Source organism: Bactrocera oleae, chromosome 4 (genome assembly GCF_042242935.1).
Source record: "Bactrocera oleae isolate idBacOlea1 chromosome 4, idBacOlea1, whole genome shotgun sequence".
NCBI classification, from domain to species: Eukaryota; Metazoa; Arthropoda; class Insecta; order Diptera; family Tephritidae; genus Bactrocera; species Bactrocera oleae.
The window spans coordinates 41875895-42020073 of record NC_091538.1 but is presented as its reverse complement, the minus strand read 5'-3'; the positions used below and the strand labels follow the sequence as shown (position 1 = coordinate 42020073).

Below are 144179 nucleotides of genomic sequence, written 5' to 3'. Positions count from 1 at the left end.
TAAGTCGACTTCAGCGTTTATCTCTTATGACCACGGATATAAGAAAATTTCCCATCGACATAGCAATAGTAACGTTGGAAATTCCTTTGTTTTACTTTTACTTGCCCCTTTGAAGAGTCCTTAAGATGCTGACAAACGTTACTGCTTTATTGTATTTTCTTTACAGGCGAGTCAAGCACATTTTAAAGGGCAAAATAGAGCAAGGGGAAACAGACAGTATGCTAAAGAGCAACAACATTGGAGTTCCAAGAGTAATAAAAGGTGGAGCAAAAAAGCGAAAGAAAAATAATTCAAATATATCTTATAATTATTTGTTTAACTGATAAACCGAATACTGCCGACTTTGTCGACTTCTTGTTCCTCTTGCTTGCTAGCGGTTATAAAACTGCACTTTTTCACAAAAATGGAATAACTGTCCATTATGTCCAGCTAGTAAAGTTAACTTTATTGCTTACATTTAAACACGGCCCTCCAATTGTATACCCTGAACAGGGTATATTAAGTTTGCCACGAAGTTTATAACACCCAAAAGGAAACGTCGGCGTGTCGAGCTGAGTTAATTTTACCATATCCGTCTGTCCACCTATATATACGCGAACTAGTCCCTGAGTTTTTAAGATTTTGATCTGAAATTTTGCACACCTTCTTTTATCGCCAAGAAGCTGTTCATTTGCCAGGGTGTGCTTGCAGGGCACCGATTGCTCTTTCTCACGCTATTTGTTTCAATACTTGTAGTGCATTCAGCCTTTGCCCGTTATTTTATTTATTTCTCGCTTTGTTTGTTTGTGCTCTCATAGCGCATTTCAAGCTTTCAAGTTATCTTGAGATTTTCTTCCAAGTGCCATTTCTTAAGCTTAACTTAAGTTCTCATGCAGCCATATATGCACATCGAAATGAAGCGACCACGTAGCCGTGTGTGTGTGTGTGTAAGAAAAGTCGACTGTGTTATCATAAACTTTTACTCTACTCGACGCCATTCTGGAAGGAAGCATCTCCACATACGCCAGCTGGCATTCACCTTCCCCTGCATCCCGAGCACCGCTCGATTGCCCACATGCTTGCCGCACACTTCCGGTGCTGTGGGTGCCACCAACAACAACACACACACCATTCACTCACCATCAACCACAGCAACACCTGCAAGTGCGCTGTCTGGCATTCTTTGCCAATTGCTTTCTACTTCGTTATGGCTCTTTACCAGCCAGCAACAACAAATAAGTTGAAGAGTTTGGAGTGGAAAAAATATATTTTATGTTCATTTATGATAATTACGTGTGAAATTTGTAACTTTTTAATTAGTTTAATTTCAACCGAAAATACAAACGACGAAATTGCCTACCAGCCGAGCGGTGAAACGAAGTGACACGTGCGTCTTCGTAGTTGAAGGCAATCCCTGCTGCAGAAGTCAACTAACAGTCATCAGCTCCACAAATTTATTTAATTCTTTTTCCTCATTTTTTCCTACAAGTTTCGGATTTTTGGTGTTATTTGTTTTCATCCTCGTTGTTGTTATTGTTATTGATGTCGCATGTGGCATCTGGCGAGTTGAATGTGGAGTTTTAAGTTGTCTCCTTTACTTTGCTGGAGATTCATTACTTGGGTGAAGTTTTCCAAATGTAATTAAATGCATACAATTGCTCTTTAGTAACTCTTGAAAATGTTTAATTACACAAATTTCGCACTGAAAAGAATCTTTAATTGAATGTTCGAAAGACTGCATTTTTACCTGTGTGGACGCATTTCAGATATGTAGGAGATATTATTCAATATTTGCAAAAGTCAGGCAACCTTCAATATATGGACGTCATCGTGAGCCAAGAGTTTAGAACACGACATCCATTCGCTTCTGTTGGAAGAATAAAGTAGAAAAACTATAGTTGGGTATACAGATAAACTCAGAACTCTACCGACATGAGCTTCAGTGAACCTACAATGTTTACATGCAGCAGCTGTTCAAAAAACAAATGTTTGCCCCGAACAATGAAGGTACACTTGTGCTGCCCTTCACTTCTTCAGACAATCGTCTTCTCAAAATAATATCCTTAAAAATCCATTTATGTACATATAATGATGGCAATACTCCCTTTATTTTTGTCAGAACCAAGAAATATTTTTGGGAGGCATTTAATAATGGGGATTTTTTTGCCGTGTCACTGTCCTCCTCTATGGATAAACGGAATCATTGCTCCATATTTCTTCAAAAATTAAGCCGAGTATTCAGCGCGTTATTGCTGACATAGGGCACCAATTGCTGCAAAAATTGTTAGAAAATTTGGGTCTCGGCTGAAATTTATTACATACATCCAAGGCGGTCACTTGGCCGACTTCACTTTTAAAACAGTTTTAGTGCAATTCACATCATTTCAGTCAATTCACAAACATTCTTACCGAATCGATTTGTTTTTGCAGTCGATGTTGATGGTTGTCCCGGATTAACCCACGATTTTCTCCTCAGTGGTATTTCGATGTAAAACTAATTTTCTTCCGGTTCTTTAAAGCAAAATTTCATTTAATTCATTTGGCACACATTTGCCACACTTTTGGATCTTTGCAATAGCTATCAAACGGTCTGAAATTGTTTGTTGTGCAACATTTAACATGGCTGGCATTTGCTTTGTTTCATAATATCATCTTCATCCAATATTGCTTGCAGTTCGGCACCTTCGAACTTGTTTGGTAGTCTTTCACGTTTTTCATTTCTCACATCAAAATCATTATCTCTGCACCGTTGAAACCATCTTTTGCCTGTTGCTACTGATAGAGCATCATCACCATATGCCTCGACAAGCATTTGATGTGACTCTGCAGCACTTTTCTTCAAATGGAAACAAAAAGTTAATGTTGTCCGCAAATCATCACTTTTCGGTACAAAATGTGACATTTTCAACACAATGAAAAGTTATGATGTTGTTTGTTCAATGAATGTAAGGTTATTGAATATGTTTGACAGATGTCATGCCAACCAAACAGAAAAAAATGAATGCTCGTTCACAACAAATGTTCCCTACTAACACATTTGCATCTTACCGCTGACTTCATACAGATATACCTGCTATATATCGGACGTATATATAAGTCAATATGTAAGACAATTTTCGGAACAATTAGAGAATATTGGTTTTTACGGACATTTTGTGGCTGGGTTAGGAATATGAATAAAATCGGCATTTAACTATATACATACATATATCTCCGTCCTCTGGGTTTATTCTCTATTACATTGTAATATTTGGCTTGGAAAACGATGAACGTTCTGGGCCACCAAAAAAGATTGAAGATGAAAAACTGGAAGCATATGTTGAATTACGATGAAGATTGTTGCCAAACACGAGAGGAGTTTGGAGAATATTTTGGAGTCACTCAAGCAGCCATTTTACAACGTTTGAAAGCAGCCGGATACATTCCATAGCAAAAGAATCGCAAGTCATATAAATTGAATCCAAGAAACGTTGAAAAACGATTTTGCATGTCAGAAGAGCTACAAAAAGAAGTCGTTTTTCATCAGATCGTGACTAGTGTTGAAAAATGGATCCGTTACGCCTTGGATCTATTACCCTTGGTAACCAGCCAAATCAACGGCAAATCCGAATACCGACGAAGCCAAAGTAATGCTCTATATTTGGAATGCTGTATTATGAGCTTCTAAAACCGGGTGAAAACATTAATGGGAACCGCTAACGACAACAACTCATCATATTGAAGCGAATGATTGCCGAAAAATGCCCAGAATTGGAGACTAAACACGAGACAATAATTTTCCATCAAGACATCGCCCAGCCTCATGTTGCAAGTTTTTTTCGTAGAACTTTTTTCATTAGTAACTAATATCAAGGTTTAGGAATCTATAATATGCATATTTAATATTAAAAAAAAAAATAATAAGAAAAAATTAAAGAATTGAATGCACGTAAATAATCGTAACAATGACCGCATTATCGCCGGCGTCTACAGCTTCGGCACACAATATGTCAGCACCAGAAAAAAAAACAACAACAACGATCGCCTCATTCTATATAATAATGTATAATTAAATTTCATTCATTCACGGTTCACATTAGAATGGGCCAATAAATTAATTTCATTTTAATTCCATTGCAAACGACAGCAACTCATAACTGTCGAAAAAATGCCATAAAACCACTTTGAGGCAGGGACAATAAAGAAATATGAATTTAGAAATGCTTAATTGCATATTAGTACATGACTGGATGAGCTAAGCTATTCAAGGCATGCAACTAAGCACTTCAATAACAATGTATGTATGTATGTGTGTGTGTAGAATATACTACACTCCAAATAAAATAAATGCTACTCATACGAGTATGTGCCTAGTATAGAAGTTTATATGTGTGTATATAAGTGAGGAAACGCGGCCATTGATGGGCATGAATCAGCGTACAACCACTTGGAATGACGGACCAAGCGCTGACGCATGCACGCGGGCAACAACGGTCATGAGGGTGGCAACAAATTGACAACAAATATCTGGCCTTTTCAATTGGCATTGCATAGCGGTTTGGCGATGAGCATCATGCTTAATGAATGGAAGTTCAAGCAAAGAGTAGAAAAGATCAGTTGACCTTCGTTAGGCGCGTGACAATACAGGGGCACCAAATTGCGCTTTATAGAGCAAAGCATAAGTGCTGTTGTTGCGCCACAGAGTAACGCTAGTAAACATATTTTTGAACTACATACAAGTGTGAATATGGAAGTAGGGTACATGGGCAACTACTGAGGATCAGCGAGTTCAAACGCATTAATCACACTAATTAAATATGTTGGAGAGCGTGCCGATTAACGCGAACACCATTCCAAATTTTATGCATTTTCACTTTCTACAAAAACCGAGTGTTTGTAAAGAGTTAAAATATAAACATATGTGGGTGTGTGTGCACTAATAGCCCCACCTTTAACTCTATTAATTAATCAACTCAAACACACACACATTTTTGTGTGAGTATGCGTACTTTCTTTTTGTGTTGCAGCCCACTCGACCCCAATATGCTGGTTGGCTTCCAAGTTCAATCATAATTTTGCAATACCGCAAGACATTAATCAAGCGGGCCGTCGTTTGAGCCCACTCTAAAATATGAGGCGTGTCTGTCAACTGTCGGCCACATTTGGTCGACTTGGTTTTCCGCGTAGTTGCGTTGCTACGCTCCGAAAAAAAGTCAAACACATTGCCACATGTGGCAATGAACAACTACCCGGCAGACACAGCCTGCGTATCAACACATTTCAATGCGCGCTTCCAGTCCTTTCAACACTTGATGAAGTGCGAACAGCAGACATTGGTTTTTGGCAACAACAACAAAGGAACAACGGAATATGGGCAAAGAAGCCCATATGTGTGTGCAATATACAAGTACTGTTGAAGACAAGAACAAGCATAACAGCAAACACCGAATTAATTAATTAAAGTTTCCTAAACAAACTGACGTTGGCGAACGCACACAGAAACATAACAGTTTGTATGTATGTACATACTTTGGTACTTATTATATACATAATAATAAATATGCAGCATTCGTCAGCACTGGTATCCCTTTTCTTACCAGAAATGTGGGTTATTCTCGAATTCTTGTCAACCATCAACATTTCGCATATATATATGTTGCATATAAAGATCAATATGTATGTACTTGTAAATATATAACTTAATGAGTTCTACCATTAAGAAAATCTTATCTACCATTAAGAAAAACTCACACATTAACCTTAAAAGTCACACTACGGCCAAGCGCATATTCTACATATATCACAAAATAAAAAATTTTCTTTGAGATAGAATGCATTCATTCAAGAGGTTATAGAAATAGGGCTCAAAAGGACGCCCTCTAATGAGATATACTTGTTCCAAGCTAAGATCAAGATTTTCCAAATTTGTACTGGGCTTCAATTGTTTCATTACCATAGCCTTATAGATTTATCCAATAGCCCTTCTTAATCCAATACGATTATGTTATTACAAAGTACCGTTAAATCGACTGTTGACACTTGCCACCTCCATAGATTCTGGTTGAAAGATCAGTTTCCGCTCTCCCAATATAATGCAGAATCTAAAATTGCTATGGATCTGCGTAAGACCGGATATCCGGAATTTGCGTTTAAATTTAGTATTTGGTAGGCTAATGAAATTCGCGGCTTATTCCATTAGTTAAAGATCCAGTTGCGATCCCCAACCTTAACTGATTCTCTCGCTTCTTGGTCAAAGATCCAGCAATATCATAATATTACAAATAATATATAAATTGTACTAATATATAACGGATATAAATCACAATAAATAAACAATTTCGAATCCCAAAAGCCTGATAAAGTCCAACACGTTCCTTTGAAATATTTAGAGTGTATGCTATCTCGAATAAATTTACTTTATGACAATCTTTCCAACTTTTTCCAACATTACAGCCTCTTTTGGACGTCCGCTCCATTTTTTTAAACAAATTATCAACACTTTTGTCAATCTAAATGCAAATGTTATTTCTTTCTTTTTTTTAATATCCTGAAACACCACGACTAATTAATTTTGTTTTCTCAACGCAGCCTAACAATTTTTATAACCTGAAGCGGTTATTTTGAGTTTGCCACGAAGTTTGGAATACCCAGAAGGAATCGTCGGAGATCCTATTAAGTGTATACGAGTATACCATATACAAGGGGCGTTCTAAAGTAAACAGTAAAAACGTAACAAAGTAAACTCTAGTGGCGCCATCTATATGTCGACTAGTGCGTTAGAATCTTTATCTTATATCCTTTATCGACTTCTAGTAAAAATTTCATGACATTTTATCTATTGGAAGTGAAGTTTTTGGGTTTTAAGTGTCAATATGTTTTTGTCATCGGTGCGAAAATGAGCTTCGAACAAAGAGCCAACATTAAATTTTGTTTTAAAATTGGTAAAAACTTTTACCGAAACGTTTCAATTGATGAAACAAGTTTATGGCTATGATTGCCTATCCCGTAGCAGAGTGCACGAGTGGTTTCAACGATTTCAAAGTCGTCGTGAGGACATAAATGACGATGAACATGTGGGCCAACCAAAATCCGTGATCACCGAAAATTCCATCGAAACTGTGCGTGAATTCATCATTGAAATTCATGGAAATAGATTTGAACATCTCCAAAGCATCGATTTATCGCATTTTGACCGAACATTTGGGCTTACAAAAGGGGTGTGCACGGTTTGTTCCGCACAAATTGACTGACGACCAAAAACTGCCGTCTCATCGATCAACGCTTCTGGCCGATTATTTCACCAAAAATCACATTTTAACAATCAAATACTCCCCGTATTCACCTGATATGGCACCGTGCGACTTCTACCTTTTCGGACAAATGCATTTGCCGACGAAAGGAAAGCGTTATGCAGACGTGGAGGCCATTCAAAAGGCTTGCACCGGCATACTGGCGGCCATACTGGGCAAAGAGCTAAAACACTCGTTCGACATGCTTTTGGACCGTGCAAAAAGCTGTATTAAAGCAGAAGGAGACTATTTTGAATAAAATTAATTGATTTTGCCGATAATGCCATATCCTGTTTACTTTGGAACGCACCTTGTATGTGGTAAATAATCAGCATGACGAGGTGAGACGATGTAGACATGTCCGTTTGTCTGTCCGTCCATCCGTCTGTATAGCGAACTAGTTCCTTAGTTTTTCAAACTTCACGAAATTTGACATGGGTGATTATGTAAGACAACGGTGTATTCTCTGAAGAAATTGTTTAGATCGGACTGAAATAGCATGTAGCTGCCGTACAAACTGACCGAGTTACAAGTTAATGTAAGGAACCTTTTGTAAAAACGTAACAAAACCGGGTATTCTTTTTTTTCACAAAAAGAAAATAAGTATTCATCGGATATCTGAAACGTATTTAATTATTAATATTTACTTCTATATAATGAGAACACCTGGGGGGATCTCCCACAATCCCACAAACAAAAATCTGTATCATGTAACTAAATAAGTATATCCGCAAAAATGTATTTCAACCACTTCAATACTGAATTTAACATATTATACAACTTGTAAGTATATTAAAGGGCCTTTGCATTATTCTGAACAACATACACAACTCCTCTACATGTTTCATGCCTATCAAATACTTAGCATTTTGATGAATTTCCTTTTATACTACCGTTATTTATGGTTGAGCATATTTATATTATTCCTGTTAATTGCATTACTTTTATAATAAGCACAAATTGCTCGCTTCAAGACAACCCAAAACCACAATAGCAGCCCTTTCAGAGTTTTTCCAGCACTTCAACAGATGCCGCAGTTTTCCATTATATTCCAGCTATTAAACGCTCTAATTTGAGTTATTGAAATATTTATTCAATACTTACAGAAATATTAACATACATATATGTACACTCAAGGGGATATATATTATCTTAATATACATATATATCTATATGTATGCATTAGTTAAACATGTATTGGATCAATTTGTGTACTTGTTAAATTTGTGTGAGTAGTTGCCTGTAGGCTTAATTAAATTTTGTAAAGTATTTTGTTGTGGTCTTACATGAACATTGTGCATATTTATTCTTGTAGAAAAGGGTCGTCTCCTCGCATTGACATAGCGACCGATCGACCGATTGAACCCCTTTTTGTTGCTTTTCAGCACGCATTCGCTTGACGCCCGGAATTAAGTGCCTGCCAAAAGGTTAACTGGAAATTAGTCACAAATGCCATATTGTACACGATATATGTATGGTATGCGTATGGATATATAGAGAGACTATACAGGGGAAAAAATACATATACAATTGTATAAACATTTGCGTGGTCTCAGCGTCTACAAGTATACATGGTACTCTAAAATTCATTGAATGACTAAATGCTTTCATAAGTGAGTTTCAAACAAATTTTCATCATTTGGTTAGTGTTAATTAGTGACGATATCGTTGGATCATAGATGTACATACATAAATGATGTCATCCCTTGCATCCCCTACTGACTTTTGACTAACTAGACACTTTTAAGGAAAATTCTTCCCCAAAGGTATTCAAAAGACACTTTTAAGTGGGCAGTCTAAGGTTTTCAGAGAGGCATAGATTCTTATGTGTTCGGTTTAACGTAAACTAGGGGTTCTAAGATATTATTTGGTAAAATAGTGAAAAACAACGATGGTATTCAAAGGCTATCGCAGATATCTAGTTGACTGTAGCTTCACAATAATATTTTATGGTAAATGACGTACGATGCTTTGTTATTATTGTAACTTTTCTTTATAATTAACTGCTTTTCTGCTGCCAATATATAATTTAACCTCTTTTTTGTTTCATATAGCACGAGTTCCGCATGAAAAATGCAATAAAAACAAGTAAGGAAGGGTTAAGGTTCGAAAGTAGGCCGATTTTGTACTGTAACATAGGAATGTGAGGATAATATTATGTACCGAATTTGTTTGAAATCGGCCTAGTAAGTCCGAAGGTATGTGATTTTACCTAAATATGGGCCATCTTATTAGGATAGTTGAAATGTGAACGAGAGCAACGTTGGATGTGTCGGTGCTTGGGATGTTCGACAAAAAGATCTTCCGATATATGGATATTGATTTTACAATAGCGAGTGTCTCATAAAATGGGAAGCTGACACGAACAAGATTTATAGCAACATGAGCCGTCCAGTATTCCTTGAACGTTTATAAGACATTTAAAGAAAAAAGTTTACAATTAAGCTAATCTTTTTTACGCTTTAATCTTTCTACACCAATCATTCTGTAGCTGAGTAGCTGTAATTTGTTAACTGTAACTTTAACGATTGCACTGAAGCGAGAAAGCTTCACAAATAAAAAAGGTTCAATATAAGAACTTCATTTTGATCGATCAGTTTGTATTACAGCAATATGCTACAGTGGTCCAATATTGGCGGTACGGACAGTAAGCAACTACTTGGTAAGAAAAGGATGTGTGCAATTCAGATTGATATCTCAAACACTGAGGGAATAGTTTGGGTATGTACAGACATACAGGCGAACATGGCTAAATCGACTCAGCTTGAAACGTTGATCATTTATATAAGTATGTATTTTATAAGGTATCCGACGTTTCCTTCTGGGTATTACAAACTTCGTGGCGACCCGAATATGCCCTGTTCAGGGTATAAGTAGCCTGCCTTAAAATCTGTAAACGTTTAGATGAAAGCTTCCAAGGGCTTTTAATTGTCAAGCGCCAAGTTCATATGTATGCAGTTGTCCACCAGCAAATCTAATATGTAATTAATTTTTCATACAATGAACCCAAAGCACCAGACCACAACGTCATATTCGTTACAACAATAGTGGCAAAGCTCTGAAAGCAGAAACTGTAATTACTACAATATGTTTTTGTTATCGTTGAATAATATTGCTATTGTAATTATAAGAATACTACTTCACATGCACATGTAGACAAACATCCATTTAGGTATTTACGTATACATATATAAAAATAGATATATTATACAAGTATATGCCAACCGTGTGTGCCACATCAATAAACCTTTGGAATTCAATAACCAATAATTCGATTAATTGATTTATTAACACTCGCTTACAGTTGTTATATATACATACATATGTACCATATATACGAGTATGCCACAGATTTCAGAAAGCGTGGACACGCATTTAGAAAGAAGTAGCGACGCTTGCGTGTTGCAATATTGAATTGTTGTTGGGCAATCCCCAAAAGTGTTACCGGCTACTTCGCTACACACTTATATAATATACACACAAACATATATATATTTATATGTGTACGTTTACGAATAGTTAATGCCCCACATGGTAACAAGAGGAAATGCTCGAGTGTGATTGCCGTTGCGTTACAATGTCTCATTACATTATAGCCAGATTGACAAGGGAAAACACTAAGCTTCAATTATGAAAGAAAACAATTGTTTGTCATAGGGTGGCTGCGATTCTGTTAAGAATTGTTGGAAATGTTTTGCTTGTAGTGGAGAAGACAAGATTCTAATTACTTGAATTAGTTGGGTATGAGGAAGTACGCAAGAAAAGAGAGATAAATATTACGATCAACCCTTATGTTAGTAACCAACTTTACCGACGTCTTTTAGCAACCGGGTACCGGGGCTACCATGATCTGAGTATTATTATTATTTTGTTAATTTTATTAAAAAAAAAATTTCTAAAAAATTTTAATTTCAAATATTAATAGTCAGTGACAATTTAAAGAAAAAAATATATAAAAACAACGTAGAATAAAAACAAATAAAAAATTAACTCACAAATAGCTTTCTTTTAAGTTAAAAAACGGCGATTTGAGAAGAAATGAAATATTGTACTTTTAAAAAAACTCAATTTTCGAATAAACAAGTAAGGAAGGGCGAAGTTCGGGTGCAATCGAACATTTCATACTATTGCAACTGGCAAGGGTTAAAACCGGTTGCACCGAAGCTATAATATATATATTGTATTCACAAATACAAAGGTTCCTTACAAGAACTTGATTCCGATTGTTCAATTTGTATGGCAGCTATATGATATAGTGATCTGATCTAAACACTTACTTCGACTAATACATTGTTGCCATAAATAATAACTCGTGCCTAATTTTGTGAAGATAACTCGTCAACTGAAAAAGATTTCCATGCAAGCACTTGATTCCAATTGTTTGTTTGTATAGCAGCTATATGTATAGTGGTCCGATATTCGTTCCGACAAATGAGCAGCTTCTTAGTGAGAAAAAGACAGGTGCAAAATTTCATATCGATAGCTTAAGAATTGAGGACTTCGTATATATACAGACAGACGGACAGACAACTCACCTCATCATGCCATCGTTTATGTATATATTTTATAGGGTCTCCGACCTTGCCTTCTGGGTGTTACAAACTTCGTGGCAAACTTAATATACGCTGTTCGAGGTATAAATAATAAATAGCAAAAGGTTTCAAGTTTATTGTTCGACTAAATCGTGATTTGGTTTGCCTTAGGGTCTTTAATTTGCCTCCTTTAGTTTAATTATTACTACATTTTACTTCCCATCAGCGAAAATTATACTTAAATCATTGGGAGCAGAAAATATGTATAGGGACGTTTCAAAATCTTGAATATCAGTTACATGGGCCCCGAGATATGGATTTCAACTTCTATAAAGACCTCTCTTACCATCTCGGGTGTAATTCTTTTATTTTTAATGTCTCTGAAGCATTTAGTTATCGCCCTTTTACTCAAACGGTTAGTGGTAGTTCATAAGGGATTTGTCCTAAGCGAACTTGGATAATATAGTTTGAATGGTTTGAGAGATATGTATATTATCAGAGGAGAGGAGAGAGGGGGCCACGCCCATTATTTTTTAATTTTTAGCCACAAAATTATTGCCTTGAATCAATCACAAAACGGGCAGACTACAATATACATATGTATATGCAGTTCGTACAAATCGTTTTGCAAGCCAACGGTGTTAAGTGTTTTTGCCAACAACATACCAAATCAGTATCAGCAAATGGATTTCGACAAAACCAAAATCAATCGAAACGAGGCAACTGCAAAACCGAAAACCAATGAACAACATCAAAAGCAACAGTAACAATAGAAGCAACACCAGAAACAGCCGCATCAACTTCAACATAACAAATGGCAATCAAATGACAAGTCCACCTGTCAAACTTGTAGTTACCGTTGTAACAATTGCCAATAAAACAGATAGGCACACATACATGGGTACGCACTAACACCTAGAACGCTCAAACAATGTGGTCAGCGGCGAAAGCACAGACATGCCGAACAATGATGGATAGAATGTTCATTTGAACTAGCGCTCCTTGACGAATTGGCCCCGCAGGAAAATTTACTTGTCAAATAGCGGGTGAGTGCTTTATTTGAGGGAGTAACTGGCACGGTATCGCATAATACATCATTTAATTGAGCACTTCGGTCAATGCTGATTACACTGAATTGGAGATCAGTGCCTAAGAAAAACAAATCTATATATAATATATTACCTAATTAGAACTTCGAATCGACCATACCCTTTTTTCAATAGTTCTGGTTCTCCCTGTAGGGTATCTGCGTAAGTTACTAGTAACACATATGTCGGTGCATAAATACCCATATGAGGTAGTCGTTCACACCTCAGTTGACAGGACTAAGGAAGTGCAAAGGCAGAGCTGCCGTGCAGTAATTGAAATGCCGATGACAACATACAGTAACAGCAACTACTTGTTGCAATAACAACACTAACCTGCATTCGAACAATTGACTGAACCAACGTGAAATCCGTGCGGAGGTAAATGTGACGTTAGGTGTTAGTGTAGTGTAACGGTATGCAATTTTGCCTAACGAAGCACCAACTGTTTAATAGCTAGACCGATTGCACGCGTCAGTCAGACCAGCAACAGTTTATGAATATTGCTTCAAGTAATAAAAAATTCGCCAAATAACTGTACAGTATACATTCAATACAGTTCTAAAATCATTAATATACACCAAAAATCTCATAGATTTCATATTCCTCTTGGTTCCAAAGTCCAATCGAATGAATATTTAAATCAAGCAGACTGAAAAGTTCGTATCGCTTCTAATAGAGACTGGCATTAGAATTCAATTCACATATTTTGAAGTTTGGCCGGAACTTCAAATGATACGTTTATAAATATTAGCCAATAGCCATCAGATTCGTGCGCTATAAGTGGCATTACTTTGGAACAACTACAATAGATAACAACGATGAACTACTATTGTGCTAATTTTCCGCTTTCCTCCGTATCTAGCCCCACCGACCCTTTCCGTTTCTCAGACCAAAAATAAGTGTTCTCTGGAAAGAAATCGCTGAGACTGATACTTATTTAGAAACAAAAGCCAAATCTACGAAAGTGGTTACGAAGAGTCAGAAGAACACTATAATCAGTTTGATGTTTTTCTTCAAACTCATATGTAAAACGCTTGATCCGAGGCTCTGCGTAATAATATAATCACTAGGCGACCGCTATGTTGGTTTACTAAAACTGTAGCATATATTGTCTTTATTTATATCAAAGGCAAATTTTATGTAAAGTTCTAAGTTAAGTTGATTATTTCATGTGGTGGTTTGGGAATGAAATGAGGAAGTAATATCTCCTGGTATCCAAGATTGGATAAAAAACATTTCGAATAGGTCATCTATGTGACTTTGTTAAGAGCAAGAATTAGTTAGTTTAGGTTATATTTGGATCGATTATGGTGGGGTAATAACTAAAATCCATGAAATGATAAATTTGTGTTAATTGATGTTTTTGAAATCTAAACTTTAACCCAGAAATCAAACTTTAGACCGAAATTTTAGAGGAGTTATTGGCGTCAGATGATACTGACTTTACTGAACTCAAACTTATTTTATATAAGTGAACATTTGTAAGTAAATTAACACATGAAAAGAACTTTATAGGAATTTTTTGAGGTCTTGGAAAATACCATTACACTAATACTTTCATGAGATGTATAAGATCTCGTCATCATTCCCAGAAATCCATTCCAAAACAAAATTGAGGAACTAATACGAGGAGCATAACTTTTATAGGAAAAAGACAGTAACTTCCGGTTCACGAAGGAAGACTTATGTCTCCCACACCGGTTCTTTGCATTCGAAGGGACAACAAGAAAAGACGAAGGTATCGTGTTTCTCGTGTTCGGGCGACACATGCATTCTTGTTCATAACAGTTCGTTGCTAAGAAATTCGACATTCCTTTTTATTTTAATTTAAAATTCTAAAGATTTGAAGATTCCGCTGTATTTGCTCCGAAGTTTTTTACTAAAACTTTCAGCGGAGAACTTAATCAGTACATTCCATTTATTCGAATATTTTATATCAATATAGTGGCTACTTATATATGTTGCCCCACTTTTATATATACAAGGTGCTATTCAAAAGTTTCAGGACTTTTATTAAAAAACGAATATTATTTTTTTTTTTGAAACATTTATTGGTCGCCTTCAAAATAGTCTCCTTCCGCCTGAATACAACGTTTTGCACGTTCAAGAAGGTTATCGAATGACTTTTTTAGGTCATTTGTCGGTATATTGTTGAGGATGGCGGTCGTCGCCTTTTGGATGGCATGAACGTCAGCATAGCGGTTTCCTTTCATGGCCAAATGTAGTTTTCCGAAAGGGTAGAAGTCGCACGGTGTCATATCAGGTGAATATGGGGAGTGGTTGATTGTTAAAATTTGATTTTTGGTCAAATAATCGGCCACATGCGTCGATCGATGAGACGGCGCATTATCGTGCAACAAACGCCAACTTCCATCTTCGCGATTTTCGAGCCGAGTGCGACGAATACGGCACACCAAACGCTTCAAAACTCCTAGGTTGAATACCGCATTAACGTTTTGGCCGGGTGGAACAAATTCTTTGTGGACAATACCCTTGGAATCATAAAAACAAATCAGCATTGTCTTCACTTTTGACTTCTCCAGGCGCGATTTTTTGGGTTTCGGCTCATTTCTCATTTATGTCCTCACGACCCCTTTCAAAACGTTTAAACCACTCGTAAATACGGCTACGGGATAGACAATCATCGCCATAAACTTATTTCATCATTTGATGAGTTTTGATAAAAGTTTTACCAAGTTTAAAACAAAACTTAATGTTGGCTCTTTGTTCGAGGCTCATTTTCCGACCGACACTACAAATGTAATGTCACATGTAGCGCGATATCTTAGCTGTTATACAAGTCAGATGTTATATAAATCTTATACGACAACACTGAAGAATACACAATTGAGGGATAATAATTTCAGACAGATGGCGCCACTAGAAGCCGCGTTGTTTAAATTTTGAATTGCACCTTGTATATACATATTTGCATTTACACCGAAATAACTCTTCGATACTAATGAAAAGCAACCACAAGCTCATTGCAGAATCTGGCGGATGTGGAGGGCATGCAACCAAAAGAAACTCTGTGCAGCAAACTGATAAGTGGAGAGTGTGGCACATACAAATGTGACCGTAACATCAAAGCGAGCAGTTAAAACAGACGATTTCAGTTGCTAAGAACGGTAGATGTAGTGGTAGCGACGAGGACCTCGCAGGACTAACGATCATGGCAGCGCAGCAGCAACATTAACATGCCAAGCCGCAAAGTACACGAGTAAGCGCATAAGCACGTGTATGTATGCGAAATATAGGAATGCGAGGGCATGTTCCTCACAAAAGGCAAACGGCAAAACTGCACGAAGCACACACACACATATATATATATATATATGTATATAGCATTGTCAACGTGCATGCATAAATTCCGGCTGTGGTTTGGCAGATCCAAAGGTGACATGGCTGTAACGAGCAGCTAACGGTAAGCAGCATAACGGCACTCTTACGTACCGTGTGACAGGTGTAGCTAGGAACTGCATAAGATGCCAGCGAGCAACAAAACCGTATACGGTATGCAACGTGCGGACTTCAGCGGCTGGCAACTAGCAAAAAATTGCTGCCTTTCGAATTCGTGTTGTTCACATTTTGGGTCAAAACTTCGCAAGAACGAAAAATGCAAATGCGAACAACAAAAATGATTGAGAGTGGATAGGGCATGTGGTCAATGGAGAGGTTGTCACAGCAGAACTCTACCTTTAACGGATTTGTGTGTGGGTGTGTGGGCCTAAGCGGGCCACTTACACATATGTACTTTTATCTGCCAACGAGCGAAAATTCTTGTATATGAAATTCTTGGTTCTTCCAAGCGTGCTCCGCTTATTTTCATCCCTACTTTTTCGCACTTTTTCGACATTTTCCCGAGATGCTTCTAACCACCGTACCAACTATCATGTCTTGTGCTTATTTCTTGCATTTTGCAAGTACACTCTTTCCATGCATCAGCAGCTGAGCGTAAAAATGCCAAAATCGACAAAGTGACCAACTTGGCATTTGGACAATGCTCTAGCGGTATTTTTTATTCGCTTTTTACTCGTGTTCTTTTGCGCTGATTTTACAACAAAGACAATTTAAAATTATGCAAGAATGCTGCAAAAGAGAATGTGTAAATATGCTTAAACAAAAACAAAAAGAAGTAGAAAAACGAAAAATGTGAACTTTTTAAATCACTACTACAAAAGTATGCCCGAAAGATTTTTTATGCAATGACGTTGAAAAAATCTGGCAAAACGTATGAAATTCCTACTGTTGCAACTTGTAGTAAACTGCAGAGTTATGACGTAGAATTCCTTTACGATCTTATTGGACTGCATGTCCCTGTCAAACAAAACTTTGCATATTAGATTGACTGCTACGTAATTCTCTAATATATATATATATATATATACCCACTTGTACAGACCAATCACAAACTGCAGTTTTAATTAGATTTTCTCTTGTCTGCTATGACAGTCACTGAGCTTTTTGAACTTTCCAGATGCAGCCATTTTTCTACTTATGAAAAAACTTGAGAATACTCGACTTGAATTCATTAGTAATGAGGCAGAAAGAAGTACACAGCTCAGATATTATAATAGTTAATGGAAATGATAATTATGGGTTATGTAGATATATCTAACGGTTATTTTTTAGACGCTATTGCTGCTGTGGAGCAGATTATCGAAGAAGACCCGAATGAGGCTAACCGCCATCCCGGGCAGTAATTGGAACTGTGCCCATTCACTTTATGGAAGATTTTGCGGAAGGATCTTGGTTTGAGGGCTTACAAAATCTAACTCGCTCAAGAATTGAAACCGAATGGGTCCAAAACGAGATGGCCAACGATACCGATTTTCACAGGAAACCTTTGTTTATCGTAAAACTCACTTTTGGTTGAATGGCATCGCTAACAAATAAAATTGTCGTATTGACAACCCACTGTTGAGACGCCATCACATCTTCAAAAAGTCATTGTTTGGTTAGCTGTATGGGAAGAAGGAATTATTGGTCCATATTTCTTAAAAAATTAAGCCGGCCATAATGGAGGTAGCTATAGAGCCATGATGAATGACTTTTTCGTGTCAGAATTGGAGGATGTTGACGTAAACGACCTTTGGTTCCAACAAGACGGGGCTAGTTATCATGCAGCCAACGAAATAATTTATTTATTGAAGCAAACTTTTGAAAAACTTCTCGTGCAATTTAACATCAATGGATTTCTTTATTTTTACAAGCCAACCGCAAAGGTCGCTTGCCCGAAATCATTTTAAAATAGAATGGCAAACCCTTTTATTTATATTAAAGCTAAATTCTTGGCCATAATAAATAATTATATGCGTTTTATTTTTTCTTAAAAACCACATACCTTTCAAATTGTAAATGGAAAATTAGTTTTTAGTTTTCCTCAATAAAAACCAATTTTATACTTAAGGGTTACTTACATAATTTATAATCCTTACAACATTATTCGATTGGTAGAAGAGGGAAAAAATGTTTACACTGTCCAAGTTCCTGTTACTTTCGCCTAGATTAAATTCTCAAAGACAGGGATTTTTTGTTATCTACATTAACCTAACCCCTTAAATACTAGAAGCCAACTTACTTTTAATAGTGATGTTACTTCGTAAATTCTTTTGAATTTGTATTAAAATTATTTTCCGCCACTGCAATAGTGGGGGTCCCCAGGGGGTATTTCCACTACAAGGAATTGAAAGGCGAAACAGATAAAAAAAACCAGCTGTCCATGGCAAAGCTCCACGTCTACGGCCACGTCCTTTGAAAGATCCCGTCTAAATAGTTCCTTCTACATATTACAGGTTTACCTATATATAAAGGAAAGCTAAACTATACTTTAGGCAAAAGAAAGTTCGGACCGTTTTTCATCTATATCTTTGGTGCAAGGTCAAGGATATGAGAGAATAAAAGAGTTTTATGTAGTATGTGGAGCTAAACGATGAAGTGCCACAATTTGCTCCATTTTGGAAGAGAATTTCTGCTATCAGTAATGACCTATTTGATTAGTCCAATTCCGATATATTATATTTATTAATATAGCTGTTACCTTGATTAAAGACGAAATAGCTGATATATTCAGCTCGCTTTTGTTACTCGGTTGATTTATTCTTAGCATCTCCTGGGAAAAATATGAGTGCATACCCACACAACCGCCATTAACCCATTTTTACGAAATCACGCTTATCAGACAAATTACAAATACAAAATATACAAAATAAGAAAACCAACAACGACTTCATTATGAAACAAATGAAATGAATCGTACAGAACACATTTAGGTAAGTGTAAATTTATATACAATCAAGTATCATCCCATAAGGCATAAATAATATTCGGTTGAGTAAAATTTGACGACCACAGACTACTAAAATAATTGCAACTGACACCCCCGAAAGGCGGTCGGTCAGCTCAGTTGCTTTACATACATAAACCACCGGCTGTAAGAATTAAAAGGGTGTCATTTGAAAATATTTACGAGCACTCGAAAACATGTGAGAGGAAGACAATATTTCGGTGTTTCTGCTATCTGTATTCGTGTCGCTATAACTCTCGTACAGCTCTACATAGACAGTAGTGTGCATAGTACATTTCTTTGCCGCTTTTACGGTACTTTCAACTTTCAAGCGGCCGTCGCCAACAGCAGCAGTTAACAGTTAAATCTTGAGAACAAAAAACTTTTCATTTCTAGGTCACAATGGCTGACAGTCTGGCTGCTTCAGCTTGCTTGCTGGCTGGACGGCCGGTTATCAATGCCTTTGGCTATTTATTATATATATGTGTGTAAATGTGTCCATTGAATCAGTGTGGTACAAAGCACTATTCGCATCTCCAAAGTCTGCAAGCGGAAGGCACAAAGTAAGCATGGTTCCTGTGCCACAATTTTTGGCAGGCATTTGATAACAACTACAATGGCTGGGTAAAAACCAGCCAGCAGCAGCACAAAGAAGTAGAGAAATGGCAACAAATCATAGACTCACTCACACCGATCCCAAAGTATAGTAGTACGCCACTGGAAAGTGAGCCGGAAGTTACGCCGCACATGTCTTGCTGCCAGCACAGCGTAGTCTCAAGCATGCCCTCCTCTCAGCATGTCCCACCTCCAAATTGGCATATGTTTGTAGGTGTGTGTGTAAGGTATGTTTGCTTACTGCTGACGACGCTTTGTCGACTGCTGTCTAGCCACTTGTACTCATATTTCGGTCGATCTCAATCAGCACAAACATGGGCGAATCAACAAACAAGAGCCGAAACCAAAAAAATTTCGCTCGGCCACCTTTAAATTAAAAAATCGGTATAGATACCCGGCAGAAAAAATTATTTACAAATGTATACTTTGAATAAGCAAAACATATTGAGAAAAAAATCGCCATTATTTTTTAAAAATGTCGTCTTTCCTTTGTAGATTTTTTGGACCGCCCTCATTCAAGACATGACGACTGTTTGCATCACATTTAAAACACTTATTTTCCAATGGCAAGGGGACCATTCCGAAGGTAATGCAATGAAAGATACGGAAGAAGTGTTCTCTCAATCCCAAAGGTTGTAAAATCAACAACAGTATTCAAGAAACATCTTTAGAGTAGATCACAAACTTTTGCCATATATTTAGTAGAGCTATTCTAGACAGCTCTGTAGTAAGGACAGCTAAAGAATATACTGTTCTTATAAAGACCCTTATTAAAGTATTACTAATTTAAAGTCTCTCCAAAGTTATGAAAGATATCTGAAAGGACAGAGAAAGTACCAACAATTACTTCCGCAGAGAATCTTAAATGGCTCTTACATAAACCAAATTGGAATTTCAGGTATAAAATAGTTTCGTTTTTAGCTCCTAAACCAATTCCCAAGGGCAGCTTAATATTTAACTCCGTTCTTATTGATGATATTGGTGAATTATCAAACCGATGGGATCTGGTTCCTGAAGGGTGCAGTCATTTGCGATTTTGTGTTTTTTTTTTTTTTGAACACACATATATGTTTACTTTATGTTATTGTATCACAATTTGTTCTTTTTCTTAATATTTAATATTATTGTCCTTTGAGTGTTTTGATTATTCTTTTGTTTTCCCATTTCGAATTTGTTCAATTTCACCCTTAAGCGCGCACGCCATATAGCGCAACCAAAGGCCCCATATCACTGAAGCTGCATCCACAGCCTGCGTATACCTTTATATGGGGATATTTTTCTCTATTTTATCACATACCCCTGCCACCCCACTCTATTTCGAAAAATTATGATTACATTTGTAAATTTGTTTCCGTTACAGTTTCCTTTTACCCCAGTGTCCTTTTTGGCTCGTTGCTTTTGTGTTTTTATGTTTTCCATTTTCAGTATGTATGTGCGCTTATTCGCACGTGTGGACATATTTTTCTATTTAACTGTAACTGCTTTTTTTACTTATATGGCTATGTGTGCCGCAAGTGGTTTCGTTTGTTTTCCCATTTTTATAGTTTCACCGTCGCTTCTTTTACGGCCTTTGACTTTTATGATATTTTATTTGGATAATATTTTGTCTTCTTTTGCCGCATCCCAAACAAGAGAAAAGCACAAAAGCAATATTTATTTGAGTTTGTGTGTGTGCATAAATGCGTAAACACATAAGTTTATATAAGAAAGGCATTTCATGGAGTTAAAAAAGTTACTACAATCGGTTCGAAATGACAGCAGAGGTCGATACCTTAAACAATTTGACACTCTAAGTGACTTGACTACATGCATACAAGCTAAGTGAGACCCAAACCTCGCCTACAGCAGTCCCTAATATATTGCTGTAATACGAAGGTATATTATACATACACATATGTATATAAAAACTTACTACGCATTTCTAGTTTTATTATGAGATTAATGTAAAATTCTTGTTGAATCAACAAATTGATGACTATTCAAGTTTATATTTCATAATGCAAATATTTCCTTTAAAATGAATATTGTAAATGATAGTTCACTTTATTAAGCAAATATAAAAAAATGCTTTATTTGCAGTAATTTTGTTATTATTTAATTACTGACTTATAAACCAAAAATTTGGAAAGATGCAAACACATAAAGGAGATTTTTATAGTTATTTATGACAATATTGGCGATAGATGTCGCTAAAAAAGGCAGTACGAAGGAGGTAAGATTAGTTTTGCTGGGTGCTGGTTAGAAATTCGGACGGAACAATTTTATGCGACATTCTTATTGCGTTTATAATAAACTCCAAAAGCCTCACTCTCTTTTACACGATTATTTTGGACACCCTTCCAGCTGCCAATATCTGCTGAGCTTAAAATAATAAATAATCAGCAACTAACACCTAGTATTCTAAGGAGAAAAAACAGTTGCATATTCTTGCAATTTGTAACGTTCAAAGGGGGGCAGAGTTTTTTCAGGGGTTGGTTAAACTTGTTGCTAAAAAATTTCGCGAAAGAATTTAATACTCATTATTCGACGGATTCGTGAAAGGATTACAGTCATATATGGTAAATTATTAACTCTTATTATTTGAATTTGTGTCCGCGATATTAGTATTAAAAGTAAAAGTTAAAGAAGGTGAAAGTAATATATTATATATATATACATATAATCATTAGCAGATCACTCTATTTTCTATCCCATTGTGGAAAAGAGCACCTCATATGGACGATAATATGTGAACATCGAACTTTTAATATTATTTATTTTCAATTTCGCACCCGACCGCTTCTTAGGGTACTAACTGCGCCAATGAGCAGCGCTGCACTTTATTTCTTAATCTTGACTCCCCTCCCGTACCTCAATGACGCCTAGATCGCATTTATATTGCAGCCGAGCCGAGTGGATTGAACGGCGACCACGCAACTTTTTTCTAATAATTACATTTTTAAATTCGGGATCAAATGAAATGTCCGAATCGAATAATTCAAATAGTTTTATAAAATTATTTAATATGTTTTGAATTCATATTATTTTGATAAGTTTGTAATGTAATGTTTTGATAAAAAGCCGCAGAGGGCGGCATTTTTATTATTATTTTTCAAATAAAGAAAAACTTATTCTGACGTCACTATAACAGTATACTGTCGCGACATTTTTTGTAAATATTTATTCTGCAAAGTCGTAGTACATTATTTTCTTCTATAATCAATAGTCGCAGCGCTTGCGATGTACATTTTAGGTTAAATTATTGGCTTTTTAGAAAAGATCAATAACTTATTTGAAAATATAATATAGCCTATGTTCACCGGAGATAGTGTAGCTTCCCAACGCTGAAAGAATTTTCAAAATCCGTCAAGTAGATTTGGAGTCTATTCAATTCAAACAAACAGTCAAATCTTTCTCCTTTACAATATTCAAAATTATAATATTATATTAGGGATATGAGCTTTAGACCAAGGTGTAAACCGATTTCATTCATATTCGGCGCTAAACGACGCAATGGTTACAAAAACAATTAAATTAAATTTCTTTTTAATTAGACGTCATAAATCAGTCTAAACTGTTTAACGTCAGAGCTTGGTAATACCCAGACCGCTTTCATACATTAAGCTATTTTACATATCGAACGATATACAAGCTATTTTTGGCATCACTTCTTATTATTGCGAGCTAAAGATACTCTCTGAATTTCAGTAAGATAACATTCACCTGGAATTTCAAAAAATTTTAAATTAGGTTTATGGGAGCTTCACCGATTTCTAAAATGTAACATATGAATATTAAGGTAATATTACACACCGCATTTTTTGCGTGCAATGAGACCCTTCTGGAACATTTTTATTTATTTAGAAGTGAGCGTGGTTATCATCTGATATCACACATTTTCACCAAATTACAATTCTGAATCTTAGTCATTTTGTGGGTCTGCCACTGATTCGATTGCAGTTACCTGCAGTTATTGAAAGAGCAGACATTTCTTGACCGAGATTTCTTACGGTTTGTGAGTTTCGGTAGCCGTGGCTTGCTGGGTAGATGTGTGGGGCAACACAGACACTTTTAACGGCAAAGATCTTCACATGCTCATGGTCTCATACTCTGGAACAATGATGTCAACATTTCACTATATCAATTAAAACTACAACAACGCCAATAACGATTATATCGGCTAAAGGTCATAAAAAGTAGAGAATTGTGTTCACGACACAACATAACGGAGCTTTGGGCATACCCATAAGAGCTATGGGCTTTTCGAAGAGGCGGAGTTGGTTTCGCTATTCACACTAATCATAATTCTTTGCCGTACGGTCGTTAATGTGAATTTGTGGAGCAACATATCCGCTGAATGGTGATTTGATGCGGCAATGCTGTTGCAAAAACAATTAAATATCAACAATGTGTGTCGCACAGTGTGTCGTTATAGAATATATATATGATAATAAAAGTATATAACAGCAAGATATAATATATACTTGTATATAAATATTGACAACTAACTAGTGGATTGAAATATTCCTATAATTTCAAAAAAAAAATTTTATTAGCATAATTCAGCTTTATCGGAGGAATATCGTCATATTTGAACAGATCATATATTCATAAACTAGTTATTTGTTCAATATGTTTCTACAATATGTATAAAGAGTGGTCAGCTATCACTGTCAGCGTTCACCATGCCATTTTTGGCATCAGTTGGGTTTGATTTCATAAAAAACAAGAAAAAACGTTAATTTCTGCTACACCGAAGCTATTTATAGCCCTTTATAGCATAAACGGGATAAAAAAATCTATTTCTTGAGTTTGATCGGTCAGCTTGTATGGCAGCTATATGCTTTGTGATGCGATCAGAACAATCGACATGAACTATTTTTTACAAGGGTTCCACTTCATACCATATTCAGATGGTGGTGCTTAAGTTAGCCTTCGGCTAACATTTATGTGTTTAAAGTTAAAGTTTTCCTACAAGAATTCGACTAATCAATATAAAACAACTACTTTATAGATCTTCACTGTTGTGAACACTGTAAACCATGACAGCAATAGCAGAATCGTTAGGGCACCAGACCTAAAACCCGTTCCCGTAGGAAGTTCAATTCACTTTGACCACGAACAGAGCGTCGTAAAACTGATTTTTACAACACTTTAACACACTTGACATTAGCTCACAGCATCGAGCAGCGCAACGCAACGCAGCCAAGCACGGCGCAGTGCAGGTCAATTCAATTCGCCTGAGCTGCGTATACTTCATTGCGTTTGTTCCAATTTCGTGCTATATTTTAGTAGATTTAGTGGACAGTTCAACGTCTTTCCTTTTCTATGCCAGCCACATAGCCTTCGGTTCCACATTTGCGCTCGCTTAGAGTGTTCACAGCTTTCTCGGTTTATTTTCCTTTCGTTTATTTTCTTTATTTCATTTTAGGGGCTGAATTAAGCCGCCATTTTCGTCTAGTCGACGACAAAGTTTCACCTCGACAAAGACGGCACGACCTCATAAGAAAATGAAGTGGACACACTCACACACATACACACATTTTTAGCACAATCATAGATGCGTAAGTGCGTGTGCAAATGTTGTGTGAGTGCGTAGAAGTAAATTCGGCATAATCTAATTGTATAGCGTCGGAGCGTGGCATTGTCTGACGCAATAAGAGCCTGCGGAAAGGCACGCGGACATACCCAAACGTAAGCTACACGAATGTCCTTGCTCATACGTGTTGCCAACTATCCGTTTACATTCAAATGTGTGCGTGTAAAGTGCTTGCCAAATGTGGCATATGTGTGCATGTGTGTACAAGCGAACAAAAGTAAGTCCGTCGTCGGGGCACGCATCAACCGGAAAAAAGCACTCAAGCAAAGTCGCTTTATTATTTTGAAATAAAATTTATATATTTTTAGTGGCAGCCATAAACAAGTGAGCACAAGCACACACACACATCCTCGTACACAAACGTATGTTGTTACAAAAACATGCAAGCAATAAATAGCTTTGGCAGGAAAGCACAAACGTGAATGATGAAGGGGGAAATTTAACGAGAGCCCAACATCTCCAACAATTTATGTTTGGCCTTATCTGCCGAGTATACATATAGCATCATTCATGTATATGTGTGTGGTATCTTGTGAGCTTGTTTGTGCGTGAGATGACTGCCAAAAATGCTCCAATTCCGAAAGATGATAGCTGCACTGAGTGGCCCTCGATAAAATGTGCAATCACCAATTCAATATTCGCTTTCGAAAATTGCATGCCTTTCACCTATATGATCAAATGCGTAGATATACACATACATATGCACACATACAACAAGCATCAGCAATAAACAATACAGGGTGTTCCACAAATTAAAAATACATTCATACTTGTATTACTAATGACATAATTCAGATTCTTCTTGAGAGTTTCTTACTAAAAAACACCGTATTTAAAATAATGGTGCCCCTCTGAGAAACGCTTCGTCGTTTCCGAACTCGAGATGCTTCAGTTTGGCCACCAAGTCAAAAATGCGTTTCGTCGAAAACTAAATAAACAAAAGGTTTTATACAATATTTGAGTTTATTCCTTATTATTAATTAAAGCATATGAGAATACTTTGTTGGGACCGAGTCAATTAATTTTTGAAAGTGTGTAACTATCCAGATTCAGACCATCTGAAAAATTTATTTGTTAGCTCCTTTATAGCTAAATATTGTCGCTCATTCACATAAACCATTCCACAATTATACCTTAATATTTTTAGTGGAGTTGAAATCAAAATATTGCAAGTAGTGAGGTGAAAAAGCAGTAAAGCGAGAAGAAAAATATTTTTGGTTTTTTTCAATGATATATATTTGTCCAGCATGTTTGTATTTTGAGCACAATTTTAACGTTTTCCACTACATTTTAAGCAAGCATATCATCCAACATTAAAATATAGTTATCTATGATAAGTCCGTCTTCTATGTAATAAAAGAACTCTTACAATTTCCCCTTTGTAGAAAGACCCTACTCATATCAAACAATCACTATCCTTAGTGAACTCATCAAGTGTGTTTAAATAAAATTTGTTTGTTCAGAAAACATAATGAGTTCCACTTAAAAGTTATCTTTCAGTTGAAACTCGATCAAATAATTCTACAGTTCATTTTTTCTCAATTTAAGAGCGCAGCATGTATATTACCCATGAAATAAATATCAAAATATCATATAACAACAAAATAGCACCGTGCGAACCACCCTCTATTCGGAGATGAACAATACATTTTTATTGCAAATAAAAGCGCTCCTTTAAACCATCCATAAGTTATAACCTTATTGATTTGGCGACATTTGAGCCATCAAAAATTTGTATGTATGGGCTATGAACGAGAGTTTATATTGAAATACACCTTGTTTTAAAATAATGACAGACATTTTAATTTTACTTTTATTAACGCAGCACTTAACGGCTTTTAAGCTACAAGCATGGATTGGGACCCCGGTCTTGATATGCGCGCTGACAATAAACTATTTTGGAATGCAGTTATTGGCGAGATTAAGTAATTTTCCAAAATTCTTACTTTCTAGGATCAAGATCTTTTTATACGTATTTATGCTTTAGAAATGCAGTTGTGAAGGGTATTAACATATAGCTTTGGTGCCGACGTTAATGTTTTTCTTGTATCTCTTTTTGGAAATTTGAAAGTTTATTTAAAAAATAAACATGAACCTTAGTATTATTCAAAGAATTGCCCATTTGAAGCTATAATTTTGTCTTATCTTTCTGGCAGTTGGTGAACTCCGTCCCAAAAGAACTGCGCCAAAATGAATCAAGCCAATTTTTCATAACCTGTTCTAATGTATATCCGGTTGTTTTTAAACGTTTTGAAATGGATGTTTGAGTGACTCCCAAAGGTTCTGCGAGCTCTTCTTTAGTCTTCATCGATTAATGCTTCCAGTTCCTCGCCTTCAAACTCTTTTGACCGCAAAGGACGTGCTTCGTCTTCAAAGCCAAAACTACCACTTTCAAATCGTGCAAACTACTTTTGGCACGTTCGCTCAGCTAGAGCCTATTCCCCAAATAATTTCCACTAAAATATTAAAGTAGTGAAAAAGAACATCCGGAAACTATGCGCAAATAAGCTTAGACCGCCCTGTGTTTCTTACAACAATATGCAACTATTAGCCGCTAGGTGTCGCAGTGAGAGAATGAAATGAGATGTATTATATTTTATGCCTAAACTAAAAATGTGCCGTTATTATTCCTTTGAGGCAGGCTGTAGTTTAATGGTAATACAAATTAGGACCATGTCTGGGCTAATGTTGAGCAATATTTTTTAGTTGATATAGTTTTGGCACAAAAGTCAGGGAAAAGTGGACATGACTCCAACCGCAATTAAATTAAACTAACCGACGTACATCAAAATAAGTGATATCTAACTCTGGCAGTACTGAACTCCTCGGAAAATCTCACTTCAACAAATCATGTTCCTTGTCATTCTCTCCTAGCGAAACTTTGTGAAAATACTCTATTTAGCGTCATGAAATGTATATACGGTTAAAATCTTATGTCGCACAGAGTATAATAATTTTGTTCACCCAACAATTAAAACTATTCGAGGTACATATACATATATTCTATGTACGGACTGTAAAGTCTTTAGACCAACAATTTGGCCTAACTTTGATCCCAATATCCAATCGATTCAATTATATTAACTGTTTTGATGTAACCGAAGTAATCGATAAAAAAAAATTCCAAATACTGCTTAAAACATTTCTGGCCGAGTATTCGGTTTACGGCTGCTTTGAACGACTTTCGCCGAAAGAAAAATCTAAATCAGACACGCGACAGCCACGTTTACTTGTCAAGTAATATAGTTTTAAATTCCATCAGATTCTTTCACTTACAATAGATAACGCAATAGTGAATGAAGAAATAGAACATAGCTTAAATAATATTTTAAGGTGTGCTAATTTTCACTCTAAAATGATACGAGAAACTACCTAACCATAGGTAGTAAACACCTATGCCTAACTTTATACGGAAAATAAATTTCAGCTATCTTCGATTCGCCATTTCTCTGCTCGCTTCTGCTCTCTTGTTAAAAGAATTACATGTAACAACAAAGTTATCGAGTTGAATTCATGCGAGAGGGTATGCGATCTTTAATGCTCAATATTACGAAGTTATAGTATTTAAGTAAAAAAAATAAAGGGTTTTAAAGCGAAAAAAAGAATTTCCCCACTAGGAAAGAATCATAACATTATTGCGCATTCGTCAGAAGAAATGTTGGCGCAGAGTTACATCACAAGTGCTGCCCGTTTGTTTGAGCATCTGGTATAGTTTGTTCGATTCGCTGGAGAGTAACGAGTTTAATATCAGTAAATTTGTGGGATATCTTAAAGAAAAGTAATGAGTTCCTTTTACAACAACAATATTGTTTAGCGCTAAAAATCTTCCTCTATCGTAATTAAAAGAATATTCAGAGTGGCTCACGAATCGTGCTAAAAAACAAACCGCAATAACTTTTTTTCATTGTAAGTAATCGACTTACTTTTTTTATTTGGCAGGATATTATTTAAATTTTTAAAAATTAATGCTTGGGATACCAAAAAGAAGGTTTGTATAGTGTAGCGGTACCATTCTTTGCAGTCCGTCATTTCCGTCCAAAGGGAATTCAGACGGGATTTTGGCGTCACTCTCCCGAGTAGATAGACCATTATGAGGTTGGTAAACATGTTTGCCGAATCTGAGATTTACCATTGAGATCCGTATTTTCGTATCCAAGGAACAATCGTGGCTGTTGCATCGTCAATTCAGGCAAGTCCAAGAGTTTCGACTCGCAAATTATCGGCGCAACTTAGAGTTAGCAAACGGTCATTACAACGGATAATTTATGATGACTTAAACTTGTTTTCGTACAAAGTTCAAATAAGAAGCCGGTCTAGAGGGTTTAATTTCTCTAGTGAAGAGAATAACTTGATAAATTGCCTGTGTATGTCTGATGAGGCCCATTTTGATCTAAACGGAAATGTAAAGAAGCAAAATTACGGTTAATGGAGTGAATCAAATCCAGAAATAATCTATGAGACGGAACTTCACCTAGAACCATGGTGGCAGTTTCATCAGGGTGTATTGTCGGGCCATACGTATTTAAATAAAACGATTTACGTTACCGTTAACTGTCAACTGTCAATGGGCACCGATATATAAAGATGTTGATTGATTTTATTTACCCAGTACTGTAAAAAAGCAATTCAGTTATTGCTCCCTAAAGGGTGAATAAATATTAAAGTGAACATTGGTTCTGATTTTTATTACAGTAACGAAAATATTGGGGCCAACGATTTATTGACTATATCATGCCTTTTTAATAACTTTGCCTCCGGATTTATAAATGTTGTACTATTTTAAATAAGAAGCATTTTGTTGTTTGCTGAATGAGATGAAGGAAATTTTCCAGAAACGAGTGGGAACGGTAGAAGTACCTTCTGTATTAAAAAGTTGTACAACTCTCATTTTCCTTGTTTAGCAGACGCAATCTACGATATCTATAGTTGTTAAGGAGGTTTTAAATATTATACAATCCCAGATTTGTGTGCAATTGATTAAAGCCTAAGTGACTGAAGAGCTTTAGCCATGTCTAACTTTTTGTCTGTCTAGTCCCTCAATTTTTGAGTTATCGATCTGAAAGTTTGCACATGTCCGTTTCTTACCACCAACCTGTTCATTTGTCTGAAGCGGTAATATTGGACTACTATAGGATACAGCTGCCATACAAACTGATCAGTCAAGTCCTTGTATGGAAAACTTTTTTTATTTAAAATATTTAGTTACTTAACAGTCTATTTAACTGTTTTAAATTTTCTATCAATGCTATACCGAAATAGACTGCAACTACAAATGTTTGTAGTTTTTTGATACTCTTGTCAACTGCACTAGCATAGAGTTGAAAACCGTAATACCACCAAAAAGTAGAAGTTCGGCAATATTTCAATCGTTTTTTTTTTTTGTCGGATTGAGTTGATATCGCTAATACCGAATGTTAAAACTTCAACCTAAATGCAGTTGATTTAGTAACCGTAATAGGGGCTCTAATGAAGTGAACCAACCGAACACAGCATCAGCCAAGACCAAGCAAAGAAGATGTTACCGACTGTTTTCATGGACCACAACGAAGTTAAGAATCATTAGGAACTCTTGCCAAATAGTCAAAATATAAACAAAATACAATATTTAGAGACATCTGCGAGAAGCAATTCGTCAAAAAACGCCGGATTTGTACTTTAACAACTCATTGCCCGCACTAAGGAACTGATTTTCGTCACCCCTAATGGCAATAAGGAACTCTGAGTATCAAAATGTTTCGAAGATTAGATCAAAATTAATTAATTTTTTTAAATTCCGTATACCATCTAATCGGGGAAGTGTTATGTGTGAACCCAGAGACCACCTTTATTTCCTTTTTCTAAATATATGTATTTGACTTACACTTTGAGACCATTGACCGAATTGAAAGCCAAAAGTACGAGTATTTCCATTTAATGTAGTTAATTTTACATAATTAATTTATTGAGTACCACGTTTCAAAACATCTAATGTGATGTATGTATGTATATTTATGTTTGTATATATGAGCGTTGATTTTATTTATTCCAATACGTTATATCTGTATTGTAGTATTTAATTTTCTGTAAAAGTTACATTCATAAAACGTTTATTACAAATGCAACACACACACATACACACAAAGAAGTGCATGCACGCGTGTACATAAGTTCATCGACCTTCACTTAGCTCCTTCCTCAAAATCTCTTCATGTAAATGCTAAAATCGGATTTCTAAAAATTTTCTCCTAAAATTAAATTAACGGAAGTTCCAGCAGCGTTCAGTGTAAACAATATCTCAATAATTTTACGTTTTAAGCTAAAATTGTACAATAAATCAATTCGCCAAGCAAATCAGTGCGTTCAACATGTTTTCGTCTAAACTAAATTTTGTCAAATGAAAAAAAGTTAGAACAATAAATAATTTTTGTATTTCATTCAATTAACTCTAGGAGCTTAAAACACTAATTAATTAATTTAGTTACATTGAGTATACGCATACATATGTATTGCAAATCCTTAGACTACGGGCTATTTAAAAATGCATGGCATATTGCATCTCGACCAACAAACGTACCTCACACACACACGCGCGCATACTCCTACACACGAGGGCGTGCGAATGCGCTGTGTGTATGTGCGATCGTCGCCTCTAAAAATCTCAAATCTCAAATTGAACTTTCATCTTAATTTTCTACATATTCACTTTAGATGCCATACTTTTCCTTGAAATTACTTTATTCACTTGATTCTCTTCAAGAACTATTTCAATATTTGATTTTTATCGCTAAAAATTCCTTAAAATTTAAACAATTACTTTAACGTAAATAAATTGCCATCCAGAGGACTATCACATTGGAATGCGGCGCACCAGCAGATACTCGGAGTACTGTTGCCCCTCTACGCCGCCACCGGTGCTCGCCTCGATGGTGAAGCCGGCATTTAATAGGCGTGTCAGCACCTGCACCGAATTCAACTTGCAGTAGCCGTTCAATGGAAAGCGTATAATTTGCCGCCAATCGCCCTGGTTCCACGACACGCCGCTGCGGCTGGTCTGTGTGCCCTGATTTGCTTCGGGAAAGACTTCGTCGAGTAGTGAGCGCTCGGCGGAGAGCATGATGCGCTCACCTAGGTCGGGTGATATATGCAAAGCGACCACTTCGTAATTGTATTCGGGGGAGGAATTGGTGCGCGGGCTGCTTTTGATGCGTGCCGGTGGTGTTGGTGGCGCCACTAGATAATTACCATTGCGTACGCGATCCTTGCGCATGCTCTCCAATTGTTTGATCATCGCTGAATGTGAGAAAAATGCATACATGAATATTAGAATAATTCAATATGTTTAAACTCGTACGCTTGTGTATCTAAAACTAATAATTATCTGGGAGTCACACTATTGCGTGGAGCTAGATCTCAGGCGACCCTTCAAGCTTCCAGAATTTTACAGTACACAAGGACATTCCGGTAAACGAAATAACTGATGAGACTGCCAAAAGCTCTATCCATTTGGCTACCGAACCTGTACCGAAAGGGTGGATCAGGGGGAATGGAATGCCTGAAGGACGTGCAGGATCGCCATGATCATGTGCAAGAGCACCGAAGGAAATCAATCTCGCAAAGACTGAAGTACCATTGTTGGCCTAGTGACAGGTCACAAATTACTGGTATCCCAGGCGAGCCGTATAAATAAGTAAGGATGACACTAGCACAACGTGAAGAGAAGTAGGCATGAGATACTGGAATACCTCCTTTGATTATGTCCGGCCTTGTCGAGAACACTTCTTAGATATCTAGAAGCTTCGCAATTCAAGGGACTAAATCAAGAGATGTATTAAAATTAGATGTCAAGTCTCTTAAGCTTCGCAAAAAAACGTTGGCGTCCTGTATTACTATTTTTTAGTTTAATCTCAGTTTCTATCTAATATTAAAACAAATGTGTTTCCTATTGGTGTACACCTGAACAGGTGATAACTGGAAAAAAGAGATATTGTATGTTAATAAAAAATAATACTGTGGGATCACAGTAAGAAGGGTCATGTATGATTTTAAAAATGTTTAAAAGTGGGCGTGACTCCTCTAGGTGTAACGTAAATATCTCGCAAATTTCTGATTCCAAATAATACAGTGTGAAACTGTGGATAAAGGATTAAGGCAAAAACCATGCCCACCTATTTTATAACGGTCATGTTTGTATTTAATAAAAATGTAACTGTATACATAAGGAATAACATCAGTAATGCAAAATATGATCAATCAAGTAAACATCTTATTTTAGAAAGTTGGACAATGGGCATGGCACATGCTTTGTTCAAACATATTGCGATTTTTTTCTTAAGAAAGTGTATTTATTTATGAATATCTATTTTGTTCCCTTCAAAGTAATTACCCTTGGATATAATGAACTTATGCTAGTAGGTAAGGAGATATCGGTGAAGATGCGATACACGTAACCCGCGAAAATTCGCGGTATTTTTTGAACAAACCTCGTAGACGTTCGCAGACACTTGCCTTTAATGCTTACAAGCCCCGCGAGTAGTCAATGATTGTTTACTGCCAAACAAGTTTTTTTTCGCTTATAGTCGTATTATATAATGACAAATTTTATTGATTTAAATTTGTTTACTTACGTTCCACTTCAAAGTAACGTGCCTCCTCGAGTAGCAATTCGAGATCGGGAAAGTCATCGGCAATTAAAAGTCTTGAGTTTCTCATGAAGTTCAGTACGTGTCGAAACATGCCCCCATCACGATCAATGAAATAGTGCTGTTTCAACGAGTCCAACACAATTGGTATGGTGCCGTTGAAGAGTTTGGCCAACTTTGAGTCTGGATACTTAGTGAGCGTTTCCAATGAGCTGGTGTAAATCGTGCCACCTACATCAATATGTACGGGCGCCGTATATCGCGAGGCAGCTGCTACGCATGGTATGCCGGTAATGGGCTTGTGATTGGCATGCAAATAGGAACTGGCGCTGGCGGCAGAAGTACTACCAGGAGCGCTGGATGCTCCACCACCCACGCTGGTCGGCAAACCAATTGGGGGCACCGATGAGCTGGCTGGCGGTGTTGGCGTGGGCGAGGAGGAATTCGAGATCGTCGGTGAGACAGTAGGTGAGGCGCTGAAAGGTGAAACAGTAAATTTAGTAAGTTGCGGCGAATTTGTATCTATTGACGTCTACCTTATTTTAATGTCGCCTCTGGCAAAGATACGCCCCGTAGATGACAGATCGCGCGGTTCGAGGGATTTTGTATCTCTTTCGCGTTCGCGGTCCATATCGCATTTTTTTCTGCAAAAATAAGAAATATGTAAAACGTATTTTTTTTGTGTCAAAACTGTGGAGTTCATTTAACGAACAATGCTCTAATGTGCCCAATTCAATTCCTGCTATCTTTATTAACCTATTTCGCTTAACCTTATCGAAATGAACTACCCATTGCATATCGAAATAACTTTTATTGTGGATTTAGCCTGAAAACTTCAGAAACTGATGGGCGCTCAATTCACATGCGATTTGACATATTTTACATTTTTTACGACCGCGCCATCTCACTAACTCGCACACACTTCAAGATTCCATCCTTCTCGCGTACCACACACTCCGGCCTTGTGGCATTGGCGCGTAGGTTCTGCGCGCTAAGTTCGGTTCGCTGAAGAAAATACCGCAGTGCCTGCAGCTGCAGTACCGGCAGCGGTATGTAACAATAACAAGAACGCAAATATACAAACACAACAACATCGTGTGGGCTACAGTGTGCAGCCACAGCGAGGTCTTCGTGTATTCCTTTAAGCTATAAGAGGTTTGGGTCGCTATTTTTATACGGTTTATTTTGTTAGCGCAAAAAAGCTTAACTTTTTAGCTTTGATTTTTTTTTTTTGTCTGTGCTAAAAGTTATGTAAATCTTTGACAGTCAACACAGTGTGGCACATGCAACAAGTATTAAATATTATATAAGAGTAAGAGTGGGGGATTAAAATTTTTTTTAACAATCGTATGGAGATTACTAATCTTTTTTTTTTAATTTTTGTGCTTTCAACCTCGCTGAAGACAGCAATCACTGCTGCAGCATTTTTTTTAGGAAATTTTAAAATAGCGAAAACTATTTTTTTAATTTTTGGTATATAATACTTGCATATTCACTAATTGTGTGTACATAGCTTTCTTTAAAATTCCCGAAAATCTGATTTTTTAGGCGGTCACACTAGCTTTGCTACCTAAACTTGCAGCACCTTCTCCATATATAGAATTAAAGAAAACTATACGACTTATTGACACAAATATTAGACATACTACAGACATCTATTCTATATATGTGTTTTTACATTTACCAATATTTACTTATTCCAGTCGATCGAAATTATAAAATAAACAAAATATTATCGAAAATAAACTAATAAACTATGAAGCAAACCCACAATATTCAAATGGAGAAATCAGTTGGAAAAGTTTGCCAAACTCAAAAGAAAGCTGAAGCTGAAAAGAAATGCCTGCAGCTAAATTTGTAGTTGTTGTTATTTCGAGTCAAAGATTGCATCCGCTTAGCTACGAAGATATGTGTGTGACCAAAGGGAAAATGGCGCAGGAGATTTGCCAAACATGATCGCCGAAAGTTTTATAAAAATATGGTTCATGAGTGTACTTATATATAAATATTAATTACAGATAGCGATAAGTTTGCTTTCCGAGCTAAACTGTAGCAACAAATAAGGATGGGGTAGATTTGGGAAGAATCGAACAGAAAATACTGTCGGATATTGCAAAAATATATAAGGTGTGAAATACTTCAAAAAGCACGCCCAACGGTGCATTTCATTAAGTAATTATTATAGTTTGCTGACGAAACACGCATAGTAGTCCTAGTTTTGTTTTATAAACTAGTGCAGAATGCAAGAATGCTAAACCAGATAAATTTCCCTAAAGGTATAATCTGGTATAACCTCAAAAGTCACGCCTGCCACATTTATAGCTTGGTGATGTTTTGAGAGACACTTTTTTGACCTTAAAGTACTGCATTTGCAGTCTTTTACGAAGTTTGTAACACTCAAAAAAAAATCGTCGGAGACCCTATAAAATATATACATACATGAACAGCATGATAAGCTAAATTGATTTAGCCATGTCCGTATATCTGTCTAGTCTCTCAGTTCTTAAGCTAACATTCTTGTAAGGAACCTTTGTATTTGTGAAGGATATTATAGCTTCGGTGCAACCGAAGTTAACGTTTTTTCTTGTTTTTGCTAATTTTTGCAAAAGCACTTGGTAGAATATATTGCATAAGTGATTGTCAAAGCTCGAAAATCAGTCTAACATCAAAAAGAAAGTTTTCAGCAGTCCAATTTTCTATTTTTTCAATAACCATTTACTACGTATAAAGTAAAGAATGGTTATCGGCTTTTATCGCCGTGAGACGGGTCTGAAAACTAGACCATAATTTTTATGCACCCTAAGTCTACCAACCCGGTGAAAAGTTTTATGTTGAATGTTTTCCGCCGCTACAACAAAAAAGGACAACAAATCGTTTCGTATACTTTGGGATTGTCAGAGGTGCGATACGTATTAAATTTTGTTTTAGTTTCTTTATGAAAGCTTGAGTTATCTATGGGAAAGAGATACTAATATATTGTTATTGAGACTTCCAATAAATCATAGACAAATTAATTTTTCTCAGAGTTGATAGATCACATCCATGCCTTCTCCTCTATCTACTTCACTTCATTTAGTCATCCATAATTAAGCCAACCACCAGAAATCGAGTGGTTACAGGAAAACTCTAAAGCTGCTCTCATCATTTTTGATATAGTACAATGTTGCTGAAGGCAGTAGCGAGCAGAGTTTTGTTGCACCAAGCAAATTCTAGCTTTGAATTAATCCATATGTATCTATCCTTTGCTTTATGTTTCTTTCCTCCTGGAGAACATAATAATATTTCATCGTGACGAAAAATGTGGCAAGCTTAAAATTCCTGCAGGCTCTTTAGCCGGAATTAGTGCCACACATAGAAGGCTGCTTTTTCAACGGTACACAAGTACATTTGTACATGCCACACACCCACGCTTATGAAGTTGCATGTACACATGAGAAAGAATGCAAGCGCATTAAACTCTGAATAAACTGAAACTTTAAGTTTTTCGAAAATCACCCGGCGAAAAGATCTATAAGAGCTCTGAGTTCACAGTTTACATTGTTCCACAGTAAGCCATTCAAATAAAAACAAGAATTCAATAATCTGTGTCTACATACTCTTAAAGCCGACGCGTTAGTGAAACAATTAGAGCAATTAGAATCAAAGTCGAGCATTTTGACTTCGACTAGCAACTGGAGTTTACATTCGTAAATAGCTGGCGCAACAAGCAGCAGCAGCAGCGCCTGTTCAATTAGCAGTAAGATATCTGGAACAACAACAACAGCCAATAACATAAACTCTCCGAATACTGCCTGTGGCGCTGTGTGTGTAATCCTTGTGGCAACGTAAGTAGGAATGAGCCTTTATCCGTGTACTCTTCCGTTCATGCCTCCCCAGTAGAACGCTTCGAGTCACAAAAAAGAGAAGATTTTTCTTTCCCTATATTTGTTTGTGTTTACTTACTAGTATGTGTGTTTATATTTGTATTTAAAAGATATTGCATGTGCATACTCGCCAATGTGAATGTGTTCTTGTGGCGGTGTAGGTGTGCATGTGCAAACATCTGTATCTTAGCATACGTAGAAAAGTTTTTCAGGCATAAACCTTATCTCAATTTTAAACCGCCCTCAGAGGTTTTGTGCTTTGCTTCGGCTCAACTGAAGCCAAAGCTAAAACCACACTACAGTAAGAATGCCACACATATGTAAAATCCTATAAGCAAATGCACACACACGCACCAATTCGCTTTAATATCAACAAAAGCTAGCTACGACTCAATGAAGGTATCGTGGCTAGGGAGTGAGAGATAAAACAAATGAAAAGTACCTACAAGCGGATTTGTTTGAAATAACATGTGTGCTAATGTGTGTAGCCACCCTGTAGAAAAATCTTAATCTGAAACACTTAAATACCAACTAAACGTGTATTCGAGTCTAAAATTGTAATATATCAAGATTTATACGGTAGTTAAAATATACCAGAGTACCCATTTATTCCGATCTATACTAACATAAAAGTTAACTTAAATCTTTTAATGCATTTTTCTCTAAAAAACTCTTTCGGAGTTCTAACAGTTTTTGAAAAAATTCAAAAATATTTGCAAAACTCACAATTTATTTAAATAGCCGGTAAGCTCTAACTTGAGTAAAAATTGAGATATCTTTATGAAACTTGGTAGACATGTTTCTTGGTACCGTGAGACGGTTGGTATTGCAGATGGGCGTAATCGGACCACAGACACGGCCACAAAACGCCATTATTCAAAAACAAATAAATTGCCATAACTAAGCTCCGCAATAAGATACAAGACTCTATTTCTTATGACCAAAAATTGTCTAAATCGAACCAAAACTGTTTAAGCCCCTAAGTACTAAATATGTCTGGGGTCCACATAGTTGACCTTCTACCGAAAATATCAGCCAATCCACAAAGAAATCTCAAACGAGTATACCATTTGACTTTGCGAGAGTATAAAATGTTCGGTTACATCCGAACTTAGCCCTTCCTTACTTGTTTACTTTAAGTTTTTTTAAATTTAACACTCAAAATCTGAATGCCTAAAATTATGCAACATTCTCCCGAAACAATTTTCCGTCAACAAAATTCGAGGCTGAAATAATTAAAATTCTTTTCGGTAGATCTTGACTTATATGGCAATTTGAAAGTCGACATCGCGGTTATTCATTTTAATATGTAGCCACCAAGAATCCACGAAATTACGGATTTAATTGCAATAATTAACACATTTTTATCACACTATTTTAACATATGATATAAAAGGTTAAATTTTTTTGTTTTTTAAAAGGATTTTTTCCTGAAAAGCTCCGCAACGATTAAAAGGTAGAGCAAGTCCTGGCGATGGAAGTAAGTTTTTTCCAATAATGTTCAAAATGACTTCTTCTAAGCTAAAAAAATAAAATCCTTTTAATTAGGTCCATGAAAAAACCTGATCTAAGCAAACTTAACTTTAGCAGAAATTAACAATGTTTACTAAAATATCAACTTCTATCGTTACTTGACTCTCAACATGCTTTACCTACCTCTTAATGACAACACTATCAACACACCAGAATCCTCCTACCACTAAGTAAATATGGTTGTGGTGACACTAAAATACATTGTTGACTTATCAGAAGTCCAAATTTTCCAGCTGGGTATTTGCTGCGCTGCTTTCGATGCCTAACTTAACAATACAGCGCTTGCAGCTTGATATTCTTATGAAATATCGTTTGTCCTCCCACAATAATCAAAATATCAAGTTCATAGTGCAGGCAAGGCGACAGAATAAAACAGTGCATAAACTTCGAATGAAGTTAAAACAGGGAGGAGAAGCAGAGGCAGCGTCTCGTTGTCGCTGAAGCAGGAAAACTGCACTGAGAAATTATCGCTTGAAGGCGCAACGAGGTAGCGGATATACTGGAAGCTCGGCACAGTGGACGCAGATCGAGCAAACATGGTTTACTTTTTATATTTTTAATAAAATATAGAAAGAAGAAAACAGTAAGACCATCGTTTCTAAAAGAAATTCCGTCTTTTTCTAACCTGATTAGATATTCGAACTTATAAAATCAAGTGTTTGGGGCAAAAATGCACCAAATTCAAGCTCAATTTACACCCGAACTTAGCCCTTCCTTACTAGTTTTATTTAATACCATTGTTCTTTTCCGAGGCTTATATTATATTTCTCTTTTATTTTACTCGCGACACTGTGCGGTTTTCGAGAATTCGAAAATAAAAGCACTAGCCACATGCAGGGTAAGGCATCTTTCCATATCGTATACTCACTACTCATTTGAGTAAAACTTTGAACTCATATGGATGTCACTACACACAAGTATACTGATTCACACATACGAGAGTATGCACTTCCCCGCAAACTTCTAAGCGCTTTGCTTAAAACGTTAGGAAAGTTTTCCTTCTCCTATCATTTTTCGCAAAATATCCGAACTAATAGAAGTACGTTGCAACTCCCACTGCCCCAGTGCAACATCGCCATCAGCAACTCCACCCTAACATAAGCCACCAACAGTACTAACAGCAAGTAAAGAATATACTCATACTCACACACACAGCGGCGAGTATAGAATAGATGAAGACACACCAGAGAATTGCACCGAAGGCAATGTGGGAAACAAAAACATAAAAAAAAAAGATAGCGTAAAACGAGCAAGGCGAGCGGAAGAATCTAAAGCTGGGCAAATCGATGAGGTGGACCACGATGACGACGCCGACGACGACTACAGCAACGCTGACGACGACTGCGATAGCGATGTCGGATGCGAAACAAAACAAATCGAAACAAAAATATTTGGAAAACTAAAATAACAACAATAACAATGGCGAAAGCAACAACAATGTTTACCAAAAACGAATGCGAAAGAAGCACACAAATCAAAAACTCCTTGGGGCCAAGTTAAGAAAAATTCATCGCCTACGGGCATTTGGATGAGTTTCGTTTCATTTGGTTTGATTCTGGTTTCATTGCGTTACCGTTTCTTCACACAAACACATGCCAACACATAAAACGGATAGTTCCGTTCGTTTGCCAAGCGCTCACAGCACAAGAACTCGGTGCTGGTCTGAGTCCAGGGTCGTGAAGGTTCGGTGTTTGCCTCTTTTTGTTTGGTTGGTAAGATGTTTGTGCGGTGGCTTGTTGTTATTGTTGCAATGTTGCCTTTTGGACTGAATTAAATCACAACGCTGATGAGATGGCAAATGAAAAACTTTGGCCTGTGCGCACTGCGACGCGGCAACTTGAGGTACACGAGGTGGGACGACGTGGCAGAGGCGCTAGCGCTGTGGAACTGCAATATGTGGAGGCAAACAACGCTTAGAGCCAAAAGGCGATAACGACACTGAGCAAGGACTCGGATGACAATAATGGTGACGGCAAAGGCGGCGCACACGATTGGGCCAGTGACGGTGGGGGGTGACTTCGCTGACTGGCTGTTGGGTTAGTAAGAGTATGGCCGCGGGCAATGAAGGATGCATGGCAGTATGGTTGAATGATTTGTAGGGATGATGGTGGACAGGCTACAAACGAAGTGGATGTAGTGAGTATGCGTGTGTGTGTGTACATGAATGCCCCACAGCCAGAGAAGTCGCCGTAGTGGGAATAGAAGTTACACTCGCTCTTACTCTGCTTTCGAATACACATATATATGTACGTACATATGTATGTGTGTGCAATTGTGTGTAGGTGACTTATGAGTTGATATGCAATGTACCTTACATATTTGTACATATTTACATGTTAATGCATGTATGCGCCTTCGTCTACTCGGTGAACTGAAGGCACATACACATATGTATGTATGCTTGTACATGTGTGCATGTATGCAAGACGAAGCGCAACAAAGTTGTGCAAATATATTTGTATGGGCACTTGTAGATATTAAAAGACTGGAGGGCTTTCAAAAACAAACTTTGAAAAATTTATTAGAAAATATGAAATAAAGAATCTACGTACATATATATCATACGTTAATACACACATATGTACGCACGTCTATTCGTTAGTTCAAACATATAACAAAATGTACGTTCAACTAATAAAGCACTGGAATACTGCAACAGTTCAGAGAGTAATTTATTATTTCGAGGTAAAAATTTTACAAAATATATTTCTCGCTTGCACTGCACTGCACTACACTAAAATATAACGCATAAGAATTGTTACGTTCGGGTCCAGCCGAAACGAAAATTTAATTAATTTTTTAATAATTAAAGGAGTGTGATATGTTTCGAGGTGTAAAGAAAACTTTATTATAAAATGTTGAAGCGATTGGATTACTTTTGGTTATTGGTGTTGTTTTATCTCAAATATCCGAATAAAAATCCGGATGCGTTCGGGTTACGTAGACATGACCATTATATTAAGGCTGGCAAAAGAATTAGTTACTTTTGTTAACTAATTACAATATGTTAATCGAAATACTTTCACCAAATTATATTGAGATTTCGCGTAAGCTCTGATAAGTATGTATGATTATGCGGAGGGCAGAGGCAGGCATAAACCGATGCTTATTGACGCATTGATCCTTATATTAAGTAAACGTCGTTAAAGGAATTTATGTCCCGAGTTCTTTAATGTTTGATCAGAGTGGTCATTTATCGAAGCGCTATTTATGTTGAGTTTTTATACTCTTGCAACATGTTGCTACAGAGTATAATAGTTTTGCTCACCTAAGGTTGTTTGTATCACCTAAAAATAATCGAGTTAGATAATATAAGGTTATTTGTACACAAATGATCAGGATGACGACACAAGTTCAAGTCCGGATGTCTGTCTGTGCGTCCGTGTTGTAACTTAAGTAAAAATTGAGACGAGTTCCCAGATGAGTGTAATCAGGCCACTGCCACGTCCACAAAACGCCATTAAACAAAAACGTATAAAGTGCCATATCTAAGCACTAAATAAAGATATTTAACTGTTATTTATCACAGGGGATCCCAGTGGCAAGTAACACCTGTGAGATAAAATTTTTTTTTCTAGCTTTTAGGTAGCACTGTTCTGACATTCCTACATTACAGTTTGGAAAGGGGCGAAATCAGACAAAATCCAAACCCACTTCCCATATGACACAATTTTAAACTCCATGTCATTCTTTCACTTTCCAGTGTACAAATCAAGAATCAATCAATGTATTCGGATAAAACTTGGCACGAATAGTACCTTTGAGGTATGTATGCGCCTTCAATAATACTATGACAAAATATTGTCGAGCCCCGAGGTACCCAATATATGGACCCCAGTTCCTATTGCAAACTTTTCATCGAAAATATCGGTCATTCTGTGAGATATTTTATAGAAACTCAGAGAGAACTCTTATCTAATAATACTATGACAGTGCGTTAAAAATGGGTTGAATCGGATAAATAATTTACTTAGTCCCCATATACCTTTTTGAAAAATTTTCGACTTTTCGGCTAACTATATGCCGCAAATATCGGTCAATCAGTGAGTTATTTTAATGAAATTAAAATAGTGTGTTTTCTGATATCAATGTATCTTTGTGCATAAAATGAATAAAGTCCGGTTAAAACTTTTCCCAGTAGCCATATAATAATACGTGGTAATGGCAAAAATAGATAGAAGCGGTTCAATACTACCCCTATCTCTCAAATATGTACCTAAAATAAGATTTTCAAACTTTCGGTTGGCTTTATACCGTATATATCGGTCAATATGTAAGATATAATATCTTAACAAAATTAACTGAACGGGTAATATTAGATATATGGTATTGGATTACGAATTACAAAAAGCCTATGCTAAATACTTCGATCAGTGTAAGAGTTATATATTTATGAAATTGCTTGAAAATATGTTCTTGAATATACCTGAGCAATGTCAAAAGTAAGTGAACTCAGCGCAGATCTTTAATGTCTCCAATATACCAAGGTTTTTCATATGTCGATCAATTCGTCGATCTATCTTGATCTTGTTCTTCCCCATGAATTGCCGTAAGCTTTCAGCTTTTCCATACTAATTTCGGAAATTTTCTACAAATGTCATTAAAGCAATATCCTTCCACGTCCAACCATTTGACAAATTGTTTTGTCAGTTTTAACTTGATCCACGTTTGATTTTTATTAAAACCTTAAAACGTATCGCCTAATTTTTTGCAAATTTTAGAAAAGGAGCCTGAGAATGAGAACCACGTGACGTTTGCATGCGCAAAAAGGCGCGCAGAACAATAATAATGACTGGAAAACCAAATTTTCCGTAAATTAATCCGTTATTTATCAAAATATTATATATGCAATTATTTGAAAAAGAAAAGTGTATCCAATATTTTCATGAATAAGGTCGTAACCTGAAAACTTGAAAGCATCAAAATTAGCTAAGATATCCAGGGCAGCACACAAATTTTTTTTGTCTTTGTACAGCTCTGTTATCGAAACATATTGTATAAAACTATAATAGTTGCAATCACTACAAGCTTTTTTGTGACGGCATAAGGTAAACGAATCCATATAAGATTTTTTTTTATCTAGATCTTGAAAAACACATTCTGATTTCTATAATTTTTATTAGGAATTATAACGAATTTCGATAGTTTCAATTGTTCGATTTCACGCTTAACAAAATTTTTCTTACTTGTCTATTCTCTTTATTTGTCATCCGTCTTAAAATTCCTCACCTTAAATTAGATTTATTAACTGAAAAAATATTTCTTTTAATTTGTTCTTAATAATACAAAAAATATTTATTTCAGGATCAAAGATCCTGATCTTAGAACGCATGTATATATATATAAGCAATTTCACTATTAAATTTTTCACAATTAAGAAATTGTAATGTGGGAACACTCTTTATTTAAGACTGACTTACATGAGCGTCATTCATAGAATGCGTGTGCATGTTAATCAACACTCTTGAGCGTAATGCCAACAACTAATTGTGGGCGCCAGCAACTGTGAATATCGTGTGTGTGTGTCTGTATGTCCGGTGGTTTGTTTAAATAATTGCAATATTACATGTATAATTGTTTTTACGGTTTCATTGCTACTAGAATATAAATTGCACTGTTTTGAATACTTTTCCGAACGGCTCTGCTCTTTGCCTTTGGTTGTGTTGCTTGTTGGTCAAAAATTTCATTAAATCTCTCCCATTGTTGAGTTATATATCTTACATGGGCGCGCCTGCAGCTACTTTTCAAATTCACATAAACACACATACACATCCACCTACCTAAACACATACCTACACACATGTACATGATGTGAATATATATGTAAATAAAAGTAAACTCTCCTGCTCGTGAATTCATTGGGCCTTATGACCGTTGCTGCAGCGGAGAAGAGCTCCAGTGACTTTATTTCAACTACCCGATATTCAAATTATAATCAAAAATTTCTACAAGTAAGAAGATACATGGCTTTCGGCCAATCATCGATATTTTGTATATTTCGGCCATATGTTGTGCTCACATATACACACACATACATACATACTTAGATTTGCTGAAACATGATGTCGGCTTTGCACTTTTGTAGAAATATCTCCACTCAAAAAATCAAAAGCCTTTCAATAACCAAAATCTGACTTTGTCTTCTAAATTTATTTAATTCGTTATGTGTAGGTATAATGTATTCAAATATAATTCCAGCATCATCTGCGCAAATCTGTTGGGAAATTATTTGCACTTCAAGCTCACGAGATTTTTGTAGCCTGGACTGGGTATATTAAGTTTGCCACGATGTTTGTATCACCCACAAGGAAACGGTGGAGACTCTCTATAGTATATATTTATTATACTATGTAAGTGAGCAGCGTAACGTACTGAGCCAATTTATACGCTATCTAGTCCTTCACTTTTGATATATCAGTCTGAAATTTTTCACTTTTCACCTTTCCTTTTCAAGACGCTGCTCATTTATTGGAATCGTCGATATTGAGCCACGATAGCATATAGCTGTCATACAAATTGAACTGTCGGAATTAAGTGCTCAGATCGAGTCACAATAGCATATAGCTGCCATATAAACTAAGCTTTCAAAATAAAATTTTTGTAAGGAATCTTTTGTATTTGTAAAGGTATTATAGCTTCGGTGCGACCGAAGTTAACGTTTTTCTTGTTCTTTACTAAGTAACCTTGATTCGACTCGAAGGTTCAGCAATATGGCTAGAAAGAACTAATAAAACTGTTTTCCATTGTTTTACATATAGTTGCTATAAGAAAGGTACTATAGCTTCGGTGCAGCCTGTTTCTCGTTTTCATTTGCCGTTTTTTTGATTTTTATGGTTTCTTCATGAGAATAAAATTTTGGTTCTGTTATACTTTTTATTTGTAGCGTTTCAGTAGTGAAATGGCGAAAGAAAGATGACTAATATTTATACCTATATCTTTTGTAAGTGTTCAGTTTTTATTGATTATTTAAATAATTTTCTTCTGCCCAAACTGTTGTAAATAATTAAATTTTGTTTTTATTACAAGCAAATTAAATTACTTTTAAAGAAGCAAATTAATATAGGTACAGCAAGTCTTTGTTATTCTTTATTCGTGGTAATTTCATAAAGTTTTTAGACCAATATGGCTTTTCGATTTTTTTAGCTTCCCGAACTATACAGCGGTATGCAGAAATAATAACGCCGGTAAACATTATTTTTGTCACATGAACTTCGAGATGATTTTTGCTTATGTTGGTGTACCCTCATTAACAATATTTAATAATTTGTGTTAATCACGTCCATTTTTTTTGAGTCCTCATATACGTGTCTTTCTTAAATAACTTCATTTATTCGATTGTATAACTATTGCCTTTGACTAATTACGTCACATATACGTTTGTTACATCGTAAAAATGCCACAAAAGTGTTCTAACGACCCCACAGTTTATGTTATGTGTGTGTAGAATTAAATTTAAAATCTCATTGTCGTAATTTCACGTCATTAATTGAACAGTGCTATCGACCGAATGATGATTTTTATTTTTGTATGACTGAAACAAATGGCATTATAACCAAGTCCAAATACTCTACCTGGTATCCAAATTTGTCTTCGACCAACAGACCCATACTACATAGTGCCGAACAGTGTGTGCCAAAGCCTCCAAATCAGAAAGAGAAACTCCCCTTGAAACTCAGTGAAGCAAAAATTAAAGAGTGAATTCGAAGAAAAACTGAATTTTTAGGAAAAACTCGTCTAGAAATTTTTGGTGAACGATGTCTAAAAATTTCTAGGAAACCCTAAATCGGAAAATTACAAAGACTTAATAAATGAACTTATATCATATAAAGCTTTGGGATGTAATATATGTTTAAAAATACATATGATAGACTCCTATCTAGATTTGTTTCCAGAAAATTTGGGTATTGTGAGTGACGAACAAGGCGGGAGGTTCCATCAGAACATTTCCTTAATGGAGAAGCGCTATCTAGGGAAATGGAGCACATGACTACTAGCAGATTATTGTTGGAGACTTGAGAGGAATACTTTGGGAAGTAAATATTTATGTTGACTACATCAAAAAGTAGCCACAGTTGTGGTCTGATATTATCAAAGAGGGTGTTTGAAGGTTAATTTGTACAATACTTTTTAATTTTCAGTCGGTGACCTATGGAGTTTAAACTTTAAGTTTCAGAAGTTATCGTTTAGGGAGTAGTGGTTGTAAATACTATCGATGTAAGAACGGTTAATGTGATTATTACCCTTTCCTCCTCCTTAACAAGTGTAATTGGATTGATTTCCTGATTGAGCTTCACGTCTAATAAGATCAAAAGACGGAAACCCATAAACAAGGGATGAGCAGCCTTACAGATTCAAAGAACATTTTACGGAAATACTCAACTCTTTCAACACCGAAATGTCCGATAAAATAGTATCACAAAGAGGTCAAGTACGTCCGCCAAACAGAATAAGCTCTGCTCCATGAAGTAAATTATATCAGCAATAAAAAGGTTAAAAAAATAAAAAGTCTCTCGGATACGATAGAATTCAGGCTGAAACTCCAAAAGTGTGCCCAGAACATCGACTCTTCAGATTGTTTTTGTTGAGCAATAGGCGCATATGCACAATTACGTCATTTCTGGAATTCTGCGCATGTATCCTTCCAAACAAAAATTTGCAAATAGATGCCCATAGCATATCCTCTAGGTGTGCGGGCTTAACATTATCAACAATGACAACCTACATAACTATAAAAATATGCAATCTGGATCCAATTATATAGAATTGAAAAAATTGCGATTGACGGGTCATACCCTACGAAATGATGCTACAGAAGTTTGGCGGCAAGTTCTGGATTGAAACCCCCAAGAAAGTCCTAAAAGACGCCGTCCAAAGACTCTTACAAAAATAAATCAATGAAGACAATCGTGGAACGATTACCGAGTTTGGGATAGCTCTAGTAGGATGTTAAATTATATAGCCTTAGCTTATTGAAAGGTTTTGAAAATATATGAAATCGGTTCACACCAAACCATAACAGAAGGTCTGTTTCTTAGGTATGTGCGATGATACGAAGTTCTGTTGTTAAATGACTGTGTCGATGTGGATCAACTGACTTGATGTGCAAACAATATTTAAACTACTGAATATTTTAATCAATTAATTCCGCAAGTGCCCCGGAGCTTTATCCCACTGGTTCAATTGCTTGGAGTCATGAGCAATCTGGCACTTTGCCATTCGAGTGCCCGAGTGCGTCTCTGACAGCTTGTCATATGAAATTTTCACATTTTACCGTTGCACCGCGTTGTCGTAATGACTCGTAGATAACGAGTTGGCTATTCAATAGCGACGAGTGTAAAGATAATTATGTTTTTGGTACTGTTATGTGACTAACACAAATGACGCGGTGTATAAACAAGAGCACGAAGGTGTTTGTCAAATGACAACACACAACCGTTGTGCAACAACAACTCACACACAATTGTAAGAACGGCTGTGCCCTGCGCCAAAACTCACACTTGCACTGTTAACAGCTGTTACAGCAACACAAAATAAACGACAGTGTCCGACCGTCAGCGCTGCCATTGACGCGTATGCGTAAACAACAATGCAATAATACACGTGTGCGCTTAATTAATGCAACAGGGAGGGGCGCGGTGGCGGCGACAGCTGCATTGCCGCCAACTTCATCGACATCGTTGAAGTCTCATTAAGCAATTAAAAGATAATTAACACATTTTTGCACCTTGACTGCCAGTGTTGCCACACAGTTTGGCGGTGTTGTTGCTTTTTCACACGCATCGCCGTGCTGTTTTGCGCTGGGCGAGTTTGCTTGCCACACGCGCTTACGCGAAAGGTGTCAAAACCACTAAAAAGGCAACAACGCAACTTGACTGCTGGCGACAACAGCAACAGCTACAACAACAACAGCCACAGCAACAGCAGCATCAACATCGCGTGCATTTGCTGCACGGCGTACCGGTGTTTGTGGCATGCGTATTTAAGTGCACATATGCTGCGATTGCACGCGTGTGTATTGATAGTGATTGTATTTGTTATTGTAGCATATGTTGCTTGTTGCACAGCACTAGCTGCAGCAATAACAAATAGCAACAACTCGGACTTGCTCGGCTGATTGCAACAATCAAAAAGTCAATTTGCGCGCAACGCGGAATGGCAAGTTGCCACGTCGCGGAGTTGCAAATTGAGCGCGTAAAATTTACCAACAAAAGTCTGCCTAAGAGGACGGCTAGTCCAAAACGCACACACACACACACACACATACAACTAACTGTGTCAACATAGGCAGATGCTGATGCTGGCGTGCATGCTTATTTACATAAATGTGAGCTGTACCACTCTTGATACATACCATATGTATGTTGGCAGTTGGCGGTGTGGCATGTGTACACATATGTGCAACAAATATGCATAAGCGGATGCAGTGTTGTTGCAAGAGACAAATGGACGAACCTGTGCACAAAAATTGCAGTTTGTGGAACACTTTCTTGGCAATGAAGAATTTCGAGTTCGGCATTGTCCATTCAAGATAAAAAAAATGTTGAACTTCGTTTGCTTATTTGACCTAAAAATTTAACAATTAAAAAATATTTGGGCACTAAACAAATATTGTTTCAAACATTCCTAAATATTGATAAAATTTTTCAAATTTCAGATCAATACCTTTAAAACTAAGGGACTAGTTCGCTTATATACAGACAGACAGACGGACGGACATGGCTGAATCGAGCTCGTCATGCTGATATTTTATATAGGTATATATATAACAGAATCTCTGACGCTTTCTTTTGAGTGTTACAAAAGTATTACAAAATGCGTAACAAAGTTAATATACCTGTTTAAGGTATAAAAAAACTGATGTAAATAAATCATATGTTTCTATAAAGCACATTGAACCCATTCCAAATCTGCTTAGCTGTTTTATTTATATTTGCCTGTTAACCTGGATGTCTAAAAGTGTGAGATCCAAGGTGTTTCACCCTTGATCTCTCAAAGGCGGAACAGTGAAAAATAGTTGACATATTTATACCTCGCCCTCTTCAAAACAGCTTTTACAGCTAACACACAGCAATGTTTTTAACACTACCGTGGACAATGACTAGTAGTTAGAACCTCTACAATTAAGGAAAGTCTAACCTTGCTGAAAGCGAAGAGCTCGTGGGTTCTTTAGCAATTGGTTACCCAGCGCTTCCAAAGTTCCCGCGAGATCCAATTATCCAGTAGAGAAACGGGGTGGCTGAGGTACCTTACTCGCATGTCACAAACATTTGAATCGCACGAATAAATAATGTATTCAAAGTGGGACTGCACCAGAAATAGGCGCTTCCTTACCTTTCTTTTCTAAATTTTTACATATTTCTTGAAATATTTAATTGTCCAATTTTTACCCGAGCTTACTCTGTCTAGGCATACATAATATTTGCAATGGAAATTTTTAAATTAAAAAATGGCATGGCATCCAAATGTTCAAAGTTTCCGAAGAATAACTGTCAAAACAGGCAGAACTCCGGACCAGTTGAGTAAAGTTTGAGTGAATTTCATTAATTAAATTACAGAAAACTATACCAATTTGTCTTTAATCTTCTGTTATCCGGTGAATACGGTATAAGGATAGTTTAAAAGGTTAAGACAATCAAAAGCTTTCAGAAACTCTTAACTTTGACTATTTCACAACACAGCAAACCAAGTCTAACTTTAAGACTACTCTCACTCAGTCTTATTAACGGGTGTTTTTTTTTATACGTGTGGTTTCAAAAGAACTTTTTTCGGAGTTACTCTTTTTGACAGCCATTTCATAATGAACAGACTGACTTCGAAGCAACGTTTGCAAATCATGCAAATTTATCAGCAAAATAATTGTTAGATTCGCGCCGATCCAGATTTTCACAAGAATTTTTTGTTCAGCGATGAAGCTTCAATTTGGTTCAGCGGGTACGTTAATAAATAAAATTGTCGCTTTTGGAATGATGTTAATCCACAAGCTATTGATGAGTAGCCTTTAAATCCTCAAAAAGTCACTGTTTGGTAAGCTCTATGGGCAGAGGAAATCATTCGTATATGTCTCGTAAAGAATGAAGTCGGACATAATTTTACAGTCAATGGGGAACGCAATGATCAATAACTTTTTTAGTGAGTGCATTATCTCATTTATGGGCCACTAAGATCGTGCGATTTAACACTGTCTACACTAATAAGCCCGAGACGATTGACACTTTGAAAAAGAATTTTCGGCGCGTTATTGTTGACATACGGTCAGAATTGCTGCAACTAGTGGTCGAAAATCGGACCTGGCTAGAGTTTACTCAGATCATATTTGGATCATAATGGCCGACTCTTATCTTTATAATAAAGCTTGAAAACCACATGTCTAAACTTATTTCCAACCGACTAATATGCTCACTAACAAGAGCCAAAATATTCAACATAAAATACAATCGACTATTGTTTAAAAATAATTTGGTATATATATGAATGTATGCAGGTATGTATATATGTATATGGAATGCAGTCATGGATTAAAAATTGTTAGTGGGAAAATTTACACTTCAATTGAAGCAATAATTTAATATTTTCGAAAATTGGAAATTTCTTTGCACATGCATAAATTAATTAATTTTATTTATAATAAGTGTTTATGTTGGAAAAATGGCAAATGTTTTTGTGACAAAAATAAAGTCGAGTTCAATGGTTTCAAATTTCACACAGAAGTGCATGCCAAATTGTGAGCATAAAAAACTCATCAAATCAGTGAAGCTGAAATTATTCATGAATTTATTAATTAATTGTGCATTATAAATTACCAATACTATTGAATACTTCAGCATGCCAGCGCATTGGTAAAAGAAATTAATTAAATAAAAGCTCACAAATAAACTTGCCTATGTCACACGCAGGCGGTACAGTGCGAACGAAAAATATGCGCCCAATAATTGCACCCGAGTGAGAGAAGGCTGAGACCGAACAAACAAAGCTTAATTGTGGAAAAATAAATGACAGCAATATGAATTTCATACGAATTTACAGTTGAATGCTGCACGAAGCATTCAGGTGGAAAGCGGCGATAATTGGTTTCAACGCAGCAGATTATTATGAGTGGCAACGCACGAGGTGTCATTATGTGAGTGTGTGCCTGTGTGCATGTGGCAGCACCGCAAACTGCTAATTGATTGAATTATTTGAGCAAATCATAGGCAATTTATTAGCAGGGGAATTGTGTATTTTGTAACGGTAAGTAACAACAACAAAAACAACAGCCTACAGGTTTCGCTGCAAAAATATAAGAAAAATATTGTTTACTCTCATATTTACGTGAAATTTCCTCCCATCAGTGGTGGAAACTGCCAAGCCACAGACTACTAGTGTGGGGTGTGGTGTTTAGAGACCATACCCCCATATATATTATTCACTACTCTTACTACGGGAGCCAAGCACATTTCGTAGACGATAGCACATGCCGAATAAGGCATATGGTAGGAGCAGAATCACTTTGTGTGGGTTAATTAACGCAAACAGCATGCAACATGCAGAATGGTGTGCTTGCTACAGCAATTGTGGCATCGGCTGTTGTGCATCTTTTGACTAGTGAAGCGTATTGAAAATCAATTACGAACATATTAATACCCCTCACAAACAAATAGGCTTGCATGCAGCAGCAACAACAACAAAAATTAGTGTGCAGCATAACATTACGTTCTTGTTAGTGGCAGTTGCATTTACACTTGGTTGCATTTTGCATTCACTGCATTTAAGCCGTTATAAACGTGTTGTTGTTGTTGGTTTTGTTGCTTCTGCGATTGCTCATACAATCCGAATTTGCTGCCTATATGCTAGATGTGAAACGTTAATTGGCTGCCGCAAATTGCTGCATGCGGCAAGCGCACAAAGGCCTTTACGCACTTCTTTTCGCCTTTTTACTTAAATGCACCCGAATTCGCTTAACCGAATTTGCTTAATTATCAGTACTTTACGTTGATCAGCTTGTGTGAATGGCATTTAGGCAAATAAGTTGTTGCTGTTGGTGGTGTAAGTTGTTGCCTTCTGCTGTTCGCGTGTGTGTGAAAAATATCTTATTTTTTATTTTACATAAAATTACCTAAAACAGCTACTGCTTCGTCTTTTAAGAATATGTTATATTTTCCAGTTTCTTTCATGTGTAGTAGGTTTCTAATGTAAAAGGGAATGTTTTTTAGACATGTGCTTTTGAAGAAGAAAAATAAGCATTTAATTAAATGTTATGTCCAAGAATTTAGCTATATTATAAAAATAGGGGTTTGCCACCTTTGGCGCATTTGAGGCTGTATGGCGGCAATAACGTGCCGAATATTCTCTTCCAAGGCGTCAATCGCCTCGGAATGGCTGAACTTTTGGCGAAAATATCGGTCAATACGTGAGAAATATTATTGAAATTCTGTTTTTTTGATAATCGTATAAATTTGTGTCAAAAAGGAGTTGAATCAGGTCAATAATTCTCTTAGCCTCCATATACCTAATATAAAGAGTTTCGCACTTTCAGTTCACTTTATACCACATATTGGCCAATATGTTAATTATTTTCATGAAATTTAGAACATTTTTCTAATAATATTTCATTTTTGTACCTAAAAGAATAGAATCGTGCGAAACTTGCGCTAGCCCACATATAACTGATTTTTAAACATCCCGCTGACTTTACTCTGGCTTTGATTCTTGCAAATTGCAAGGGTATGAAATGTTCGGTTACATCCGGATTTAGCCCTTCTTTATTTGTTCAATCAAACAGTGTTTCCTGATTGGCAGAAATTCAATGGCACAATGAATGTGGCACATCTTTCCCAGCATATTCAACGGCGCTTTGAGTACTATGTGTGCCACGTTTTTGAGCTTAGTGGCTCATCCAACTTCTGATACGGTCAATAAATTGAAGGTATTACGCCTTGACATAGTAGTTCTCCACACACCCACACACCTCAAACTTAAAACAATTATCCTCTAGAAAAAGAGTTCACTCAAGTGTGACCCCCTCAGAAAGAAACAAAAGCCTATTTTGAAAGCTTCAAAGCTTCATACTATCGAACCGTTACCAAAATGCTGGAAGACGGTTACAACAAAAGCATTATGTCGGAGTATAAAACCATATTTTCATTCATAAAAACGTAATTTTATTGTTAGGCTTAAGACTTTTCCCAGTAAGAAAGCTTCCTCCAACAAATAGAATTCTTTCCATGAAACGTATAAATTCAAACCCCCTAATATTTTCATACTCTTCTGCACATTTTTGAAATTGTCCACAAATTTTTCACTAAATCACAATTGCCTGGAATTCAATAAATCAGCAAATCTCCAAATTGACTCACTTTGTGAAGAATTTGATCTTATTATTTTGCTAGGTTTGCTGCTTTTAAGCCCACTCGAACAGTACTGCTATACACTTACATATATAAATACACCCTGTTGGACAAGCACTGCTACCGAAATATTTTGGTTCTGATGCTTTTTGGACCAATACTGCACTCGTCCACTAGGATATCCAAATTTAGTAATTTTGGATTCTGATCGAGTCTCATTTACTGTTTAAACAACACGTAGTTTTTGTGGGAATTAGGCAAAGAAAAATTTTTTAATTTTTTCAGTGAATGTGCTCCACCTTTCCAAAGGTGTTAATTTCGAAAACTGCAAGGAAAATATATAATTTAGTCTCCCCTCTCAAAATAACAACATAAAAAGGTTAATTTCGAGATATTCAAGAGAAAGTCTAATAGCAGACTAAATATTTTGAGTGAGAACTTATAAAAGTTAAGTTTCTTGTGGCACGCAGCTAAACAAATATTTGACAACCTTGGCTGTAAATCACTCTTATCAGTATTGTCCAACTTACGATATTTTGCAATTTAATAATAATTTCTTTATATCTAAGCGTTCTATAGACCAAATTTTACCAAACAGTCGCTGAGCAAATTGAAAGTGATCTCAAACTGGTGCGAACTGGTTAAAATTTTACCACTTCCGAATTTACCTGACCAGTTTGAAGCCCGGTTTACTGTTGGGTAATCATGGTAGTACTTACATGACACTGTGGATATAAGTTTATTGCAAACTGAATTCTCCTTGGCAACTTTTCAATTTCAGAATTACCCAAAAATGCCTTAGTGTATGGTACACACATCTTTTTTGTTGCTCAAAGCCAAATTTGTGATTTTTTAAGCCAGGGTGTGTATGTGTCTGGCCTCATCGATTAACTTTACGTCAACGGAGAATTTACATACTTTCATACGAATATACATACAAATACAAATGCTGAAATGTTAGTTTCCTTGTAATGTGCCTCCTTCTGCTACTTTCACTTACTTTTTTCTGTTTTCTGACGGATTTAGTTTCGAGCCGAAATCAAAATTCACAAAACCGAAGTTGGAAAATTTTTTTCGAAGTATTCAGTAAATTCGCAGAAATATTTGGATTATCAATATTTTCAGATCAGATTCGATTCAAGTATATGCATTATGATATACCCGTAGGTGCAGGCCTGACAAATATCATTTTAAAGAAAAACCATTTTGTTTTGTAAAAATTAGATTTTGTTATTCCACATATTTGCCGATGGCACAAGGTTGAATAATATTAAAAATAGTCTCAGTGTTGACGATAAACTGTCATTACATGTGTTTTTAGCGATGCTTCTCTTGAGGTCTAAGGACAGGTAATGACTGGGGACTAGGTCCGGAGAAGACGATGGCTGTGGCACGGATTCAAAGCATAGATAATTGAGAAAGGCTCAGCTTGAGAGTGTGCTTCACGCTTCTGAAGATAAGTTTCCCGCATCTCTTATCTCTTAATTATTCTTCAAGTAGATCCACCCTTTGGTTTTTTCTAATTTCTCATTACTCTGAAGTATACTCTGTTGTGGAAACTTTAAGAAATTAGTAATGGGTTCAGCCACAAATTCTCGACTAAATATCACTAGTCGATCCTTTTTATTAACCATCCGCAAAAATAAAAATTATTTTCTTTCAATGCATCAAATATGGCGCTGCAATGATATTCCAACTTACACAGTCGAACTAATACACCCAGAAATATGGATGCTAACCATATTCCTTATATTTTGCACACATTCACACTCACATATAATAATCCAGAAAGTGCAAGTAACAACAAGTATTTGTAAAACTTGGGAAATAATTTCGTTTAGTGTTGCAAAACGTTCACGGAAATTGGATTGCGATTGAATTGTTTGTTTTTGTTGTTACAAAGGCTAGTGCTCTGGTTGTGATTGTGAATGCAGTGTATGGCATGCAGGAATTAAATTCTCGAAGGGAAATTTGAAAAAAGACTAGAAATAGTGATGATCCTGACGAAGGAATCAAGTACTACAACGAAACTACCCTGTAGGAAATATTACTAAACTAAATTAAAATTTACTTAATTAATAACTTAGCAAGAGACCTGCAAGCTCTCTTTTGATTTATTTGACCTGCAAGCTCTCTTGCTGTGATTTCTAGTTAAGTTAACCAGTCCTGAGTTTGCGTAAATTTCTTCAAATTTTGATTTTTTTTTCGATTCACCAGAAATGTTCAGTTCGCATTAAACAAATAGACTGGAAACCCTGACATAATAGAACAGAGTTTGATGATCAATTAAATAACGCTGGGACAATAATTTGTTATTGTACCAAAGTAGTGGTAAATGGATAGCACGTGGCACTTATACAATTATCTTTTAGCTCCATGCTTTTTTATAGATTTCCTGCAGGTTAGGTATGGCAAGCTGTGGACGGTCGTATGTGTAAAAAATAATGTGTGTCTGTGGCGGTATCACTGCACCCCCGGCAGTCACTTCTCAACCAAACTTTTGCAGGAATGTAAGCAAATGAAGATTGACGACAGACAGGTAAATTGGAGGTAGGGTTGGTTGGTTGAAGGATAACGCCCGTGGCACTATAAAAGACGAATGAAGCGCACACAACAGTGCTTGTAGGGAACAAACCGCAAAAAGGATAAAGAAACATGAAAATTTAGCTTGAAAGCTAGCCACACAGAAAAACCTCACTTACACAGTTACATAAAATGCTTGAGAGAGTGTACACGACGGAATGTGGACGTTTGAGAGAAGAGAGAAATTGCAGATTTAAGAACCGATACTGTCGTGTTTCGTATTTACAGAAAAATAGCTAACGCTGCTTACTATTACTTGGAAATAAATTTCATAATTTCAGTTTATAAATATAGTCATGTGAACTGATTTCGCTCGTACTTGTTAGATACCCACTTCGTGATAATAATAATTTGCGCTCACATTAAATATTCGCAAACCTTCTTTATGGCTGACCTCAAAAGGTCTAAAAAACACCGCTTTTGTCAGAAATACACTCGTGTAGATAAAACTGTCTCCTGAGAAGTGACCGTTGTTAGCAAAACGTATCTATTTTATAATTTCGCATTTTGGTTGAGCTAGTATTGGTTGCATTCTAGCAACAACAACGCTATATAGAAAGCTTCGCGAACTCATAAGAGTATTTTTTAATTCAGAGTAACACACAAATGTCTATTTCTATTTAGTGAATATATGTGGTATTTAGTAGTAGAATTTATGTGTGTATATATTCGGTCTTATTGTTGTATTTGTTAGTTTATCAATTCTCCATTGCTGGTTGCCTTCGATTTTTCCCCAAGTTTTCTATAATGAAATTTTAATGGCCTCAAGTTACTTGCCATACATGTACGTAGGGATGCCACACACACACAGGCAAGTTCAGATATTTATACCACCAGCGTTAACTATGGCACACGCGAAGTGTTCACATATTCAGATGATTTTGTATTTGTAAGCTTGCGGCCACCCAGCAGTGAAATAAACTAGTTAATTTGTAACTAGTCTGAACCGCAAGTCTAACTATTCAGGTGACACTCTTTTCCATGTATGCAAACCCCAATTATGTGAAATGTCAAGCTTCCATACGATTTAATCGAGGTATCTTTTATACATAGCTGTCTAGTGTGAATATATTCTCAGGAGCAACTTTAATTTGTATTTCTTCAGATTTTCTTTTATTGAAAAAATACTGATTCACTGCATTACTATGCTCTCTCTCTAAACCATCTGCCCAAAAGTCTGCTACAAGTCTTATTGTCTACTTCTATTCTTGAACTGATATTTTTGAAATTAACTTGAGTTATCACTGCAGGGTTAAAACGACATATGTACATATGTACACATACCTATATTTGGGACCACACCGAACTCTGCGACCTCGGGCGAAGGTGTGGGACTCAATATGCCTGTGGCAATGTAGCAAGTATTTTTGTTTTTCTACACAAATTATACCCGTTGGCAGGCATTTCGTTTGTGTATGTATGATGCAGTGGATGTTAGAAATCATTATTGAAGACACAGCAAAGAAGAAAATAAAGGATGATCAGGGTTGGGCATTCAAAGCAGTTGCGAGGGGTAGGCGATACATATCATATATATGTACGTTTAAATATTCCACTATTAACCTAGTGATCTGAAAGTAGTGTATTGTAGGACTACTTGGAAATTGTCGCAAGCAACCAGAAGTACAATTGAAATTTTTAAATTGCATAACGAAAAACGTACGTAACATAGACACAAAACAAATGTAAACATAAACACTTTTAGAAGAGACCAACAGTAGTCGGCCTTAACACCCACCATGTCAGGCACAACCGTACCATAGGTACGCTGGAAAACGACAACACATTTAGGCAACATATAAAGGATAACTAACGGATTGCTGATAAAAAAAATCTGTATAAATTACAAAAAACTAGAAAATGAAACCAAAAATTAATGGCTAACAACTGTTGTTCTAATTTTGGTTGACCGCCACGAGACAAGTGTTCCCAAACAACCGACCCACACACATGCACGAACGAGCACATATATGCGCACATATCCACGTTCTCTTTGCTTCTACTGTCCGATATTATGTATTTAGTTTGCGACTCAGCCATTGTGACCCGAGCAATTTCCCCACATAACGAATTGTGCAAACGCCTAACAAAGGCCCATGGAACATAAAGCCAAGCAGTCGTGTACATATGTATATGCATTGAGCATAGTAGGTATAGCCGTAGCGTCGCACACACAAACATTTTGCTCACAAATTTACATAGAAGACAACTCTTCAAAATTTTCATCCAAAAGACTGGCCACGGGCACTGCGAACAACACTTAACTGGCATAGAAAAGATAGAGCCGCAGGTGAAAATGGACTAGAATAGACACGAAAGGCGGATGAGCACACAAATGTGGCAAGGTGTGGTTGTGAAGTTGTTGTGGGTGGTGTACCTAGCCGTAACTACCACAAATTTTATACTGTAATGTTACATTTGTCGACTTATGTATATTTACGGACCACATTTATTCAATGGCTGTATTCAATGAGCCCGGATGAAATTTCATTGAGGATTGTATATAATCGATTTAGGAGACTTGCACCACTGTACATACATATTTAACATCTATAAGTATTTTTACTCAGAGCCAAACCAATATAATTTTAAAAAGCTACTCAGACAATAATAAAAAAGTTGTTTCATAAAATTATTTTAAAGCTGGTGTTCAATATAATATTTTTAAAGGATCAGACAAGTCTGGGAAATGAAATTTTTGTGGCTTAGTACACTTAGGGGTCCTAAAACCATTATTCAATTGGTAGAGTAGGGTTGAAAAAATTCCAGCAAGTAAAACTTTGAACGGTTGGTACGCGGCCACCCAAGTGCCCACTTGAGAAGGTTATGGTTAAGGAGGGTTACGGGAGCTTTTGCTTTAGAAAAGAATTTAGTATATTGTAATAGTTTCTTAAATATTTTATGCTAGCTTTGGAAGTTTTTGATTTCATTTCTTTTATTGCAATACAGATGCTTTGTATGAGTGCAGTCCAGACTTTTCTGATTGAATGAATTTGAGCCTTAAATGTTAATATGTATAGTTCGAGTATAATACCGGCCTAAGGCTGGGAGAACGAACTTTAGTGCAGAAGACTGATAACCTTTATACTGTTGTTTTAAGTTTCTGCCTTAAAATCGCTTTACTAGTAATTCCTCTTTTTACTTTTTGTTTCCTTCAACTGATTTTCGAATAATTTAGTCCAGTCTTAACAAATCTGCGAAATATGCAATTTTCTCAAACCAACCGTGTTGTCTGTCATCGAAAATCTTTGACATTATATTTTTTGATCTGGACTAGAGGTAATATGAAATCAATAAATTCTAGGTTAGTGATATGCGGCGCTATTAGATCAGTACCTGGTTGTCGATAGGATCCCAGATGCATTGTTTGAGATGAATGGTAGCAAACAACGGATTTTACCTCATTAGATATTTTCTAATAGCGCTAGAATTATCTAACAGCTTGTATTGAAAAATTAACATAATACTAAATTTGTCTCCTTTTGGAGTGTCCAAACATTTTAAATAATTTTAATATCCAGACTTTTTGAAGCTTTGGTTTCAAAAGTGTGAGATCCAACGCAATCTACAAGTTTCTGTAGTCGTCAAATATTACGTTTACCCAAAAAAAAGTCGTGAAAAAAACTTTTGCAAACTTTTAAATGAACAGTTTGATGGCGTCTGGAATCACAGAAATGCCTTGAGCATTTTAATGTTTTGACTTTTAAACCTTCGAATCTGAGTATTTCGTTTAAATTTTATGAGCCCCTTTGAAAACTGCGCAGCAACTTTTTCGCAAGGTTTTTATATTAAATCGATCATACATAAAGTTTTTAATTACAAATATCAGGCGATTTCAGCAGATTTCGATCAAAGAATGCATAAATAGTTTTGGACTTCCTTCCAAATATAACTATATGGTCTTGCTCAGCGCTATGAAACGCACCTGACCGAATAGATAAACACCAAAACGAAGACTTCTATCACACGTCCGAAGTGAAGGAAGGGGCACACATGCATCAGCTTCAACTAGTAGCGCATTCTCGAAGTGAGATTAATCTGCGTTGTCTTCTAATTCGGATATACATGTGCATGTGTAATGTGGTTGCATGCAATACACTCTGCTTTTGTTAGTATTTACGACTACCACTACGGCCATAGAGCAACAGCCGTCGTCCGTTCAATCACAAAACTACCACGGGCACATAAATTACTATTGCTCATGTTGACTCCTGCTTCTGGTTTCCGTTGTGCGGACAGCTGTGTTTGCTACTGTTTTGCGAGAATTGTTGTTTTACAATTTCCACCTTTGACTGATGCCTTCATCATCATCATCTTCAGCACCAGCAGCGTCAGCGGCGACTTGAGCCATCGCAATGCTCTTCAAATATACATAACTGCACTAGTTCAGTCTATGTGTGGCAGTTTGTAAGGATAGCATGTAAATTCCAACTGGATCCAAAGCTGTATGTGGCATGATGATTGAGTATCTTACAGTTTTCTTCTTGATGTGCAACGTCATTTTTCAATTTGCAACGGAGAAAAAAAGCGCCACTAATTTTCTTCTATGTTTATTGGTCACAAACCGAAAAAATATTTTCATTTCATATCGACAACAGGGCTGTGGTGAAAGTAGGCAGGAAACACTTGTTGTCCGTAACGGTTGGTCGATATGGTATTTCTCGTTTGTTACACGTTCTTTTGACATTGACAGCTCTTTTCCAATGAAAATCTTGACGGATAGTTAGCATCATAACAGCGCAGAAACCATTGAACCGCTTTAAGCTTTCGTAATATTAGGAAATGTGTAATGCAAATTTATTTCCGTGGAGAGTATTGAGAAACCTAAAACTTTCAGTATATTATAAGACCAAGGTGCGGCAAAGGTAGATCTCACCTGCTTTCACACAGTGTTTTGAGCATTACGGAGATCATTTGCAATTGATAATGCTACATGATCCAAGAAAGATATATATGGGGTAAAAATCCAAGATATAAGAGTGAACTTTGAACCATTGTCTCAATTGAAATTAAAGATAATGAAAGTGTAATGATTATATCTCTTATTAATTTGTTTAATATCGGCACAAAACTGTATAGAAATTAATTTCTTTTATTGACATTTTCAGCTCTGTATTGGCAACATTACAAAGTTTCGCAATAAAATCTATCAATCTTTCCGAGGAAGCAATTAAACTTGAAATGACCGTACATTGAAGATTTCAAATATTTAACAGACTATCTTGACTAAGAAAAATCGTCCACGGTCACAATTTTATAGCGGTTTGAATTATCTGTGGGCGAAATGACGAAACCATGCGCTAAATGTCCCATTTGTAAAGAATAAAATGTTGTGGATTGCTTCTTCGTCGTTCGAATACTCCAGATCCACACCCAAAGTGGCCTCAACTGTTCTCAGACCTTAACAGAATAATCTCTAGAAAAAAGTTCAACGATAACGATAAGATAGTCGGCGAAACTGAGACATATTTTGAAGCAAAACCCACATTGTACAACGAAAATGGTATGGAAAGGTTGAAATTTACTATTGTTGGCAAGTATGTTGAATATTAACATATTTCTACCCTGAGCACAGTATTTTATGTTTGTCGCGAAGCTTGTAACCCTCAAAAGGAAACGACAGAACCCCTATAGAGTATATACATATATAAATATTCAGCGTGACGAGCTAAGTCGATTAAGCCATGTCCGTCTCTCCGTATGTATATACGCGAACTATGTTAGTCCCTCAGTTTTTGAGGCATCGATCTCAAATTGCGCACACGTTTTATTTCTCCCCAAGAAGCTCCTCATTTGTCGCATCCGCCAATATCGGACCATTATATCATGTAGCTGCCAAACAACTGAATGATTAAAGTGAAATTTCAATTGAAAAATTTTATTATTTGATGAGATATCTTCACGAATTTTGACACGGATTATGCTCGAAAGCAGCGCTATAATCTCCCAATTTATTGTTTAGATCAGACCTCTTCAGTGTATAGCTGCCATACAAACTTAAAGTTAACAAGTAAGGAAGGGCTAAGTTCGGATGTAAGCGAACATTTTATACTCTCGCAAAGTTAAATGGTATACTCGTTTGAGATTTCTTTGTGGTTTGACTGATATTTTCGGTAGAAGGTCAACTATAGGCACTGGGGTCCACATATTTAGTACTTAGGGGTTTGAACAGTTTTAATTCGATTTAGACAATTTTCGGCCGCAAGGTGGCATACTTTAATTGCATTATTCACGCAAAGTTTTACCCCGATATAATCATTGTTACCTGATTTGCATAGTGGAAAGTGAAAGAATCAGATGGAATTGAAAATGGTGTTACATGGGAAGTAAGCGTGATTGTAGTCCGATTACGCCCATTTTCGCACTATGACATAGAAACATGAAAAGAACGTTACGCACCGAATTTGGTTGAAATCGGTTGAGCAGATCTCAAGATATGGGTTTTCACCTAAAAGTGGGCTGTGCCACGCCCACTGTCTAATTTTGAACGAGTTTCCTATAAAGTCATCTTATACCATCTCAGAGATAAAATTTAATGTCTCTGGCGTGTTTAGTGCTTGATTTATCGCGATTTAGTAGTTTTTAACAGTACCGTTATATGGGGAGTGGGCGGAGTTGCCACCCGATTTCAACTATTTTCACACCGTCAATAGAAGTGCTAAAAATATTTGCTTCCAGTGAATTTTGTTATTATAGCATTAGCGGTTTAGGAGATATGCACATTAAACCTATTAGAGGCGGGACCACGTCCACTTTTTAAAAAAAAATTTTAACTGCAGATGCCCCTCCCTAATGTGATCCTGTGTACCAAATAACAGTCTTGTATCTTAATGCGGAGCTTAGTTATGGCAAGTTATTTGTTTTTGATTAATGGCGTTTTGTGGGCGTGGCAGTGGTCCGATTACGCCCATCTGCAATACCAACCGTCTCACGGTACCATGAAACATGTCTACCAAGTTTCATAAAGATATCTCAATTTTTACTCAAGTTAGAGCTTGCACGGACGGACGGACGGACGGACGGACAGGCAGTCACCCGGATTTCAACTCGTCTCTTCATCCTGATCATTTATATATATATATATATTAATTTTGGGTGATACAAACAACCGTTAGGTGAACAAAACTATTATACTCTGTAGCAACAGGTTGCGAGAGTATAAAAATGAAGTTCTTACATGGGCAACTTTTTTATTTAATGTATTATATTTTTCTTTTCAGCCAGTGTGATATCAAGAAACATTCAATTGTAATAGAGCTTCGATATTCTCAAAGATATTCAGTATAATGCGTTAAATGTTTGCGGACTATATTTTGCTTTAAGAAATAAATTTGTTGTTTTTTACATACAATATTTACTGCAATAGTCCTTAATTAATTTTTCTACTTCATAATCTTATCACAATCAACAAATTAAAAATACACTGAAGTGAGCAACTACAGCTCCATGTCAAAGCAAAGTCAATACAAAAACGACAACTTCTCAAAGCAAATTACTTGCTGCAAAATCGCCTACAAACAGCACAAAGCAAACGACAGATAGAGCGCAAAAAATAATACGCAATAAAAAATTATTATAAAAGTAATGGAATAAAGGGAAAATAAAAATATAAAAATAATATAAAATCCATGAGAAAGCCTTTGGCAATTTCGCATTTAAGCACACATAAAAGCTGACAAACAACAACCACAACAAACTGCACTAACATGTATATAATACAGAGGTGTATGCATAGCTACAGTGATTTATAAAATTTTTCACAACACGCTTCACTAACACACAAATGCGCTTATAACTCGAGTAAGCAATGCTGCACAAAGCACTCAATCGTTCACCCCCTGTCACACCTTTCGCCCCACCATGACATTCCCTTTAAAATGCAATGTGGCATAAGCCTCTGTAGTCACACTAACCCCGCCGTTCCAGCGGCCGGCTGACCACCCTAGCACACCAACACCACCGCGCACATGTGTTTTATGTAGTTAAAGTTAATCAAATCGTAATTACCAGAAATATTGCCCCGGGCATCGAAAACATTTTAAAAGCAAACTTGTTTAGTAAATATAAGTACTCAGGCACATATAAGTAGAGCTGAGTGTGTATGTGTCCAGTGCAAAAATATAGTAGGTGCACATCGCACGCGCATTCGCACACATACATATTTATAGAATTATACCTGCAGCCATATTTTGACGACGAACAGCGTCGAACACTCGGTTACGAACATGCGATTGGCAAATGCACATTAGCACAGCTGTGAGGCAAGGCATTTTTTGTGTGTTCTTTTCTTCTAATACTTGCGTCAATGCACGTGTGTATTGGAGTGTGTGTTCTGTGTGTAGAGGCAAAAATTTAAACAAAACATTGAAATGAAAACAATATGTCTTAAATAAAAAATTAGCAATAAAATACTATATATGTATACATATGTATGTATATATGTACGTATTTATTATATAGTATGTATGCGTTTTTTTTTTTTTTTTTTTTTTTTTTTTTTTTTATAGTAGGGGGAAGCATCGAAAGCCGAAGTGCAGAACTTTAATCCGCTAAACCTAACCTACTCCCAACCCAAATCTCTCCCACGGAACCACTGGACAAAGTATTACTTCATGGGAGAGAAGAAGACATTTAAGTCTCCTCTACGGTACGGACTAACTGACTCCTAATCTGTTGTAAGTGTCTCAATCTTGTCATTATCACAGCTGACGCTTCGCTGACTGCTTTCCATTTAATAGAGGACTCACACATAAGTGCTGTCAAATTTTCCACCGAGAAACTACCGCCAAGTGTGGTTTTCAGATTTTCTCTGATACTGGAGAACCGAGGGCAATGGTAAAAAACATGTTCAGAGTCTTCAATACATTCTGTACACGTCGGACAGTACGGACTGTAGTCATGACGAAATTTGTAAAGGTAGCTTCTAAAGCACCCATGTCCACTTAGCATTTGGGTCAGGTGGAAATCCAGGTCCCCATGCTGTCTATCTATCCACGGTCTGATGTCTGGTATCAGTCTGTGAGTCCACCGTCCTTTGGATGAGGTTTGCCACCGTTGCTGCCACAGCGTAATGCTCTTGGTTCTTTCCTCTCTTTTTGTTGCTGTAGAGATATCGGATAGCTGGTATAAGCGCGCGAATTCATTTCCTTGGATGTCGATGGGCACCATACTGGCTAATACTTCCGCAGCGTCGGTTGATACGGTTCGGAAAGCACTTATCACGCGTATTGCAGAAAGCCTATGCACTGTGATTATTGGTTTAGCATATGATTTTGTGTCTAGCGCCTGGATCCATATTGGAGCCGCATACAGTATAACGGATCTCATTGCCTTAGCTATTAGAAGTCGTCGGCTGGAACGCACACAGCCTCTATTTGCCATCATTCTAGATAAAGAATTATAGATTTTATTTGCTTTACTCGTCGTGTTTTCCAAGTGCTCTTTAAATTTTAGCCTTGAGTCCAATATAACGCCAAGATACTTTAGCTGTGGCTGTGACGTTATCTGACATTCTCCTATGGTGAGCGATAGTTTTTCTTCAATTTTCCTGGAGCTAATGAGCAAGACCTCTGTTTTCTGCTCAGCCAACTCTAGACTCATGGTTGCGAACCACCGTCGTATACCATTTATGCAATCATTGCATTTGACACGGAGGTCATCTAGATGTTTCGCTACTGCTACCACTATGAGGTCATCCGCATAGGCAATTAGTTTCACGGATTGTTGTTGATGTAGTCTTAGCACCCCGTCGTACATCAGGTTCCAAAGAAGGGGGCCTAAGACCGAACCTTGTGGTACTCCACTCGAGATAGAGTAGCTCTTGGTGCCCTCATCTGTGTCGAAAAGCAGCCTTCTGTTCTCAAAATAACTCATAATAATATTTATAAGGTATTGGGGAGCGCGTATTTCGTACAGGGCCTTGATGATATTTGCCCATTTCGCAGAATTGAATGCATTCTTCACATCCAGGGTAATTAGCGCGCAATATTCTTTGGTGCCACCTTTCCATCTTTTGCCACTTATTGCACATTTCGCAATATCAACGACTTCACTTAGTGCGTCAATAGTGGACCTCTTTTTTATAAAGCCGTATTGTCTCTCTGATAATCCGCCGGCTTTTTGGATTGCTAACTCCAAGCGGTTTCTTACTATGCTTTCGTACACTTTACCAATCGTGTCGAGCATGCACAGAGGTCGATATGATGAAGGTTCTTCAGGTGGCTTTTTCGGTTTTGGAAGTAGAACCAGACGCTGCACCTTCCACGGGTCGGGAAACACGCCTTCCAGTATACACGCGTTGTACATTTTAACGAACAAACTGGGTCTCAGAGTCATGGCTTCTTTTAGGGCTCTATTTGGTATACCATCTATTCCAGGCGCTTTGGAGTTTTTAATTCTTTTCGCAATGGCCAGTAGTTCTTCTTGTGTAACTAATAGAGGGGGCTCTGTAACATCGTTACGCATAGCATAGGACATGGTCTCATGTGTTGGAAATAATGCGTCGACGACTTTCCTCATAAATGATGCGTTCTTAGGTTGCTGCGGCATATTTTTAAATTTTGACATACATATTTTGTACGCGGTTCCCCAGGGGTCTAAGTTTGCTTCTTCACAAAGCTTTTCGAAACAACCTCTTTTGCTACGAGTGATTGCTGACTTCAGGAGCTTTTTTTGGCGTTTAAATGCTTCTCTGAGTCGATTTCCATTCTCGCCTCCTTGATTACGCTGGAAGCGACGTCTAGCTGAGTGACAGAGCTTTCTCAGCGTGGCGATTTCTTCGTTCCACCAGTACACTGGTTTTCGCTTGTTATTGTATCTCGTCCTGCGCATAGTTGCGTCGCATGCTGCAACTAGTTCCTTCTGCACAGCGGATACCAAGTGGGCGGCGTCGCCGCCTGGTGTCTTTGCCGTACCCCAGACGATATCGAAAACGTCGGTATCGAACTCCTTTTGTCTCCAACTTCGTTTTCGAGAGGTATTTCTACTAAGGGGTTCCGTTTCTCGGGAGAACAAAACTTCAGCAATTATGGCCATGTGGTCACTATTTGTGTATATGTCTGACACCCCCCACTTAATGTGCCTGCTAAGCGCGTCGTTAGCGAACATTAGGTCTATTACGGAACCTTTATTGCCCTTTTGAAAGGTATTTTGCGTGCCACTGTTTATTATCGTAAGGTTCGTTTGACTCAAGAATTCTAGGACCAATCGTCCACGATGATTTGTGCTTCTGCTACCCCAAGCAGTAGACCAGGCATTAAAATCTCCCGCTATTATTATCGGGGATTTGCTTCTTGTCATTAATGACAGCTGCAGGAGAAAGTGTTCGAACTCATTTATTGACGCACTAGGGCGAGCATAGCAACTTACAAGATATATTCCATGTATATTCGCCCATGTGAAGCCGTTTTGGGCATCTCTGGAGCACGATGTGAAGGCTTGTCCTTTGCAAGACCATATTGCTGCCTTGCCACTTATATCTTTAATCCAAGTGCTTTCCGAACGCTGAGTATATTGTTCGCTTAGCAGGGCGACATCTATATTTTCTTCTAGCACCGTCTGTTTTAGCAGGTCTTGTGCTGCAGCGTGTGTATGCGTGTGTGTGTGTGTATGCTTGTATATGGTGATATGACAGGCAGTTAAGGTTAGTTGGTGGTGTTGGTGCGGTAGGTGAAGCACAATCGCCGGCGGCCAAGTGGACAAAGCATCATCGTCATGACAGAACCGGTTGGAAATGTAGCAACTCAAATTGACCAACACATTGGGCATCGGAAAGCTAATGAATACTTGCACTAGTGTGGGTCAATTGAAGAATGACACGGGTATAAAAAGTTATTTGAGGATTTTTGTTAGCCTCCTGTTCTATGTATTTATACGATACTTCGTGTTGCTTCTACTATGAAACATCCTCGGCTCACTGCAAAGAAGAAACTCAACATGTCTTAATTTTTATGTAAATATTTATCAATATAAACAAGAAAGAATTTTAACTTCGGTTTCACCGAAGCTTTAATACCCTTCGTAAATATAAAAGATTCCTTACAAAAACTTGATTTCGATTGTTCAGTTTGTATGGCAGCTATTTGATGTAGTGGTAAAATATCAGCGGTTACGACAAAGGAGCGGAGCAGCTTCTTGGGGAGGAAAGGATGTGTGCAAAATTTCGGATCGATATTTCAAAAACTGAGACACTAGTTCAAGCATACATAGACATACAGATGGATATGGCTAAATCGACTCAAATCGTCACGCTGATCATGTATTTATTTATTTTATGGAGTCTCCGACGTTTTCTTCTGTGTGTAATTAGAACGATTTCGTAATATGGGAGATGACACCGGCCCACTTTCTGTTCAGCAACTTACAAGGCATTCAACACAGCTAATTCTTTACAGCGCGTTTTGTTTCGTTGTTTATTATTTTTTGTAAACAAGGGTATTGAGAGCACAACCATCATAGATTATCTGCTACAAAATGGCGTGTGATGCCTTCTTCTAGTCGAAATAAAACATCTACACTCTATAAGATGGTTTATCTCCACCAATAGTTCCATTAATTGTTCACTCAAATCAAAGGGATAAGCAGTTTTTTGAAATTTTCTATTTTCTAGTACATGCACATATGTACACATATATGTACATATTTTGTAGTACATGCTTCAACCATAACACTTTCTCAGTCAGTTACGTAATACCAGAAGCCAATAACCGAGTAACACAAACGGTGGCCAAGTGATTAGTTAAAACTATTTGCTTGTCAATGAAAATGCAACAAGCTGCTTCATTTGTGTCTGTACCAGTTCTACATATGGTATATAAACAATTCTGCTACGGTCTTAAATATACTATACTGGACTAGGTCTGCTGACTTCGTGCAACATTCGTATACATGTTATGTACAATTGTTTGAGAGAAACGCCTGAGGCGCTCCGATGTCAAGTAAGTTGCGAGCTATCAAGTAGGCAGAGCCGGTTGCCATCCTTTCCCACTAGAAGGTGGTGTTGGTAAGCAGAGTACTCCGATTATCAGACGCAACATTAAGTTGAATTACTTTTGCAGTCAAGAAATCAACGAGCCAAATAGTTGAACATCTATACATCAACTCCATTCGTCCATCCATCCAGTCATTCCTCTAATCCCACTTACAACTCCAGTACGAATGTCCGAATCCCCCTCTTTCTCCTCTCTGTATTCTTCTGGCCATGTTTACAACATATGTAACGAAATTTAGATATTATGGTGATCTGGTATCATAGGCAGTATCATTTGCATTTTGTATGTATTTATATAATTTTGACACAGGCATCCTAACCCAGTTAACAAATGGTGTAAATATATTTATGAAAGCGATCAAACTTCATATTCCTTTTTAAATCTAAAAATGATTAATGAATACTTGCACCTAAATTTCATGATCTATTCTTGACATTTGCCCAGTAGGCAATAATAACATAACCTCAAAATGTAGAACTATTGCATATCCCAACTACCGCACAATTTGCCAAAAGTTTTTTTTGTATTCGTTATAGATTTATTTCTTGTTGTTTATTCAGTTATGTAATTATCAAGACCGAGCTCCATAAATTATAGGCCCGAAACTAAATTCCATAAATATATATATTCTTATTTGTGAACAAAATTCAAAAATACCAAACATGCATGGAGTTTACTGAACATGAGTTCATGAGCAAAATTTCGCTGCAACGGCACTCTCATAAAGTAGGTCTTGTTAGCTGACACAGTATTTTGCTTCACATTTCAGATATAGGTATTGTCATTTTATTCTCTCAGGTATTGTATGAGTGTTGATAGCAAGTCCCAAGTTCACTGTTTTGCTTAATGGGTAGTGCAACTAGAGGCGTAAGTGCCTAAAGTTTACCAAATGGGTGTTGGCGTGCATTTAAATACGAATATTTATCCATATGTATATTTCAGGGCTTTTGCGAGGCAACATGGCAAATTAAATCTTCGCACTTCTCTATGCGGCAACCGGATTTCATACACATATCTGTGACTAATTAATAAGCATATCTAAAAATATCAACTAATACTCTTCTCAAATTATTTCTTTGTAAAATTTAATCTACTATATATTTTTGTTTGCTGAATAAAAGTTTTACTAAAGACTCTTGGTTCGAATGTAGTCATATGTTGTTATATTGTTCCCGCTAACTAAAATTATGTCAGAGGACACGGAAATAAATTTTTATTTCCAAAAATCAGATCAAAAAAGTTAAAAATGATAATTACAAACCTAAATACCGGATAAAATAAATTGCTACTTTCAAGTTTATAATATAAAAATAAAACAAGTACAAAAGTGCTAAGTTCGGATGTAACCGAACATTTTATACTCTCGCAAAGTCAAATAGTATACTCGTTTGAGATTTCTTTGTGGATTGACCGATATTTTCGGTAGAAGGTCAACTGTAGGCACTGTGGTCCACATATTCAGTACCTAGGGGCTTAAACAGTTTTGGTTCGATTTAGACAATGTTTGGTCACAAGAAGGCATTCTTTAAACGCATTCTTCACGCAAAGTCTTACCACGGTAAAATCATTTTTGCTCGATTTGCATAGTGGAAAGTGAAAGAATCAGATGGAATTTAAAATGTAGGCGTGGTTGTAGTCCGATTTCGGCCATTTTCGCACTATGACATAGAAATATTATATGAAAGGAACGTTATGCACCGAATTTGGTTGAAATCGGTTAAGCAGATCTCAAGATATGGGTTTTCACCTAAAAGTGGGCTGTGCCACGCCCATTGTTCAATTTTTACACCGACTCCCATAAAGCCCTTCCATGCCATCCTGTTTAATTACTTGTAGCTCCTTTATTCAGTAAGTTATCGCACTTTTAGTAATTTTTATACTCTCGCAACCTGTTGCTACAGAGTATAATAGTTTTGTTCACCTAACGGTTGTTTGTATCACCTAAAACTAATCGAGTTAGATATAGAGTTATATATAGGTATATAAATGATCAAGATGAAAAGACGAGTTGAAATCCGGGTGCCTGTCTGTCCGTCCGTCTGTGCAAGCTGTAGCTTGAATAAAAATTGAGATATCTTTATGAAACTTGGTACACATATTTCTTGGTACCGTAAGACGGTTGGTATTGCAGATGGGCGTAATCAGGCCACTGCCACGCCACCAAAACGCCAAATAAATTGCCATAACTAAGCTCCACAACAAGATACAAGACTCTTATTTGGTATACAGGATCACAATAGGGAGGGGCATCTGCAGCTAACATTTTTTTTTTAATGGGCGTGGTCCCGCCCCTAATAGGTTTAATGTGCATATCTCCTTAACCGCTAATGCAATAATAACAAAATTCACTGAAAGTAATTGATTTTAGAACCTCTACCAACAGTGTGAAAATGGGTGAAATCGGGTGGCAACTCCGCCCACTCCCCATATAACGGTACTGTTAAAAACTGCTACAAGCGCGATAAATCAAGCATTAAACACGCCAGAGACATTAAATTTTATCTCTGGGATGGTATGAGATGACCTTATAGGAACCGCGTTCAAAATTAGACAGTGGGTGAAAACACATATCTTGAGATCTGCTTAACCGATTTCAACCAAATTCGGCGCATAACGTTCTTTTCATATATCTATGTTATAGTGCGAAAATGGGCGAAATCGGACTACAACCACACCTACTTCCCATATAACACCATTTTCAATTTCATCTGATTCTTTCACTTTCCACTATGCAAATCAGGCAACAATGACTGTATCGAGATAAAACTTTGCGTGAATAATGCTATTGAAGTATGCCACCTTGTGGCCAAAATTTGTCTAAATCGAACCAAAACTGTTCAAGCCCCTAGGTACTGAATATGTGGATCACAGTGCCTATAGTTGACCTTCTACCGAAAATATCGGTCAATCCACAAAGAAATCTCAAACGAGTATACCATTTGACTTTGCGAGAGTATAAAATGTTTGGTTACATCCGAACTTAGCCCTTCCTTACTTGTTAATTCTGATTTCTTTTTTTCAATTTAAGGGATTAAAAATTGGTTCCAAAATTTCAATAGAAAATTTTATTTTAAATCGTAAATTCTTTGATTAGAATATTCGCAACCCCAACCACTTGTTTGTTGTCCGGTAAAGAGTGAATATATATGCCTCTGGCTACTTGCAGATATATAATTAACAAACATGTTATAAACATAGCTGAGGCTCGGTAGAATCAATCCCTGACTTGCTCAACAAGCAGGCAAACGTAGCAGGAATGAAATATGCGCCGCACATGCCGACTATTAAAGTTCAAATGGAATATAAGAACTCAAGTAGGAGTACTAAAAGCCACTGTCTAATAGGCAGAGGTAGAAGAGGAAAAGACCATTAAACATCTTCAATGCAATTGTAGGGCTCTCTATAGAAAAGTAATCACAACCATCGGCCGAGGGTTTCTTGACGACGTCTCGGAGGTTTCACGTATAAAACTTGTCACTCTGATGAAGTTCATAAGAAGCACGGTGTGGTCCAGAGAAAAACCAATAGAGTGAGGGACTTTGGCCCCGGTGGTATCACAATGGGCTTCCTAGAGGCTTAGGTGTGTCGTAAGACAGCCACTCTACCTAACCGCGACTGGTTAGTGTTTTCGGACAAAGTTAGGAGCTTAAAGTAAGCTTTTTTGGGTAGTGAGGCTGAAATAACTTTTCTAGGTGGTTTGTAAAGCAAACTGCATTATCCTCTTCACCTCGAGCCGCTCAGGTCTTTTATGGACATGTTAAAATAAACGAGTGGCTTAACGTGTTTTTGTACTTTCCAAAGAGTCTTTGTTTGTAGACTTGGTAACAAACTTAATAAACCCTGTTCAGGGTATATAAATATTGTGCACTTTGGTACATTTTTAAATAATCTCAAACAGCGTCGTCCCCAACACTCATACACAACCTAGTTCCCATCTCATTATCTGCCCTCCCACAATACATTTATAAATATATGTATACATACATGTCTACAAATAAATACAAAATATGATTCTCGCGCTAAAATCGTTAATGTTACACTAATGCGAGTGTTCAAGAGGAAATCCAAAAAAAGCACGAGAACGTGCAATCATCTCTAGTGCCGCAATGTAGGCAAAACCGCTCGTATGACTACACACACATATACATATACATGAATTTATAACTGCGGTTGTGAGAAATGCATGAAATGGGGTTGATCGGTATGTGAAAGCAAATGTGATTGGTTCCCAACAACCGCGCATTCCCCAAAGCTCTGCGTGGCAACAACACACAGCCACACACTCACACACCGATTCGCTCAAATGCACGGTGATAAACGCACAAGAATTTACGTTAAATACATATGTACATAGCAAGCCGGCGTTTATTGCACTTACTCCCATGCATGTGAATGTACATGTGCATGTGTGCATGGGATTACATTGAAATAATTACCCATATTTCACCGGCTAAAGGCGACTCATCTTCAGTGTTGCGTTACAGCGACGACGATTTTGGCTATCGCTTATTATCGTGCTCTTGTTGCCTCGTTGCCTGTCGCTGTGTTATAGTGGCCACGGCTGTGTATTTAGTGTCAATCACAACAACAATAATACCCATAAGATTATTAATGGCAAAACAAAGCAGCAGACACAACAACAGCAACAGCGTCGGTCAGCCAAAACCACAACGACAACGACAACTAAATCAGCGTGATTTTCGTGCGAAAATCTCGCGATTTGCCCGCCGGCTATACAACATATTCAACAGTATAGGCAACAGCGGTCAATAAGAGGCAAAATAGCCACAGCCGAGGCGATTCAACTGTAGCGCAACAAACTGAAGATGTGCCGAGCGCAATTCGTCTGGCCGGTTGCTGCCTGGTGGCGCGATCGTTGGGTCGCCGAGTTGGCGAATTGGCATGCGAAAAGCTTTGGTTGACTTGCTGGCGTTGCCGAGACCGCGACCGAGGCCGTTGCCGATTGTCTTATGTCCACGAATGTGCTGAAACCGCAGGCGTCGCGTCGGCTGTTGCAACGCTACAGTTTCTGAGTGTGTGGGCAGCTAGATAACCAAACGAATAAATGGACAAACAGCCGTCGAACTGTTGGACCTGCCCGGCGGTAAGTAAGCGCTGCAACGCCTGAATTGATGCCACCGAAAGGCAATATGTTCATTGCACTGAACTGTGGATTTCGGCAATGCACGACGAAGCGTTGCCACGACCGCCGCAAATCCCACACATATATTTTCAATAACAAAGTAACAGAAACACCAACAACAAGAACACATATCAGGAGATAACCACAAAGGGCTACATGTTGCTGGGAAGTACCGCGAAGTTAGTTACTGCTGGTCTCTCGTCATTTTATTCAATGCGTTTTCGGGCGTTTGTAGAGTTGACATGGTTGTTGCATCGTGCGAATATTCGGTTTAGCGACGAATTACAACGAAATGAGATCACAATTAGTTGGTTTATTTTACGGACTTGTTTTGTGGTTGAGAGATTGTGTGTTCAGTACTTAACGGTAAACGTTAAACAAAGTAAGGAATCATATGTTCATATTTTTGAGATATTAGAAAGATATCGAGGTTAACCGATTTCAAAGTAAATTGATGCTGGTCAAAATATTGTAGAGTTCCGTTGCCTTATTACTCATAATGACGAATATTTGTATTTTTTTGTATAGATATCTTATAAATACTCCAAGATATTATTTAAACGTGGACTAGATAAAAAAAATGAATACAGCCGACGTAAGTAAGTTAGGCGTGGCCAAGGAATAGTTTTGTAATCATTCGAAGCCTTTTTAGGTTCAAAAATAAGAGAAATTGTGAAACTCCAAAGTAGTCCAATTTTTATACCATGAACAGGATATTTTAAGTTTGCCACAAAGTTTGTAATCCCCAGAAACAAATTTCAGAGACCATATAAATGTATCTCTGTCCGTATGCATATACTCGAACTGTCAGTCAGCTTTTAAGATATTCATCTGTAGGAACCGCCAATATCGAATCACTATAGCATATAGCCATACAAATTAAACGATCAAAATTAAGTACATGTGTTAAAAACTTTTTTTATTTTACGAGATATCTTAGATATTCGACATGGATTATTGCGTACGGAATGGTATAATATCCGAAAAAATTATCAGATCGGACCACTATAGCATTTAGCTATCATACAAACTGATCAAAATCAGGTTCTTGTATGGAAACTTTTATATTTAAGAAGAGTGTTATAGCTTCGGTACATCCGAATTTAATCTCAGATAAAAAAGAAATAAAACCGCACTCACAAGAGTGGTACACTTATGGATCCAAGATTGCAGAAGTAATCGGCTGAGAGCACAAGAACAAATCTGTAAATCCTTATGGGCCAATACCCTTGCATTTTCCCAGCAGAAGTATTCGCAATCACCTCGGGGGTTATACTCAGGAAAATGACTATTAATCAGAATATCGTAATTTGCAGTGACAGCTAAGCTGCACTGATGGCAATATCATCATGCACAATCAAATCAGGAAACTAAATGCAGTAGGCGAAATTCGGCTACTTTGATAGATAGCAGACAATCTTGCGACAACGGGTCCCCTCCGACAGGACCAAAGACCTTCTTCAAAATAGGCCCTCACACTATAAAAGACGAACTGGGTCATGAGGAAAAGAAAATAGGAGACAGATACTGATAGATTCCATGTCTATCTATCAGCAGTCAATTAAGCATTAACCAGTTCCGGTGCTCATCATCCGCATCATATATCTAAATTTGCAACTTTCAAAATTCAAAAACATTCTGAACCATGCCAGCCTGGCTTTTTCAACATCAATAAATCAATCCAAGTTTGCAGATGTTGATGGATGAATGTCTATAATTACAATTGGTGTATAATGATGACTTTATTAACAGCAATTATAATAATAACAGCAACAACATACCGAATATCAATTTAACCGTTCATTTGTCGCCGGCTGTCCAGCATCGGAAACGGGCACAACGATTTCTATTGTTAGTTGTTGTTGGTTGAAAATGTGTGATGTATCTGTTTTGAGTATATGCATTTCCGAGTGAACGTGTGTCACGATAAGCATAAGCACTGAAGAGTGTTTCACAGACCCATAGGCGATGTGCTGGCATTTATTTGCCGCAATCTTGAGTAATATGATACAACTGCATTGCTGACAATAGTTGTTGACTATATGCGCAGCGCGACTGCAACATATTGACTTGCAACATGCCACAACGCGGTAGCGTGACAGAGAGAGAGGAAATGTAGAAAGCAACGGCAAGTACAATATTCTGCCATACGAAAGTCATATCTAAAGGCGAAGGCACAAACAACCGTCGCCTGTGCCCACAACGCTTTGTCGCCTCGGTCGAAATCAGCGACCATTTCGCTGTCAGGCAAAAGCCATGCGCACATTCGTTACTGAGTGAGAATTTCGCGGTTTTTCCAACCAAGCGGATGAAGGCAACAACCAGCTTGTAAACAACAGCAATAAGTCCACTTTGTTAGACACACAGCCGGCTACACCGTCGCCACAGCAACAAACTTAGCGTCACTCCAGCTTCTATATGTTGTTGCTACAAGCATTCATTCATGGAATTATACTCACACACACACACACATCTGAGTGCATGCATTCATTACCGCTGTTGCTGTGATTGTTGCAATTCTGTGGATATTTGCCTGTCAATGTATCAACGCCGTCGCAATGGAGACAATTTCCGCGGATGGAAATTGTCTGAGAATCACTTCACCGCAACGGTTACACGTTCGCATTTTGTGGTGTTTTCAATTTACCACTCACACAAATTGGTAGTGAGTACATATATACACATATATTGACACACACAATGCATACGAAGGTGTGTGTGGCTTGTAGTTTATTTATATGAAATCAAGATGTCAGCGGAGTTTGTTCGAGAAAGAAATATCCAGGTTGCCGCGCTTTTACTATTGTGTATATGAAAGATGACCTTAGTGCTTCACTGAACTTAATATTGCATATTTTATCTACTATAATGAGTAATTCATTTAAATATCTCATTGAATTAGGGTCTTCGTATTGGGCTCTTCTAGTAAGCTGTACTAACTTTGTTGGAGGGTAAACTGATTGGCACCAAGTTACACAGAAAAGTCTTGCTCAAGCTTTCAGTTGTAATGGTGACACATATATGAATGTTAACTGCTCCTTCCTAAAGAATTATTAATACTGTTGTAAATAGAAATCCCTTGAAAGACAGTCTTCTAGCTTTCTCGACTTGGCAGACTGATCGCAATTAATGTCGACTGAATCAAAGTGCTCTTTGATTACTAAGATTTCTATATGAAAAGCTACTAACCGATGATATCGAAACACACCTGCAGTTTTATATGAAAAATTGGTTTTCCCGAACAGTTTGATCTCTGAACTATAATACAAATGACATGAAATATTGTGAGGCGTATACAAATACCTCACATATTGACATAGTGATCGATAGAGTATGAGAGATACAGCAAACAGAGAGAATAGAATTAAAACTGAACAACGGGAAAGTAATATATGCACCGATTTCATCTATTTTATATGTGTATCAAACAAACCAAATCAAACATTGCCTCAACAGTTTATTGAAGTGTTCATTTTGATCATTATATTGGGTCGTTCACTAAGTAATTTCGTTTTTTTAGAGCAATTTATACACATTTTTTTTATTGTGGAAAATTTTATGATGTTTAATATTATATAATCTTTCAGCAATCTCTCGAGTTGTTATTCGATGATTTGCATAGACTTTATTTTATATACATCGGCTTCAAGAGGCCCTCCAGGACGTGATGCATCATCAAGATCGAAATTGCCGGAACGAAATTTGGAAACCAATTTCGGCATTGGCGTTCGGTCAATACATCTTCTCCGTACGCATACAATTTGATAGATTTAACAGTAAAATATGCCGAAAATGCTGTTTTTGATCTTCCATGTTCGATAGAGCACCAAACAAAAACTATTCCAAAAATTTAAGAAAATTTTTTACAAGCAAGCCTAACTATAGCAGCTATTCAAATATACAACGTAAAGTGGTATAGTGCGAAGTTGGCTGCGAAAAGATTCAATAAGATAGCTGTTGTCGAAATTACTTAGTGAACAACTTAATATATGGTATAAAGAAACCTAGAGTTATATAAACAGTATAAGAGTATAATAAACTGGTTTACTTGTCGACTATTCTTAATATTCAGCATTACATTGGCAGTCGACATACAAGAAGCATTATAATATGTACATAAATAAGGTAAAAATAATATTGTACGTAATCCAAAATTGTTTTACGTTTTCGTTGATATATTATATATCTATTCCTCCATTAATTTCTTTTAATTAATTGGCTCTAACAAATTTGCTTGAATTGTGAATTACGTAACATTGGTTTTGTGGAACATAAGCATGCAGATGTTATGAATCTCAAAAAGTGTTAGACGATGTGCTTTTCCCGTAGATCTGTGCACCACTCTAATGTATATACAAGGAGCGCCAGTATGCCGGTGCAAGCCTTTTGAATGGCCTCCATGTCTGCATAACGCTTTCCTTTCATCGGCAAATGCGTTTCTCCGAAAAGGAAGAAGTCGCAAGGTGCCATATCAGGTGAATACGGGGAGTGGTTGATTGTTAAAATGTGATTTTTGGTCAAATAATCGGCCACAAGCGTCGATCGATGAGACGGTGCATTATCGTGCAACAAACGTCAACTTCCATCTTTGCGATATTCGGGCCGAACACGTCGAATACGGCGAACACGTCGAATTACGGGTGGAACAAATTTTTTGTGGACAATACCCTTGGAATACTTACTTTGGAACGCACCTTGTATGATTTAGGAGTTACTATAGACTGAATTTTTCTTCTTGGCAAACCAATATTAATACCACAGTTTATAAAACGAAAAGTGCTCTTAGCTTCGTTACACGCTGGTCTAAAGAACTTATAGATTCGTATGTTACTAAAACTCTTTTTACAGCTTTGGTTAGACCTTTATTGGAATATGGTTTTGTGGTATGGAACCCTAGTTAATAGATCCATTCTGACAAGTTAGACTCTGTTCAAAAACAATTTTTACTTGTTGTCAGAAGTTAAATTTTATATCCCGATCTTATATAAATTTTTAACTAAACGAACCTTTCTGCTGCATATATATATCATGAGTTTATTCCACACTCATTTTTCAAAATAAAAAACACTATATTGGTTTCTCTTAATAAATGAAATCGTAACAATTCATAATAACGTATTTTTAAATCTTAGGTGTTGAAATTTTGATTTCTGTAGCTAGGCAGTTTTATATCTCGACCTTAAAAAACTTTCTTGCCTTTTATGACTCGACTAACTCCGCACGTAAGCGGATTGCGTTCCTTGCGTCGGTTGGGCCGGAGGAAGGTAATCATTAGGTTATTATATATAATAAGGGCAACTATATAGTGTTAATTTTTATAGAGATATTTCTCACTCTATCAATCAATCAGACCAGCGGATATGAATATAATAGGTAGTAAAGAATGTAAATAGATTTTCTCCAATCATAATATTCAAATATTTTTTGATGAAATATTCTTACACCACTATGTGGAATAAAACTTTTTATATTAATAATTGGATTACCTTTTGTTAGGTAAAAGAAGGTCATGGAATATATTGGATAATATACTACTTACTTTTTTAGTCATTACTGTGACGGAACAATATCAATCTGCGAAAAATCAGAGACCTTTGTGCAGAGCCATGCAATAAGAACAACATGACGTATGAGTAATTCTAGTAAGTCTATTGGAGCAACGGCGATACAAATGTTTTTATATCCATCTGATTAATGTTGTACATCAGCCTTTAATGTTTAAAACTTTAAAGCGTTTTCCTCACAAGTCACGTTTCCAGATAACTTCGAAACAATTACACCGAGTCTCTCAAAAATTTGAACACTGTTTCTGTACATAAGATCGACACTAAGGAAAACTATAATCTAACAAATGAACCTAGATTTTTTGATTTTGGATGATCCAGTATCAAGTTATTAGGGGTATCGCAGACCTACTTTTTTCCGAGACACGTTCGACTAATTGCTGCTATTGCTGTATTTTTAAATATTTCTTTATGAAAATTTTATAAAACATTCTACATATGTTATACTTTAATTCAACACTGCTTTTAAGAAATATATTTTTACTTTGCCGGCACAATCTTTGTGAGTTTTTTGTGCCATGCGGCATGTCGGCCTTAATATTTAACTAGCTATAAAGTTTGATTCAAAATGATTAACTTTATCTGTAACTCTATTCCAAATTTTCCAAATTTCTAAAATAATTACATAATTTATGATATAAAATAAAACTACCACTTACCTTTTTGGGCAAGAGGAATCCACTGTCAAAGCTGACCTTTGTTCCAAAGCCACGAAAGAAGTTCTAGGAGGAAAATTAAAATATATATTAACTTCCCGCTAAGAAAATGGAAAATTTTCTAAAAATCGGGAAGATATTGGTTTCACCCCATTTTGCAAAAATCGAGTTCTCAACAGATCTCGACGTTCTGAGGGTCGAGGAAGCTTCCCCGAACATTTCTACGATGATGTCCGTATGTCTGTATGTATGTGTGGATGTATGTGTGTGTGTGTGTGGATGTATGTGACCCTCTTATAACTATTAAACTGCTCAACCGATTTGAATAAACTAAACGGCATTCCAAAGGGTTTCATTGCACTTGAATTTCGTGTAAGTTTGGACCCAATCGGACCAGTAGATTTCGAGAAATCTCAAAAATAAAAATTTTGAAAAATCGTTTTTTTTCGAATTTTTTCCAAACGACTTGACCGATCGACACCAAAAACTAATCAGTTCTAAACCTTGAAGAAACACATCGTTTGCCGCAAACCGGGTCGAAATCGGTTGATTTACTTGCTAGATATCGAAAACGAAAAATTTCGAAGAGCTCAAAAGCAGTGAAAAAAGCGAAATTTGAACGTTAGCGTATGAAATTAGAGGGAAGTTGCAGGGATGGCCCTTGAGGCCAACCGTTTTCTACATTTTTTTTTTTTAATTTGGGTTTGAAAATGGCGACTGCTTGATGTAGGATCTTACTATCCTTTACTTTTTCTACTGTAGCTAAAATTAAAAAGAACTTTATTTTTAATTAGATCGGTCAGTTCGTATGCAACAATGTATATGCTATTGTAACAAAAATTACCATCTTTAAACAAACGTCGCCAAAAAATTCTTTAATAATAAATTTTAAAATTTATGCAGGTCTCTGATTTTCAGTGATCCGAAATGTTGAAAACATGTTATTAAAATTAATAATGTTAACAGCTTTATAGATCTCTTAATTTCATGTTATACGCTGTAAAGGTGCAAATGTGGCACTATAGATGGAAAGTGGCTTTGTACTGTCGGTAATCCATATCATTACCACAGAAAGTCCTACGATAGAATAGTCAAGAGACTAATAATTATTCAATTCATTCATTCAATTCATTTAAATATTAAAAGTCCTTAAATTTGATTAAAATAGTATTCTATTTTTGCCTGTTTTGTCAGCTCATCTTGCTTATCACCATAGAGAATAAAGAACAAAAAATGTCAATCAACTTTTTTGTAATACCTATTATTGAGCTTAACAAATTGATCGATTCAATACAATTAGTGGCAAAACTTAATTTAAAAAAATAACTATCGAAAACGAAAAATAAACGTCGCCTGGGCAATTCTCACCCTTACGACAGAAAAAGGCAGCAAATGTTGTCCATTTTTTAGATTAGAAGGCAACATTCTTTTACAGCTCGGGCATAGGACAGAATAAATGCAACATTTTTGTTAGCAAAGAAAACGCTATAACGACATTTGGGAAAAAGTTCTCATCAAAACAATAGATTCTTCTTAAGAATAATATTCAAAACAGGTCTTGGGATCCAGATGAAGAGTCAACAGATTATTATTTTATATAAAAGTGGTATAATACAGCATAAGTGTCAGATCCTCATTGAAAATAATATATAAAATAAATATATTTTTTAGGAAAAGTAGTAACTATGGTGGAATGGAAGGTAAAATACTCTTTTTAAATAAGTATTTCGAAATCTCTGCAAAAATATTTGTAAAGGATGTGGTCGGTTATCGAATACATTTGCCATATTCTAAGAGAGACATATACACTTATTACATTGTTTCATTTCACTTATTACAAAATGTATCCATATTAAAGCCAGTCGTGCAGACGGACATCTATATACTATTCTAACCTTTAAAAATTTATAAAGTAAAGCGGAAGGTGGAAGATAACTAATATGAAAATATTTGAGGATTAGGTGAATATGATACACACTCATTGCAGAGGAACTTAAGGATTCTATGAACCGGTCTTATCTAAAAATATTCGAACATGTGTATAATATATTATAAAGTAAACCGGAAGGAGGAAGATATTTAATGTGAAAATATTTGAAGGTTAGGCAGTGCATATAACTTCGCATAGGTTTTTTTTATATAATTGCTTTATGATAAGAAAACCATTTGTGATGCATTTTATTGCGTTATATTTCTAATTGGTGAACATTCTATATATCATATATGGATTATGCTAATTTATAAGTTATTTTCGCAAATTGAATTTTGAAGACGTTATCAAGTGTTATTGTTTATATATCTCTAAAATTACGGATTTTTTGCAACTAACAGAATGCTATAACTGATTATTATATGAACAAGGTATATTAAGTTTGCCGCGATGTTTGTAACACCCAAAAGGAATCGTCGGAGACCTTGGTTTTTGAGATCTCGTTCGGAAATTTTGCACATGTTCCTTTTTTGAACGAACTAGAGAAGCTGCTTATTTGTCGGAACCGCCAATATCGAACCACAACAGCGTATAGCTGCATTACAAACTGAAATATCAGAATCAATTACTTGTATAGAAACTTCTTTCTTTGTGAAAGCTAGAATACCTTCGTTGCAATAAAAGTTTACATTTTTTCTAGTTTTATACTTAAGTTAATAGAATTAATTAAGAAGGTAATGAGTGTCGTTTAATAGCCACTTTAAAATGTTGAACACCTTTATGGTATATTTAAATTACTTGTGAATATTTCGAAAACAAGGAATAACAATTGAAAACCATTATTGCATTTTTGACAGGAGTTACGTTTAATTAGAAAAGAAATTGAAATTAATTTTCATTTGTGTTTTTTGTTTTTGTAATATTACTCACAAAATATTCTTCAGATTGAGGAAATGCACTTTCACGTATTCAACAGCAACTTTTTCAAATTCAAAATCACAAAAGTTTACAGTTTTCACTTGTTGTATTTTTTCCAAGCAAGATATTTAACACCGAATTTTGATTTTTCGGAAAACCCCGCCTAAATACTTCAGAATCGCTAGTTTTGACGTTGCCGCAATAACTTGTGTGTTAATTACTCGATTTATGTCTTTGTCAACAACTTGTGTTTACTTTCACACTTTAACGCTGAGCATTAAATTTTACCTGACTTGCATTCGCGCCGAATGTCTGCTTCGAACTGAAGTCACAAGTGCACGCGACTCGCCGTCGAGACCACGCTTGCTGCCGATATGGGCTGACTGTTGATTGTCGGCGCTACTGCCGCGATTGTTGTTGCTGCTGCGCGTTGGTGGTGGTGGTTCAATTGCTGCAGCTGGTTCGATGACACCGCTGCGATGTTCGTTGCAACAGTCAATGGCGAACTTGTCTCCAACAACTTGTTCGTTTGCCGCACACGCGCTCTTCGGCTTGCCACTTCCTGCACCTTCCCTTTTACTGGCCAACTGGCGTAAAACTTGTTTGCGCTTTGCTGTTGCTGCTGCTGTTCTCGTTATTGTTATTGCTGTTGTTGTCGCAACTGTTTGCAGTTATTTCCTTTCCGGTCGCACTCTCTCAGTGTCTAGCGCTCTCGCTTAAGCGCACACACAAATGCTTCCACCTTATTCCTAGACGACCTTGATGTGGCGCAGAATCCTCCGCATGCTTTGTTGGCTTTCTTCTCGTCGTATTGTTGTTATTGTTGCCGCTGTGGCGCGCTTTTCAAATGTTCCTTCACTTGTTTACTGCGGTTGCGGTGCGCTGTGTTGTTGTTCGATTGTGAATGTTTTGGTTTGTGGCGGCGACTTTTTTTCTTGTTGGACGCTAATTCTTCGCCCCCCTTGGTGGCACACCGCTGCGCTCTGCGGCGCCTCGTTCGTTCACGTTTTTCTGGTTAACTTATCTATTTCCGGCTTCGAATGTGTGCCACTGTGTGTGTTGGCTGCGCTATTATAAGCACTTATGTACAACCGTTTTTCTGCTGTTGCTACGGTCGGTGTTGCCGCTTTTCTAATAGCTGGTGGAGTGATGTTGTTAGACTTTTTATTGATTGCAGCATCAATGTATCCAAATCGTTGTAGTAGTTCAGCCTTTTTGCTGCATATCTGTAAGTAATTAAAATGAACACAAGATTAGCAAACTGCTGTGCCACTTAGCGTCCTGAACGATGGCAATTTACTAAGAATGTCGTCGCCACTAAACCAAGCCTGTCTCTTTCATTACGAAAATTAACAATAAATACTTATACTATTTAATAATCGATTGTACTCGGAGAAACTTGAAACTTTAACTGTAGCTTCACAGTATCATTATTAAATGAACGATGTAAGTAAGTTTAATTATTCCAACTTATTTATGCTATTGAGGGTATAAAAAAGTTATATTAACTTTACCACGAAGGTTGTAACTCCCCTAAGGACACGTCAGAGACCCTATATAGTATATATGATATATGTATATCTAGATTTAAATCAGCGTGATAAGCTGAGTTGGTGTCCGTCCGTCTGTATATATGTCTCTCAGTTTTTGAGATATCGATCTAAAAGCTGCTCATTTGTTGGAACCGATATCGCCCCTCTATATAAACTGAACGATAAAAATTAAGCTCTTGTATGAAAAGCTCTGTTATTTGAAAATATACAATCTCCGAACAAATTTTATAAATCGAACCTCTATAGCTTATATCTGCTATACAAACTGAATGATCTATATCAAGTTTAATTTGGTTATAAATTGTTTATATCTCACAGCAGAATCTTTAAATTTAGTACATACAGTGCGTTCGAAAAAGAACATTTTTTATTTACGCGATTAATTTGCAGAAAACTGTTTTTGTTTTTTTTCCCAAGTTAACACATGTTCAATTGTGATCAGTTTTTTTTCGATCTTCTTATTGTGTCACGTTGCGCCGTGAAATAAGAAAAACTAATGCTCAATATAAGAAACGTTTTGAAGCAGCCTTTTGAATCATCAAAAATGTTTCAAATTAACTGCTAAAAACTGGAAAGTATTTAAATACGAATTGTACATTTGTGAAGAGGTGATCTGATTATAATGGATAAACCGGAAATGTAAATGACAAGCCAGGAAGAGGGATGAACTACGAGACATCTAAAAGAGAGGGCACAAAAGAAAGCACTGCTTAGTCTAAGAGAAGTTAAATAAAATTAGTTTAAAAAGGATTAGATGTATCTCTAAATAGAATACGGGGCAGACTTCAGAGATATGACATCAAACGCAGCAGTATTGTAAATAAGGCCCTGCTTTCAAAAACACACATTGAAAAATGGCTGCATTGGGCGCAGGAAAACATCAAGCGTGATTGGAGCAATGTCATATTTACAGATGAGTAAATTTTTGAGAAGTATTTGGCCCAAAAAAGCACAAACGTTATTAAAAGGAGTGTTAATCAAACCTAAAAGGTGAATGTTTATGGATGCTTCTCTACTCATGTATTTGGGGTTTTGAGGTGCTTCTCCTGGACGCCATTAGAATGATAAAATTGTATTAAAAAGCTTTTACTGAAAACACCTGAAATGATTTACGGCAAAATAACCATGATTGGATACTGCAGAAATACAATGATCGGAAACATAGGACTCTGTACTCAATGAAAACAAGAAAACCATATTGCTATTTAAAATTGGCCATCACAGTCACCAGACGCCAATCCAATAGGAAATATTTGGGCTTTATTGAAAGCCAAAATATCAAAAACCATTTAACGTAAACAATTCACCATGTTAATAATAACGTTAACAACATTCTGCTACTCCAACATATCTGAAGGTGGCTTCCTGTGGAATATGCGTAAAATTTAGTTACAAGTTGCCATCAAAGATGTCAGGCAAATATTTTTAATAATAAGACAAATTTTCCTAATAAAGGCTTTTTGGAAAACTAAAATGTCATATTTTCAACGTACTGTGTATTTATTATGATATGTGGTTGTGAAACGTAATCGGTGAAAAAACTAAATTTCGAATTTTTTCTGATACGTTATTTTCCATTTCGGATGGCGGTATGCTGGACGATAAAAATAATAATTAGGAGTTTCGTGAGCATGAATACATCGAAAACGGTAGTTGCTGCTTGAAACATAGAAACTAAGACGACGTTGACCACAAAGAACTTGTTTTCTTATATGTTTTGATTATATAAAATAAAACACTGCTGATGAGTTAGAGTGTTGCCACATACTTGGCCCACAAATTAAAATTTTGAGTCAAACAATTGCAATGGAAAACAACACCCAACCCAAACTGTAAGGGTTTTAACTGAAGAAGTTATAGAAAACTTATAACTGAAATTATCTTTTGAACAGGGCTGCCATCCGTTTTTTTTTTAAATAAAACAATTTACAATATAAAAAAGTTACTACAATATTAATACGAATACAATGAATATTAGAAATTAGATCTACGCCGATTTTGTTGGAAGGAAAATGTTGAAATGATATTGACACCAATTTCATTGAAAGCGATTTGAAAATTCATAAAAGATGGCATTTATGGCTTTTGAGTTATCGTAAATCGTTCAAGGATTTTTTGTTTTCCTATGAATAAATTTTACCAAAAATGGATGTAAAGGAAAATATTTTTAAAAATTTTAATTTAAATTTATTATTGGGTGCAAATAAGCGCAGCTTTAGTCGACTGAATTGTTGAAAATAGCAAAGACATACCAACGCACGCATTCATATAGCTACTATACATAAGAATATGTAAGAGATTTTAACATTTCAGCGCTTTGAATAGGAATGAAGAACAAAGCGTTGTAACTTATTTCTCCATGCGGCAGCACAGTTTTTCATTTTCCCGACTTTGTTGTTGATTACATGTGGCGCCAATTATTCTCATGTAACTAAAACTTTTTCCATTGATGCCGCTCTTATGCGATCCTTGCATGCTGTTCTACACTTGCACACTGTCTGTGTATTTGTTTTGTTCATTTTTGGCATTCGTTTCATTTCATTGCGTTGCGATTTCTGACGAATTTCGTGCATATTATTTCTTTATTCGCTTTGAAATGAGTTTGCGTTCCTGTGTGTGTGTGTGTATATAAGTGAGTTTGAGTGCGTAAGTGTGAGTGAGTGCTCGTAAGTGCATATGTGTGTGTGTGTGTGTTGTTGCCGACCGTTGGCCGCCGGCGCAAATGCTCCAAATTGGCTTGTAATGCCTTTTTTAGTTTTGTTGTTGCAATTTTTGATTTCAAGTTGTAGTTGTAGTTGTACAAATTGGGCATATTCATACATATGTGGAAATATAAATGCCGTTATATTTATATACATATCCGAATATAATAGATATGTATTTGAAATATATCAATATGTTCGCTATACACACCCACATATTTACATACGTGAGGCATGCAACACACTCAATGCGCTACTTTGTTGCCGCCAACGATTCCCGTTATTATTCCAGCCAGCATTCTCTGCATTGTTGAGTACACACGTACACTGTTGTTATTGTAAATGTTTTTAAGCTTTATTTATGTGCTCGTCTGTTTCTGCCGCTTTTGTTGTAGTTGATTAAAACACTATTTGCCACAATGTGACAACTGAAATACCGTTATAAATGTGTACTCGCGCATACATACATACATATGCAAATTCACTTTTACGCACATAGACGAAAGTACTTACAATAACAAAAATCTTCATAACGATAAATAATAGCAATGGTGCAACAATAACCGCCGTATTGGTTTCTGCAACAGCTGCAACTCTTCCTATGCACTTAATTGTCAAACAGCTTTGACAGCCACATGCATGTACATATGTGTGTATGTAGAGGCACAGCTGCATCAGCAACCAACGGTGGGGCGCCAGGCAGTAGCAACAGTAGCGTTTAGTATATAATATTTAAATTCCGCCGTTGGCGTATTTTAGCAATTACATACGCCTTACTGTATGCTATAATAAAATGAGCACTTTTCCAGGGACATAATTACCCAACGCACCAACTTCAATGTAAGCGCTCACTAATACACGTACGGTTTCAGACTTGCTCCCTAAAGTGGGTGTTGCACATGAACGTGATCTATCCAATCCTTACCAATACTTCTACTTTATTCTAAGAATTAAAGAAGTTTTTCTACCTGAAACATCCTGCTTTTTATGGAATTTCTTTCTCAGAAAGTATAACAGGTGAAAAGATGAAAAGGGGGTACCGAACGTCGGTCGAGCGTCGGTTAGTAAAATCTAAAACATACATGTCTGTACATTTTGCCGCATTCGTGGTACTACAACGAAGGAGAAAACATGAAAAATGTAAAAACTATCATTAATTTTCGGATCGTTTTTAGTACTTATTATTTATTTAAATGAAGCCTTTTCAATATTTTTGGGAGATTCTATTACTACGGTTTCATAAATTTCCACCAACTCGAAAAACGTGGTTTTTTCCGCAGCGGACCAGCGCGCTTGACACCGCTCTACCAAACGACCGATAACTTTTGTAATTTAACAGATTTCAATCAAGTGTATTCTTGAAGCATGTATCTATCTAAATATGCAAAAAAAAAATAAGTCTACCTATCGAGTCTATTACTTTCAAAAAATTGAAAGTTTGTTTTTGGCTTAAAATAAGCTTTAGAGTCTTAAAAACACTGTTCAGTGGGAATAACACTGAAACCCATTTCTTTGTTTCTGCGTGTAAAACTTAAAGACCATTTTTTATGAACCTGCTTTTTTGAATCGGACGACAATGATAGTTACTCGAAAACTGTTGCATTTATTCACTTGGATTTTTAACTGCGACTTATCGTTATTAATGTAACTTTTTATACAAAATTTACTGTTCATTTTATCGGTAAAAATATAACATTTTTACAAATTCGCCATTTTGCGAAAAATTGTTGTAAAACTAAAAATATACATAATTTTCTAACAAATCCTATGTATGGTACAAATAATATTTATCTTGTGCCCTATAGCACGAATTTCTAGAATTACTGACGCCCGTCCATACCATCTTAAAAAAGGTGATTCCGAAGATCCCAAGATCCTTCCGCAAAAATGGTTTCAGCACCAATTGTTGTGCCCGATGGCGGATGGACTCATATTACTCCACCGCGGCAATAGCATATTCGGTGCACATTGTACGGCGTCTCTGAGGATTTACATTATCCACTAGAGTAAACATGGTGTGAAAACTTTCCTTGGTTGCTCAAACTACCAACTCTGCAGGGCGATTATGTCGACTGAATATTGTAACATTATTTTGGTAATACATTTGCATGATGAAATGGTAAACTAAACTGAGTATAAATCAAGTAACAGCTGTCAAAAATACCAGCTCCGAAAAAAGTATTGGCTTATTGTTACTCGTTAAATGTTTGAAAAGGAAAAGCGCGCTTTCTTTTTCCTTACTCCCAGAATGAGTTGTGAAAGTTAAGCCGTTTTAGGGCTATCTCCTCAACGGTATCAGTAAGTTTCACTAATTTATTCTTCAATATTTTTAGTAAATCATAAAATAGTTGTTTTAACTGGTTTCCCAATAAATATTGGTTTCGCTTATAACATATTAATAATGTTTTTTTTTTCATAGTGTCGAAAGAATTCTAAATCAGATTAAACTTTTCCTTGTGGTATTTGAAAACACACATTTGATCTTTGAAAATATATTTTTATCATTTTCTGTAGTTCAGTAATGGATCAACTCAAATATCTACCCCATCTCATTGTCTTGTCCAAGGATATCAAACATGCATACATTTTTTTACTTATCATCCACATCGCGCACTTCTTCATGCACGCATTATGTGTGTTCAAAGGACATTGGTGAATTTTAATATTTTGTTTTGGTTATAATGGGACACATATGTTTATCATGTGCTTGCATTAGGAGCCAATTTCGATTATTAGTTCCATTTTGACCACAGAAAATGTGAGTCACGTTTTTGTGTGCTCTTCGATTTTTGACTTTTGAAAGAAATGGATTAAAGAATATGTATTAAATTTTGCGTTCAAAATGATATAAAGTGTGTCTGGAGGTACAACCACGTCGACAAGCGAAGAAAACATCAAAACAGTGAAAAAACGGTTCTTGAAAATCGTCGAATCATTATTAGGGAAGTTGCTGAGGATGATGGCATTTCAATCGGCTCATGCCATTCAATTTTGTCAAATGTTTTGGCAGCGCAGTTTGTTCCCAAATTGCTAAATTTTGAGCAAAAAAAATGTCGCATTAGTATCGTTCAGAAGGCCAAAATAATCATGCCTCAACCACCGTATGCACCAAATTTGGCTCCCTGCGAATTTTTACTATTTCCAAAACTGAAGAAACCAATAAAAGGAAAATTTTTTGCCACAATTGATGAGGTCAAGTCAGAATCGAAGAAAGAGCTGATGGCCATACTGAAAAGCGCACTTCAGAAGTGCTTCGAGGATTGGAAAAAGCGTTGGCACAAGTATATTATATCCAAGGGGGACAGAATAGATATTGATGAATATATAAATGTTTTTCAAAAAAATCCAAAACTCACCTTTTCCTTTGAACACACCTCGTACTCGTCTTTTTTTACAAAATGGGCTATATTAATGTCTGCGTTCGTGCGTTTATTTTATTTATTCTCACTCAATATGACTATTCAGGTTAAGCGTTTTTTACATTAAGTGATTTAAGGAAATTAATGTATATATATATAGTTGTGAAAATATATACGAAGTAACTTTCTATTACTTTCAACATTCATCAGGACAATATAAACAAGTAAGGAAGATCTAAGTTCGGGTGTAACCGAACATTTTATACTCTAGCAACGCGCAAGGATACCTCAAAGACACTGGTTAAGCAAAGTTTTATCCGAATATAATCATTGCTGCTTGATTTGTGTACTGGAGTTTAATATTGTGCTATATGCGAAGTCGGCGTGGTTATAGTCCGATTCCGTGGAAGTGGATCACGCCCATCTGCGAACTCTTCCTTCAAGGAACACGTGTACCAAGCTACATTAAGATATCTTAGTTTTTACTCAAGTTATCGCTTGCACAGACTTACGGACGGACAGACAGACAGACTCACCCGCATTTCAACACGTCTAGTCATCCTGAACATTTATATATACCATACAATACTACCATACAATACTTTGTAGCAACATGTTGCAAGGGTATAAAAAGCCGAACATCATCTTGAATCAAACAAATGTAAATGGTTTCGAACATTCGAAACTTCAGACTCAACCGCCATGCACTTTTAACCTCACATTTTGTGGAACAATTGATACATGTGCTTAAATATGTCAAGCTAAACTGCATCTTTTAACACATACCCGTTGTTTTAGTATGATCTCGCATACATATCGATATGAAAAGCAAACGAGAGCACACACATATGTGAGTGCTGGTGTGCGTGCAATTTATACTTACGAAATGAGCTCTGAGATGGTTTTAAATGCGAATGAAATTATAACCGTCGGCGTTAATTTCTCCACATTGTCGCCGTCGCCGTCGCCATCAATAACAACAATAAATGCCACGTATATCAATTCTTTGTGCGCCACCCCTTGAGTCCTCCTGTGTTTTACTTCGCTGTCATACACATAGTCTAAGTTTTCTCTGTATATGAGTCTGTACTCATATCTGCCTCAGGCTTAGCTCTGCTTCTTTTCGCCCTGCTTCGCTGCCACCTCGCCGTATTCCTTGCGAATTTTTCAAGCACGACGCCTTAGCATAACTTCGGGCTTCGATGTCGTACGTCTGAATGCATTCCTTCAGTCGCCCGGCTCGACTTCCAAACGACGACTTGCCACTAAACTGCTGCGATAGTAGCAAATTTGCATGTTGCATGTAGCAGGCTCGTATCTTTTGCGGGCTTAATGTCGGCGACAGCGTCGACGACGACGACGTCTGCAATGGCACCGCCGCCTCTCTACGGTCGCTCTGTTGCATTGACGCTCTCATTTACCTCAAAGCGAAACTGCTGTCTCATTGAAGGCCCTTAACCCAACCGCTTCTTCCGTTGCTCTCACACGGTGCCACACACGCACCCTGCACGCGCTGCCTCACAAACACCCGCCCATTCCGGCGCCAACCCTACAGCCGATTGAGACGCTACACTAATTACAGCTGATTCGCTGCCGGCATATTTGTTTCGAAATATTGCTCGCGGTTAATTTATCACAAGTTTTTCTTTGAATCGCCGGTGGCTGAAAAATGTTGCCAATGCCTTTGTTATAGCTATTGCATTTGCTGCCTGGCACGGTTGTGTGTTTCTACTTCTATTTGTGTTGTTGCCATTTTGTCATTGCGCTGGTTATTTCTATCAATGCTGCTGCAGCTTTCTTGTTGTTATTATACATAGCTTGCGGTGTTGTCGTTTTATACAGCTGTGAAATTGTGATCATCTATGCCGCGCCCCGTGCCGCGCGTTATCGTTGCCGTTGTCGGCTACCTGGCAGCCACTCCCCGCTTATCGCTAAGCGCCCGCTTGTCTAAGTATACCTTCATATTAAAATTTGTTAGCCGCTGGGCTTTAATTCTATTCTTTTTCGACATCAACTGCACCCAGCGCCAACATCATTATTGCCGATTGTACTTCTGTATGAGTTGCAGCGCAAACGAACACCAACATTATCATCCCGACAAACGTCATCAACAGAGCAATTATTTTCGAATCATACCCAACAAAGTGGCCTGCAGTTAGCAGTCGGCTCTAAAGCCAACGAGATATTCATTATCATCATACGAGTATATATGTACATATAGTCTTTTATGCAAATACAGCACTCACACATAAACGGATTATATCACTTATATAACGTCAATTCATCTCCCTCTTCACACTCGCTTCATGGAAGTTTGTTATTTCGTTTTTATACTCTGGCAACAAGTTGCACACGGTTGCTTGTAACACCTAACTAATCGACATAGATATAGAGTTATACATATATACTAGGAGACCCGACAGACGTTGTCCTGTACACACGTCGTTAATTCGAAAATTTCAAACATTCTTTAATAAGCTCTAACAATCTGGACCGTTTTGATTAAAATTATTATTCAAGAGTTATTTTAATATCTAACGCCATTACATGTACACTTTTCCAAATTCGACCGATTAGTAGCATGTGAGTATATACTGTGTGTCTAAGTATGCATTACTGTATGAATGAAGTGAAATAAAGAAGCTGTGTTAACTAAAAAGATGCATCTATTACCACACTCCACGTATAAGCAGAGAACGTATATTATAATATATAATATAATATATAATATACGTTCTCTGATATAACATGACAACGAAAATAAAAATAGAATAATAGATTTTAATCTGTTTCAATATCTAGTTAAAGAGATGAAGTACAGATGGCGCTATTCTATAACGCCAACTCTTACCGCGAAAGTGATGAATTTTTAAATTTAAAATTTTACGTAGTACAAAGTTCACTACCCTCCCTGCCCATGGTAAGAAGTTATAAGACTCACTAAACACCCCCCTCTCCTAAACGCCTTACATAATTTATTAATGCCCCTTATGCTATCTTAGAATATTATCTCGTATCTCATACATAAATTTATCAAAATGATGAGTTCAAGTGATTCACGGATGCTCGTACGATCGATAATTTGAGTAAAAATTGAGCGAAGAGTGAGAAGAGTAGTACTGCAAATAGACATACTGAGTCACAGATCTAGAAGATATATATCCTTACAAAAGCAATGTCAACCAGACTTTGTCGCTTGCATTCATGACACAGGGAGAAAGATGGGCGACATAACTTTTCACGCCTTCAAACGACGAATATCAGGATCTCAATAGCTGTGACTTACTTTTTACCGCAAATATACATTAATTCAGAAAACTGTCTCGATGAAATTCAGAGGTCATCATTTTCTGATAATTTTGTGTTGTTCGAAAAACTAAGAAAATTGGGCCAATAATTCTTCTAGTTCCCATATACGAGTATCTAATATAAGGATTCTTAAATTTTCTTGTTGACTTTATATACAAATAGTATAAATAGGTCGATATCTTAGTTATTTTATAAAAATTAACATTAAGTGAATGTACAATTTTTGATATACCGTTCGTGCCGAAAGTGGATGAAATCTGTCCATGAATCGTATCTGTCCCGATATTCTACAATACATACGAGTATGTACAATATAATGAGTTTCGTTAATCTAGAAGACTTTTCGCTGAATATATAGGTCAAAGTAAGGTTTATCTTTACGAATACAATTGTGTGGAAACATATTCTCAAGCATTTGTTAGTTTAACGCTAAAGGTACGTGAACTCAGTCTATGTGTGTTTGGTTTTATTAAAATAAGCGAATATATTTTATTGGTCACAATGTGGCTTAGCATTATATAGTATATGAAAGTATTCCTAAAAGGGCCCTTGCTTTCCATATACTTGCTTCACTTTACGAGTATAAGACTTTCAGATCGATCCAAAGAGATAATTAAAAGAGATAAAATGTATAATAACTGTATCTGGATCATGTGCATAACAAGTCAGAGTAAGAAGTGAACAGATCGTTAAAGAGTTCAAATAATTTATTAATCTATTCTAGAAAATTTAAATAATTGAAATTTTTGAGGTGATTTCATTCTTTAAGATATTTTGTCCAATAAAAAAATATTTTAAAATCCAGGGAATGTATGAACCAATTTATTAAATTCATGCTTCTAAATCACACTAAACTAAAATTCACATTAATAAATAACATTTAAAATATTTTGAGATACATACAAACTAATCTGTGATAAACGAATGTTTTTTTTTGAACCTCTACACAAGCGTGAAGTCCACCAGTAGAACGGAAATCTTTAAATTGGGAATAGGAGGTAGAAGGCAGAAGGTGTAAACTATTGATAAGCCAAACATTGTCACCATAATTATCATACGATTGATGAAACAGAGTTTATGGGCCGATTTCGTATAATATATAGAACATAAACAGAGATATGTTCCAATTTAACTTAATTTCGTTTGATATAGGTATTATCTTAATACTGTGAAACCAGACTTGCTACACATCGATTTTTACAAAATTTTATTTCCATGTATTTTTTTAGGCCTGAGCTGATCACTATTAAAGGAAATAAAGCTTTTAGAAAAATGTAAAGAGGATTTAATGGAAATAAATAAAACCAAAAATAAGGAAAAACGTTAACTTCGGCTACACCGAAGCTATAATTACCAAAAAAGGGTATACAAATATCTTTATCTTGATTTTGATCGGTCAATTTGAATTGCAGCTGTATGCTTTAGTGGTTCAATCTGAACAATATGTTCGGAGATTGTTGCGAAGCCTTGGACTGACGGTTTCAACAAATGAGCAGCTTCTTAGGATGAAAAGGACATGTGCACAATTTCAGATCGGTATCTTAAAACTGAGGTACCTGCTACCTGTACATATATATATACCAACATACAGACAGACGGACGTGGCTTAATCGACTCAGCTCATCACGCTAATCATTTATATATATACTTTACGGGATCTCAAAAAAAGTTCCAGATATTGTCTATTATTTTTGCGTAACCTGAGAAAAATTTTCACTTTGAACACTTGGAAGGAACACTAATAATAAATTTGCATTATAAACCATATCTCAATATTTTATTAGAAAAAGTTTGAGATCGACCAACGAAACGTAATTAATTTTAACATTTTGAGCATTTAATTAAAGTTCTTTAAAGACTAGATGTATAACAGTGTGAATGCTCGACAAGAAAGCACTTTCCATAATCGCTTTTTAATTGAAAGAGCTTTTCGAAACCCAATTCATTAAGTCATTAAATCATAATAAATTTTTTATTTACTACGCGCCCTCACTATTAGAAGGCACAAGGAATGCATAGAAGTGGCTATAAAAGGTATCAGCTCTGTTCGACGAAGTGCAGTTACTAATACAATTGTCAGAGCTTATTAACCTCAAAAATGGCTTTTGATAAAATGGCAAATTTTCACACTTTAAAGCGTCTACTCATCGCTTTGGGCTTGTGGCATGAAGGTAACGGTTCACGGTTTGAGCGACATTATCGGTATTACCAGTTATTCGTGCACACTACGATTACTTTCACTTTTACATTGCTCCTGGTCTTAGAAGTTATGTACAGTGAAAGTTTGAACCACGCCATAGATGTGCTAAAATTCATGCTCTGTGAAGTGGCCGTTGTTTTCAAAGTACTCAATGCCTGGTACTACGCACGAAAGATATCAGAATTGGTGAATGAATGGGAGAGCAGTGAGATATTCGCATTACGCACTAGCGCCGAAGAGCAGATGTGGCAAAAAACACAAATAAACTTCCACAAATTGACAATGATCTATATCTGTACGGGATTCAACTCGGCAATTTGTGCTTTACTTAGCGTACTATTAATGGGCGCATACGAACTGCCTTATGCGCTATGGACGCCTTATGATTGGAGCGATACTTATTTTTGGCCAATGTACTGTTATGAGTTTATCGCGATGCCCTTCACTTGTTTGTGCAACATTACGATTGACTTATTCCAAGCTTATTTGTTACTGCATTTAACACTTTGTTTTCGGGTAATCAGTATGCGCTTGGAGAGTGCCGGTACGGAAAACGCGATCACCAACGAATTCCTAAATAACATTAAAATGCATCAGCGTGTGAAAGAGTGAGTTCAGGTATACGTATCCACTATCTATAAAATCACATGATTTCTCCTAATTTAATTTCAGAATGGCTTTTAGCTGTGAGCAAGTCATATCACTGAGCATGTTAACACAGATAATGCTCACTTTCCTAATCATTTGCTTCATAATCTACAATCTACAAAGTGTAAGAACCGAAATTGATATATTCAAAGGAATGCATTATTACCAATAGTAATTTTCTCAGGTGCATTTCAGCGAAAACCCTGTTCATTTTTTAGCCATGTTTCAATTTGCACTGGTTGTATCTCTGCAAATGTTTCTACCTTGCTACTATGGCAATGAACTGACTATAGAATCTGAGAAACTGGGCATTCACCTCTACAGCTGTGATTGGACTGCTATGTCTGCAGTCAATCGACGTCTAATTTTCTTCTATATGGAGTCTTTGAAAAAGCCATTGGTGTTGTGTGCTGGGAAATTTTTCGAGATCGGCATACCAATCTTTTCGAAGGTTAATTTCTCAAAACCTTAAAGATTTAGTTATGACGCCAATTTATAATACTTCTACTTTTTCAGGCCATGAATAATACTTACAGTGTCTTGACTCTTTTGATGAATGTCAATGATGATCAACAGCGTTAGTGAATTCAAATAAAGTTTTAATAGTAAAATAACATTTAACTTAACAAAATGTTTACCTCTTTGTCACACGTAAACTCATATTAAAGGAAAACAAGAAAGGAAAGGCTAAGTTCGGATGTAACCGAACATTTTATACTCTCGCAAAGTCAAACGGTATACTCGTTTGAGATATCTTTATATATTTTTCATAGCGGGAAGTGAAAGAATCAGATGGAATTTAAAATGGCGTTATATGGGAAATAGGCGTGGTCGTAATCGGATTTCGCCCAAATACGCACTATAATATAGAAATATGAGAAGAATTTTATGTACCGAATTTGGTTGACATCGGTTAAGCAGATCCCAAGATATGGGTTTTCATCTAAAAGTCGGCGCCCACACCCACTGTCTAATTTTGAACGCGGTTCCTATAAAGTGTCTCATACCATCCCAGAGATAAAATTTAATGTCTTTGGCGTGTTTAGTCACGCCCACTTTTTAAAAAGATTTTAATGTGAAGATGCCCTTCCCTAATATAATAACCCTAATTAATTTAATTATTGTGGAGCTAAGTTATGGCAATTTATTTGTTTTTGATTAAAGGCGTTTTGTGGGCGTGGCAGTGATCCGATTACGCCTATATGCAATACCAACCGTCTTACGGTACCAAAAAACATGTCTACCAAGTTTCATAAAGATATCTCAATTTTTACTCAAGTTAAAGCTTGCACGGACGGACGGACAGACAGTCACCCGCATTTCAACTCGTCTCTTCATCCTGATCATTTATATATACATATATAACTTGATATCTATCTCGATTAGTTTTAGATGATTCAAACATCCGTTAGATGAACAAATGTATGTATATGAGTTCAGAATATAAATATACATAGTTAATGAGGGTACGCCAACATAAACAAAAATCATCTCAAAGTTCGTGTGACAAAAACAGTGTTTACCAGTGTAATTGGTTCTACTTACAATGATACTAATAATTTAAAAATCGGAATAACAACATTTATGCAGCAAGTAATTGAGGACGGCGCGAAACTTTTTCTAAACGCAATATTAGCAAGTAAGCAAACGATAATTTTGGATGCAACCGAACATTTTATACACTCTTCGAGGATGAAAACTGGAAGATACGTGTTGGAAAACTTTCTATTAAAAAAATGTTGCTTAAAATTTCAACATTCTTTATTCGACAGAAGCATGAAAGTATTGCAATTATATCTGGTATCTTATTAACTTGTATTATAGGTCATAGACTCACAAAGTTGCATTGCTACATTTTGCGTCGTATCCGAGATATTTATATTTAGATCAACCCATTTAACTCAAATTAGATTTAAATATGTATGTGTGATATCAGTCATAGAGGTTAAATTTTATAGACTAGATATACGACGAAACATTAACTAGAGGATTGGAGGTTTAGTTACATTAAAATATGTATCACACACACATAAATATATCGGGAATATTGGGGCTACCGGAAGGTCTCGACTGATTGCATTAACGTTGGGCATTACTCAAGTATACTTGAGAACATGTTTCCAACCAATTTTTGCAAAGATATCTAATAATACATTCCAGAAATATACCTACATATATTTTCGGTTGAAAATCCGCTGGGGACTTGAAAAATTATAGTACGATTTCAACTTTCCGTGAGCATAGTTTATATTTGTAATCCTTTCCAAGAAAAGGTGGACACTGAAATATTAAAGTATTTCAAGTAAATTATAAGAGTGTTGACGAGCTTACATGCGCCTGCATATAAGGCTTTCGGTTTCGCTCCCTCAATTCATAACGCCTGGGAAGATTGAAAACTAAAATAAGCTATATGATCTCTTTAGATACCGTTGTACCGATTTTGTACATTAGAAGAACAAATATAATATTTGAGAGTTTATAGAGCCGTACGATCTTTGATGTCCCTCGCCCCTTTCAGTATCGATAGGTTTGAGGTTTAGGAAATCTACTACTATTCAAAATGCTGTTCAAGGGCCTCCCTAAATACATACATAACACATATCTACAATCAACTATACCTAATAAAAAAAACTCTATTTTATGTTTCTTTGCAATCAAACTACAACTGATAACCATTTAATTTTTTTAAAACATAAATACCAAAAATGGTTTTAGTAAGGACTAAAAATACAGTATATTCGAGCACGGCATAACATGCCTTCTCACATCGCACCACCACACACGAGTGCAAATGTACTTGTACACCTGTAGGCACGTGCACCAATTCGTCCTTTTGTAAATATTATTTCTTATTTAAAAATCCATCTGTTGTAGATCCGAATGTCAAAGCTTCGTCTATTTTTCGTTCGATTACAAGTTTACAAAGCTGATTAAGTAAAATCACGGGAGAAATATAGTTTTAACAGACTTAATTACAATATTCGGCATAGTAACTGTCATGTGGCATGTAAGAGCCATGAGGCCGTTGCTGTTGTAGCGATAGAAAATAGTCACAAAAAATTTTTAAAATGCTTCCGCGTTCGGTTGTCCGCATGAATATCATCCATTGGTCGTCAAAGTCGTTCAAAAATTAGTTTTTATTTATTTGAAGCCTTATCCAGGTGTTAACATTATTTGACTGGTACACCAGTCCCCTGAAATCTTAACAACGGCTTCCTCTTCGGGTTCTGATTGATTCTGCATTCGTTGTAATTGTATTGCCCGAGTGAGCGCTAGCCTATTCATTTCGTAACCGGTAATGCGAACCATGAAAGTCTGTTTAGTTTATTGGAAAAACGTTAACTTCGGTTACACCTAAGCTATTATTCGCCTTCACAAATACAAAAGATTCCTTACAAGAACTTTAATCGGTCAGTTTGTTCTGTTCAGGCATTAAATTACCCTATTTCATGAGAGAGGAATGAGATATATATATAGCGAAGACGTCATTACACATTTTTACATATTAAATTTCAAACTGAAAATATGACTAGGAGCAACGTACACAGCTTCTGCGTCACAAGTTCCTTATTTAGTGCTGAATGTCTTAGCCAGGTCTAACCCGGGCTCTCTGGGTCTCTAAGCCGGTACCAAAAACCACCAAACAAAGATTTTCCACAGCTTCGTTTATTGAATTGGTGAATGACTGGTCACTCGTTAACTTTATGCATTTATGTGAATATATAATGCATACATATATAGATATTATATAATTTGTCATGACATCTCAGTCACTATTGTTCTCTATATATGTATGGTAGTAATGGCGCGCTGATATGTTCTTAATTATTGCGGTTGTTTTAGCTTTATCAGCCACATTTCAACGCTCCAATCAACTCTTCTGCCATTTAACTTGGATTCACACGCACAGACAGCTTTCGCTTTAACATACACACATACATATGCACATATGTATATGCAAATGAGCACAAATGCTTATATTTTGTCATTGTTACTTCTGAATGTTGCCATTGTTCTTGTTATTGTATTATAATAGCTGTCGGTGCTATCGCCATTGATGCGTCCGCCCCGCGGCTGGGATATTTTAATTGCGCACAAACCATCGTCTGCACATAATTCATACATTCATGCTTCATATTCCTATATATGTGCATATATTTACATATACATATAGATATATACATATATATAGAGTACATTTAACGCCTGCAGTGTCGATTCTGCCAGCTCACTAATACATTTGCCGCCCTCTTTTACACGCGACTACACAGCTAAAAGTATTCACGTGCATGCATGTGTGTGCACTTACTATAACTTCACAATTGTTATTATGCTCTGACATTCCTCGCAAATTTTGACATTTTGATTTTACGAATTACAGGCTTTTTGGTCGACTTTTTACCTGCGGCGTCGAACCATTCGACTACACCGTCCAGCATGCAGTGGGTCAGATTGTGCGCACACATAATCATATGAACTTTGGTATGCAATTCGCCTTTAGTCCTTGCAATATTGACATGATGACGTTGGCATTAATATACACACACACATACTTGTACAAACTGTCGCCTGAATGTGCATATGCGGAAAAACGGAACTTGCTAAACATTGTTATTGGAATGTTTTAGGCGCTGGTTCGGCTGTAGGGCCTCTTTTGATGTAATCAGAATTAAAAATATTTCTTTTTTAATTGCAACGCAAAAGTAATAGCGAACGCCACCGCGCTGTTGAGCATATTTTAAAAATTTTGTTGTTGACGTTGGCGCAAATAATTTTAGAGAATGCCCCCAGAGCAATGAAAGTATGTTATCATAATATTATGAAAATGGTAAAATTAATCGCCTTACGAAGGTTTACATATTTGCTACACCTACAGCTCATACCAGAGTCTATATTGATATATGGGTATACCATATTATGTGGTATGTATATGGTACATAACAGATACATATATAAAAAAAAGTCGAAATTAATAAGACACTCCTCCTACTATTCATTGTTTTTTGGTTTCGTTATCAATTAGTAAGGGTTGCCTTTTTTCAAACGGTGTTTTTGACAGCTGTTAATTGATTTATATTCAGTTTCATAATAAACAGACTTACTGCGGAATAACGTTTGCATATAGTGTATATAAGAATATATAAAATAATGGTTTGGTTCGCGTGACGCATTTCGCACTGTGTCCAATATTCAGTCGCTTTAATCGCCCAGCAGAGTCGGTAATTCAATTGGGTTGGTTTTGCCCCACATTTACTCTAGTGGATAATGCGCATCTTCAGAGACGCCGTACAGTGAGCACCGAAAACGCTATTGCAGCTGTGGAGCAGAGTATCAAAGAATAACCGAATGGGGGAAGAAGAACATTAATTGGAGCTGTACCTATCCCCTTCAGGATGATTTTGGTTTGCAAGCTTACAAAATCCAACTCGTACGAGAATTGAAGCCGAACGATCATCAAGCCCGTGGCACGTTAGGTGAATGGACCCAAAATTAATTGGCCACCCATCAAGATTTTCACAAGATGAAGCTCACTTTTGGTTAAATGTGTACGTTAATGAACAAAATTGTAGAGTGATTATAGTCCACTATTGTTGAAAGGCCGTTACATCAATCCAACGAAACAATCAATTTATTGAAGGAAACATTTAGGGGGCGCATTATCGCGCATAGTAGGCCTGTGGTGTGACCTTCAAGATCGTGTGATTTAACACCGCTTGATTATTTTTTGTGGGTATATGCCACCATTCATGACACGTTTGTCTGCTTGTTGAACAAGTCGAGAATTGTTTCCACCGAGACTCAGCTGTATATTTCAAATGTTTGTCCATTAAATGTATACAAGTAGTCATAGCCATCTTAATATAATTAAAGATGGCGCCTGATTTGACTAGTTCACCTGCTTCACAATTACCTGGAATATCACTGTGTCCTGGAAGGTTTTGCAGGTTTATCGTAAATTAATGGTAGTCGGAAGGCGATTCTGGTATCTAATTTTGCCGCCAAGCCACCACGTCCCACTCGTTTATCCAGTTTGGACCCGTCCGTTTAGATATTTATGTCTATGTTTTTGTCTTTTAATTTCTAAAGGATTGCGAAAATCCGTAATATTAGATAGAAACGGGAACTTGCAAAGTATATTATAATGTCCCTTATTGTCATTCACAATGGTAAAACTGGTCTAGCACCTTGATAGCGGTTATACCACCATCCGCAAACTCTATCGTATCAAATTCTACTCGCTAACCTCTTTGATCTTTATACACGTAACTTTTTAACGCTCAACGATTGCAAATAGAGAAATGGCAAATCGATGACGGTTTTTGTGGTTCCTCGGAGAGTTCTTAGGCTTCATGATAATAAGAATAATCACAAAATTTTGCAACAGAGCGCATTATTTTACAGAATTTCTACTCGAGCAGTTCCCGGAAGTGAAGTTATTAGCGGATATTGAACAGCTAACTTAAATGTGGAGATTAAAATTTTTAAAGAAGTGTATCGAATAATGAAATAAATCTTGCAGGTTACATATGTTAAATATGAGGAGTGTCTCGTGAGAAACCCAAAGGTGCCAATATCCAAAAATTTTGGTACCTGCACACAGGATTGTCAAGTTCCAGTTTAAGAGGTTGTAACTCCCTCTCCATAAATCTTGTATTAATTACGAAATAATACACTATTGATATGTGTAACGAGTTTGTATCGATATATTGCACTCAACTATGACACATGTATGTTCTCTCCCATATGGTGCAACAAAACTAAACTGCAATATTTACCTTTTCACAAAAAGGTCGCAGCTTACAAAGAAAACGAAGAGTGTATATAACTGTGAGAAGCACAAACAGTTAGATATATGTATGCGACAATGTGTGTTTATATTTATTTTTATATATTGTCGGAGCTTTCGCCTTTTGCCACAGTTTGGTCATTTAAATGCCACAGAATGTGTCCGCCGGCTACTTTGCATATCAACTTTAAATATTTACACGCCAAAATTTTTTAAACAACAAAAACACTTATCAATAATGTATGCCAACAATTGAGGAAAAAAAAAACAAGAAAAAACGTTAACTTCGACGGCATCCAAGCTATAGTACCCTCACAAATACAAAAGATTCCTTACGAGAATTTGATTTTGATCGATCAGTTTGAATGGCTGTATATAGCGATTCGGTCTGAACAAGTATGTCAAACTTCTTGAAGATCTCTCGTCAAATGAAAAAGTTTTCCATACAAGGACTTGAGTTTGATGAACAAATGATCAGCTTCATGGTGAAGAAAGAACGTGTGCAAAGTTGCAAATCGATAAATCGAAAACAGAGGGATTAATTCGCGAAAATACAGACGGACATTACAAAATCGACTTAGCTAGCCACGCTGATCATTCATACTCGTATACTACTTTACGCGTTTCCTTTTCAGTATTACAAACAGTAGGGCAAACTTCATACACCCTGTTCAGGGTATAAAAACACAAAAACACTTAAAGTCGTAGAGCAAACACAAAATCTTTTAACCAACCACGAAATAATTACAAACATTTCTTTTTTCTTGTTTCTTTCCGTGAGAAACCTGTATGCCAACATACATACAAACATGTGAGTGCGCTCAGTCGGCGAGTCATTTCTGGGTTTTACTCATTCGCCAAACCACTCACTCACTCAGTCACGCGGTCGTTAGGTGGCTCGATCAGTGGTTAATATTTGTCGCATTTAGGTAAATATATACATATATAAATATGTTAATACGTGCGAAGTGAGTTGAGGATATTGTGTGTGTGCATGCTTGCCCATATTTTACAACAACAATTTGAGTGTGCATTTTGTATGGAAATGCAGGAATGCACCCTCGGGCCGAATTGATAATCATATTTTGTTCAAGTCACGAAGGTTTACACAGTTTTGTGTTGCTTTGACGTTTTCATGCGCTGCAGCTCTTTTTATGTTATTGTTATTGTTACTGTAGTTTTGTCATACACCTCTACTTTACCGTTGCTGCTGCAGCAGCCGAGACGTATGCAACGCATTCGTGGCCATTACCCACTCGGACAACCTTCGCTTTGGCTGCTCTGCATTGCTGCATTTTTATTGCTGTTACTGCTGTTATTGCTATTGTTGCAATTTGTTTGGGGTCAGAAATATTTAAACACATCTCAAAAACCTGTCAATGCGTGACATTTCACATTTACCTCATAAACTAAATGCAGCGCTGCCCCTTGCGTTGTTTGCTTGCGTTGTGTATTGCATTCACCGCTCCTGCTGCTGGCACCTACTAACACACTCACAGGCATATGTTAGTGAGTGGAAGCGTGTGTAAGTCATAATGTGGTTGCACTCACATTTGTATGTGTGAATTAATTTTTAATGTATGAAAGTGCCCGAAGCTTAATTTTTCGAAAACTGACAGTTTGAAACTTTCTGTTGTTGCGCACGTCTCTACGTGCCCTCCGCACACCCCTCTATTCTATAGGGTGATGTATTGCTCCCCATAAATTTGTATGTGGCTTTCCTTTCGCTTTACACTGCCCTTCCCGCAACAGCGCCGACCACATTAGTGAAATGTGAAAAGGATGAGAATTAAAAATATATAGAATAAGGCCAGGGGCCATTAGGACCAGTTCCTCACCGTCAACAATGGCAGTTAGTCTTTAGCTTTATTCACAATTATTGTTGTTATCTTTGTGGCTTGTTTTCGATGCTGTAATATGATTTCTTGAAAAGGACCTCAGTGCAAAACAGAGTGTTATAATCGTATATATGTGTATGACAGCATTAACAACACCAACAATACTAAAAAACGCCACAGTCTAAAAAAACAGCAAAAATATATAGATTAAGTCAACTAAAATGACTAGGGCCAGACTTCTGCTTGAGCATATAATTTTTCAGTTGAATCGGGGTATCGTCATGTTAGTGCCCATAAGCACATTATCTTACATACATGCTACATTCCCGGTGTCATTGTGGTGATTGGTTGTCAAATGGCGCAGACATCTCTGCCATTGCGTGCAACCCGCAATCGTTGTAATCATTACCGTTTTGGTTACTTTACCGCTACCCCCTCCAGGTTTCTCTGTGATCCGCAAGGCCGTGGTTGTTGTCAAAGCACCTTTACTTCGCGATTGATCATAAGTTTGAAGAGCGCCTTAATTTGTATTGCATTAAAAACAGTAATTTGTGCTTAATAACAACAGCAATAGATGTAATAGTACGTTGTTGTAGCTCTTAACCAACAGCAATCGGAACAAAATTAATAAACGGTCAAATATCTTGTAACGAAAAACATAAATACATTTAGCTGGTGGATACACGCATGTTAGATATCACACAAACCTGTTTGTTTTATTGTGTATCTAGCTGGACTTATTTCTATGTCAGCAAAAGTTATAATCTAAGTATAAATAGTAAGAAGTAATCCTCAAGTATATAAATACATATATATAGTAAATTTGATGGTCTTTCAGTTTACAGTTCAACCTATTTCATTTTAAACATCCACAATTTTTGGAATAATAAAAAGGGTTTGTATGGCCTCTGACTATTTCGGTAGTTTTTGAGAACCCTGTCACGGCTAATTCGCTGGACAATATTTTCGCCTCAACACCCTCACCAAGTACATTCCTTCAATCGCTCGCTATTATTAAATAGTGGAATATATTATCAAAATTGAGAACGATAGTTCACACTATTTTCGATCGTAAGCAAGAAAGAGGGTGGTCCAAACCTATAAAACCTATAAAATAAAACGAAATTTTTGTAAAAATCGCGATTTAGGTATATATAAACTTGACCAAGAGATACTCCAACTTCTCTAACCCTATCTGTTTTCTGTAGGTCTTTGAAGAAGGCCTCCGTGGCCGCAGTGACGGTTCATGTCAGCCCTAAGAGTGACTTTGCAAATTTGGCATAGTCTAATTTAAAGAATTTGGCCGTGGCCTCGAGGGTATGAGTCGGTACATTCTCATGATGATTTTTTCTACAATTTATCGCCGGTTTAATAACTCACCACAGTAGAGCTTAATATATGTTTTACCCCTCTCTTCTTAGTCGGCGTGGATCACAAATTTTGAATCCCAGAAAACGATGTCATAATGGCTCTGAGGTCAATGAGACAGTTTTGTTTCAGTCTCGCGCAGTTTCAATCGGTGAACTACCAATACGAGAGCAACTAAGAAGAAGAGTTTCCGTAAACAGCATCTAAGCACTTATTGACTTTATTGCACCATTTGCCTTCCAAAAACAAAAATCTTATCACCGACAAGATTGCCACTTTATCATACAATAGTCGCGATATCGGGTGCTGAAGGTAAATAAATGGTATATAACTCTGATATTGAGCTTAAGTACAAATTTAATTATTCTACCATAAATACAGTTGGAGGTGTATGATTCACTTGACCGTTTTTCTCTATTCTTATCTACGGTATCCAAAAAGTAAAATTCAATTCCAATTCAATATGCTTAGCTTTTAGTCAAATAAAGTAAACAGACTTAACTAACTCGGTGCTCTTGTGACTCTTCTCTTTTACACTGGAGAAGCATCTCTCTTACATTCGTCTTGATTTCGTATTGCTTAAGCATCCCTGTACGTATGTAATATGCGGGGTGTGGATATTTTAATTTTTAATTTGCATGCGCTGATACTTCCCCCTCGTATCCCTCATCCTTCCTCCTTCAACTGCTTTCGGGCACTACTGATGGCTCTTGCGTTATTTTCTTTATTTGTGGCTACCTAACAGCTCCACCTCTGTCTTTTACTTATTTAAGCGCTTCATGTGTTGCGAGCCTCACTGAGTTTTTGTTGCTTTGGCCTAATCGCTGGCGGCATTTTAACTTTGGTAACACCGGTTCGCCCTCCAGCCATTCAAAGCGACTTTAACATAATGCTTTAGCACAAAATTATTACCTATATTGCTGTGGCTGTGTTTCTGCTTGCCGTCGCCGCTTGCGTCCCTACATCTCCGCTCCATTTGCCAGCTGTTGCCAACGCTGCCGCCGGCACTGCTGCTGCTGCCGTAAATTGTGCTTTGGTCGCTTTTTTGTGTCATCACTGCCGCCGTCATCATTGTATTTATTTCTGCTGATTTTATATTTGATTTGAAATTAACGCCTTTAGCTAATTTGTAGAATTTACCTGTTTCAGCTTAAATGCACGCACACACTGCGTTTTCTCATTGTCGAATTGAAATTCGTTCGAGGCTGTATTGTCATTTCAAACTTTAATAAATACACTCACGCAAATATGTTCACTTGTGCATGAGCATAAATAAGTACATTGTATGTATACATCTCTCTATATATATATACATATATACATATATATATAGAGAGATATATCCACATTACCACAAACATGAATTCGTGACTATTTTAGATGTTTATGTACAAATCATGTGGCACCCAGTTGCATACATGCATATGTATTTCGTTCTAAAAGTAGTATTGTGCTCAAATGTTCTTGAGGCGTTGAGATTTGTTTTCACATTAGTTGCAACAAGTACACTTTGTTAAAGTATTGAATTATAGTGAATATCAAATTTAATTTGGGTCCATTGAAAAACAGATCCAAGATATATATGTAACTTTGAATGCTAACTATAAAATATAAGGAAAATTAATTTGTTTTGTTAAAATTAACAGAACTAAGAAAAGTTACTACACCAACTTATTTGACAAAGGCCTAAAATAAATGCCACTACCAAGATGGATATTAAATACCCTTGTATATTTTGTGAACTGATTGCAAAAATATTTGGCCAGGAAGTGAACTGTAAATTGTGTTGTACGACCGACGACAGTGCTAACTGTCTGCAAGTTAAATCATCAAAAATCGTTTAATTTTTGAGTTAAAGAACACCATATAAAGGTAAACCATGTAAAGGTAAAAATTTACAAAATTTTTAACTAAGTCTTATTTAAATGAAGACCCCTTTTTTGATTTTGGTTTGGTAAACAATCTTGTTAATTTCATAAATTTTTATGCGAATTATGGCTTAGACCTCGTGAAATCAATTAGTCTCTTTATTCTCTTTAAGTATATATATTAAGATGTGAAAAGAATTGAAATATAATAATAAACACTCCTAACTCCAGATTATTTTGCTTGCAATATATTACCCCAGGATTAATGCTCCTTGTCAGCTCCGAACAAAAATAATCGCAATCGCTCCTCTACTTTCCTTACCCCTTCATAACTCACTATATATGTTATAACGGCCAACAAAAAACATGACTTTAAGAAAAAAAGTGGTTAGTTATTATCAAAAGTGAGTATTGTAATCCATCTGCCCTATTCATTCCATAACTCTAAAAAGTTTATATTGGAACTTTGTACGCATGTTATTGTAAACCTTTCGAAAAATGAGCAAAATGTACGACGCACCTAGGCCCATTGAGAAACCACCAGGATTTTAGAATCCTCTCATTATATTATGTCGCCCCTGAACCACCCTGTGGTCGTGATGAAGTTCATCACTGCAAAAAGTTTTATATGTGCAACAGCCAAGACATCACCAAGAATCCCTTGACTGATAGTAGCGATTCTTTTCCACTTCAAAGCCTTGCATTCGCAAAGAAGATGTTCTATAGTCTCTTCTTCTTCTATCTTTTGTCAGCTTCTAGAGAAATCGGTGTTAACTTTTAAATAGTTTTTTTAAATTAGGTTTGAATGACACCAAGAACTTAAATGGGTTTGGTAAATTGGATATAATTGATATAGTATCTTTATCTACTTTGTCTCGCCTGTGAAATTTTATATAACGTTCTTCCTCGACACCCTAGATATTAAGCTTTCATTGGCGAGTAAAAATTAGTTACCTACTTTCAACAATGTTTGAAATTTTTCATTTTCTCACTTCGACTCATATGTACATCATACCTGATAATTTCCGTCTAACTATCGGTTAAATTTTATCAGATAAACATACATACATATGTATATATATATATATATATCTGTTTGTATCTTAATAAGATTGGTTCGATTATATTAAAAACGTCTTCAATGAGTTATATATATGTTATGTGACATTAACTCGACCGAAAAGGCTAAATTTATATATATTGAGTTGATGTCGAAAATTCAGTCAGAGGTTCGGAATTCATTGTATTAGGGATGTGAGGTGTAATTGAAAAAAAAAAAACTTGTCAAATTAATTTCATTAAAATATCATATTTGGAAAAACCTAACACGGAAGACATTATATAGAGTATATTGGGCACATTAAACGACATATTCGGCATAAGACGTGTTAGAGAAAATCATTAAATACAGTATATGGGAGTTGCGGCTAATGTCGACCCGATTTTATTTATTTCCGCCAATACCACACACAATTAAAACAAAGACTAATAAAATGCTTTCAGGGTTTAATTTAAGTAGCTTAGATGCCATCACCAATCGTATGGAATAAAGTCAGCCGAAAATTCGAAAATCCAAATATTAGTTATATGGAAGCAAGGTGAAGTTTTTACCCAATTTGACTCACATATTGGTCGATATATGTCTGATAAAGTCACCCGGAAGTTTGAAAATCTTTATATTATGTATATGGAGTCTTAAGGAAGTATTGACCCGATTCAACCCATTTTTGACATACAGACATACTAGTATCAGAAAAGGATGCTCTATGAATTTCTCACACATTGACCAATATTTTCAATAAAAAAACAACATAGGTACTAGGATCCACATATTCGGTACTTACGAGATTGAACAGTTTCGTTGTAATTGCACAATTTTTGGTCATTAGATGGCATACTTTAAAGGCACTATTCGTGCAATGTTTTATAACGTTATATTAATTGCTTCTTGATTTGTATACCGGAGAGTGAAGGAAAGGTAGGCGTGTTTGTAGTCCGATATTGCCCATTTTTGTACTGTAACATAGAAATGTCAGAAGAATGTTATTTACCAAATTTAGTTAAATTGGTCAAGTAAGTCCAAAGATATTGGTTTTCATCTAAAGATGGGCGATGCCACGCCCATTGCTAAATTTTTGTATTGGCTGCTATAAAGCTAATATGTACCATCCTATGTTTAAATTCGTATTTAATGAGTTATCGTACTTTTAGTAGTTTTAATCAAAATCGTTATATGGGGAGTGGGTGGGGTTATTACCCGATTTCACCCATTTTCACAATGTCGGTAGAAGTGCTAAAAAGATTTGTCTTGAGTGAATTTGGTTATTTTAGCTATAGTGATTTAGGAGATATTTACCTTAAGCCTATTATAGGATGGAGCCACGCCCACTTTTATACAAATTTTTAAACTAAAGCTGCCCTTCCTTAATGCGATTTGTTGTAACAGTCTTGTATCTAGTTATGGTAATTTATTAATTTTCGATTAAAGGCGTTTTGGGGATGTGGCAGTCGTCCGCTTATGCCCATCTACAATACCGACAGCCTTACGGTGCCAAGAAACATGTGTGCCAAGTTTCATCAAGATTTGTCGCGAAAGGCGAAGGATCGTAACAGTTCGCTGCTACGCAATTTAGCATTCTTTTTAATTTTGAAACTCTTTTCATGGTTGCAATAGCGCTCGGTTTCAAATGAATATATACGATATGTTCGGAAATTTGAATTTCGTTTTTTTTTTGTTTGTATGTGGCATATTAATATGCATAGAATAATAGAAACATTTTGAAAAAAATAAAGTTAATACACTCAAAAGTATTTAACATTTTTAATAACATTTGGCAGTATTAAATATAATGATATATAAAGGGTTTTCCAATAAGAGTGATACGATTAAAAAAAAAAATAAACACACTAATTGTTAAGGAAATGCTTTTTGTTTAATGTGAAGTACAATCAATACAATTAAGTTTTGAATATAACATCATTCAAATGGCCGCCACGACTTCTTTTGCAGGAACGAATTCGATGAACGCAATTTTCGAGTACTTTTTGCACAAAATCAAGCCGTATGTGATGAATAGCACATTCAATATTGCTATCTAAGGCTTGAAGAGAGTCTGGTTTATTGCTAAAGACCGATGACTTTAAATAACCTCACAAGAAGTAGTCGAATGGTGTTAAATCACAACTTCTTAGAAGACATTCAATGTCAGAATTTCTTGAAATTATCGAATCTCCAAACTTTTCTCGCAATAATTCGGTTGTTGCACGTGCTGTGCGGGACGTAGCGCCGTCTTGTTATAACCACATATTGTCAAGATCAACTTTCTTCCAATTACGGCCAGAAAAAGTTGGTTATCATCGATATATACCATTGACAGTAACGGTGTCACCAGCTTCATTTCGAAAGAAGTCCAGACCGATGATTCCACCAGACTAAAAACCACACCTAACTGTCAATTAAGGTAAAAAGGTTGTTCATAAATAATTTGTGGATTTTCTTCGCACCAGAATCGACAGTTCTGCACCACTCAAATAAAAATGAGCTTCATCGAGGAGGATGGTTTTCTTAAGAAAATCATTACCGTTTTCAAGTTGTTCCAATGCAAAATCTGCAAATTCAAGACGTTTACGGAGGTTTAATGCTTGAGTGAGAACAATATTATACGGATGCAAGCCCAAATACTTTCTTCAAATCCGCCAGGTTGTGGTTTGAGACAGTCCCAATTCTTGAGAACGTCTTAAAATCGACAAACTGCGGTCTTCTGCAAAATTTTCTGTCTTATTGGCACTTGAAAATTATGTAACATAAAGAAAATGTACGCTCGAAATTTTCAACAATTCGACGAATAGTGTGCACAGGTGGACGATTATTACGACAATAAAATAGCAAAAGCGCACGACTATGGATTGGAGAACGACTATTTTGATAATAAAATTGAATAATTTGTAAACGTTGTTCTGGCGTATCACTCTGCACAATGAAATTGAAGCTTTACTGAATACAATAAAAAAAAATTACAGATTATATATTATATAGAAATCATATCATCCTTATTGGAAACCCCTTAACATATATAAATGAGTTCTAATAAAATGAAAAATAATAATATATTAAGACGCTTTCATATTTATTTCTTTTAACCACAAATGATTTGGTTCGAATATTATTTTACAAGTTATTTAAAACAAGAAATGTAATTAATTCAAGAAAGTTTTGTAATAAATACAAAAAAAAATTGGAGTAAAAAAAATACGGGTTTATAATAATTCCCGATAGATTAGAAATTGTCGTCACACATTCGACCTTGAAAATGTTAATAGCGGGTATTCTAAATATTGATCTACCACTTTCATAGTAATTCTTTGTAAGCAAAATATGAGACACCATACCAACATACAAATGAACTAAGCAATACACTCCAAGTGTGGCGTAGCCGAACCGCACAAACATTTGCGAAAATTTTATGGAAAGAAATGACAGTAAAACTCGACACGAGTTAGTGCATTTTTACACAGGGACTCTTTTGAGTCTCAAACCAGTTTATTGTGGGCGAGGGGACGACGAGGAAAGACGAAGGGACCGTGCCACTCGTGTTCGGGTGAATTTTTAATACGGAGTAAAGAAATTATGAGTTTTTAATACTTAAAGATTAGGAAATTCCTATTATAAATTTGGCCTTGAAAATATTAGTAGCGGATATTCAATACATTCTTGTGGATTAGGGAATTCCCGTCTTTAGTATTTCTTTGAAACTATTTAGCGGGTAGCTACTTGTATTATGCATATTGTTCTACCATATTCATGGTAATTCATTGCAAGCAAAATGTGTGACCATCATCTCAACATACAAATGAAATACGCAGCACGCAGTGTTGCGCAGTCGAACCGCACAAATATTTATGAAAATTTTGTGAAAAGGAATGCAGAAAAACTAGACTTGAGTTGCTGGACTCTTTTTGACCGTGTGAATGCCCAGAGCGACACCAAAAGAAAATTTGAAAAAACTCAGACTCTTTTGAATCCCTGTGTGAAAGTGCACTTACTGGACCTTTTCGCTCGTGTGAACGCACAGAACAACACCAAAAGAGAATTTGCCGATAAAATACAAAAATATAACACTATTGCGCATACGTCAAAAGGCATGTCAGCGCAGGGTTGCAGCACAAGTGCTGCCCATCTTCTTGAGCATCTGGTATAGTTTGTTCGATTCGAAGACAGCTAATGTTACACGTAATGTAACTTGGCGCCGAAAATATATGACTTAACCCTCCACGCTTTATATAGCGAGTCCCCCGATATCCGTTTGTAACCCTATCGTCGATATTTGAGATAACAGATAACTTAGAGAAACTGTATGTGCATATCACTTGCGCCATAAGATCATTTGGTATCAAAATTTACCCTACCTTCGGAACAATATAAAATAAATTGATTTCCAACACTAAACATGCTTTTCACAACAATAAATCGATATTTATTACACTTTATGATTTATATTACTTACTATAGTATGTGAGAACATTATACTACTTACTATCCCTATAAAAACTATGCGAGCAATATTTTCCATAAAGTACACTATCTTAATTAAGTACAAATTAGTTGTTTTGGGTATAGTTGAAAATAGATGAGTTAAATCTTTGTTTACATTTCTATTCAATGCCACCATATACAAGCAATTAACCTTTGGTGCGATTTTTTCGGGTAGAAAAGGATAGACTCTTCATAGAATATGCACACACAAAAAGGAATAGTTCGTTCCTTATAATAAGATCAGAATTCAGTAGCCACATGTTCCTTTGCGACTAATCGCGAATTCATTCCGGCCAGGAATGAGATCTTATACACGTATTTTAGGTTCTTAATACCTAACATAACCCTTCCTTATTTCTTTTAATGAAATATTTCGTAACTCTTACAGCCATACTATGAGAGTACTACTTTCTTCAGTTCTTGTTTTGGCAGTTATAGGGCTTGCAATAACAATAGATTAGTGCTGTTATATATCTGTAAAAATATGGCAATTCTAAGAAAAGTGAAGAAATTTTTAAAATATTTTTACAAATAACACATTTTATTCCATGAAAAATGTAGTTGTTAAGGCCAAGAAAATTTTCGTCGCAGGATTTGAAGTAAAAACAATGTAACTACGTGCACATTCGCCTCATTCCGTACACTTGTATGTATGTATATGTGTGTGAACCATATGATAGTTATGCGGCACGTGACTATGCTTCATCTCACGCATAAGGGTGCAACAAGTTGCCGCTTTTAGCAGCGATTATTCAGTTGGCTTTGCTCAGTTGTTGACATTTTTCAATTCAATCACGTTGGTACAATCTAATTGCGAATAAGTATGATTAGCGTATCACACACCAATTTAGCTATGTTTTCGAAAGAGCTCAACACGTACTAAGCTTATATTTCCACCAGCAACTGACCATTCTGCTGTCCAAAAATACTGTTATGTATGTACATATGTATTAAAATGCTTTAAGAACTTACGCTGGTCTGCAAAGTCACAAGCCTTTAAAGCACAACACTATTTAATAACTTTGAAAATTTTAATTTCTTTGATAGAAAGTTTTTGTTTTGCATCTTCACACAATTCAAGCCACTTTTACGCGCTCACCACAATTCATAGCAAACTGTATGAAAAGCAAGCAACGACTGAGCAACATGGCGCAAAAATAAACAACAGTTGCAACGACCAATCCATACAACCGATCCATCAAACTGGTCGCAAACGAACATTTCTGCGCGCGTCCAGTGCTGCAGAGAGCGTGTGCCTAAGCACAGGAAATGCAGTGTTGTTGACAATGGCCCCATTGGACGCGGTGGTGGCGGCGAGGTGGCGAGGTAGCGAATGGCGCGACAGTAAGCGCTTCCGGCGATTAGTTGGTTCAAACAGGTTCACACCGGCATTTGCATACATCAACTACCACGCTTATATATATGCATATATGTTTGCGCGTGTGTTTTGCCTTTGCGTGCTCTGTGGATGTTAGAAAAAGAGTCCTCGCTGCGGGCGTTCTGCATTGCCTCGGGTTATGCGTTGAATGGAATTTTAATACAAATACATTTAGCTATAAACTCACAGTCACCTATACACATATATATTTATATAGCACTCTATATACAATATAAACATTTGGAAGGTATGCGTGCGCCGTTGGGATGAGGAGCAGAAGGTCTTGCGGGAAGACTGGAGGCGAAAAATGTTGCTTTGAAACTTGCTTCATTTAAATGTAGATTTTGGTGAAAAGATTTCGCAAGCACATACTGACAGGCGTACATACGTATGTGTATACATCAGTATTTTGGCAAGTAAAATACATACATACGTAAATATGTATTAATGTGCATAAAAATATCAATGAAGAGAATTTAAGTTTATATAATTAAATATATAAATATCAGCACTAGTAAATTAAATATGCAAAAAATATTTATGTATATATAGAAATATGTGTGTAGACATACTATGTATATACCGGGTGATCCAAGTAGAGGTACTTTTTTCAATAGCCTTGTTTTCACAGATCACGCGTGGCATTTCATTATGACAAGAAGAAATTCAAGAACTGCCACTTCATCCAAAAAAACCAACTGTTTGGTGTACTTCATGGGCCGGTGGAATCATCTATATCTTCAAAAATGATGCTGGTGAGAACGTGACCTCAATAGCGACCGTTATCGCGACATTATAACCGACTATTTGTTGCCTGAATTTGAAGCTCGTGATCTCGGCGACATTTGGTTTCAACAAGACGGCGCCACTTCCCAAACATCGCATTAATCATTTATTTATATATAATATTTATTAAGAGAACCCTTCGATCGTTGATTGACCACCAAGATCGTGGGATATCACACCGTTAGACTTTTTCCTGTGGGGATATGTAAAGTCTAAAGTCTATGCAGGCAATCCTGCTTCGATTCAGGCCTTGGAGCAAAATATCACGTGTGTCATTTGCCAGTTACCAGTCGAAATACTCGAACGAGTCATCGAAAATTGGACTCATGGACCATCTAAGACGTAGTCGCGGCCAACATTTGAAAGAGATAATCTTCAAAAAATAAATTCCAAAGAATGTCTTTTCGCATTATAATAAATTTTCCTTATTAAATTTGAATTTTCTGAGTTTTTTTCTTTAAAAAAGTAGGGAACTTTTTAATGGATCACTTTTTATATATATATACATATATATACTACAAAACTGAAGGTAGATAATGAAGTTTTAGAACCTAGATCGGATGAGAGAAAGAAAACGCGCGCGGATCAGCCAGCTCTTATATCAATTGCTGATTGTTTTTGTTATTATTGTAGTGGCAGTAAACATTTACCCACTTATTTTTAGAAATGTGGCCAATTGGCGTCCCTCTCGGGTAAAAACCCGGGTCCGATCGCGTTACGCAGACCCTACTATGATAGGAACGGTTCAAATGGGGGTATTGTGATACATTTAAAATCATAAATACAACAACAATAATATTTGTTTTTATTAAATTTTTTTTACAATTTTAACATACACAATTTATTTTTATATATTTGTGTTTTTTTTTGGTATTTATTTTAGGGCTTGTTATACCCGAAGCAGGTTATATTAAGTTAAACCCACGAGGCACGTGGGATATATAAACTATCAGCATGACAAGTTGAATTGATATATGCATACACGCGTATTAGACCCTCAGTTTTTTAGATATATCTCTGAAACTTTGCAAACTTCCTTTTATCCCCTGAGCTGGAGCTGTTCGTTTGTCGGAACCGCCAATATCGGACCACTATAGCATATAGCTGCCATACAAACAGAAGGATCGAAATCAAGTGCTTGTATGAAAAACTTTTTCATTTAAAGAGATATCTTCACGAAATTTGACCAAATTATTTTTCGAAGCAACGCTATAATATATGGAGAAATTTTTTAGATCGGATCACTATAACATATACATACCTGACATACATACAGAACGATCAAAATCAAAATCAAGTTCTTGTATGGAAACTTCTTTGGATGTGAAGGGTATTCAAACTACGCTTCAAACGATGTCAACGTTTTTTCTTTTTTTGAATTTAAATGACTGATATTGAAAATTTTCTTAGTTTTAGTTTTAAACTTAATCAATTATATAAATATTTCGTTGAAATTATTTTAGACCATTTTTTAAGTCAACAACCGCTGAGAAACTCTGCTTTTGCAAGCAACAATTTCGAAAGGTGTATGGTATGTGTAGAGTTTGAAATGTGTGTAACTTCAAATGTCGGAACATAAATTCGAATGGTGCGACGTTGAGCGCTTATCAAAATGACAAAATCTGAATTATCGCCACTAACGGCAACAACGCAGCAACTTTGCCTGGTGCAACATCATAATTGCAACGGCAACTTACATACACAAACAAATACACATACATAGGTGGTTTAGGCAAAGGCAACTGCAACAAATTGTTTCACTGCTGCAAGTGTGGCAAAATGTTCGCATTCCAACTCTAATGATTACATCTAAGACGAAGCGGCACTGCTGTTTAAAACAAAAACATCAACAACAACAACCAATTGCCATAAGCAACAGAGCAGCAACTGTCGATTTGCTTGCCACATTTGCCAGAATCAACAAACAGCACGGGACAAGCACGTATACATACACTCATATATATACTTACATACACTCACATACATACTCACTAATATTGGCACTTGTAAAAATTTACATAGAAAATAGAGAATCGCCAGCAGCAATAAAATCGGCCACAATCAGCAGCACACACCGACGCAACACACACAAGCACACACCACAACATAAGCACAGTTACAACAAGAGCAGCAACATTAACAACACAATACCACTACGACTGTGGAATCATCGGTCAGTTGCATGCAGCAGATCGCCTGCGTCACCGCACAGGGCACTGGTAATATTCACCTCAACCAACCAACCTCCCCCTTCCCTAGTGGTGCAGTTAGTTGTACGCCGGCATAAACAAACAAACAAACAAGAAACTAAGCTATGACACCACACCCCAGCGTAGCCAGCACATCAGCGCGCTGAGCTGCGCTGACGTAACCCAGCGCGCCTCACCACAACTTATCGCAAAGAACACAGCAAACCGCAGCGGTCCCAATCTCAGACGTAGCCGTAGATTCTGCTCCAGCGCACCAGCGCCATCGGTGTCGCTTGGTTGGTTGTCTGCGCCAAATCCGCTCGCACCTTCCGCTCGCAGAGCCAGCCATCCAGCGCCTTGCCTCGCCTTGTGGCGCCCGCGGGCCTTTCGCTCGTAATTATAATATTTCATCCCAAATGTGACCGCCGGCACTGCACCAATGATGGATTTCAACTTTTGAAAATAATACACGGAGCCACTGCCAACCATCAACGCCACAGCCACAGTCACAGCGGACGCCAACATGGATGTGTTTATACATATTGTATATGTATATACATATGAATATGTATGTACATAAATGTGTTGACAGTTTTGGCAGCTAGTGGTGTGTGTGTGAGAGTTTGGGTGTGAGTGTGGCATTGTTCGGCGCACAGTTCGCCGCTGCTGTAGTCACCGCCGGCGATACCATGGTTGACCTCGGGCAGCACAAGTGCTGATTATGAATAAAAATTTCATGTTGTGCTCCCATTCTCCTCGCTCTCTAACCCTGCTACGTTCTTCCACATTCATCGCACGCTGCGGGGCTTGCTGACTATATTCAGCGCATTCTTTTTTTTTCTGCTTTTTCTATTCGCATGTCTGCTGTTTTGTTGTATTGTTGTGATTACTTTATTGTATATTTATTCATATTCTACTATACGTATATATTTATGCATGTGTATGCTAGAATACAGTATAACCCTATAATATATAATATTTTGCGAGAATTAATGGCCAATTCATATAGAACTTTTGCTTCGCTTTGCGTCAGACATTTCTTTTGGCAAAGTTCGATGTGCGCTTTTTAATGAGTACGTTCATATAAAAACTTTTCAACGCGAAGCCAGCAAATTGTTGGGCAACTCGCATCTTTTCGCGCTTTGCCAAGCAATAGTCGCCATTTCTATTAGAGATTGTGGCATACCCTTTGTTTTCTGCGCTTCGTTGTTTCAGTATGATCTGTCACGCAAAGTGAGGAAAGTTGTATGTGAATGGGCCTTTAAGCTGTGCAACCAGTGTAAACATTGAATCGAACAGTTTAACAGATGAGTAAGTAATGGTCAATTAGATGTTCTCACTCGTTTTGAAATTTAACGGTGAAATATTTTCTCAAACTGTATGAATTTATAATTACCCGAAAACAAAGAGAGCTGGTTCCTCAAATTTTCTCTGGTTCACAATTAAACACATAAGTAATTCAAAAGCCAGTCTTCTTCAGTTCCCAAGTAATGTTATTTTCTGCAGTGATTTTTCTGGAAATAGACCAAAAGTATGAGAAAAAGACAAAGTATTATTTTGCAAAGGCGGTAGATATTTGAAAAACAACTACTCTAATTCTTTTCTTTTTTTTTTCTTTAGCATATATTTTAAGCTACGCCAATTTAAATATTCAACATAAGAAACTTGTTTCTATAGGTTTCTTGATTTGTTTAAATGGCGAAAGTATGTATTTATTGTCGCTCTAAGTTTAATATAGTTGTTCTCCTAACGGTTATTTTAACACAAGTAAATTTGGGTTAATATATAAGTATAGTAAAATGTTCAGAATCAAGAGACAAATTTCCATCTTTCCGCACAAGCGATCACTTATGTAAAAAAACTAAGCTACAAACTCTATTAGAAATTTCACACCTTCAAAGTACTTAACGTGTTTCAAACTGATTATTGCCAAATTCAATTCTAGTAAAGTTAAATAAAATAACGGGAATATCCCAATATTATAACTAAACAAGAAAAACATACATATATTTTTAATGGTCATGCTTCAAGCAAAGAGCACTGCACGAAGCAACAATTTTGTCCGCTTTTCTGTGATTCGTCCTTCAAAGGTATTTAACCGTTGCTAATAGTCAGCGGAAATAACTCCAGGCACATCTTAAAATACAGGAGTCATTCCCTCATATTACTTAAATTTTGAGTGTACTGACCGCTAAATAAATGAAAAAAAAAATGTACACCTCAGGTTTTCTTGTGACATCAAAACATTTATTTTCTTAAAAAGTACAAACATTAGCTACATTTATAGAAATTATTGCTTACTATAGAAAAAATACTTATGATTTTCGTGAATATCTGGCTTCTGGAAGGTCTGTTTTAAGTCTGCAACAATAATCGGCTAGCATTCCCTTCATTTCCCTTGTTAGGGCTTCTCCATGGGACTTCTCGCCTTGTTCGTCACTCACAGCACCCATATTTGGCGGACTGGATAATGTGTTTGGAGTTGGTTGTAATGCCTTCTGTTTGAGTCAAACAAAAATAAGAATCACTTAAACAAAATTACGAGTACTAAATATAAAAAAAGTTATATGACAAAAAAAATATATACATACTATGTGATATAAAAATTTATAATGACAGTTATAAATCTCCTCACACTTCGTTACTCACATGTATGATAAAAAATTACAAAATCCATACCGATACTGTACAATACAGCCGCGTTTGAAAAGAAAGGTGTCTTTTAAATTTTTAATTTTTAACACCATATAAAATTTTGTGAGAGGTTTTGTTCTTCTAATTATTAATATTTTTTATTTTAGTCGACATCTCGACTGATGAAAAAAGCAGATTTGGAATTCTAATATAGATTTTTCAGCTTAGTAATATGTGAAGAGAAACTACTGGAGACTGCTGTGGTATAGCCGTTAAGTGCGAACAAAGACCATGCAACTCCAAAGGTGTATGCCTCTCCCGATCAATGTGAAAAATAAGTTCTTTCTCACTCTGTTCATAATACCTTACACAATATTTATTTGATTATACCATTTCAGATGAGCTTTAGCTGAGATATTATTTTACAATATTAAATTTTTATAAATTTTAAATGCAATTTCATGTTCGTTTTTCCATTACACTTTTGCATTGGGAAAAAAGGAAAAACTTGTTCAAATATTGACATAACCAACATATAAAAACCAAAAATCTGACATATTAATATTTTATGCAAAACCTAGTAAAAAGCCGTAAGCGGTTGACTGCAAATATCCACAAATGTCACAATACCGAGTTCACAAATTTAAAAAATCAGCCTGTCAATGAAAAATTCAATGTTGCTTAAACGCACTGGTGTTTGAATGAGTAAGTAACACATACATATATGGTATATACAATAATACTTATATGGTAAATGCATATTTGCCCTAATAGGCGGTCATGGCACCCAAAAAGGGCTCTAACAAAGTATATGCAGTACACAAGGAACCGAAAAGTATAAATACGAAAAATTTCCAAGAGATATGACACATGAAATTTTATAAATCACAGCAGTGCAATGAGAAATGACAAATTGCCTGCGATTTATAATAAATAATTTCATGTATTCCAAATATTTTTATATCAACTTTTTTCCGTTGCTTGTAAAAATGTACGCACACATAAAAGTAAAAAGTATTTAAAAATGTAAAAAATGCATTCGCATTCACCCACATCACATAAGTATTTACATATGTACAAGTATGTATAGTTCCTACCAAAAAACAAGCAAATCGAAGTAAAGGATTACCTATTGCAAAAACCACTGCATGTTTTTGTGTATATTTATCCATTTGTTTATTTGCATGGGTATGTATAAAGTTTGTGTGACAACCAGCGAAGTAAAAAAAAGCAGTTACGGAACTTAATAAAAGTCGGAAATGTCAATGTAAATATTGAGCGATGTGTCACCGGCCCAAGCGTCGGAATGCCAACGAACACTTTCGACCAGATTCTGCAACAAGGCTAAAGCTTATTATAACTTAATTTTTGGGAATTTTAGACCGAAGTTTTTCAGTTACTTAAGCTTAGCTCCCCATAACCATCTCAGCTGTTTTCTAAAAAATGGTAATTTTAATCTAACAGGGTTGTCATGACCGGAACAGTTTCAATTTCAACAATGATTATGTTAATATAAAATTTTATACAGTTAATAAACTATACAACAAGAAAAAATTTGTAACTAATATCCTTCACAAATACAAAAAACTACATAAAAGAACTTGATTTTGATCAGTTTTCATGATAGCTATATGCTATAGTGACTCGATCTAAACAAATTCTTCGAAGATTGCACTATTTCCTCAGATGAAGATATATCGTCAAAAGAAAAAGTTGTCCATGCAAGTTAATTCCGATCGTTCAGTTTGTATGGCAGATAGTTATAGCATCTGTAAGCCTGTATATACTTTTCCTAGACCTATTTCATAAGTTTTTAATTTTTGATCTGTCACACTTAGACCATATCCGCCTCGTTATCTTGCATTTGCTTATAGATTTCCATCTCTTCTGAGCGATTTGTTCGATTTGGTATTATTCTATTATTCTAGAGATGCTGCAGACTTAGCCAACTCGTTTGCTTCTTCGTTGCCGAAAATGTTCCTGTAACCAGAAACTCAGATTATAGACAAGTGGAGTTGACCTGCGAGTGAGCTTAACGCCTTCGTGCAATTCCTGACTACTCCTGAATTAATCTTTGGCGGCAACAAGGCCAGCAATGCCTCCTGGCTACCTGTGTATAACAGAAGATGCTAGCTGAGTACACAGACGGATATAGAAAGAGATGTCATGATCCTTGTTATACCTCTTACTATCCTCAGTCTATTTTGGACCCGTCGGTAAAGATTGAGATCATATCTTCTTCGCCTACTAAACTCTTCTCCATTTTAGTTTAGAGGGTATCCTCACCTGGATGTAACTACTGAAAACAAAGCCTCTGTCTGTCTGATTTGCTTAAAATTATTATGAGCTGGGTCAGGATATCGCTATGATATCAATACGCCTTTGTTAGCTTCATTTTATTCGTTTTTCAATGTTAATTGTCCAGTTCATTTTGGTATCGTTCCCAACCTCTTGGTATTTGGCAGTGGGGGCAGAGGAATTGAGCCAGGGAAGGAAATCGAAATTGAGGTATTTTGATATTCACACGAAACGCACCAATGTTTTTTTGTAATTGAGTATAAAAATCGGATTGTGTCACGACGAAAGAAAACGAGTTCAGTTACAATGTTTGCAACATTTAAAATAAATTAATATCTGGCGAGAAAATAGAATGAGTGTTACAGGCACAAAAAAATTAAGAGGGAAAATAAGCTTAACGTTAAACACATCGTGAGAATTAAATTTGTTTCCTTGTTTTATGTTCATACTTGTGGTATACTATTCATTGGATCAGTGTATTAACATCTTTGTCACCAATAGGCACTTAGTTTTGAAGGCATCAACTTGAACTTCAAGCATACAGCACTTGATATTAATTTGTGACTTCATTCCGACTAGATATAAACCTTTCAGAAATGTACCTTGATCGGACCTTAGTTTGAAGAATATACATATAAACTTTGCAAAGTTTCGTATCTAAAGATTTTAAGCCTTAAAAGAAGAGGACGTGGGCAAAAGTTTAGACCACAAATGAAGTTTTAGTAACTCTTAGCGTATTTACAGACAGACGGAGTATCCAACTCTGAAAGCGACACTGTACTTATTTAGGACTACGGATTAGATCTTTGGTTTGCTGGGGTTTCACCAGGCCTTTTACACTTTTATATACAAGTGCATGCTGGCGCAGGAATATCGCCAATATGAATAATAATATTTTATACTTTATTGTATATGTTTAAATGCAGAATGTTACAACTGGGACGCATAATCGCAATATTCAGCATCGCCTCCACCACTCGACATCATCGGAGTCCAGTTCGCTGCATGCAGCACTTATTGACTGCATTCGTTGCAACCGCACTTTTGTGCCAAACTTCACTTAATAAGTGTGCTGCATTTATTTTATTTTCAACTCTTTCGTCCCTCTGTGGTCATTGGTTGTGATTGGTGCTTAAAAAGATATGCGACTCATTTTTTGCGCATAGCAATTGATGCACCTTTGTCGTATTGGCCATTGTGGCATGAGCAGATGAGCCACGCCATATTTTTGTATTAATTGCAGTGCTGTATAGTACCGTATTTAAATATATTCGCCGGTTCATGTTTCATTCTTTCCTCGTTAGCAGTGTCCGCTCAGTTAATATTCATTGGAAGAGTTCAGACTACCAGTCATCTGTGAAACTTTCATAATTTCTTCTGAGGTCTTTTTTGCACGAACTTTTTATAAGTGAACGTTCTCAACAAGTATTTCAGTTAAATTAAATTTTGAATTCAACAGTTTCAGCTTCTTTTGGAACAAATCAATCGTGCCTTGTGTGGGGTCTCTTAAACACAAATATTTATTGTAAAATGAAAATCTTAAAGGCAATGGTAAACTTTTAGTTTTTTAGCGAACTTTTTTGCGTGGGAAATCGACTTCACATAACCTCACAAAAAATAGTACAGCGGTGTCAAATCGCACGATCTTGGAGGCCACGTCACAGGCACACGACCCGAGATAATGCGCTCATCAAAAGTTTTCTTCAATAAATTGGTTATTTCGTTATATGTATGGTATATATATTATGCCGTTTTGTTGAACCAAAACTTGTCCATATCAATGCCTCCAATTCAGGTACGAAAAAGTCAATGTTCACGGCTTTATAGTTTTCCCCATTGACTGTTACATTACGGCCGGCTTCACATTTTAATTAATGTAGACCAATGATGCTCTGCGTCCATAGAGCACACCAAACAGTAACTTGGCCATGTAAAGCGTCTCAACAATGGCTTGTGGATTACCATCACTTCAAATGCCACAATTTTATTTTTTAACGTACCAATTCAACCAAAAGTGGCCTTCATCGCTGAACAAAATTCTTTGGTGAATATCCAAACGTGCAATACGCTTGATGGTCGTTCGGTTTCAATTCTTGCACGAGTTGGATTTTATAAGGCCGCAAACCAAGATACTTTCGCAAAATATTTCATAAAGTGGATAGGCACAGCTCCAATTCTTATGCGCGATGACAGATGGACTCTCAAAACCCCTCTACAAACTAAAGCGTTCAAGATTGCATTCTGACGAAGTGTAACGAACGCCTTTTTGAAGGGGAGCGTAGTTCGACTGATTGCTCCACTTAAGATGTAGGCTATGTACCTGGTCAATGCAGGAATATCCTAGACGAAAGCTTGTTTGTTCTTTTTTCAATCGCGGTACCAAAGCGCTCGATAGTGTGTTAATATAATAATTTACGAAATAACTGTGCCATGCTGATTGCTTTTCTCGTGAAGATTGATGATGACACCAGCTGCTTTATTGTTTTTAAGTGTTTTGATTGTGGTTATAATTTATTCGTTACTTGGACAGTCAGTTGAGATTTGCTCACCTACAAGTCTCAAAAGTATTATACTTCTGTTGGTACTGACGAGAGCATACAGGTGTAACATTCTTTACGAACCCCTAACTTTTTAGCAGTAGTTCTGACATATTTCTCAGAAGAGGTTTTAACTGGTCTGTCAGCTTGGGGTTTTTTGCTATTGCTAATAAGCTTACAAATATACAAATCCCTGCTAGGTTTTGTTTCGGCCTCCGATTAGGCTTCCGTTGAAAACCGAATTTGCCAGTGCACGCTTGTCGCGACGAGCGCTGATTTTCACTTCATTGTCTAGGAAGCTACAAGCATAATTATGTATAGATAGACTGCTGATCCGCTTATCGATTTTTTTTAGCTTTCGTTTAATTTCTTTTTTCCGGGTAGCCAATATGTTGCTTTGCGGATTCACAAAAAATGTTTTTAATGATTTGCCAGTTTTGCTATTGATCGACGTTTAGAACATATCTGGCTGTTTGCAGAGCTTGCGTCTATTTTCTACTTATTGATGGGGTTTGTAACTCCCTGACGTTGAATTCCCTCTGAACAGACATAGTGGTTTTGATTAGCAGCAGCAACTTTTAGTCGTACTTCCCCGATAAACAGATGCTGATCACTAGCACAATCGGCATATAATTTATTTCTAGAAGTGAACTCCGCCAGGTGCTACTAATCGGAATGTGGTCGATCTGATTTTCAGCAACGTGAAATCGGGCAACTATTATTCGATCAGATACTGTAAAGTAATTAGCTAGTTTTTGCAACCGCATTTACTCAATGCAGGTGATAAAGTTATTCCGTCTATATTCGGTCGCCAGAGCCTCGTTCGCTAATAAACAAAGATACCACGAGTATATTTGCTTCACCTTCCCAGATTCATCTTGCGCAATTTGCATGGAAGCATTCATGGATACAAGATATATGCGGAGCTTTTTCCCTATCACCTAACCCCGCTTCTGTGCAAAATCAGAAGATTTCCTCGATCTTTCAGAGTTTACCCGTTGCTAGCAACAATTTACACCGCTTCTATTTTATCAGTTCTCTGCTATAACATCCCGTCCATTTCACTCGAAATGAGTGTTTCCAAAATAAAATTTTATTAGGGATTTTAAAAATTGTAGGAAGGCCAAGGTTGCATTTTGTAATAAGCCATACAAACGTTTTAAAAACAGGGTGGCATTTTGTATACCCTGAACAGGGTATATTATGTTTGCCACAGAATTTTTAACCCGCAAAAGGAAAAATCGGAGACCTTACAAAATATATGTATAAATGATCAGCATGACAAGCTGAGTTGATTTAGATATGTCTGTCTGTCTTTTCGCCTGACCGCCTGTCTGTACACATATACACGAACTAGTCCCTCAGTTTTTAAGACATTGAATTATATTTTACACAAGTTCTTTTCTTTCTAAGAAGCTGCTCACTTGTCAGAGCCGTAGATATCGGACCACTATAGGATATAGCTGCCGTACAAACTAAACAATCAAAATCATCTCTTTGTATGAGATGATACCGTTTTCTCCTACTATTTAGACTCAGAAATATGTTTATGGATGTGAGTTGGTACATAATGTAGCAACATTTAATTTATTTTAATCGCATTTTAAAGTTGCAAAAATTTACGCTATATTCAGAGCAATTGAATTAAAAATTAATGCAAATTATGGGCGCTCACTTACAAACTATTGTAACATTTTTTCAGATTTACAATTACAATACAATAACAATACACAAATAAATAAAAAGTCGCATGCATCTAAATATTTTATTAGTTAACTTGTGTGAATGCCACGCTTTTTCCATTTCAATCTGATTGTACTTGTACATTAACATAATTAAATTAGTTCACTAGCATGTTTTCGTATTTATTCGACAAGTATTTGGGCCTGAATTCCACTATTTTCGTGTTAATGGTGAAGACGTCAATGTTATCCAAAAGTAATATATAAAACGTATGGAAAAATCAGAATCAGTGTTGCTAAAGAATACGGTCTTCCCCACCGGCTTTGTTGAAGATGGAAGTATTTAAATTTCGGTCTGTTAGAAGCATTGTAATAGCTCGGGCTAAAACTGGTAATGATAATAAAAGAAGAAGGGCCATTAATACAACTGCTCATACGAATAAAGGTATACGATCGATGGGATTTACCTTTCACCGCATATTTCGTATAACCACATCAAAACCCATTATGCTAAGTTTAAAATCTTTTATGCCCTATATAAAACTTGGACGGAAAAGCCTTTCAAGTGACAGTGAGACAAAAAATATATTAGATCCTTGCCTTAAAGTAACGTAGTTAGAAACTGTGTAAGTTTCATAATATTTTATCTGATCGTTTTCAAGTTATTGGTCTGAAATTGGAGCTTTTTCTGCTAATTATGTTGGATCTATTGGATCCACTCTTGGTGTAAAAGGCTTTTTTGTAAAATATAATACATATTCCCGCCCAATTCAATTCAAAAGTATTGAAAGAACTAGAATAATATTGGCATATGAGAGTTAAGGTAATTTGTAGACGATTTCAGACATTCACCATGTGGGGCCTAGTTAAGTTATGGTCCGATAGATATAATATTATTTTTACATCAGATTTGGCACATTTGTATCAGGATCAGAAGTTGTGCTGGACCTAGGAAAGTTATGGTACATATCCGGATCAGAAGGTGTGCTGAATTTTCCTCTTCTACATTCTCCAATTGGCGAATGGCACAGTTCGCATATGTCCGGAATTAGCCGAGTTATGAAAGGCAAACAGAGTTTTTACGCGTCTAAATCTAAAACTGTTCAGCTAAGATTTTTTAACAGCTAAGATTTAAAATTATCTTATAATAAATAGTTACGATTACATTTATTAAGAGCAAACAAAACAGTATTTTTAATTTGGAAATGAAAATTCTTGAGTAAAACAACAAAAGGTTAAAAGATCCAAAATACCGGAATGTGTAAACGTGGATATAAGGTGTAATATCCAAACTGAGCGAACCGGACGTAAAAAACATATAAGAAAGCGCTAAGTTCAGATGTAATCGAACATATCATACTCTTACAACTTTTCCGAGTTTCAATAATATATCTCACAGATTGACCGATACTTTCGACAATAAGTTCGCAATTGAAATTGGGGTCGAGATATTCAGTATCTGAGCGCTGAAATATTATAGTCGTAGTCTGATTTAACAATTTTAGGCCATCAGGTGGTACAACTTAAAGGCACTATTCGTGCAAAGTGTTATCCCGATACATTCTTGTTTTGCATACTGCAAAGTAAAAGAATCAGATGGAATTTAAGATTGTGTTATATGGAAATTAAGCGTTGTTGTTGTTGCACCCAATTTCGCACTGTGACATTGAGAGGTCATAACAATGATATGTGCCAAATTGATCTAACAGGTCCCGAGGTATGGATTTTCACCTAAATATGGGCGGTACCATGCTGATTGTCCAATTTAAATATTGGCTCCCATACCGATTTTTTGTATCATCTTGGGTGCAAAATTTAGTATCTCTGACACTATTTTTTATTGAGTTGTTACACTTTTAGTAGTTTCCAACATTACCGTTATATAAGGGGGGGCTATAATCCAATTTCAAACATTTTTACACTCTCGAAGATTATGCTAAAAAAGGTTTGATCTGAACAAGTTTGGTTGATTAAGCTCAAATAGTTTGGGAGATATGTGCATTAAACCTATTAGAAAGCGGGACCCCGCCCACTTTTTAAAGATTTTGAAACCACATGTGCCTCTCACCATTGAGATCACTGCACCAAATTACAATTTTGTATCTCAGTTTGGAGTTTAATTATAGAAATTTATAGGTTTTCGATTAAAGGCGTTTTAAGGACGTGACATATGTTCGATTCCACCCATCTGCAAAACCTACCCTCCTTGGGTGCCATGGAATATACATATCAAGTTTCATTACGATATCTTAATTTTTACTCAAGTTATCGCTTGCACAAACGGACGCTCCCTCAGTTTGAGAGTCAGAGATAGAGATATCGATCTGCGATCCTTTCCTCTTTAAGAAGCTGTTCATTTGTCGGAACTGCCAATATTGAATCAGTACAGCATATAGTTGTCATACAAACTGACCGATCAAAATAAAGAAAAAGATTTTCATAAAAAGTCATATGCTTATTGTAAAGCGAGATCCCATCCAGAAATCCAAAATGATAAAATAAACCATGATACTCGTTTTCGAGATACTTCGTGTTAACCGAAGGCGTTTTGTGCGTTGTACGTAATTCGGGTTCGAATTCCGGATAAAGGCCTAACTAAATTTTTGAAATGCTTTTCATTTGAGATTCTGTACATGTCAAGCTGTAACTTCACCCACCGAATGACTACGAACCATATCGTCGTTCCGTGATTCTGATATTGCTTGATCGAAGGGTTTAGGATTAAGCGTGCATAGTTCACTTACACATATACAAAAGTATGTGTGACGTATTCAGCTCGGCACAAACACAGTTATTATTTTTTAGATTTATTAATGTTATTATTAAAGTTATGTGCATATATTAAGCCATGCATATAAATACTGCCAACCCTTGTTTGTAATAACTGCTTTTAATTATTTATTAAAATTCATATTTCAATATCCCACTTTTTATACGTTGCACTGAGCACACATTTTTTTTTTTTGCTTTGTTGCAATAGCAACTCTTTGTCCTGTAAATGCAACTTTCCGCAAATACAATAGTGCAATGAAATTGTAATCAACCAAAAAAATTACATTTTAATATTAATTAATGCAATTATGCTGACATTTCTGTAAAAAAAATGATTCATAAATAACGAAATAATCACTACATATACACAGCGTTCCAATGAATAATGTTTGCTGTGGATCTATGCCTGTGTTGGAATCTCTATATGAACAAAAATAAATTACAGCCGAAGGGGAAATTTTGTTATATATATATATATTTTTTGGTTTGCAGCAGCTATATGATTTTTGAAAAGAAGTGGAATTGTTTTTGATATCCAGTGTCCTCAGATTTCTCCTACACTTACCACATCAAACAGCAACGAAAATGACAAAGTGTAATTGCAGAAAAATCATATTTTAATATAATTTTTATACCCTGAACAGGGTATATTAAGTTTGCCACGATGTTTGTCACACCAAGAAGGAAATAATTTATAATAATAAATGATCAGCGTGGAGAGCTGAGTCGATTTAGCCGTATCCGTCTGTCTGTCCGTGTGTTATGTATGTATATACGTGAACTAACGTCCTTTGCATACGTCCTTTTCTCATCAAGAAGTTGCTCATGTGTCGGAACTCCCGATATGGGACGACTATAGTGAATAGTTGTATGGAAATTTTTTTTATTTAACAAGATATCTTAAGGAAATTTGGCATGGATTATTGCCTACGGCAGTGGTGCATTCTCTGAAGAAATTGTTCTTGAAATCTTTTGTATTTTTAAAGGGTATTATAGCTTCGGTGCAGCTGAATTTAACGATTTTTCTGGATGCTCTATGACATAGGCACTTGAACGTTGCCCACTCTTTGCTAGAGTTGACGGCGTTGAAGAATTTATGAATTGCTGCCAGTTCTAATTAGTAGAAAAATGTATCAGCATTCCATTCTGTCATAATTTTCATGAATTTTAGTTATTTGCGGTATTCACGAAAATAATACTTAACTACAAATAAATAATATTTTCATGAGAGGAAATTAATGTAGATTCGAGTATCTTGGCAATGACTCAAGTGCCGCTGACCATAGCTATTTGATCGAAAACAAGTTTTGTTGCTCTAAACATTATTTAAAATGTACGAAATAAATAAAATTAAAACATTCTTATTAAATATGAATCGCACAACAAAATTAAGCTTTGTACATATATTTTCACTTTAGGAGATGTAAGTAACTAAGCTGTAAATAAATTAATAAATATTGTTATTGAATAAATGAAAAGTATTTCAATTTCAATTACATAGAAAATTTATTTCGTTTTCTTTGTTTCACAACTATCCAGAGGCACTCACACAAACATAGGCACAAGCATGTAAGCTTACATAGGAAATCTATGTTGAAACAAGTAAGGAAGTTCTAAGTTTGGATGTAACCGAACATTTTAAACTCTCGCAACTTGCAAGGACCAAAGCCGGGAAATTACTTCAGGTGTTGGCAAAATTTTATATTAAAGGAAGTATTAATCCGATTCAACCCTTTTTGACACAACGACATAATATTATCGAGAGTGAAAAAATCAGATGGAATTTAAAATGGTCTTAAATGGTAAAAAGGCGTGGTTGTAGTCCGATTTCCATTTTCGCACTATAACATAGGAATACGAAAAGAATGTTATGTACCGAATTCGGTTGAAATCGGTTAAGCAGATCCTAAGATATGGGGTTTTACCTATATAGCCATCTTATACCATCCAAGGGATAAAACTGAATGTCTCTGGCGTATTCAGTACTTGCTTTATCGCGCTTTTTTTAACAGTACCGTTATATGGGGAGTGGGCGGGGTTGTCACCCAATTTCACTCATCTTCACACTGTCGATAGAAGTGCTAAAAATATTTATTCTCAGTGAATTTTGTTGTTATAGCTTTAGCGGCTTATGAGAAATACACAATAAACCTTTTAGGGGGCGGGACCACGCCCAATTAAAAAAAAAATTTTAACGGCAGGTGCTTGTATACCAAATAACTGTATTGTATCTTCTGGTGGAGCTTACTTATGGCAATTTATTTGTTGTTGATTAGTGGCGTTTTGTGGGCGTGGCAGTAGTATGATTACGCCCATCTGCAATACCAACCGTCTTACGGCACCAAAAAATATGTGTATCAAGTTTCATAAAGATATCTCACTTTTTACTCAAGTTACAGCTTGCACAGACGGCCGGACGGGCGGACAGACAGTTACCCGGATTTCAACTCGTCTCTTCATCCTGAGCATTTATATATACATAACCCTATATCTAACTCGATTAGTTTTAGGTGATACAAACAACCGTTAGGTGAACAAAACTGTTATACTGTGTAGCAACAGGTTGCGAGAGTATAAAAAAAGCTACAATATGGAAAGTCACCCAAGGACCTGAATAGTCGAAGCAGATGTTACATAAAATAATTAAAGTACAGAAAGCAAAATTCTAATGAAATCTGGTATATTTCACATATACACGAAATCTTGTAAATGTATTTAATTCCATTTGCCACTAATAAACATTCATGCATGTCTACAAGCTTGCATTTGCTTCGGAGCATTTATCAAAATAACTTCATTTAAATGTAAAAAGTCATTCGAATAACATATGCGTAAAAAATACTTTGCTAATGATAAACTTTGTTAAGCGAAAGTGCATACGTAAGTGTACGCAGATGTTTATATAACAAAAAGTAAATTGAAACTATTCAACAGTCATTGCATTGGAGTGCATGTAAAATCCTCTCGGTGGATTTAATTAGTAACTATATGCAAACTAGTCGCAGCCCTGCAGTCAAGTAAATTACTTACAAGTATAAGCCAATTTGCAACGAGTCTGAACTACAGACCTAAAAAGACAGCCGACAGAAATTTTCCATAGCAACTGGTATCTTCTACGGGACACATAAAGAGTGTTTTCTTTAGACATGTGGTTTTTAAGAAAAATAATTGAATAAATTCCAACCGAGAGGCCCAATTTTTGACAGCTTTTTGCAACAATTTGCCGAATATTCTTTTCTCTAGCTTATCTACATAGACAAGAGACTTCCCATAATGCGACACAAAAAGTCCAGCGGTGATAAAACGCATTATCTCATTGAAAAAAAACAGCCGTTCAAAAAATATACAACCAAAAATTTAATTTCGAATATGAAACAAAACCACTGGCGTAAAAAAATTTATTTTAGAAAAAACGTTCTCCAGTTGGTCAGGTTACTGTGATGTTTAACTACAGGGATTATAGTCTCATATATTTTACATTAACATCAGGTGGTATAACAATAAGTTAAAGTAAATAAGAACGAAACTTGAGAAATACTGCCTACTTCTCAGGTTATACATTGTAAATCTCCGACGATATTGATCAACTACACTTTTTTGGGGAGGGTGAAAGTACAGAAACGAGTACATGTACCAAGGGGCGTCTCCCAATCTATATTTATATATTTAAAGTAAATTTTAATACGAACAAAAATAATAAATGTATGAGTTACTACAATACAAGATACAAATAATTACATTAATTTCATATCCAAGCTAATTTTACATTAGTATGCAAAAGGCTGTACTACAGAACTATACGAAATCATCAAACATTTAGTCATGGGAGACCGAAAAATACGAATAAGAAATTATATGAGCCTTTATTATTACAGAAGTCCTAAAATATCGACAATTCTGAAATTCAAAACTTCCAATGCATGTAGTTTTGAATATTTCAAGAATCACTCATGCTTAAAAGTCTTTCATTGAAAAATTCTGACAGTTGATATTTTAAAGAAATTAATGAATATGAGAAAGGTCAACGAGATTGAGCTAAGTCAGTTGTATTCTTATATCGGTCTTTTGTAAAAGGGTTAAAAACCGGTTTATCATTTTAGAATTCAAAAAAAATCTTCACATTAGAAAATGAAAATTATTACAAGGTGGTAAAGATAACTAATTACATTTACATTTTGAAAGACGTTATAAAACAAAGCACTCTAGGCTCAGCAGCAATAATTAAAATTAAATTTCAAATTTTGTATGTACAAGAACTAAAATCAGAAATATTATTGGACAGCTCTTAGTTGGTTGATTTGAGTACTGCAGCCAGTCTCGCATCGGTCCTAATTAGCCCTAGAAGCATTATTTTGATATCCTGTACTGACCCTTTCACTGATGTCGGATATGAATTTTGTTTATAGATAGTCCAGCTCCATACCTAATAGTGTTCTAGTATTTAATGCCAAATGTATGAAAAACCAGGCACGCAATAATGACAATAATGGTTGCAGAACATATCTCTTCTTCGAACAGGTTTCCCCCAGGGTTCGAGGTTCAGGTTTGATAGCATTAATTCTACTTTTTTGATATTTTTTCCCTGAATTGTCACATAGGATAGATTATCTGCTTGATAATCTTAGACTTGGTCATACAGGTCCATCAGTTTCGAGCTAGATGCTTAATGCATAGAGTCCTCTCATGACTGTCGTGCCAAACTCAGGTCATTTATTTTATATACTTACGCCTTTTTTTGCCGGGAGCCCAAGTAATCGAATTTTTCGACCAGAGGATTTCATACTGTCTCATAAATCTCCGAGAAAATTTAAGCGAAGCTCCTTGTTCCACTAGTAATGACTTTTTATACACCAGAAGTAGCTACTCGAATGAAAACTAATGAATTTGCCTGTAGTTTTCACTGACACACTAACTTAGCATTCTTCAAAGGATATTCAGCAACGCACACTTATACACAATAGCATATAAACGTGTGTACATGTGTGCATATAATTTAAATATTGTACGAATCCGTGTAAATGTAGTCCTCAATGCAATGTGCAGTGCAGATTGACTTAAAGAAAATGAATTTTTCACATTTCTGTGCAATAACCGTATGCTATTTGCTGGCTTATGTATATTTTACATATTTTTATTACTGCGTGTATATGTGTAGATGCTGGAAATTCTTGGCCCTGCGGCCAATTCGTTCGAAAATTACAATTGAAAGTTAAATGTTATTGGTAACTTTTCGGTATTCATGTTATATTTTAATGTTTTTACTCTTCATACTTACGTGTCGACCCCCATTCCTTGCTGCTCGATTACCTATCCTACAGCGTCGTAATCTTTTAGGATTGCTCCTGCTCTATACTGCTCAGTCGTGCTACAGAGTCCTTACGAGTTTCAATACATCAATGCCGCATTCATTTGAACCCACTTTATTATTATTTTATTTTATTTTCGATTTTCATTCTTCATTTCATTTTGTTTTATTTCATTTCGGTCCAGTTCATTTCATTTCATTTCATTTGCTTGTGAAATCGTTTCATTCATTTCGCAATGCTCGTATTTACTTAATGTGAGTAAATGAAATATAATGGCTTCATATAAGCGTGTGTATGTGTGGGTGTGTTTACGTATGGGTATGAAAAGCGTACAAGTTAGCGATAAAGTGTTCAAACAATGAGCCCATACCCACTTTGGCCTGTTCACCGTTACCGAATTGCAACGCTTGGACCGCACTATACAAGTACATTTGAGCGTATTCCGTTGCCCTCCGCATCGCCTCCTGATCGTACACTACATATTATCGAATGTACGCGCAGTCGTCTCCGATTACCTTTTGAAGGTCCGCCATGGCGCAGTTTTCCCATATTCGTTTGATATCTTTCATATTTTCTTTGCGATTTTTTTCTCGTCTTTAGAAACGCTTGTTTTACTTTTGTGTACTCAAGCGAATACAATTTAAATGGAAATCGTTGCTTAAAAAGTAAGGATAATGAGGCTGGCATTATTCAACGCTGTGACGCTCATTCATTCATTCTTTCCACGTTGAAACAAATTTACATTATCAAGTGAATATATTCCTGTCAGAGATGGTAGAACGCCGTTCAAAAGAAACTTCAAGGAGCCAAGCAGCAGTTCCAATAGGTAAAAATTAAATTCAGGGGGTGGAAATGGCGATGTGCTCGAACTTGTTTCTCTCCATTCGTTAAAAATATATGTACTCGTATAAGTAAGTTTCGCAATGGAGACTTTTGCATATTTTTATAAAGCATTTCCATAAATTCAGTAGCAGTTTAACTTCAAAAAAGTATAATAATAACTATAGCTCAATAGACAGGGTAAATTTCCCAAATAAGTTATTTCGGAATATGTATATGTATATGTGATCTTTGTTTTTCCATCCAAACCAAAATTTTGCAACTAAAACTCGAAAATCTTTTTAAATAAAAAGAATTATTGATTGGCTTTGTTTGCACCTTTTATACTCTTGTAACTGGTTGAAGAGAGTATAATAATATCCCCCACAAATTACTAGAGTACCATCATTTCACGACACCGTTTGCAAATGAAGCAATTTGGCTGAGGCCGACAACTCCTCCATGCAGAAACTAGTTTGAAAACCACTAAAATTCCATTATCTCGCTTAAGAAATAGGTCAGAAGCACTATATTTTACTGTACAGGTAATACAGAAACGTTACATGGGATTAGGAATAAAAGCTGGACACTTTTGAGCGAAATCTTGAGATATAGGATGGACAATCCACCAATTTTAATCGAATTTGCTGCATAACGTCATCTTGCTTCTTTATGGTACGCTTTACTAAAACTATATCCGATCTCGGCCACTCCGACAAATGAGCACCTCCTTCCTGAGAAAAGGACTGGTGTAAAATTTCAGATCGATGTCTCACAAACAGAGGGAGTAGTTCGTATATATATACGGACGAACGAACGGAATACAGACGGGCATGGTTAAATCGACTCAGCTCGTCACGCTGCTCATTTATTTATATACTTTAAAGGGTCTCTAACGTTTCCTTTGAGGATTACAAACGTCGTGGCAAACTTAATGTGCCCTGTTCAGGGTAAAAATATGGTATGTAACTTCATTCAATTTACAAATAGTCATTTTCTCTGGAAAGTTAGACACAAAAATTACGCTGAAAACTGGATATTTCTTTGTTAGCATTTACTTGAGTAATTGTGTTGAAATAAAATGCAACAGAAAGGTAATTAAATTTGCAACTTTTTAAGTGGACCATCAATGAGAAGAACCAGTTAAGCCACCTTTATCCGCCCCCCATATAGCAATTGAAACATGAACATTACATAAATATGAGTGTTATATATATGAGGTATATACTTGTATGTATATATCTGCATGAGTTGTAAGATTGTCCAATTGCACATCTGTGCCACATACCGGTTCAATTATCATGCAGTCTTACAACCATGTACGGCATATTCGTGTAATATGTTGTTGGCAATGGGGCTGCCGAACGCTTAGCGTACGCTAATTGACTTAGCAGCTACTTCAAACATGCATTCATGCCGATGTCCAGCACGGAGCACAGTCAAGTTACTCCACACGCTGATGTCAAAACGCCAGCAATCCAGCCGTAGCATCCACATTTCCTGCTGCCACCAGTGCATCTCCTGCCGGCGTAAAGATTCATACAGCAAGCTGCAATTGCGTGTAAGCTGAGAAATTATTGCCCCATCGTTTAGTGGCCTAACCATGTGGCCAGCGTTGGGCTGTACTCATATGCGCGGCCGTAGGCTATTTCCATAGCGACGTTCAAGCAGCAGCGGAGCCATAGCCGGGGGGCAATACTAAAACTGACTGTTATACGAGTATGCTAACAAATTACTGCTAATATCTCGCGCACTCGTACGCACTTGCAAATACGCACATGCGGATATTATTTACGCACATCCAAGTATGCCCGCATTTACATACAGATGCATATGTATGTAGATCGTATATTCAAAGTCGTTCGGCTGGTGGTTATTTAGTTGAGGCGTAATGGGCGCTTGCACTATCATTAAACATGCATTGGCGCCTCTTATTTGTGCGATTTTTCATATTTGGCGCCACTTAAATGCCCATTAGTTAGCATATGGTGCAAATGTGCGCATTTTCTCTTTTATCTACGAGTAACTATGCCACATTGAGCGTACTGATGATCATCAGTTGATTCATCATATCATTATTGATGCTGCAACGCACTACATATACATTCACACACCGTTAGAACAACCGTATTTCAAGTAAAGAGGGCTTATTTTGGATGGAATTGAAGATTTGGGTACTCTCACATACTTGAAATATATGGAATTCATCTCCCGATATTGATGAACCAGTAAGAAAAACCTAAGCTCATGTGTAACCAAACCGAAATTTAAATCATTATTCGAAGAAGCCGAATGGATTACAATCAAATTTAATATCTTATTAACTTATGTGCCTATGTATATAAAAGTCGTACACTCACTTAGTTTCAGTACAACATTTTGCTACGTGTCCGAAATATTTAACCTAAAATCAGCCAAATTAATTAAAAAGAGACACATATATGTGATATTAATTCAAAATTAAACGAATAATCGAAATTCATTCTATTAGGGATATGAGGTTAAGGCCAAGGTCTAGACCAATTCGATTCATAGTCAACACAAAACCACATTATTTTCAAGAAATCTACTTAAATTCATTAAAATATCACATCATTAACATATTACTTATTGACCGATATATACACTGTAAATTCAACAGGATATTTTAACTTTGTATAATAGGTATACGAGATCTAGGGTTATTATTTCCCCGGTTTTATCCATTTTAAACACCAGTTCACAGTGTCACTCTCTGAATTTGTTTAAGATATGTTTATTACATTTTGCGGTTTACGAATATACGGAATACCATAAAGTCAACATGAAGCTCGAAAATCTTTCTATTAGGTATATGGAGGACGACATTACGGTACTATCAGGTACAAATGAACGATATTTTTGGTAAAAAGACAACTGTAGGCACTGAGGTCCACATATTCATCATTCGGTATCTCAGCACTTGTAAGGTTATAGTTCAATTTCGAATGCTTGCGATTGTATTCCCAAAGTAAATTTTGTGTGTAAAGTTTTAATTCGATAACGGAATTAGCTTTCAATCTATAAACTCTAAAGTGTAAAAAAAAAAAATTAAAATTTTTATATATGGGGAGAAGGCGTATTTTAATTTCGCCCATAAGGATGGCAAGATAGTGTTACGTACCGAATTTGTTTGAAAGTGTCGTCCTGATCATTTATGTGTAATATGTATATACATATATATATATGCATATAACAAGGTGAGTTGCGTTTCGAATTAGTGGGGCTTAAAACTTTTTAAAAAGTGAGCGTGGCCCGTCTTTCTAGAGTTTCTTAATGTATTGTAAAAATAGGTGAAATCAGATGATAACCACGCCTATTTCCCATATAACGGTTGTGTTGGAAACTAATAAAAGTGCGATAACTCAATATATAAATGTGTCAGAAACATTAAACATTTACAACCGAGATGGTATAGAAGGGCTTCAGGGCTATATACAATATATTTCGATTGTTTTTAAGTGTTACAAACAACAGTTAGGTGAATAAAACTATTATACTCTGTAGCAACATGTTGTGAGAGACGTCTGTCTGTCAACATATTAAATACAACGTTTATAGTTAAAACTATTAAAAGGGCGTTAACTCTCAGGATAGCAATACATCTAGCTAACACTAAACAGCAGGGTTGCATGTAAAGCAGTTCAAAAATTGGAAACTGGACGTGATACCGCCCTGTTTTAGAAGAAGTTTTATATCTCAGAAAATACTTGAATGATTTAACAATATTTAACACATATACTTGTAGTAACATTCTCCTGATATTCTTACTTAACCGTACTTCTCATATGGCATCTTCTGGCAGATGCTTTCCTTAATGTAACGATTTCTTTATACCACTTAAAAGATAGCAGAATTTATATCTCAATTATGTTATCTTAGCAAATTTCGATGGTTTCAAGTGTCCAGATTACGAATTTATTCATGAAAGTGGTGAATGTATTCTTATTTTTTTTTTGATATTTTCAATTCTTATATTTTAATCAATTATTAGCTTATTATTAATAAGATTTACTTTTACAGTCATGAAAAGGGTTCTGCGCCTTTTTTTCGCGCATTCTAACCTCTCGTGATCCCCACTCAGGCTCTTAACTGAAAACATGCGCACAATTATGTAGAAAGTTTTAAGGTTTGATAAAAATCAAACATAGACACATCTGAGTCTACTAAATATCGAGTTTTACTCAATGAAAGTCTCCCTTCGCGTTTCAAAAGTAATTAATAGGCGCTTAGAAACAATGATGTTGCCAAAATCCCAGTAATCGATACAATACATCAGTGGATGTGAAATGTACGATGAAACGTCAAAGTTTTTATCTCAAAATGAACCCAGGCATTTTATAATTGATTTAGTTAAGGAATGAAAAAGCCATTTCTCATAGCGGAGGATATGAAAGGATATTCTTTTAATTACAGTTGAAAGTTGAATAATTTGCTGATGCTCGAAAACGGCAATTCATTTGAGATACAGATTTTGTCAAAGTTATGATTGTTCCGGAAATTGAAGATTAGAAAAGGTTAGTATTTATTGCAAAAACTTTTCTAGGTAACCATTAAGCACTAAATTATGAAGAAATGGTCTAAAATATGCTGACAAACTTTGAGATTCTAAAAGCAAATATAAATATCCAGTTAGACTTTATCCGCAATCATCTGTATAAATTTTGGGAAATTTTAAAAAGTTATAGTGAGAAACAGGGAGAACGGTTTCACTAAGATTTAAAAGTCATGGAAGAAAGGTATCAAGATTAATGGGATCGCCTAATTATGGAAAAAAGATTGTCAACTGGAAAATTTTGCGGCTATGATATAAGAGGCTGCTTCTTGCCAATGTTGGGTTGCTAAAATCGAAAATGATAGTAAAAACTTCCTAACACGTAGGATTTTTGTGTGTAGTCGAAGGGTGTAGGGGTCAAGCCAACACCATTTATTAAAATGACCAAAATAGCTGTATGTGATGGAAATTTAATTTTTTAATTGAGATATAATATATGTTTTCGCCATTTGCTTCTCTGTTTACTTCGATGAATCATTATTTCTGTTATTATCTATTATCTCTTATTTTGTTTCATGTTTTCTGATTTTTGTTATATAAAATGAATATAAAGATTTAAAAATAAACGAGAGCAAATATATCCAAAATCGATCTCATATCTTGGTAAACAAAATCACTGTAGAACAAGGTTATGATATTGAGCAAAATTCGAAATAACAAAAAAAAATCAAACCTAAACCATCAACAAACAAATTGCACAAAACAAAGCAAAATTTAAATGACAACAATATTTTGAAAGTTAGTTCTTTTTTCCACTGACAAATTTTCGTATCAATAATATTCAAAATTGGACCTCAAGTATAATCGAATGAATTATTATACCGACACTAACGTTTTCGTCTTTTTTGGGAAATTATGTTTTTACGGTATTGAAAAGTTTAGTATAATACGAGCAACGTGTGGCCAAACTTTCTAGTATTTATATAAATTATATATTTATGAAAATTCGTGTTTATCTTTTTTTGTATATACATATGTACAAGTATATTAAATATTATTATTATTTTATTAATTTATTTTTTTGAAATCAAGGGTTAATGTTAAGGACTAAATGACACATTATGCACGTCATTATTACATTTACAATTTTCCGACACAATCTGAAGAAACTCTCCATACTTTCTTGTATCTAGCCTTATTTTTTTATACTTTTTTTAAAACGGAAGATGAAGCTTAATCATCCTCAAAATTAGACTAGCAGAGACAAATTAAGTTTTTTTCGGCTAACATGCCATCTTAATTAAAATGATGATAAGCTTTTGAATCCACACTTTTTTCTCACAACTGCTTGACAAAATGTCTGAAGCTCCAAGGTCACATAAAAATTAAAAAAATGCAAAAGTAATTTCAATCTTTAAAAATACGTTCATTAGCAAATAAATGTAAATAAATAAACCAAGCAAACCTTGGAAGAGCCGCTATGCATTTTCTTGCCCTTCATCTCGCCACTTGCATAAAAATTGCACTGGAGGAGCATTTTCAGGCAGCGCCAAGTATATAACATCTCAATTTGTAAGAGCTTAACCTGACCTCAAACCTCATTTATAAATATAATGGTCTTCCGCCTTCCAAAT

The 144179-nt window shown here is 36.2% G+C and overlaps 2 protein-coding genes across 3 annotated transcripts; one reads left to right on the top strand and one right to left on the bottom strand.

Annotated features, from left to right (window-relative positions):
- Positions 1–31325: 31325 nt before the first annotated feature.
- On the bottom strand, positions 31326–116754 carry twz (BTB/POZ domain-containing protein twz). 2 transcript variants are annotated; one of them, XM_036362601.2, is made up of 6 exons: positions 116604–116754; positions 84479–85692; positions 81622–81684; positions 34501–34608; positions 33950–34440; positions 31326–32615 (listed from the first exon to the last, which is right to left on the bottom strand). In XM_036362601.2, exons 4-6 carry the CDS (start codon positions 34593–34595, stop codon positions 32173–32175), a joined length of 1029 nt encoding a protein of 342 aa, XP_036218494.1. In that variant the 5' UTR covers positions 34596–34608; positions 81622–81684; positions 84479–85692; positions 116604–116754; the 3' UTR covers positions 31326–32172. The 2 variants fall into 2 exon arrangements, with proteins under 2 accessions (XP_036218494.1, XP_036218493.1); XM_036362600.2 differs by having other exon boundaries at positions 84755–85692.
- LOC118680880 (odorant receptor 94a) lies at positions 97465–98868 on the top strand. Its single transcript, XM_036362599.2, has 4 exons — positions 97465–98197; positions 98262–98361; positions 98422–98688; positions 98754–98868. Exons 1-4 carry the CDS (start codon positions 97488–97490, stop codon positions 98817–98819), a joined length of 1143 nt encoding a protein of 380 aa, XP_036218492.2. The 5' UTR covers positions 97465–97487; the 3' UTR covers positions 98820–98868.
- Positions 116755–144179: the final 27425 nt, after the last annotated feature.

What these genes read in the sequence shown, in the direction of transcription:
- twz (XM_036362600.2), bottom strand. An exon ending in GATTCCTCTTGCCCAAAAAG is followed by an intron (nt 34,609 to 81,621) that starts GTAAGTGGTAGT and finishes TTATTTTTGCAG; the next exon opens with AAAAAAATGCGATATGGACC. An exon ending in AGAGGCGACATTAAAATAAG is followed by an intron (nt 34,441 to 34,500) that starts GTAGACGTCAAT and finishes TTCACCTTTCAG; the next exon opens with CGCCTCACCTACTGTCTCAC.
- LOC118680880 (XM_036362599.2), top strand. Translation starts at nt 97,488, where the DNA reads ATGGCTTTTGATAAAATGGCAAATTTTCACACTTTAAAGCGTCTACTC. An exon ending in ATGCATCAGCGTGTGAAAGA is followed by an intron (nt 98,198 to 98,261) that starts GTGAGTTCAGGT and finishes ATTTAATTTCAG; the next exon opens with AATGGCTTTTAGCTGTGAGC. An exon ending in TAATCTACAATCTACAAAGT is followed by an intron (nt 98,362 to 98,421) that starts GTAAGAACCGAA and finishes TAATTTTCTCAG; the next exon opens with GTGCATTTCAGCGAAAACCC.